The sequence below is a fragment of the Acomys minous genome, assembly GCF_964271855.1.
Source record: "Acomys minous genome assembly, chromosome: 15".
Taxonomy (NCBI): domain Eukaryota; kingdom Metazoa; phylum Chordata; class Mammalia; order Rodentia; family Muridae; genus Acomys; species Acomys minous.
Window position 1 is genome coordinate 13,864,592 of NC_140497.1, and position 144,179 is coordinate 14,008,770.

General features: G+C 42.6%; 3 protein-coding genes and 1 long non-coding RNA gene across 14 annotated transcripts in view; 3 read left to right on the forward strand and 1 right to left on the reverse strand.

Annotated features, from left to right (window-relative positions):
* Positions 1-5,713: 5,713 nt before the first annotated feature.
* On the reverse strand, positions 5,714-22,097 carry LOC311585000 (uncharacterized protein; the record flags this gene model as incomplete). Its single annotated transcript, XM_084759804.1, has 4 exons — positions 5,714-5,878; positions 10,232-12,559; positions 20,294-20,964; positions 22,086-22,097. 3 exons carry the CDS (start codon positions 22,095-22,097, stop codon positions 12,364-12,366), a joined length of 879 nt encoding a protein of 292 aa, XP_084615930.1. The 3' UTR covers positions 5,714-5,878; positions 10,232-12,363.
* On the forward strand, positions 20,267-103,362 carry KAT6A (lysine acetyltransferase 6A). 4 transcript variants are annotated; one of them, XM_084760459.1, is made up of 18 exons: positions 20,284-20,378; positions 22,350-22,474; positions 22,718-23,630; positions 63,214-63,322; positions 66,006-66,121; positions 66,637-66,718; positions 69,453-69,588; positions 71,205-71,521; positions 73,753-73,871; positions 78,810-78,925; positions 84,156-84,297; positions 85,827-85,988; positions 86,898-86,991; positions 89,266-89,497; positions 90,177-90,390; positions 92,353-92,952; positions 95,526-95,838; positions 98,105-103,362. In XM_084760459.1, the coding sequence occupies exons 3-18, from the start codon at positions 23,031-23,033 to the stop codon at positions 100,762-100,764; spliced, it is 6,012 nt and encodes a 2,003-aa protein (XP_084616585.1). In that variant the 5' UTR covers positions 20,284-20,378; positions 22,350-22,474; positions 22,718-23,030; the 3' UTR covers positions 100,765-103,362. The 4 variants fall into 4 exon arrangements, with proteins under 4 accessions (XP_084616583.1, XP_084616586.1, XP_084616585.1 ...); XM_084760458.1 differs by having other exon boundaries at positions 22,350-22,435; XM_084760457.1 differs by lacking the exon at positions 22,350-22,474 and having other exon boundaries at positions 20,267-20,378.
* On the forward strand, positions 27,706-39,737 carry LOC311585361. The gene is made up of 2 exons (XR_014775201.1): positions 27,706-36,558; positions 37,096-39,737. It is a non-coding gene; the product is annotated as an uncharacterized lncRNA (long non-coding RNA).
* A 24,388-nt stretch (positions 103,363-127,750) lies between the features above and the next one.
* Positions 127,751-144,179, forward strand: part of ANK1 (ankyrin 1) — a 177,505-nt gene continuing 161,076 nt past the window's right edge. For all 8 annotated transcript variants that reach the window (XR_014775116.1, XM_084760015.1, XM_084760018.1 and 5 more), the window contains exon 1: positions 127,751-128,016. Coding sequence is in view for 7 of the 8 variants with exons in the window: in XM_084760015.1 (XP_084616141.1) it covers positions 127,891-128,016 (126 nt within the window). In the remaining variant the exon portion in view is untranslated. The remainder of the gene's footprint in view (positions 128,017-144,179) is intronic.

Genomic DNA, 144,179 nt, shown 5'->3' on the forward strand with positions numbered 1-144,179 from the left:
CAGACTCAGCTGAACATCTAGATTTTCTATTGAATTCTTGTTTTGTTTTCCCTGAAAAATTAAAGCAATCTTGTGTTCCATCCCAGCCCAGTGAGTCTCCTGACCCCTAGTCCCCAGGCACCACATTTAACAACCTGCCCTAGTTCAGGTCTCGTGTTGCACACTGGCATAGCCTGGTGAGTCACCAGAACTTCATCCACCCTCACCGTTCACAACCCTCAGGCATAGCCTCAGTCACACGGCCTGTATGGGGCCTAGCCTTGTGAATGCCCAAGACTCTGGGCCCCTCGTACCATCCCTGCGCACTCAGGCATAAGGCAGGTAGCAGTTTGTGCCAGCCCAGGCAGATAAGTGCCTGTGTACCATTCTCAAACTTTCTTGGTTACCACAGAATTGGAACCACCCTATTCTTCCATTACAAAATCATGTGGAGTAGCTGAAGGAATGACCTACCAACTCCTTATGATTGAGCAGAAATCGACCAAACTTGGACAGCAACAAAAGCAAAGCCAGGCATGGTGGCCCACACCTGTAATCTCAGCACTCGGGGAGGGAGAGAGGCAGCCAGATCTCTGTGAGTTTGGGGCCAGCCTGGTCTATAAAATGAGTCCAAGACAGCCAAGGCTGTCTGAAACCCTGTCAAAAAACAAAACAAAACAAAACAAAAAAACCAAAAAATCACACACAAAAAAAAACAAAACCAAAAACCAACAAAACAAAACAAAACAAAAAACCCCTAAAACCCAAAAAACTCAAAAACAACAAAACTAACCAACCAAATAAGAATGACAAAAGCAAAGCCAAACTTCCACTCAAGAGACACATAGCTAATGAAAGAAATCCGCATGCCCAGGTCTCTTCACAAAAACACAGTATGAAAGGCCAAGATAGTATAACCTCCCGCTCCAAAATCCATCTGCTCTATAGAAATGCTCTCTAGTGAGAATTAACTAGAAGAACCCCACGGGATATAGAAATTTAAAAGACAATAAACTTCACCAAAGAATTAAAGCAGTTTAGAAAAAAGACACAAACAGCTCAATGGACTTAAGGAAATACATTTCAAAAACACAAACATACGGATGAACAAAACAGTGAGGACAGTGGGGGCCATTTTCACCCAAATCACCACAGTGGTGGCCCCACATGTTGAGAACTGTTGCTCTAGGACAACACACAGCCCATGAGCACTATGCACTGATAGACTCTAAGGTGTATCAAGGGCTGAGGCTGGTATTATAAAAGGCAACCACATGGTATAGGGGCCTTCGGACTGGCTTGTGGGAACAAGGTGGGAAGAGTTTGGCACTTTGGATTAGAAATATCCTTGAATGCTGTGAGCAGCGTTTCATGGGCCATTCTGGTGGGAGCTGCACCCTGGGGGGTCTGGCTTGTGAGGTTTCCGACAGGAACAGATACTTTGAGCAGGAGCTGTGATGGGGGCAGGTCATGTATTCATCTCCCATCGTGGCCAGGAATTTGGCCTTATTCCGCCCGTATCTTGAGAACCTCAGTGAAGCTGAATTTAAAGATGACAGACTCATTCATTTGACAGAGGAAATTTCAAGGTAGGCTGGTATTCAGGCTGGTGCTGAGGAAGTAATGGGTACATCAGGGTTGCGGAGACCCCCCTGCACTGCACTGGGAGATGGGCTAAGTATCCTGAGGGCAACACCCTACTCTTCAGAGACTCCATATGGTGATGCTCCAAACTCATTTCAAGAAGGAAAACCTAAGCTGAAAGAGGTGGCTAGGAGAGTGTTTCTCCAGGGTGAGCACACAGACGCTAAAGCAGCTCCGGTTCACCATGGGGACCGGCTGTTTTTTGTTTTGTTTTGTTTTGTTTTGTTTTTTACTTGGGAGTACAATTTGGAAGCTTAGTTCATGTTCTGTTGGTTTTGAAGGCATGGAAAATGCAAGGTTGAGGGGTTCATGGAAATCACCTGATGCACCTGCATAGTTTATGTCAACTTGACACAGGCTAAGGTCATCTGAGAGGGGAGACCCTCCTTTGAGAAAATGCTTCCATAAGCTGGAACTGGTGAAAAGCCTGTAGGACATCTTCTTAATTAGTGATTCATGGGGAGGACCCAGTTCATTGTGGGTGGGGCCATCCCTGGGCTGGTGGTCCTGGGTGCTATAAGGAAGCAGGCTGAGCAAGCCATGAGGAACAAGCCAGTAAGCAGCACCCCTCCATGGCCTCTGCATCAGCTCCTGCCTCCAGGTTCCTGCCCTGTTTGAGTTTCTGTCCTGCTTCCTTTGATGATCAACAGTGACGTGGAGGTGTAATTGAAATAAACCTTCTCCTCCCCAAGTTGCTTTGGGCATGGTGTTTTATCTTAGCAATAGAAACCCTAACTGGTTGTAATGAAACTACGTATCAGTGGGATAAAATCTTATCACCACTGCATTTTCTATTCACAAAAAAGGTGTATCTTTCCATCTTCTTTGAGTATTAATTTCTTTTTGCTTATTTCCATGTTTTGTAGTGTTCAAAGAACAGATTATGGAAATATTTTGTTAAATTTTTCCTTACTTAATATATTGATGTAATTGTAAATATTAGTGCCTTATACATTTTGTGTCTCTAGGTGTTGGTTCTTGGTATATAGAAATAGCCTTGATTTAAAAAAAAAACTTACGGTGAACAAACATAAAAACCGTAAGAGTTATTATCTTATCATTTTATTGCCAGGCAAGAGTCCTAACCAGGTGTTTCTAGGTCTTTGGCCTCTTACAGGGTTGTTTCTGTTTTTGTTTTTTGAGACATGGTTTCTCTGTGTGTATCCTGGACTCACTTTGTACACCAGGCTGGCCTCGAACTCACAGAGATCCACCTGCCTCTGCCTCCCAAGTGCTAGGACTAAAGGTGTGCGCCACCACTGCCAGGCCTTTGTCCTCTTATGCAAAGGAGTGAAATAAGAGCTCATACTGATTTACAAAAACTGCAAGGTAACTTGATTCAAAGAAAATATTTCTGATCTGTTAATCCGGATCAGAAATGCACTGTCAAGATTGACAGTGGGCCATTGGGTGAAGAACTCAAGAGCTTCAATTATTATTTAGGGGCTCTCTTCTATGGGGTTCAAGAGAATAGAGTTTGGTTCTTAGGGGCATAGTTTGGGCAGTTCTCCATTTGGTTGACAGCCTTTGCTCACTATGAATGGCCCTTCCCATAAAGCACTTGATTTTAATCATGTGCATAACCAATTATGCATAGGCATAAGGTGGTAAATAGGGACTGTTCCTAAAAGTTCACTTGGCAACAGAGTATTGTCTTATTGTGCATGCACCTAAAACCAGTCAGGCTGGATTGCGCCATCGTCGGTAGACTCTGAATGTACTGGCAATCTGTTTGATAGGCTCTGAGTTTGACAGTTGTCGAAGGGAGGAGAGAGGTGTGCTCGCAGCTCAATGCAGGTGGGGTCCTAGGTTGCTAACAGGTTTCTGGTTATCTTGTTTGGAGGTGTGTGTGTGTGTGTGTGTGTGTGTGTGTGTGTGTGTGTGTGTGTGTGTGTCCAAAGCCCATTTACAAAACTATTTTCTACCCTTGCCTGCTTCATATTTAGGTGTACAGTTCTGTGTTTTGAAGTCCACTAATATTGCTGTAGAGCCTACTCTATTGTCTTCAGAACCTTTTTATCTTGCAAAGCCAAATTTCTAAACCTATTAAACAGCTTCTCATTTCTTCCTCATCCTCCTCTTCCCCTGCCACTGCCAAGAAGCATTCTACCTTCTGTTTCTGAGCTAGACTGCACTTCGTACCTCGCATAACCGAAAGGTACTTTGCATAACCGAAAGCAGGCAGCGTCTGTGTTTTGATTGTCTTATTTCACTTAACACAGTGTCCTCCAGCCTTGTCATGCTGTAACGTGTGTCAGCTTGTCAAATTCTTGGCCTCACTCCCTTTGGGAACACACTCTCACTATGTAGCTCAAGATGGCTTCAAACTTAAGATCCTCAACACTGAGATTATTTATGGCTGTATCCCACCACACCTGCCAACTGGCGGGTTTTTAACTATAAATTGTATTATGTTGATAGCAGAAGACTCTGGGCGTGGTGACAGAGAGGATCACAGAATCCTCAGCCTGTCTGGATGACAGAACAAATTCAAGGCTAGTCTGAGTAGCTTAGTGAGACTGTGTTAAAACAGGGGCTGGGTTGGCACACGCCTTTCATCCCAGCACTTGGGAGGCAGAGGCAGGTGGATCACTGTGAGTTTGAGGCCAGCCTGGTATACAAAGTGAGTCTAGGACAGCCAAGGCTAACACAGAGAAACTCTGTCTTGAGAAACCAGAAAACAAACAAACAAACAAACAAACAACAACAACAACAAAACAGAGGCTGAAGATATAGCTCAGTGGTCGAGCACTTGCCTGCCCAGTTAGCATTATACCCTGAGGTCAATTCTCATTACTGAAAAAGAAACAATGAAAACCAAACCACCTGTTCCTTATTGTGGCTACTAGTAAAGTATGTCTTTCAAGAAAGTCTATATGTTTTAAAGCTATATATTGGTATGAAGGGATGCATTGTTATTCTTATTCTCTTTCTCCCTCATCTCCATGCCCCATTTATCTCCTCTCCTCTCTTGTCTTATGTAGCCCAAGCTTCTCTTGGACTTACTATGCAGTCAAAGATGACATTGAACTTCAGATTTTCCTGCTTCCACCACAGTGCTGGGGTTACAGGTGTGTGCCACAGCCACGGCCACAGCCACGGCCACAGCCACAGCCACAGCCACAGCCAACTTATAAAGTGCCTTGTGGATGGTAGGCAAGCATTCCATCAGCTGAGCTATATCCCTGACCCTTTTTTACTTGCCTTGCTTTCCTTGTTGCTTGGTGATCCCCGCTGTGCTGGAAAGGTTGGCCTGGAGCTTGTGGGCTCGAGTGTCTTTTCTGCCCCAGGCTCCACAGTGCCTGGGACCACGTGAGCTCGCCATTATGTTCAGCTTTCCTGCTCTTCTGACATGCTTGTGGTTTAATGCTAGGTCTCCCATTCGTTCTTCATATTGGTAATTATTTCTTTTATTTTTTTTTCCTGGTCAATCTTCTTAGAGCTGTATCAATTTTATTAAAAATTTCAAGGTCCTTGGTTTTGTTGAGTTTTCCCTGTTTTTCTGCTTTTCCTCTAATTGATTGCTGTTATCTATGATTTCCTCTCTTCTGCTTACCATGGGAATTATACTTCCTTTTTTACAAATTTTAAAGTGAATTCTTAATTTGAGACATTTATTCTCTGCAGTAGTGGAGGATACTGGACATTCTACCAAAAAGCTACAGCACTCTGTTCTAATACAACCCTTTAATGCTCTAAATTTTCTTGTATGCACAGATTTAGCTATACATTCCACAAACTTGTATGTGCCTTTTCATTTTCATTCAATATATTATTTCTCTTGTAACTTTTTTGACTTGTGTGTTGTTTGATTTGTAAATATTTGATGATCATTCCAAATGATTTCTAGAAATAATATTTTATAGGTAATATCTAATTTTAATTTGGATAATAATATTTCACATGATATCAACCCTTTAAATTTATTGAAATATCTCATGAGATACAATATAACCCACCTTGATGATTCTTTTGTGCATTGGCAGGTAACATGGCATTTCTTTGGCTTGGGTATCATGTTCTATAACTATATCAGATGTTTAACAATGCTGTTCAAGTATGCTATAGCATTACTTGTACTAGGTAGTTTTTTGTCAACCTGACACAAGATAGAATTATCTGGGAAGAGGAACCTCAATTGAGAAAATGTCTTCTGATTACCTGTAGGCAAGTCTGTCGGCATTTCCTTTATTAATGCTTGGTGTGGGGGTGAGGCTAATCCGCTGTGCGTGGTGGCACTCTTTGGCAGGTACTCCTGGAAGTATAACAAAGAAGACAGAGCAGACCACAGGGGACAAGGCAGCAGGCAGCATTTGTCCATGTCTCTTCTTCGGTCTGTCTCCAGGCCCCTGCTTGAGCTTGTGCCCTTAGTTATGGACTGTGATGTGGAAATGTATAAGCCAAATAAACCCTTTCCTCCCAGGTTGGTTTTTGCCACTTTAAAAAAAAATCACTGCAATAGAAAGCACACTGAGGTATTATTCCTTTCATTTCTATTTTTAGTCATCAGTTATTTTCATAAACATTTAGTATTATTTGGTTCACTTGATGAAGTGGCTTTTTAATTATTATAAAATATCCTTTTTTATTCCTGGTACTATTTGGAATTCTTTAGTATTTATTACTTGATACTAACAGTGCCAGTCCACCGTTCTTTTTTGTTTTCTTTCTTGAGACAGGGTTTCTCTATGTAACAGCCCTGGCTAGCCTGGACTCACTTAGTAGACCAGGCTGGCCTTGAACTCACAGCACTCCACCTGCCTCTGCCTCCCGAGTGCTGGGATTAAAGGCGTGTGCCGCCGTGCCAGCTCAGTCCATCATTCTTGTACCTGGCATATCTTTTCTCATTGATTTAGTCAATTCATTTCACTCTGTTTAGAATGTATTCCTTGTAGATAAGAAGTATTTGGTTCATGCTCTTATAGCCAATCCAGTAATCCCATCCTTCTAATTGTATACTTTGATCATTTATGTTTAATATAATCATCAATATGGTTGAATTTAAATATATATCTTGCTATAGTTTCCCATTTTTTCTCATGCATTGCTCTCTTTATCTCTTCCTTTGCTGCTTTGGGGATTCCATTTTATTTTCTATTGGCCCTATTTCATTTTATCTCAATTTTATTATTTATATTTGTTGTTCTAGAGTTTCAAATATGTACTTTTAGCTCACTAAATATATAGTATAAAAAACTCATGACAGCTATTCACATCCCTAGAAGAAACTCACACATTTTACCTCAATGTAAGTTTGTTTGTTTGTTGGTGTATATGCTTAGAAAATGTTTGTTTTCACTGGTTGGGATCGCCTGGGCAGTCAAATGGTAACACCCACAGCGTGCCCGCAGATAAGATGAACACGTTGCTGGCAAGAAAGGCTGACACTTTTACCCGTTAAACTCTAAGAAACAAGAACACCATGGATGCTTTGCATGTCTGAGTATTTTTTATTTTTAGAACTACCTACTCCAAGAGGTAAGTGTTCTTTTCTATGCAAAGATGGGGAAAAGGAGTCTTCTGTGGTCATATAAGATGACAAAAGCACAGTCAGGCACAGTCAGCATTAGAATCCAGGTCTTACTGAAAGCCACTTATTTAACTATTTAATTTTTCCCTTCCATTTTGTGTGTGTGTGTGTGTGTGTGTGTGTGTGTGTGTGTGTGTGTGTGTGTATTCATTTCCCTATGCATGTTTAAATGAATGAACAAATGACATTTCAAAATGGATGTTAACAATGTCTTAAAAATTAACCCATCTGGCCGTTAGTGGAAGCGCATGCCTTTAATCCCATGCAGAGGCAGAGGGATCACTGTGAATTCAAGTCCAGCTTGGTCTACAAAGTGAGTCCAGGACAGGAAGGGCTAACACAGAGAAACCCTGTCTTGAAAAACAAAACAAAACAAAATACCCAATCTGTTTTTGTTTGTTGGTTGGTTTTTGTTGTTGTTTTGTTTTTGTTTTTGTTTTTTGGAGACAGAGCTTCTCTGTGTAGCCTTGGTTGTCCTGGACTCACTTTGTAGACAATGCTGGCCTCGAACTCAGAGATCTGCTGCCTCTGCCTCCTGAGTGTTGGGATTAAAGGCATGTGCCACTATGACCAGCTTCTGACCATCTGGTTTTAAAAGTAAAAGCACATACAGTATAAAAGAATTAAAGTTATATAAATCTCATTAGTAAAAAATAGCTATTATTTTCACATATTCCTTAATTTTTTTCAGTAAATTATCTTTTTAAAGATTTATTTTCATTTTATGCATATGAATGTTTTGCTGACATGATGTCTGGGTGCCATGTGGTATCTGGTGTTCAGCGAAGTCAGAAAGCACGAGATCCCTGGAATTGGAGTTACAGACAGTTGTGAACTCCTGTGTGGATGCTGGGAACTGAACATAGGTCCCCTTTAAGAGCAGTGTGTGATCTTAACCACTGAGCCATGTCTCTGGCTCCTCAATTCTCTTTTTACCGTCTAAGCTTATAAAATACATGGTTTTTAAGTATGGTCAACAAAAGTTTGAATGGATGACAAAAGAAGGACTTGGTGACAGACTTTAGAGTGGCAGAAAGTAGTCATACTTAAGGCCATCAAAACCTGTGCTCTGGCTGAGTATAGTGGTGCAAGCCTTTAATGCCAGCCCTCAGGAGGCAGAGACAGGAGAATCACTGTGAGTTCAAGGCCAGCCTGGTAAACAAAGTGAGTCCAGGATAGCCAAGGCTACACAGAGAAACCCTGTCTCGAAAAACAAAACAAAACAAAACAAAAAAACAAAACAACAACAAAAACTTTGCTCTGTCTGGTACATAGATTCCCTGTTTGTTTGTTTGTGTTTTTGCATCCCAGTGGATCTATACCTCTTATGTAACAAACAAACTTCCAGCCACATGTTTCAGAGAGAGAAAGGATAACAGCCAAATCTAATTAAAATTTTTTGTGTATCACAATGGAAAATATCTAATACATTTGAAACATTTTGCACACCTAAGTTTATATAAAAACAAGTTAGCAGGAAAATTTAAATGATTATTGATAATGGCTCAAGGGAATTCTAACTGCTAAAACAGACTTGATCTTGAATTATTAAACTTCCAGGGAGTTTATTATCAAAATTTTAAACGAAGTCTTAGCTGTGCATGAAGTAATAGTCATTTTAAACAGTTTCTGGGGGAGTGACGGGTTGCTGAAGGCAAAGAGCGAACGTGAGCTGCAGTTGGAACGCCAAATGCATTCAGACAGTGTCCTCTTAATTCAGACAGTTGCGCCACCAAATGAAATCATCGTGTTAGGAATTCACAGCGCCTTGTTGATCAGAATTCTATGAAAGCCCTCTGTCTGTCAGAGCCCTCAGTCACTGAGCCTCACAATACAGTGTTATTAGCTTGCATTAAAGGTATTTTATCAGCCACAGAGGAAGGTGGATCTCTGTGAGTTCAAGGTCAGCTTGGTCTACAAAGCAAGTCTAGCACAGCCAGGGCTATATAGAGAAACTCTGTCTCAAAAACAAAATAAAACAAGACACACACACACACACACACACACACACACACACACACACACACACAAAACCCAATTCTGGCTGGAGAGATGGCTCAGAGGTTAAAAGCACTGAATGCGTTTCCAGAGGTCCTGAGTTCAATTCCCAGCAACCACACGGTAGCTCACAACCATCTATAATGTGATCTGATGCCCTCTTTTGGGCCGCAGATGTACATGCAGGTAGAGTGCTATATAAATTATTATTTAAGGTTTATTGTTAATTTCTCAACAGTCTTTATAAGCTTTGCTTTTAGCTGCATAGTTTCGTGAGAACCCTGATTCCTATCTTTCTTCATTCGCACACGTATTTTCCCCTCCTGGTCAAGCTTAGGCGTTCTACTGGTTTTCAACAACTTTACTATAATGTAGTTCTTAAATTCTTTGCCAAATTCTGAGGATGTATGAGACAGAAGGCCAAGAAGCCTTGGTGCGGTTCCACATTTTCCCTCTACTTGAACTGGAGGTTGGTACTTTTTATTAAATGTGTGTGTGTGGGGTCTTTCAGTTACTAATTCTTCAGACATCTCCCACTCCCTACCCTATAAAGAGAACTAACTCAGACTCATTGTCGCAAGAACGGGACCAGGCCTAAGTTACTGCAAGGTCTTTCCATCCTGCCTAGTCACGGACGGGCCCTACTTCCGCTCATGGATGCTCTGGGGATCGTTTTGCCTACCCCTTTCAGATGGTTCCTTTCTTCAGTTAGTTTCCAACTAGCTTCTTCTCAGATGTGCAACCAGTGCTTCTCCAACAGCCAGGGAAGCCCTTCCGGGTGCCCTGAGGAGTGATGCACACAGGAAGCTTCTACTTTTCTGCTTCACTGCCACGGGCTACAAATCCTGCTATCTGTGTCTTCACGTGAGCACCTGGAAACTATGACAATACACTGTGTGTGGGCAACTCTATGGCTCAGTTTATTTGTTATTCTTATCTTACAAATCACTGTCCTACACTGTCTATTGTTCAATGTCTAAAAATTGTCTCATCTAGTCTGTCAGTGTTTCCATTTGTACAAGTGGAGGAGAATCAGTCTGGTGCCTGTTACTCAATTGTGGTAATAGCAACTGTTCTTACCTGGAGAGATTTTAAAACAAAGCCGAATTCATCTCACCCTCATAAATTCATCATTAGCAAGGTCTGGTGTGGAATTAAGTCGTTGGGTGCTCGTGACGCACAGCTACTGCTGGGAGGCTATATCTGGACACTTCAGGCAGTCTTGCTCCTGTTTAGATAGAAGGCCAGATGCTTACATTTAAAAAAAACCTTTTCTTGTTCCAAGAATGAGGAGAATAGCCAGGTATCCAGCTGGGAACAATGAGGGTGGCTTAGATAGACCGTTGATCAGTACCTTTGTCTCTTGGAGAAAGTCTAGCCATAAGTCTGCCTTCTGGAGTTTGCTTCTGAATACAGGAGAAAGCTCTAGGTTACAAAGACATCAATGAGAGTTGAAGAGATAGTGGGGCCAGATTCCCAGAGATAAAGAATGAGTGAGTTGGTCCAAGATACTGTCAGTTTTTTTTTCTCAACCCATCTGCCACATTCTGAAGATAAAGTGTCTAAGAAGCCAAGGAGAAGGACATGAGATGGCTCAGGGGTTGAGGATTTGATGTTCAGTTAATGAAGAATGGGGTATATTTCCCAGAACCCATGTCAGGCAGCTTAAAACCACCTGTAATTGTAGCTCCAGAGGACCAAGTACCCTCTTCTGACCTCTGCGATCACCCACACATACGAATACATACAACCCAAAGAAAAGAAATGGACTCCCTTTGTAGGCCAGGCTGGCCTTGAACTCAGAGATCCACCCGTCTCTGCCTCCCGAAGTGCTGGGAAGCAGAATGACATTTTTTTTCCCTTTTTCTTTCTTGTTTTGGTTTTTTGAGACAGGGTTTCTCTGTGTAGCCTTGGCTGTCTTGGATTCGCTTTGTAGACCAGGCTGGACTTAGACTCACAGTGATCTGCCTGCCACTGTCTCCTTGAGTGCTGGGATTGAAGGAGAGCACCACCATGCCCTGTCCTGAACGTCATTTTTGGCAGACCTGTGCACACAAGGAAAGAGGATTGGAGTGAAGCATCCACTAGGATGGAAGGTTCTGAAAGAAACATATCTCCCAGCCAGATCCCAGGAATGTTATGTCACAGAAGCATGAGCGAGAGATGAACTAATTCATGATGAATTGTAGCTTCAGGTTAACTCGGTCTGTGACTGATAAGGAACAGCCTTCTCTTCCCTACTTTGCAGAGGACAAGCTCAGCCTTTACTGGATGTGTGGAAAGTTAGCCAGAGCCTCTGCACACTTACCATAGAGGTGTCTATCAAATAGGAGTAACAGTAAGAGTCAGAGCTCACGGTAGAAAAGGAAAACGACAACAAAATGGCAAAAACTACACCCACAGAAGGTCTAGCCACTACGGGAATCAGTAACAGCTTTTAAAAAACCAGGGACTGATATGTTCAGGAAAATAAATGCAAAGATATGAATTGGATTTATTTTTGCGATCACCTGACAATTTGATAGCTTAAAATATGACAAAAATTGAGAACTCAGTGAATAGGTTTAACAGTTCACTAGAAAATATGTATTGTCTTAGTTACTTTTCTATTGTGAGAAAACACCATGACTAAAAGCAACTTGGGGAGAAAAGAGTTTATTTTGGCTTATTACACTTTTTATTTGTTATACTTCTAGTCTGTAATAGTCTGTCATTGAGGGAAGCCAGGGCAGAACTCCAACAGGGCAGGAGCTGATACAGAGACCGTGGAGGGGTCCTTCATATTGGAGTGTTTTGTCAGAGCGTTACCTATCACACCTCCTACAGATGCCATTTCCAGATTCTCTGTAGACCTTAATATGATATAAAAGTTATGTATTTACCGCATGGTATCATTTAGGCAGTAATGATGAGGTCTCCAGTCTGTGATGTTGATGTAGTAGCAATTTCCCCCAGTATTTTTGACCCATGTTTAGCTGAGTCTCCAGAGGCACAGTCATGGAACCTTCAGCTTCGACAGAGATGATATGACATGTAAAATAGCCAGAAGTCAAGTGGTCTGGGCTCTTGGCTGGCAAAACCTCAGCACCCCGGAAGCTTGGTGTGCTTTTTATACAGTTTCATAGGGAAGTGGGGTTATCACATATAGATAAACAAGGCAAGGTTTACGGCTTATGGGTTTCTGTATGCTCCTGTAAGGAGCTGTCTTCAGGCTACAACCATCCAGTGGGGAGAAAGCTATGGTAGATAATTCCTGCATACACTATCAACATCCACACCAGAGGAAGGCTTTCCCGTCCTCCATCAGTCAGAGCGGGGGGGGGGGGGGGGGTCCTTGACATGGCCAAGTCAGTGCCAACAGCACGCTCAGAAGACAGAGGGAGGAGGGCAAAGTAACAGGAAGGATGCCTGAAAAAGTCACAAGGAATCATGTTATATCTACTTGCAATTAAATATTATATTATATATAGTTATATATTTTATTTACACATATATAATAATTAAAAAAAATATGTAATCTTAGTTAGAGCTTCTATTACTGTGACAAAAACCATGACCAAAAAGAAAGTTGGGGAGGAAAATGTTTATTTAGTTTACACTTCCAGATCCATAGTCAATCATTGAAGGAATTCAAGACAGGAACTCAAGCAGGGCAGGAGCTGCTGCAGAGGCCGTGGAGGGGTGCTGCTTACTGGCTTGCTTCTCATGGCTGCTCAGTCTGCTTTCTTATAGAACCCAGGACCACCAGCCCAGGGATGGCACCACCCACAATGGGCTGGGCCCTCTCCCCATTGATCACAAACTGCCCTTCCAGAGGACTCAGGTCCAATTCTCAGTACCCACATGGCATCTTACAATAGTCTGTGACTGTGGTGTCAGGGGACACAACACCATTTCACCTCCAAAGGTCCTGCATGTACATACTACACAGACATATGTGCAGGCATTGAGAAAATGCCTTACAGCTGCGTCTTATGGAAGCATCTTCTTAGCTGGGGCTTCTTCTTCTCTGATGACATTAACCTGTTGACACACGAAACAAGCCAGTACACACACACACACAGACACACACACACACACACACACACACACACACACACAATATGCACATTATAAATATAAATACTGTTTTAAAAAATTCCAATCGCGGCTAACAATGCTTTGTGTCAAGAGACATAATCTAATACTAGGCATGAGAAGCCTCCTTTTGAGTTGTTGGTCAGGGCCGTCCAAGAGGTTCTTAAAACACACAGCCTATTGCTGTTGTCCCTGGTTGCCTCTCAAAGGTTGAAAACAAATCCCTGTTGCCACAGACACCACACACTTTGTGTACCGGACCTGCAGGATCAGAGCAGGATCTGACCCAAACGCCTTCTCCGTAAGTACTAGCTTTCATGTTCCAAGGGAGGGATGGAACCCATAGTCCTAGCAGGACCTTATGCTCATGGACTGCAACAACGACCTGCATGGCACTGTGCACATAAGGATGCGATAACTGGCATTTATACCTTTGTGGTAACCAACAGCTTTTTAATATCTACTCAAAAATGAGAGAAAACGATGCCTGGTGCAGATACCTAACCAACAATCAAGGGTTAGTGGAGTCGTGGATCTCAGAGTAGAACCTACAAGGGCTCATATATTTTTAATGTTTGGCCCCCAGTTGCTGGAACTGTGTGGGAAGGGTTAGGAGGTGAGGCCTTGCTGGAGGACATGTTGCTGGGCTTTGAGGGTTCAGAAGCAGAAGAAGTGAAAGTATTTTAAGAGCTAGAAGGACAGAAGTTTGTTGTGTGATTGTGTCTCCTAGAGATATCTGAGAATCTACACCCACAAGTCTCATCAACATGGCCGCTTAAACGTGAACTGAACAAGGTTGACACCAATAGACGTGCTAACACGGGAGGTAAAAATCTCATGGGGTCCTAAGCCCAGACAAAAAACCTACAGGCAACTAAAGAATGCTGAGAGTGAGAGAAATAGCTTTCCCAGGGTGAGCGCCCAAACTGGTTATCCAGTTTACTTTTTTATGTGTACGTGTTTCTGTTTGCGTGACTGATGTCATGTGTTGTCTGACACCTTCAGGGTCCAGAAGATGATACTGCATCCCCTGGAGCTGGAGCGATAGGCAGTCATCAACCACATGACCAAACTCAAGTTGAGTCTCTGTCAGCTATGGAGAGCATGGAATGCTGCCTGTCCAAAGGCTAATTGTCCAGAGACAAAATGAACCCAAGTGCTCTGAAGGAGGAACAAGTGCTCTTAACTGCTGAGCCATCCTTTTAGCTCCCATAATTGGAATATTTTAATGAACTCAAAAGAAGGCAAGATAGAACAGAAGATACAAAAGGGATGAACCAGAATAAATCAAAACATTAAAGCAGTGAACATAAGTGTAAATTCCATCCATTACTATATTACATGTAAATGTACTAAAAATATTTCCAGTGAAAACAGAACACAATTAGTCTCTTTGACTTTTGAACTGACCTGGGATGAATAAAACCTGGTTACCAAGAATAGAAGAAAAGCAGGGATTTCTAGAGCAAATTATTTAAGGTGTGAATAACAACTCCTGGAGAGAAGCTGCCTCTGCAGAGGCTGATTGGCTCCTGAGAGCTGTGCTGATAGGGAGAGAATGGAATGTTGCTGGTCCAAAGGCTAATTACCTTATCTTGAGCTCCATTTAGCAGGGGGACAGCCATTCCTTGCCTACAATTATCCTGTGACTAACAGATAAAAATCTTTTGAAATCTTAGCAGCAGACTACTAGGATCCACCAACCCAAAAGCTAAGAAGGCCATCAGCTGGCATCTGAGGCCTATTGAAAAGCTTCTCCCCTCCTGGACCCACTTCTCTCAAACACCCACCAATGAATTTTAAACCTGTCTTGATTGATCACTTTCTGTTTTGTAAAACTATAAAACTTCACCAAACTGCTTCCACATTGGAATGTGGAATTTGGGGTGACCTAAATCTGTGTTCCCAGGCTGTGGTCATTCAGAACAGTGCCAGAATAAACTACCTTTTATTCCCTTTATGATTGGAGCTGTGCTGTTTTCATTGGTAATTATGGAGTCACAAGCAGGGCCTCAGAGAACGATCTGGTTTTCACTGGATGAGTCACCTGAATGGAAGCCACGTATCTACATGGACCCAGAGTCCAGGCCATCTGTTATTTACTTAGTGGGTTGTGGGTGAGTTCTTTCCTGGGCTTGGGATGGTCCATTTGTTTACTGAGAGGGTTAATTAAGGATCCTAACTTGATAACTCTCAAGTGCCTCATGTAAAGTATCTAGTTTGTTTACTTTGAAAGAATTTTAAGGTCTAGACATTTAGTTCAGTTTTTTTTCTTGATTGATTTCAGATCTCTTACGACAATTTGACTTTTGCTTTTTTGAAACTTTGAAGCCAGTGTGGTTTCTGTTTTGTTTGTCTTGGTTTTGTCTTTGAAATATTTTGACTTATCATTTGGCCTTTGTTTCTTGACACTCCTCCTCAGTTACCTAATTTTGTCTTTTCCCTGATGAAATGGCCAAACCTGAAGCTTAGGAATTTTCTGAGAGCCTGATCATAGAGACACCAAAGAGGCACTTGTTCCCCCTACCCAAAAGAGTCAGGGCAAATACCTCACAACATGCAATGGCCATGGAACCCAACAAACTCACTCCTGGGTCAGAGTGAACGTTATTGGCTTTCCTGGGGAGACACATACATATAAGCGATTGACTGGCCACCCAGTGTCTTGAAAACTCTCACATTCCTGTAAACAAGCAAGATGACCCCAGATCTAGTGGAACAAGATGGCGATTTTAGGCTCAAAGCTGAGAAAGCCAATCCCAAAAAGTAGCACACACAACCAACTCCAAACCACATGTTCCCTAACTAGCACAAACAAGCAATTTTCCAGGAACACACACACACACACACACACAATTCATACACACACACACACACACACACACACACTTCATACATACACACACACACACACACACACACACACACACACACACACAAAACAAGATTTCTCAAAAAGAGGAATTGTTTGGAGATAAACCACCCCCAATGCAAAAGTACAGCGTCCAGCTTAAAGGGAGTAAGAGAGAGTTAAATCTGGAGCCATTCTGAGTGACTAGGGTCCAGGAACACAGATTTAGGTTACCTCAAATTTCATGTTCCAATGTGGAAGCAGTTTGGTGAAGTTTTATAGTTTTAAAGAACAAAGAAAGTCATAAATCAAGGCAAATCTAAAGTACCTTGCTGGATATATCACAGAGGCAGCTACAGCAAGGTGGGGGAAAAGTTTCTCTGGGTCTGAGACGCTATCTGGTGACACTCTTAGCTTTTGGGATGATAAAAGCTAGTAGCCTTTTAAGTTAATAAATTACAAAAGGGCTTATCAATTATTCATAGGATATTAGTTCTGACACAGAGGTAGGCAAGGAACGGCTCTTCTCGGGCAGGCAAGAAATGGCTGTCCCAGGGATTAAGCTAGCCCAGACTGGGTAATTAGTCTCTAGACCTGTGACATTCCAATCTCTCCATTGTACTGCAGTTCTAAACAGGCAACCAGGCTCTGCAGACACAGCGTTTTTTCCAGTTCTCACTCATAATTCTCCCTGTTCGCCAAGGATCCCAGGAAACCCGTTCATGGGATCTCATGTAGATGAGTCTAGACAGTGTGCAGGGCAGCAGTCTGCAGAGAAGATGGTTAGCTGGGAAAGCCACTAATAAAGACACTCTAGGCCAGGTCAAGACTATCAGCCATCAGGATCCAGAGAGGAATTATTTTTCTTGTACCCTCTTCTTCTGACGTAATATTCACATATGACACATAACAGCACTACTAGGTCTAACTTTAAGTAATCAAGGACACAGTGTGGTCTAATAGAGTGAAGGCAGCAGATGGGGACACATGTATCTGAAATAAAAATTTGTATAATTTAAAAATTAGATGGACTATTTCCCCCTCGTATTTTTAGTTATTTTTCCTCACATTTAAATGCTTGGAAATGGAACCTTGGAAGGAGCCATTGTAGTATATCATTCCCCTCTTTTTAATTAATAAAATACAACTACTATTTAACTACTTTTGTAATCCCAGCTAATTGTTCTATAGGACATTTTAAATACAAGAAACATCAGTGCTTAAGGTATAAAGCATCAAATATGTTATTAGAGATTTATGTCTTTTGTGTAATTTGGATAAAAAGGGTTAACACAGCCAGGGGAGGTGGCACATGTCTGTAATCCTAGCACTCTGGGAGACAGAGGCAGGCAGATCTCTGTGAGTTCGATGACAACCAAAGCTACATGGAGAAACTCTGCACCAAAAAACAAAAATAAATAAATAAATAAAAAATAAATAAATACAGTCTTTGGGTATCTCTAGCTAGAGTAAGTGGTGTTAAAGTTTAATTGAAAAAATCTACAGTTTTAAAAAATCCAAATGTATATAGATAATATAAACATACACACACAAACACATACAATATAGAAATACTAAATAGCGCAATTTAAGTTCTAATCACAATTCTGTTTGGGGAGTTATGCCTATTTAGAATATTCCTACTAAAATAAAGGGTGGTTGGGAAGCTCGCTTTAATGGGCAAGTATTTAAATCTGTTTATACAATTTGGTCAAGTAGATAAACCATTAACACGTATCTTATAAAGGACTTTTAACTATGATAATTAAATCAAAAATCCCAGAGTTTTCATCTAAGGATAAAGAAAACTGAAGGGAAGGAGCCCGCTGTGATGAAACGTTCAGGGCTGTACCCAGGCACTTCTGATCCCATCCTAGGACAGAGAGCTCAACCACCTGAGAGCGCGCTCATGTACTCTTTGGAAATGCTGGCTGATACTCACCTTCAGCTGAGTACCCAAGGGACTGAGCATCTCTCTCACTTTTTGTTTCTTAAATACTTCTGTAGTTAGATTTTATAAAATTGTCTACAATATTTGATATTCCACCTCGTGAATTTCTAAGTGATAAAATAATACTGTTGGTTTTAATGAAGTTACAAATGGAGAAATTATGTCCCAGTCATAGATACTCAGAATGGACACAGAAAAAACTCTTTGTCCCTTTAAGATGAGGGCTGTGGTTTTTTGGTTGACAGAGGAAATAACTTTTAACTGTCTGAATTGTCTCAAAAGATCAACAAAAATCTCCAACAAACCTAAGTTGTCCTTTCATTAGTTAAAAACAGATTTCTCTTTGCTGCAAAACTTGCAAAGAGCTCTGAGCATGCCATTTAGTAATTAAAAAAAAACACCTCAAAACAAAAAAAAAACCGTGTGTGTGTGTGTGTGCACATGCGCGCCACGCCTGTCTACTTTTGGAGGCCAAAGGATGGTACTAGGTGTCTTGCTCTGTCAGCCTCCACCATATTCCCTCGAGACAGTGCCCACTGAATCTTGATCTTGGTGATCCTCCTGTCTCCAAATTTCTCTTCTAGTAGTTATGTAATGTAATCTGGGGTTTGGAAGTGAGAGAGTAAGGGTGATTCAACAATCACAACTTCTTGTTATCAACACCAATGTTAGTATAGGGCACTGCAGGCCAGGCCCTTCATGGGAGTTTTCCAGGCCAGTCCTAATATGGAATGGCTTTACCAGTCTACGGTGCATAATAGTCTGGCCGAGATTTAGGGTGGAGGACTATACTGATCTGGAAGCAGAGAATGAGGTTTTGAGACAGGACATGAGGTGAGGTGTAAACTCGTCTCTCAGCAGCTTACAAAGGCTTATTCATTACAAGTGCTGTTTTGAGCCTTGACATCATGTTGGTTAGACTCTGGAGATGTCAAACGGCACTGTGGAAGAACATTTATCTGGGAATACGTTAAAAGTATTAGGACTACATCTTAACTGTAAAATGAATAAAGCAAATAGCACCACGTAAGTTCAGAAAAGAAAGTAAATATCAAAGTTAGGGCAGCGACTAGCAGGTGGCTTTTGGGGGGGCAAAGCTGTGCTAAACTGAGGTCTTGAGTAGTCTAGGAAAGAGACACAAAACAGGTACATCTCAAACCATTGAGCATTTAACATGTCTTTCCAGTGAAAGTGTGTGTATGTATGTGTTTCAATTTCTCAAGTTTCTAGAAGATCAAAAGACAAGACAAAGGAACAGGTAGCCAGCAGAGGACAGACTTGCCCTCGCCAAGTGTCTCTTTGCGGTTCAGCCATCAGTCTGGACGGGAAAGGATGAGAGAGACCCAGGTTCCACCAGCAAGTGTGTGTCATAATAGCTACGTGACCTTGTCCAAGTCCTAGAAACCGAGCTCGGTGGGTGATGTTTCTTATAAACGTGTTTCCAAGCTCTAGCAACTTTCGGGCAGGGGGGACAGGGAGTGTGCTTGGGTGGGCATCCTGCTGGCCGACAGGGTGTCCAACTCGGTGCCGCTCTCCCATTTCTGGCCAGACTCTATTATTTGAAATCACGGGGTGGAGCGGTTTGAGTGCAGAGTGAGCAGAAAGGCGAGGGCAAAAGAAGGAACTTGGGCACTCATGCCACCCGCGTCTCTCCGCCCAGCCTCGGGGGCTCCCGGAGCCACCGTGGAGGCCCCACGCCCGGGGGAGCCGTAGCAAGGAGGCAGACACCGGTGCGAGCCCGGGCGAAAACAAGCGACTGGGGATGGGAACGGACGCCGCGCTCGGGCTGCCCCGAGCTGAGTAGCTCCGGGTTTCGGCGTCGCGCCGGAGCCGCCCCACCCAAGCGCCTGCCCCAAGTTTCCCGGGCTATGTAATCCGGCTGCACCTTCCGCTTCGGGCCTCGCCATCCGCCAGACCTCAGCGCGTGAGAAAAGGAGGAGGTACGCCCCCAGCTGTTGGCCTCCAGCCCGGCCAACTCCCGCTTCCACCCTGGCTTCGGCCTTTTGTACCCGCCCCACGTGACCCGCCCAGCGACTCCTCCGCCCCCCGTCGCCCCGCCCTCCCGCCCTTCCCGGCGACGAGCCTGCTCTTCCAGCTACCGGCTGCCCTCCTCCCGCGCCCCTCCGCTCCTCCCCTCCCTCCCTCCCACCCTCCCGCGCAGGCTGTTCCCGCTCCCTCCCCGGGCAGCCGTTCCCTCGCGACGCTCCCCTCCCCCCGCGGCTGTTCCGCCGCCTGGCCTCCCCTCCCCCCAGTCGGAGCTCACTGTCTCCAAGATGGCGGCCGTGTCAGTTTGGGGCATCTCCGCGGTCCGGCCCGGGCCCCCGGGATCCCGGCTGTCTTCCCCCCAGGTAAGTATCCGAGGGGCCGCCCCCGGTCGCTCCCGGCTGCCGAGCCGGAGGCCAAGCCGCCCCGGAGTCTGCTTCGGCGCCTCGCGGGGTCGGCGGGCTGCTGCAGGCCCCGCCGCGGCCTGCGCCGCCTCCCGCTGCTCTGCGCCAGGCCTCGGGCTGGGCGCCGCGGCCGCCCCCTCGCGTCCGACTCCGCGGCCCAGCCGGCCCGCGCCGCCCTCCCGGCCCGCGCCCGCGGCCCCGCCGCCCTCGCTCCTCCGGCGGCCCACTCCGGGAGCCGGTGCTCACGGGCGGCGAGCAGCCAGGCCGCGGAGCCTGGGGCTGCTGTGCGGGCTCGCCCGCTCTCCCTCGGGGGCGCGCCCGCCGTCCGTCCGCCCGCCGCTCCCGGCGCCGGGCGCGCACTCCGGGCTGCGCCGAGTGCGCGGAGACCCGAGCGGGGCTGAGCGGTGCGGGGTGACAGCCTGGTGGGTGCCGTGGTTGGGGGAGCAGGCAGCACGTGTGGTGTTGTGTCTGTCGGACTGTCAGCCCTGGGCCGGGACGGCTGGCGGCTGGCTTCGCCTGTCAAGAGCTCTGCGACTTTGGGCCGGACCTGCCCGACCTGTCAGGCTCCGTCGCTGCCCGAGTCCCCCACGCTGCTCTTCTTAGCCGACTCCTTGGAGCTAAGAGCTCGCAGGAGCTGGGGATAGAGCTTGTGGTGCTCTTAACTCCACGTGATTTCATTGTTAACGTACTCTTCGGGCTGTGTTTCCATAGAATGGGACCGGCGGAGCAGTCCGTTGGCAAAACTGCGAGGCTCTGCCGCTTCAAGTTTTTAAAGTTCCTGGGGCTTTTAAATCGAGGGCGCGAAGACGTGTGTTGGGATGGGAGGACGCGGGAAAGACCGGTTGGTCTGTCTTTCTAGCCGCTAGTGTACTTTCTGAGAGTTGGGGTTCAGATCCTAAAAGCGTTCGTTTCTGCAGACCTGGAGATGGGGGAAACTTCCGGCCGGAAAGACAATGAGTGAGTGTCATTCATTCTTTCACCTGAACGCTCGACCACATAGGCTGTTCCCAGCTTCTTAGGTCTTAGTTCTCGTTATTTTAAAGTTAGTGTCTATGTCTGTGTCTCTATATCTATCAAAATATAAACTTGAGTAATACATCTGATATTTGTCCTCTTAAGGCTTTCACCAAAATTAAGACCTCCCCCCTCTCCCCCAGGAGCTTCTTTTAGTTAGATAATTTTGCCCCAGGTGCTAATGTCTTGTTGCACCCTTTGCTTTCTTGTCAGAGTTATAGTACTGTTTCTTCCCCAACCTGTATCAATTTTCCTTTTGCTCTTAACGTCGCTATTAACAATACTTGCTGGAGGACATGTCCCTCTTTTTTCTAGTTGTGTTTATCTCTCTCATGTTCTTCAGAACAAGAGAAGTTCAAAGTTAAACTTAGTTTTGGAGGGCAAAGCTTAAAATTCATTATTTTAGTGCTTAAAAAATGTGTATCTGACAGCTTCTTGACCCAGAAAAGTAGTGTGTGTGTGTTTTTGTTTTATTGACTCACTGCGAGGTAGCTATCTCAGAGTCACTTTTTAAAAATTAGATCCTCTTCTATAAACACACATAAGCAATACTTGTCTACTATAGTGTACATTTCATGTGTAGTATGTGTATTTGATTCAAATGATTCTAGGCCTTTCTTATTTCTAATTTAGCAGGACGTTGCTTATAAGTACTTTGACAGTCATTTCCCTCAGTATATGGGTATTAGTGAAAGTTTGAATGAAATTGGATTACTTTAAAATTCTTTAAGCACTTTCAAACTAAGCTATTTCTATTGTTTTTGTTTGCATTAATGCCCTTATTGTGACATGTGGAGCATGTTTATTTCCTTTAGTGTATGAACTAGTCAAATTGTTCTCAGTGGTTTTCTGCATATCTTATTGACTTTTTTATCCACTGGAATTTTGAAAGATGATTCATTCTCGCTTTCATTGCAGGAGTCTTTCTACTAATCCAGATACTTATTGAAGGACTGAGTAGTTTCTTGGGGGAAATGTGGAGGAAGAGTTGAATCCATAGACTGGTGAGCACAGATTGCAGAGAACAAAATAGCACTTCTCTGGTTAGTTACAGCTTAAGGTCATTCATAGACCATCTTATTTTACCTTAACTACTCATCTTTTTTCTTCTGGTTTTGTTCCAGTGGTTTCCAGTGATTGTTTTGGAATATTGGTAGTACTGTATTTAACTCTTAGGAGCGCTTGGTACATACATTGCTTTAAGAAAGACTAGAGTGTTTCACCTGATAACTTATTTATAGAGTGGCTCTTGATAGAAAAATGACATTATTTTAATTGTTTTTCAGGCTTAAGATCCTCATTTTCTGCTTGAAGCCGGGAGTCAGATGTGTGGAGTACAGGAGCGTATGTGGAATAGAGACCGAAGTGTGGTGCTATTGGGGACCTCGGAGATAGTTCAAAGATACAGTGCTTCTGATTTCTAAAGGGGAAGTAGGTTGTGATTCTATTTTGTGAACAGAGGGAAGATTCAGGCCAGAAATCTTGTATGCTATGGTTAACTGGTTCCCATCCTCCGAGAATCTTGTTTTCCATGGTGTAAGACTTACTCAGCATCAGGATAAGGGATAACGACTCTATGGATATACAGAATCCTTCACCATGGTAAAACTCGCTAACCCGCTGTACACGGAGTGGATTTTGGAGGCCATTAAAAAAGTCAAGAAGCAGAAACAGCGACCTTCCGAGGAAAGAATATGCAACGCAGTGTCTTCATCCCATGGCTTGGATCGTAAAACTGTTCTAGAGCAGTTGGAGTTGAGTGTTAAAGATGGGACAATTTTAAAAGTCTCAAACAAAGGTCTCAATTCCTATAAAGATCCTGATAATCCTGGGCGAATAGCACTCCCTAAACCTCGAAACCATGGAAAATTGGATAATAAGCAAAGTGTGGATTGGAATAAATTACTCAAACGGGCATTTGAGGGTTTGGCAGAATCTAGTGGCTCAACTTTGAAAAGTATTGAACGCTTTTTGAAAAGCCAGAAGGATGTGTCTGCTGCCTATGGAGGCAATGCTGCCTCTGGGTTCCACCAGCAGCTACGATTGGCAATCAAGCGTGCCGTAGGCCATGGCAGACTTCTTAAAGATGGACCTCTCTACCGGCTCAACACTAAGACATCCAATGCTGAAGGGAAAGAGGGTTGTGAGTCGCTTTCTTGTTTACCTCCTGTGTCACTGCTTCCACATGAAAAAGATAAGGTAAGAAACTGCATCAGTGCTCACAGGGCAGAGAGAGGATTCACACTCACATTTCTGAGACGTTACATAGAAGTTGAAGACTTGGGGGGCCTTCCTGTGTCTAGCTGTGAAAACGTAAATTATGTTAATTGTTTTTAGTAGTTTAAAATCTTGAAAGTAGTAAGTTTCAGACTATAGAATGTTGACCTAAGTACAGGAACATATTTAGCTTAGCATGAAAACTTTTGATTGACAGTTCTTTTTTTTAATATTTTAAAAACATGTTTTATTAATTTATTCATATTACATCTCAATTGTTACCCCATCCCTTGTATCCTCCCATTCCTCCCCCCCTGCTTTCCCCTTACTCCCCTCCCCTGTGACTGTGACTGAGGGGGACCTCCTCCCCCTGTGTATGCTCATAGGGTATCAGTACCTTACTGTTGCGACTTGAGGAACTTAGAGATGCTGGGGACTTGACTTTGAAAGAAGTGAGTCACTCGCTCAAACAATTTTTTTTAACTTTTTTCCCCATTTTGTTTCAGGCTGTCATTAGACAGGAATGAGATAGATTCTGTGACCCACAGTAGGAACTAGCAAATCAGTCATTCTTATTTCTGTGTTTTGTGCAGCTTTCTGTCATCTGTTATATTTTGATTTATTTGGTTGGTTTGTTTTTATTTTTGTTTTTGAGAGAGAGGGAAGGGTCTTGGTATAAAAATACAGACTGGTCTTAATCCTTCTTATCATCCTGCCTCGGCCTCCCAAGAAGTGCTGGAGTTCCAGGTGTGCGCCACCACCCCTGCTGTGGTTCTGACATGATGAAATCCTAATGTTACTATTTGTGGCAGCTGTAGTTATGTGGAACAGAAATACAGTATCCTGTATTATAAAAAGTTGTGGAGCGTTAGGTACATAGAGACATGTACCTTACTCTGTTGTGTGCTGTCACTGTTGCTTTATGAAATTGAAAGGATATTATAACAGTAAATTTTGGCCCTTGAGTGGACTATTTGGGGACAGGGAGAATTTTGTGTGTGACTATTCTTTTACATTGATAAGAGTATCTTATATAGGTGTAAGGTACTCTGAATTGTTATTTGGAGAATGAGCTGTTAACTTCGTTGTATACCTTAGTGTATATATCATGGAAGCTACTTCTGGGCAGAGATGTTTGTTGTTTATTTAATATTTGAAATTGCACTATAAGTACAACATTTCTCCCTTCCCTTTACTTCCCTCAAACTCCCCCATATATCCCTCCCCAATTTCCTTCAAATGCATTGCTTCTTATCTCACTAATTGTTATTGCATGCATGCATGCATGCATATATACATACATACGTATTTCTACCCTGTTCCGTCATTGTTACTTGTGCATATGTTCTCAGGGCTGATTATTTGTCACTGGACAACCAGTTGGTGTGTTCTTCCCTGGGGAAGGCTACCTTTCCTCAGTTTTGTGTAGGCTTGAGGTCTTGTGGGCTTTTTTTCTTTCTACTTTGGCCTGTTCATTGATGTTATCCTTGTTCATTTTTGTAGATGAAGTCACTGACTAGAGTCTGCTACTCTGCATTTTGATGGGCTGTGGTTTTCTGTAGTGGTCTCTGGTTGTTACAAAGAGAATTTTCCTTGATGAGGGGTAAAGACTACACTTAACCTATGGTGTAAGGACAAAGCTAATGGATTGTTGCCAGGGATTTAGTAAATCAGTGGTGACAGTTTCTTCTACAGTAGCCATGACTGCACTTGCACTGAGCAGCTAGATTCCAGTACCAGGCATGATTTAGCCCTCTTGTTTGAGCAGGTGTTAAGTCCAATGAAGAGCTGCTAACCATCAAGGTTTGTGTGCCCCTGTTGCACGCTGAAGGTTGTCCTGCAGTGTTGGTCCTTGATGTGCCTCATAGGCATCGTAGGTGGGAGACTGTTAGTCGCTCCCTCCTTTGGAAGCTGACATGGTACCTTGTGATACACAGTCCTCAGGAGGGGCATTCAGGTCAGTTCCAGCTCAGGATCCTTTGGGTTCTTTGTCTGAAGTACATGGTATCTTTTACCTCTGGGAGGCAACCAAGGGCAATAGCAATGGACTATATATTTTGGGACTCTCTTGGATAGCCCTGAGCAACAACTCAAAAGAAGGCTTCTCATGTCTAGTATTGGGTTTTGTTAGATGGTCTTCGGTTGTTAGTGAGGCACCATCAGTCTAGATGAGAAAATTTCATTAAAAATATGTATATTTATACACAGAATATATGTATTATAGGGTTTTCTTTTGTTTCGTTTTGTTTTTTGGTTTGTGTGTGTGTAAATAGTTAATAGTATGATTCTTTGTGGCTCTTACAGACATCCTTACTGTTACTTACCCCCCTTTTCCCTCCTGTATTCATCACCTTCCTCCCTCATCCCTAAAGAGCATATTTCCTTTCTCATTTCCCTTTCAGATCACTGTACACTGCTGTTCCTACCCTCTTCTGCATTTACCTCCTCCCTCCATAAGGAGCCCCCTATATGCTACTTTCACTTGTGTGTGTCTCACCTTCTAGAGTTAGAATAATAGATGCTTGTGGGCTGCATGTAGCGGGGTGCTGAGAGCTGAACTGGGGTCCTATGGAAGAACAAAAGAGCTCTTAATAGCTGAGCTGTCTCTCCATCCTTCATTGTAGTTACCAGCAGCTCATTAAACTACACATTTTTGTTTAAATAACAATTAGAAAGTGAAAGTATTTTTCTTTTGTTTTCTTGTGGGTGTGGGAGGTGAGGGGTAGGGAGATGCTGCTTGCCTTTCTAGATAGCCCAGATTGGGTTTAGCCTTGTAGAAGCCTTCCTGTTTCATCTCTCAGTACTGGAATTAGAGGCGTGTACTACCATATGTGGCACTGGTATATTTCATTGGTGAAATTTTTTTTAATAATTAAAAAAATTATAATAATCACTCCAATTTCCCTCTTCACTTTCCTCCTTCAAACCCCGCCCATGCACCTCCCTTTTAGGCTCTCAAATTTATGGCCTCTTTTTCTTTAGCTGTTGTTACATATAGTTAGCTATATACACATATGTATAAATTTATATGTATTTCTAAATATGTGAATACAACCTGCTCAGTCTGTCTAATGTCACTGTGTGCATACGAACTCAGGCTTCGTATTAAAGAACCTGTTAGGGGGACTGTTCCCTGTAGAAGACCATTTCTCCCTCTCTAGTAGTCTTGAGTTGCGTGCAGTTGTTTGTTGTGGTTGAGGCCCCTCAAGCTTATCCCTTCTATATTAGTATGCTCATTGGTACTTTTGTAGTTCAGGTCTTGTTTAGGCAGCCATGTTGATGAGACTTCATGAGTGTAGCTTCTGACATTTCTAGGAGACACAGTCTCAAAGTAAACTTCTCGTTCCCTTGGTTCTTAAAATCTTCCTTCCTGCTCTTTTGCAATGATCCCCGAGTCTTAGGTGCAAGGTTTGTGTTGTAGATTTATTAGTTGGGGCTGGCCTTTACAACTCTGCCTTTTAATCAGTTGTGGTTTTCGGTAATGGTCCCTGTTGCAAGAAGTTTCTTTGATGAGGTGTGAGAACTGTACTTACTATGGGCAGGAGGATGAGTGTTTAAACTGTAGTTAGGGTCATGTTGCTTTAGTAAAGCAGTTATACGTTTCTCCTCCACGATCTTCACTAGCCCTAGGTGTTGGCCAGAACTAATGCCAGAATTAGTTCTCTCTTGTTGTGCAGGTCTTAAGTGTAACTAGAGAGCTGTTGGTTACTTCCAAGGTGTGCATGCTACAACTGCACCCTTAGGGTTATCATGCCCTGCTGACTGTTGCTGTGGGTCATACGTGTTACAGCTGGGTAGGACTGTTAATTGCTTCCCTTCCTTAGAAGCTTGCATGGTGTCTTCTGATAAGATGAAGGTTCTTCAACAATAGGACATACCTTCCACCTCTGGGAGGTAAGAAAGGACGACAGAAAAGGGCTTTCCGTTTTGGGAGACTCTTGGACAGCCCTGACCAGCAGCTCAAATGAGGGCTTCTCATGTCTCATGTTAGAATTTTTGTCTATAGCTCGTGGGAGTATTGTCAGCCCACATGGGATGACTTCATTTAAACTATATATATATATATGTATGTATGTATACACATGCTTAGATGTTATTATATGTAATTTTAGCTAGGTCATAAGTAATATGCTTATGATTTTTCAGGCAATCCTTACTATTCTTTTAGCTACTTCCTCTTTCCTCTGTATTTCCCTTTCCCTTCTTAGTGTCTTCCCCACCCTCATTTTTCCTGGTCAGATCGCTTGTGCCCTGCTATTCCTCCTTCTATTGCTCTTCCCTGCCCCATAGTCCCTTTATATTTTCCTGGTTTCTGCATTTACTCCAGGTTATATACTCATTGAAAAACTTAGAACGAACCACAGATAGAAAATGTGACGTTCGTTTTTCTAGGTCTGGATTACCTCTCTCAATATGATCTTATTCATTTACCAAGGGTCCAATATAGTGCATTTTATTTTAAAAATTTTAATTATTTGTGTGTTTGTGTATGTGTGTATGTGCATGTACCTGAGAAGGCCAGAAGAGGGCATTCGAGCCTTGGAGCTGGAGTTAGCAGACTCCTGTGAGCAGCCTCATGTGGGCACTGGGGACCACTCCAGGCCTCTGAAAGAACAGCTTTAACCACAAAACCGTCTCCAGCTTCCTTAAATTAAATATATATATCTGTCTGTCTGTCTGTCTCTCTCTCTCTCTCTCTCTGTGTGTATGTTATGTTTGTATGTATGTATATACATTTATTTAGTTTTAAAGAGAAGATCTCACATATCCCAGACCGACTTTGAATCTCTTATGTAGCCTTGAGTTTCTTAGGTTTCTGCATCCACCTTCCAAGCACTGAGATTACAGGCATATGCCACCAATGGCAGTTGATCTGTGGTTGACCCCAGAGTTTTATATATGTTAGCACTCTACAAATTAAGCTACATTCCCACCCTCATGAGTGAAAGTTTTAGAGATCTGTTTCAGAGTTCAATTTGCCCTGTGATCTTTGAGCTGGAAGCATATACTTTTACAGATTGAGGCTCTGTAATTTTTATCTATATCTATCTATATATCTCCCCCCAGAGAGGGTTTCTCTGTGTAGCCCTGGCTGTCCTGGAACTCTGTCTGTAGACCAGGCTGGCCTCAAACTCAGAGATCCACCTGCCTCTGCCTCCTGAGTGTCAGGACTAAAGGCCTAAAGAAGTGCACCAACACTGCCCAGGGAGGGGATGTAATTTTAACAATCAAAAAAAAAAAAAACCCCTCCAATTCTGAAACTTTTGAACATTAAGTGAATGCTCTTACTCAGCATAATGGCTCAAGTGGGGATTTTAGATTAGGGTGTTCAGCTGCTGGTGTCTATGCAAATTTTCAAAAATTGAGGAACTCTGGAATCTGAAATATTTCAGTTTCTAAGCATTGCAGAATTGCTTTTATATTGACAACTTGTCATCATGAATTGATGCAGAATCATGTTCATAAAATAGTTCTCTATCATTGGGTGTATGTTAAAGTGGACCAGTGCATAAAACTCTGTTTTATAGTTTTTCTTTCTTTCATTTGAACTGTTTATTGGTCACATGAAGCTAAGTAAAATATGATTGGATTATTATAATTACTATCAAATTATCCAGTGCTGTGAATAGGTTATTGTTTGTTCTTGTTAGAATGCCTGGGTACTTGCAGTTATAATAATTCTTGCTTGAAGTAAGTGTGTGTGTGTGTGTGTGTGTGTGTGTGTGTGTGTGTGTGTCTGGAATTGAATGCAGGAGGTCTTAAACAGTAGCTGTAAGCATGAGCTGTCACAGCTACATACAGTATATTTTAATGTAAAATATATCAGCCTTACATAAAGTGTCAGTTGTGTATATTCTTTAAAAAGCAGCCAGTTGATAATATAGCTGAGGACAAATTCTAATACTAGAATTCTGAGGTTTGACTTTTGGAAAGAGCCCGAGAATCACTGTGCAATGTCTTGCAGCTGAACTGAAGACCTTTCCTTCAGCCTTCCTTTAAGGACATTTCATTCTGTAGAAACCTGCGCTTTGCTTTGATTAGAAATATCTCTCCATTACTACATAGCTCCAATATGTAGTGTTACAGACTGAAATTACTGTATTTGGAAGTATATATTTAGGGATTGTATTTCTCTTGAGTAGAATTCCATGTGCACTGATCAGTAGAGTATACTTTGAATTTTCATTTATTCTCAGCTGTTTTTGTAATATCTATGAAATTAGAAATGATGAGACGTTCTATATTTTACATGATTTTTGTTTCATACACTATTTCCAATAGTTTATTTCCTGAATGACTTTCCCAAAGATGTGAAGAGCTTGCTCTCAGAATTATAATATAGTGAACTCTAAGGTAAGAAATGATTCTTTCTCTGAAGAGATTGTATCTCTTCTTTCATTATATCTTAATGGCTTTCCTTTCTCTTTTTGAAACTGCCTAGTCAGTTTCTGTGAAGAAAGGGGTTGGTTTGCTGTTTTGAACCTCTGTATTCTTTTTTTTTTTTAATTATTTTTTGTTTTTAAAATTTTAATTAATTTATTCAGATTACAACTCAGTTATTATCCCATCACTTGTATCTTCCCGTTTCTCCCTCCCTCCCGCTTTCACCCTAGTCCCCTCCCCTAGGTCTATGACCAAGGGGAACCTCCTCCCCCTCTATATGGTCATAGGCTACCAAGTCTCATCTTGGTAGCCTGCTTATTCTTTCTTTGAATGCCACCAGGCCTCCCCACCAAGGGGAGGTGGTCAGATATGGGGCACCAGAGTTCATGTCAGAGTCAGTCCCTGCTCTCCACATAACTGTGGAGAATGTCCTGTCCATTGGCTAGACCAGAATAAGGATTCGATGTTTACTACTTGTATTGTCCTTGGTTAGTGCAATAGTTGGAGCAGACCCCATGGGCCCCCATCTATCTGTCACACAATGTTCTTCTTGTAGGTTTCTAGGACCTTCTGCATCCTTCTATTTCCCCATCTCCTATAGTTCTCTTACCTAGAGTCTCAGTAGGATGTCCTCACATCTATCCCTATCTCCTGATAAGTGAAGACTTTCGTGGGACATGCCTTTTGGGCTAGTGCCCAATTATAAGTGAGTATATACCATGTGAGTCTTTCTGCTTCTGGGTTAACTCACTCAGTATGATCATTTCTAATCCCATCCATTTGTCCACAAATTTCGGGGTTTCCTTATTTTTAATAGCTGAGTAGTATTCCATGGTGTAAATGTACCATAGTTTACCCATTCTTCTACTGAGGGACATTTAGGCTGTTTCCAGGTTCTGGCTATTATGAATAAGGCTGCTATGAACATGGTTGAGCATATGTCCTTGTTGTGTGGTGGGGCATTTTCTGGGTATATTCCAAGGAGTGGAATAGCTGGGTCTTGAGGAAGCCCTATTCCCAGTTTTCTGAGAATGCGCCAGATAGATTTCCAAAGTGGTTGTACAAGTCTGCATTCCTACCTGCAATGAAGGAGTGTTCCTCTTTCTCCACATGAACCTCTGTATTCTAAACACATAGATATATGCGTCTCCAGAGTGTATTTGGTAGTGTTAGAAAAAGGAAGGTGTAGGCCAGAAGTGATTTCACTTGTAGTTGCCAATTAATTCAAATAGTTACTGAACACCTACCTGTTGGAGGCTGCACATAATACTTGAAAGTGAAAGGGTGGGCCTTCTGGAATGCCAATGTATCTATTGACCTGGTCAGCTGTGGAGTATTATCAGCTGTGGAGTATTATATTACATATAGTTTATGTTCTATGCTACTATTCCTTTTAAAAAATATGTATTTATTTTTATTTTATGTTGTATGAGTGTTCTGCCCTCATGCATATTTGTGTGCTATGTGAATACAGTTCCCACCGAGGCCAGAAGAGGGTGTCAGGTCTCTCAGAACTGGAGTTACAGACAGCTGTGAGTTGCAGAGTGGGTTTTAGGAGTCTTTTGGAAGAGCAACTAGTGCTCTTAACCGTTGAGTCATCTTTCCAGCTGTGGTGGAACTAGTTTTTTTGTGATAATTGTCCAAATCATTAGAACGTTTTTCTGTGGGTATTTTTGAGCAGAATTGAAATATTTTTGCTGGAAAAGAAGAGAGTTTCAATTAAGCTTGAGTTTTTTACCCAGCTACGTAAATAACCTGGACCAGAAAGAGTAAGTGATCAATTGCCTGCTTCCTTCAGTTACTTGCTTCTCAGTACAGTAGTTAATTAGGATAGCCCAGATTATCTAATTTTACTGGAATTTGTATTCTGAGTTTGTAGCACTAGTGAGGTTTTTGACAGCAACTTTTTTTTTTAGATTTGTTTTGAAAAATGTGTGTGTTTGTGTTTGTGTGTGTTTGTGTTTGTGTGTGTGTGTGCATATTTGTGTACAGATGCTCACAGAGGCCAGAGAGGTCATATTCCATTGTGAGCAGCCCTGTGTGTTGTGCTGGGAATTGAAACCAGACCCTTTAGTAAGTGCTCTACACTGATAAACCATCTCTCCAGCTTATAGCTTATATTTTATGATAGAGATACTGACAAAAATGGGCTGTGTTAAAAAATATAAATAGATAAATAAATGAATGAATGAATAAATAAAGTGGGATATGATTTCAAGTTACTAAGCAGGAAGAGTGATATAGTTTTAGCTGTTTGGAAATAGCCATTATAGTAAAGCTGTTTTATAGTTTGTCTAATTAGAATAGTGATGCTATTAAGAATAATTTGTAATGGGTAAATAATTATCCTGTACTTTATTAGAATACAGTGAATAGTTGTCTTTCTTAGCAGAGCTATTGTTCATTTAAAAAAAGCAAAACCAAAATCTTCTAGGTGCGACTAGAACTGAAAACAAAGCTGAGGGCATGATGACATAGAGGGTAGAGATTTTGCAGGACTGGGTTTGACTCATTGGTAGAAGGCTTGCCTAGCATATATAGCACCCTCTGCTTGATCCCCAGAACTGCCAAAAATAGGAGATTTTTGTCATGTTATCAAATTGCAACTGTATTAGTCTCAATTTTTAAAATAATGCATGGTATTTATTACACACATGACACAATGTTTATATTGTACATTTCCTACATCATTTTTTACTATTGTGGTGACTATTAAGTCAATGGTAGATTAGTTGTAAAGACATGTAGGAGTTGGCTTTTCCTGTAAATGTGTTTATATTTGTGTGTCTGTTGGTGGGTGGAGGAGGGGCCCGCAGAAGTGCCTTGAGACCCAGGCTAGCTTGGGTTGTACATAGCCAGAGCTTATCTCAAAATAAATAAATAAATAAAAAGGGTCTCACTTAGCACTCATTTAGTGCTAAATATCCAGGAGAAGCTTGAGAAATTCATTAATATTACTAGTGAATCCTACAGGAAAGGCAGCAGACAACTAATTGGGGAGTGGAAAAAAAAGTGTTTGCGTAAGATTTTAATATCTGTAATGAAGATAGCTTATTTCTGTGCCTTTCCAGTTTGGTAAAAGTGGGCAGATTATATGTTTCTAGAAAGCAGAATTATAAGACCTATTTCATGGACCAAATATTTCTCCAGTAAGTCGTGAACTGCATTTGACCTAGAGAGCTGGTGGTTTGTGGTTTTTAATTTACTAGACAGGTTCAGTGTTTTCTTAATCTTTGCCTACAGTGAAGTATTTAACTTCAGAGTTTATAATAAACAACTTAAAACATAATATAGATGCTTTGAATGTGATGGTGTATTTTGGTATTTCCAAGTCTCATTATTTAGGGAATCTTTAAATATCTGATTATTAGTGTTTATATTCTCTTTCAACATTTTCTTGTTTACTATTGTTTTCTTATTTTCTTGAGAAAAGATTTCAGTGTGGCTCAGTTGGCTTTGAACTTGCAATAATCCTCCAGCCTCAGCCTCTTGCGAGATAGAATTACCTAGATGAACATCCCTGTTCTTTCTTTCTTTGGTATTTCTAGACAGGGTCTTTCTATGTAGCCCTGGCTGTCCTGGAACTTACTGTGTAGATCAGGCCGACCCTTGAACCTGCCTCTGCCTCCTAAGTGCTGGGATCAGAGGCATGTGCCACCATGTCCATTGAAATCTCTGTTCTTCCTAAAGTAGTAGGTCTTGACATTGTCTTTAGAAACATCTGAGGAGCTTTGAAAAAATAACCAGGAAAACAAATTAGACCCCAGTAGAGATGGGAGAGCCCTGGTTTTGGTGGGTGTGTCTCTGTGTGTATCTATGGTTCAGTGGAAGTTCAGTACCACACTGCCCTAATAGTTAGACCAGGATCTCTGCGGTGGGAACCACTTGAGGGATGTAGAGGATAAAAGAAGGTTTACTTTAGTAATTAATAGGTGAGATAACATACTTTACATTCTCCTGTGAAGATGTTTTGGACACAGGACTATGTACTCCTGCAAATTAAGTTCCTTTTATTCTCCAACTACCATTTCCTAACTATCCCATTTCTCCTTATTCCAACCACACTTGCTATTTAATTCACCTTCGTGATTCTGATTGCAATGTACTAACCTAATACTAACCAAATGTAACTTTACAAATTGTGTGTGTGTGTGTGTGTGTGTGTGTGTGTGTGTGTGTGTGTTTGTGTATAAAAAGCAAAGTTTAACTTGTGGGAATCAGTTTGGTTCTCTCTTTGTACCATGTAGGTACTAAGTTGCCATGCTTGGCTGCACGCACCCTTACTATACTGTGCCATCTCATTGCTCTTTAAATGCTGTTCTTCTAATTGCAGGGTTTATGAATTGTCTTCCATTATTCCCTGTATTCTTGCATCCTGTTTGAAAATCCTTAGCTTAAAAAGTTAAGGCAAACATTTTCCTCGCCTGCTCTTCTGCAGGACTGATTTTCACTGTAGAGAAGATCATCCAACCATGTGATAGTGTTCTTACTCACAGATCTGTGATTCCTAATCTCAGTTTTGCCTTCTGTTCAGGATTTGTTGCTATACACTCTGTTTGTACTACAGTAATTCAGTATCTCCTTTAGTCTCTTTGACTTTTTCGTTCTGACACATACTCCCATATTCTCTTTGATAGATAGAATAGAATCTGTCCATCCACATAAGCTCATTCCTCTGGAACCACAGTTACAGACCATTGTGAGTCACCGTGTTGATGCTTGCATTTAAGCTCTGGTGTTCTGGGAGAGTGCCAGTGCTCTTAACTGCCTAGCCATTTTTCCAGCCCGTCTTGTTACTTTGAGTTTTAAGCTTTTGTTTAAAAAAAAAAAAAAAAAGCTGTGTTCACTCCAGATCTGCTGCAATCTGGCTTTTGCCCTTACAGTATTTTTTTCTTTTAAACTTTTTTGGACATAGGATGTTGTTAGCTAGCCTACACTGGTTTTGAACTATCAATCTTGATTCTGTGTCTTGAGTACTGGGTTTACAGTTTTGTGTGACCACTCCTGGTTTTAAATTGCCCTTGTTAGCAATTTTCAGGCTTATTTTACCTGACCTCCCAGCAGCCTTTTGTACTTGTTGACTGTTGTTTTCTCCCTCTACATCTCGGATAATTCTTTCTTAGCATTTTTCTCTCCTCTTGTCTTCCTGGTAATGACATACCAGTTTCCTGGCATTTTGTCTTGTGTTATGTATCTTACTTGTTATCCCTATGGTTCTGTTATTGTTTACACTTCCTGAGTTATCTCTAGACCTCTCTTCTGGACTCTGGACTTGTTTAATTCACTGGGCAACTTTTGTCTTTATTATTTCTAACAAGTAATGGCACAGATGGGGTTTGTTACTTTCTTTCAAGTTGTTCTCCTAATTTGTTACTATAGTAAGAACCATTCCTATTGCCTAATGCTTAAAATGTGAATTTCCATTTTATTTTTTACACTTCATTTGTTGTCTTTTAGATTTAGTTCTAAGCTGCCCCTACTCTTTTCATACCTTTGAATTCTGTTAATTAACTTCATCTCTGTTCTAGCCTGCTGTTCCTCAGCAGTTCTCTTATGCTTTAGTTTCCTCATTTGTTTTCTTGCTTCCAATATAATCCTCTCTTTCCAGTTAACACAGTTGCCCAAAATACCTTTTATCTGGAAGGATTAAGACCCTAGGTTAAATCCCAGCACGTGTGGGTTAGCATTCCATACTAGTGCTACTTGTTTTAAGACCTTAGGTAATTGACTTAATATTTCTGTACCACATTTCCCCCTATAAAGTGGAGATGAGCAGAGTGTTTATTTCCTAGGGAAGTGATGAAGATTTGTGTTAATATGCATCAGTTAATGGAACTTTGTGTAGTGACAGAAGTACTGTGGAGTTATGATTGTCTTCTCTAGTAGCCCTGTCCACAGTGAGCTAATGATTTCTGAAAACATGACTAATTGGCCGAGGAACTGAAGGGTTAATTTTAGCTGTAATTCGGTTGAAATAGCCATACAAATAGTTACTGTATTTGACAGTACAGAGCATATAAAATCCTCAGAATAGTAAAAAGATGCTCTATAAATGGTTACTAGTATTGCCACTTTTTAAAACTAAAACCGTCTCTCTGCTTAAGCTCTTTCTGTGCTATAGCATAAACAACTTGTGACCCTGCCACTTGAGTTGCTCTGTATCCCTACTTACACGAGAACGTATGCCATTGTGCGCACGCGTGTCCTTGGTGAGTGCTGGGAACAGAACCCAGAGGCTTGGCAAGAACAGTAAGTGCTCTTAAACAGTTGAATCATCTCTCAAGCCCTCTAGGTCTCAGTTTTGAAGTCACCACCCTCCCTAACAAACATTGTGCTTTACATGCTTTTTATTTTTGTTTGAGACAGTGTCTCACTGTGTATCCCTGGCTGGCCTTGAACTCACAGAGATCTGCCTTTCTATGCTTTCCAAATGCTGGAATTAAAAGCACACACCACCAAATAGGCTTAGCATGCTTTCTATTTTAAAAATTTAGTTTAGTTTTATGTGTATGGATGAATGCTTTAAGTGCATGTAAATGGTTCTCACAGAAGCCAGAAGAGGGTGTTAGATCTCCCAGGATTGGATTTACAGATATTGTAAGCCACCATGTGGGTGCTTGGAATAAAACCTCAGTCTTCTGGAAGATCAGCCAGTACACTCTACTGCTGTGCATCTCTCTAGCCTCATGCTTTGAGCTTTTAAAGAAGCTTTATATACAATACTATGCTTTATTCGGTTCAAAGTGAAGGTAACTTCCAAAATAGGATACAGTTACTTTGTTTTTTGTTTTTGTTTTTTGAGACACTCACAGAGGTCTGCCTGCCTCCCAAGTGCTGGGATTAAAGGCATGTGCCACCATTCCTGGTCTACAGTTACTTATTTTTAAAAAGCAAGAAAAAATAAAGATTAATTTTATTGGAAAATTGATTCAACAGAGGAGGAACAGTGAGACGAAGGTGAACACTCTTTTCTCATTATATAAAAATAGACCAGGGCTGGAGAGATGGCTCAGTGGTAAAGAGTGCTGCCTGCTCTTCCAGAGGTCCTGAGTTCAATTCCTAGCAACCACATGGTGGTTCATAGCCATCTATAGTGGGATCTGGTGCCCTTTTCTGCAGATAAAGCACTCATATACAGTAAGTAAGTAAGTAAGTGAATAAATAAATAAATCTTAAAAAAATAGACCGAAGATTTTAATAAACATTTGTAAATTTAGAACACAAGAAAATGTGTCATTTAAAGACAACAAGCATTCCCACCACAGTTGTGACTTTGGTAGCTCCACCCCCTTTTCATTTGTTGCTGACTTCCTAGGATTCATTGTTCTCACCCTGCACTGTAAAAGATACAACACAAGGGTGAGAGGGTTGGGATGTGTGTGAAAACAACTGTAGTTACATACATGTGTGAAACGGTCAAATAACAGACCTTTTTAAGGGTAAGAAGTAACAAATGGCTGGTTGATAGAGAAAATTCTAGTGTCTTGTTGGTAGACATGTAAATTAGGACAGCCACTATGGAAAATAATATGGAGGCACCTCAAGAAATTAAAAGTGTAAGTATCACATGACTCAACAATCTTCTCCCCCCCCCCCCTCAACCCCCCAACCCCCCGGATATATGACCAAAGCTGACGATATTGATACTCACACATTGAGTAAGCATCACACTTGATAACCAACATACAGAAATAATATGCCTATTGGTAGATTGATGGGTAAAATGAAATACACTTGCATTTCATTATTATACCTTGACACAAAACAACAAAAATCATACCATTTACCATAATATGGATAAGATTGTAGTATATTACATTAAGTAACAAGGCCAAGCAGTAAATAAATAAAATATGGCAAATGTGCATATTTTAAAAAACAGCAACAGAAGGAATTGAATACCAGAGATAAAAAATACAGTTTTTATGTAGTGCTCTGAAATGAGATGTAAGCTAATGCTCAAAATCATAGTTATGTAGAATAAACAGATCTAAGAATTTGACATACATTAGGACGACTGTAGTTAATAGTAACATCTATTAAGATCTGTGAGTTGTTCTGAAAAGAAGTGCATTTAAGGAATTATTGATACACCGGATGTAAAGTCAAGAAATGGTGGATATGCTTAATTGCCTGTATCATTTTATATTCTACATACATGACATACATATATGTATAATCAGCCATTTCAATATGTGTATTTGTCAAAATGTATGGTATAGCTTAAATCTATGTAATAAAAATGGGGAAAATAGAAAAAAATCTTAGTTTCAGGACAGTTAGCATAGACATGTCAAGACAGATTAAATAATAAAACCATTTTTATTGCCAAGCAAAAGAAATGTTTTATATGGTTGCTTTGTGGTCACTATTGAGTCAGGTACTATGTGGATAAAAAGGAAACAAACAGTGTATTGGTTAATGTGTTAGGCAAGTACCTGCTATACTTTGTTGTTAAATTCGTGTTCTTGGGTGTTGTGAACTTTTTTTTTTTTTTTTTTTTTTTTTTTTCCTGAGACAGGGTTTCTCTGTATAGTCCTGGCTGTCTTGAACTTGCTTTGTAGGCCAGGCTGGCCTTGAACTCACAGAGATCTGCCTACTTCTGCCTCTACCTCCCTGAGTGGTGGCACGTGTTCGGAACTTTTTATACTAATTTTCCAGTAGAAAATTTTATTCTTGTGTGTTACATAATTTATTTGGCTTTATTTATTTATTTTAGGCTAATATATAATTTTATTATTTTTATTTTTTAATTATGATGATGATGATGATTTTTTTGAGACAGGGTTTCTCTGTGTAGCTTTGGCTGTCCTGGAGTTGCTTTGTAGACCAGGCTGGCCTTGAACTCACAGAGACCCGCTTGCCTCTGCCTCCTGAGTGCTGGGATTACATGCATGCATCACCACACCTGGCTAATATATAATTTTAAATTTTCTATGTTTGTTTTGTTTGAGGCAAGGTCTAACTTCACACTGTAGCTGAGGTGACCTGGGACTCCTGATCTTTTGCCTCTGCATCCCAAGTGCTGGGCTTAAAGTGGTGTGCCGCCACAATGGATTTTCATTTCTTAACTTTCAAAGAAGACTGATACAAATAACAGTTTGTTTCTGGTGCCATCAGCCAAGCAGAACAAACCTATAGGAGAAGGAAAAGGGAAATAACACCTTTTCCATAAACTTCATGGTTCTGTTTTTTAAGTATTTCAGATTATAAAAAAGTTTATTTCACTCATTTATACTCCACAAGCTTAGTACTTTTCTAGCCACATCACACTGTCTCTGTAGAAAGACTAAAAGCTCATAAAATAAACAGATATTGAAAAAATCTTGACTATTCTTTTTGCATTTGTTACATTTGTTTAACCATTTATGAAATCACAGGTGCTATAATTGGTGTATACAACTCTTTTAAGATATTCAGAAATGTTTTCACATTGCCACTGCCGGGTTTGAATTTCAAATGATAGAAATTAGGTTGACAGGATAAATTGCTTACTGCAGAAGCATGGGGACCTGACTACAGATTTCAAGCATCCATGTTTTAAAAAGCCAGGCCCCATATATATTTTATAAACCCCAGCATTGGGTGTGGTGAGGTAGAGACAGGAGAGGCCATGGAGCTCATTGGCTAGTCTGTCTTGCCAAATCTATGTTCAGTGAAAGATTGTCTCTGAAATCAAATGAATGAGCGAGGGAGAGAGGGAGGGGGAAGGGAGGGAGCGAGTGAATTAATGTAGAAAGCAGTAGGGGAAGGTACCCAACAGTGGCTTCTAGTCTTCACATGCATGTATGCACCACGTCTACATCAGCTCATACGTGCACACCACACACATACAAAACAGCAAGCAATTATTATCCTGAATGCAGAGAGGACAGGGGCCAGGGTCACTCACGCTAGCAGGTGGAAAAGACAGGGTGACCAAACTACCAGGTAAGCAGGCAGGTAAGCTTCAATAGCAGCCATCTCAAAGAGGCCGTCTTGCTGCTTAGACTTTACAATGTCTATTTTTTTCAGAGATGTAAATGCCTTTTTATAAAAGGACAGCTTTTCAGAACCACTCCAGTGCCTGCAGTTTCTCAAAATAACAAACTCAGAATATGCCAAAGAAGTCTATTTTGGGTGGCACATGCTGGTGTCCTACAGTCATATTTTTGGGTGGTATATCCTGAGCCCCAGCAGTCTCTGCTGCAGTACCAAAGGGAAGGTGACATTGAGTTCTGATCAGCAAAAAATACGAAGTAATTTATGAGGTCAGTTATTTCCTTGGTTGGTTTAGGCCTTCATCTTTTCCTTCATAGGTTGTATAATTATCTTTCAAGATAGATTCCTTTCAGCCGGGGGTAGTGGCACACGCCTTTAATCCTAGCACTTGGGAGGCAGAGGCAGGTGGATCACTGTGAGTTTGAGGCCAGCCTGCTCTACAAAGTGAGTCCAGGACAGCCAAGGCTACACAGAGAGACCCTGTCATGAAAAACAAAACAAAAACAACAAAAAGAAAACCCCAAACAAACAAGATAGGTTCCTTTCATCAGTAAGTTGTAGTGACAAGAAGACCTTGTCCGTGTGGAGCTCTGTGATGGTGCTGACCCTTGCGCTATGTCGTAGTGTGCTCCTTGAAGGATTTTACCCTCCACTGGGTGCACTCGGTCTAGGTCCTTGAGCCTTCTGGTGTAGTGTAGTTATTGAAGGCATCACACTCTGTGACATTCTCTCTTGTCTCCTTATTCCTCCCTCCCTCCCCCACCCCTCCCTGCCTTCCTCCCTCCCCCCCTCCTCTCTCATCCCTGACCTCAGTACAAATGAAAACAGCCACTACAGTCAGTTGTTAGCTTTTTGTATTATCAGGTTCTACATCTGCAGATTTAGTCAGGTGCAGAGTAAAATGAGAATATTGAGTCCAAAATAAGTGTAGACTTTCTTCTTGTCATTCCTTAAGCAATACAGTATAGATATTTACATAGCATTTGTTTTTGGTATTATAAATCATTAAGAGATGACTTAAAATATATTTGGGAGGATGTACATAAGTTATATGAATGCTGTGTCATATTATAGAGACTATTTGAGCATCCTTTAGAGTTTGGTATCTTTGGAAGTGGGGGCCGGAAAATATTTGTTGTGATACTAAGGCACTACTGTACTTTAATCCTCATTGACTTATCTATTATCTTAGATTGTATCCTTATTTTTGTATGTATATTTATTTTTTATGTTCTGGATGATGCAAATCGTGTGATTTGTAAAGATCATGTAAAGTTCTTTCTAACATTCCCCAGGGAGAAACTCTGCCAAACCTTGTCTTACATACACTTTGTAGTTGCTTCCATGGTAGAAGGACATTGGCTTTTGTGGTCTTTGTAATTAACAGGCCTTCAAAATTGGGTATATCATCCATTCAGTTATGTTATAGGTTGTATGAAGATCTAGAAAGATACATTAACTTCTTTTTTAAAATGTATTTAATATTTTATTTGATGTGTTTGAATATTTTGCCTGTGTGTTTGTATGTATCCTATGGGTGTGCCTGGTACCCTTGGTGGTCAGAAGATGGTATTGGAACTGGAGCTATAGATGGTTGTAATGTCGGTAATCGGAATTGAACCTTGATCTCTGCAAAAGCAACAAATGCTTTAAACTGCTGAGTCAACTCTCCAGCCCCAATACATGAACTTTGTAAGGACTTATATGTGTAGATTGTGGGTCTTGATTGATTGATTTGTTCATTTACGGATGTGTGTATATCTGTGTAGAGGGCAGAGAACAAGTTCTGGTGTAGGTCCTCAAGGGTCATCCATCTTTTCTTTCTGAGACAGGTTTTTCACTGGCCTGAAACTTGCCAAATAGGCTAGACTAGCTGCTCCCCAGCCCTAGGCATCTCTGTGCCTGTGCCTCTGCAAACACTGAGGTTGCAGGTGTTCTCACACCATGCCTGACTTTATTGAAGTGGATTCTGGGCATTGACTTTTGGCTCTCATACTTATAGTACAAGCACTTAATCAACTGAGGAATTATTGCCCCAGCCCCTTGTATCACAATTAAAAAAAAAATGTATCCATCTATCTATCTATCTATCTATCTATCTATCTATCTATACATGTGTATACACACACACACACACACACACATACACACATATGGTTGACTTCGCACTGTAGCTTATTACTATCGGGGGCATGTAGGATATTTTACAGTAGAATATTTTGTTTCAAGTTGTGAACTTTACAAACTTACTTTTGAAGATAATTGGTCTTTAGAATGATGATTACATTTCTAAAGAAGGCAAAAGATATTGTTGGTTATTTTGTTCTGTGCTTGCTCAGTTACTGAGCGTAAGTGGTATGAGGGAAAAGAATGAAAAAGGGAAAGAAGAGAGTGACTTATCTATGGATTTATGTAGGATTACAAGCCATTTTGATTTTAAAATTTTTGTTTAACTCATATTGCTCAGAATATCATCATGCATGGCTTGGTGTAATATTCAAAATTCATTTAGTCTGTGGCAGAGGGAAGTATACTAAGAGATTGAGACTAGGTATGGTATTGTGATCCAGCATTCAGGAGGCAGAGCAGGGAAGGAGGATTGTGAGTTGGAGGTCAGCATGGTCTGCATAGCAATTTCTAGGACTGTATAGCAGGACTTCAGTAACCAAACGATAAAGAAAAAGAGCTTGAGAGTCATCATTATACTGTTAAAAACCTTTCCTCCCATCTTCCTCTGTTGAGATAAAGTAGGGTTATTAAATAAGTATTTTAGACAATTTTGTATTAGAGCCACAAAAGAGCTAACAAGTTTGATGAAGATACACACATCTAATTTTCAAATGTTTCATATACATGAACTTTATTTTTAACGTATGAGTGCCCTGTTTGCATGTACACCTGCATGGCAGAAGAGGGCATCGGACCTGAAGCACCATGTGGGTGCTGGGAATTGAACTCAAGACCTCTGAAAGAGTAGCCAGTGCTTTTACCCACTGAGCCATCTCACCAGTCCCTATAATCAACTTAAAAAAACAAAACCAAACCGGGAAATGTAGCCAGGTGTGGTGGCACACAATTGTAATCCCAGCACTCAGGGAGGAAGAGGCAGGTAGATCTCTGTGAGTTCAAGGCCATCCTGCTCTACAAAGCAAATCCAAGACATCCAAGGCTTCACAGAGAAGCCCTATCTTGAAAAACCAAACCAAACCAAACCAAAAACAAAACAAAAAACCCCACAAAAACAGAAAAACAGAGCCATCTCTGTAATATGATCTATTCATTTATTTGCTTAATTATTTATTAATAAATTTATATACAATAATACACGTTTTTTTGATTATATGCACAGGGTTGGGTCACTTCCACCACAGCGAAGGTACAGAAAAGTTCAGTCTGTTCCAGAAGCTTCCCTCATGTTATTCTTGTGCAGTTAAACCTCTTCTTCTCCAGCTCTGGCAAGCCACTTGAGTTGTTATATTTCCCAGAGCATTAAGGCGTCTAGACTGTGATAGAAATAAAATCGTATATAGGCTTTTGAGTCTTGTTTCCTTCATGTCACATAATCTATTTAATAGTTGTGCTATTGTGTATCAATAGATTATTCCTCTTTATCATTGAGCAATAGTTTATCCATTCTAAGGATGTAGTGTTCCTGTTTTGTTAAGGGTAGCTTCAGTGCTTGACAAGTGCAAACAAGGCTGCTGTGAACATGTGTAGGCAGGTCCTGGATTGTTCAAATGTGCTTTAAATGTTATCACCAGTGTTCTTATGAAGGTGGAAGACTCCTTCTCTGTGTGTGCCTGTCTCTGTCTTTCTCTGCACATGCACACTGCCCCCCCCTCCCCCCAAACCACATATGCACCCTGATACAAAGACTTAGAGTGGTTAGGGTGAGACTGGCCCCAGACCACGGAATGCTAGGAGCTGACTGTAGAGGGAGTGTGCTCCACCTAGCAGCTCGGTTTCAGACGTGCGACCTCTTGAAACAGTGAGTTCATTCTTACATGACACATGAATGAACTGTGTGACCATGTGTAAGCATACTCTGATGTCCTAAACACCCTGAAACATGAAACTTGATCTCAAGTATTTTGAATAAGGGCTGCATTGACTTTTAAAAAGATGTAATATGATATAGAAGTGTTTGATCATGGTTCCCTTTTTAAGTGTATGAGTGTGTATGTACCCAGGCACATACCCACCATCTGCCTGTGTACGTGTGTACCCAGGCACACACCACCACCCACCTGTATGCCTGTGTACCCAGGCACACACCACCACCCACCTGTATGCCTGTGTACCCAGGCACACACCACCACCCACCTGTATGCCTGTGTACCCAGGCACACACCACCATCCACCTGTATGCCTGTGTACCCAGGCACACACCACCATCTGCCTGTGTTAGTGTGTACCCAGGGACACACCACCACCCACCTGTATGCCTGTGTACCCAGGCACACACCTACCATCTGCCTGTGTTAGTGTGTACCCAGGGACACACCACCACCCACCTGTATGCCTGTGTACCCAGGCACACACCACCATCCACCTGTATGCCTGTGTACCCAGGCACACACCACTATTCACCTGTGGAAGTCAAAGGGCCTTTGGGAGTTGGGTCTCTCCTTCCATTTTTACATGGACTCTAGGAATTTAACTCAGATTATATGTGTTTGATTATTTCAGCTTTTATTTCCCTAATGGCTGTTGTGTAAAGCAGTCTTTCATGTGCTTATTTATATCCTTTGGTAAAGTGTCTGTATTTTTTGCTTTTTTTTTATTGGTTATTTTTTCCTTGTTTAATTTGTTCATCTTTTAATTTTTCTTTATTCTCCCATAAATAACCCTTGGATTCTAGGGAATAAGACAGATTTTTTTGTTTGTTTTTTTAATTCTTGATGCTTTGTGTTTTATTGCTAAAAACTCGTTTCTTTTTTAGTTTCTAGATGTTCTTTTCTGGCTCAGTAAGGGAAATGAAGTATGAACTGGCATTTAGTGAACAGTGTTGGAGAGCTCTGAGGTGGTAGTGACAGAAAGCCTTGAGTAAAGAGAGACTTTTAGTAATGCCTAGAACCAACCCATAAGGAATAGTGGGGATGGAGTTGGTTCAGGAACCACTGAGCTGAGAATAACCCACACAGTTCCCTCTGACCTCCCCAAATCCCCAGTGTATGGTTGAACCCTGTATGTACTAATTTTTTCTTATTTATACACACCAAATTAGGTGCACTAGGATTAATAATTCCATTTAGTATTTTGTGGCTAAAACTGATAGGGTGTCACTGAAACCCAGGAAAACAGAAGGGACTACTGTGTTGCCGAGGTTCTCTCAGTGCCCTCTTTCTGGATTGCTTGCATTGTCTCATCTCAGACATCGTCTCCACATGACTGGGATCAGGATTGCAAGTGCCCTGCCTTAGTGACCCTGCGTGGAGAAATGTCTCTTGTCTGCAGGCCTGGCTTAGGACACCTGTGAGGAAGCTGATTTTGGCTGGCACTGGTGAAGTGCACATCCCTAGAGGTCTTGTTCTCTGGCCTGAGTGTCTTACCTTGAATGAAGGTGATTGTAGGTTCCTGAGAGGGCGCAGTGCCTAGACCCTGGCTGCAAGCCTAATGGCCTGACCTCAGCTTCTGAATCAACACACATGATGGAAGATAGAACGTAGTCATGCAAGTTGGCGTCTGGCCTCTGCACATGTGCTGTGGCATGTGAACGCCCCCTGGCCAGTAAATTATAAAAAATATGTGGTGCTAACAAAACAAACTATGTTTTCTGGTAGTTTTCCTTTTCTGTAAACAGCCCCATTATCAAAGTTAGCATCAAGAATTCCTTAACTCCTCTCTGATTTCCTATAAGAAATGGCCATTTTCTTCCATATCCACGTCATCGCCCTTGCTCACTGTTCTATAGACACCGGTCTGTTTCTGTTCTGTGCTTTAAAGCTCTCCTCTTTTCTCCTCCTGCTGTTAGGTCTCCGCTGAGTACCTTCTGTGCTTCACAGGACTAGTTATCACAACTGAAAACCGCCACACCCACCTCATTGTCTTTTCTGGCCTGAGTATAAACTGCATGAGTTAAGGATATTTATAAGGTTATTATAAATAAGGTTATTTACTGCTGTCTCCACATTCCTCAGGTAGTGTAGGGCTTAGGGTGCGTGCCTGAGCAGTTTGGAGTGAATGAATCCAGAGTACAATAAAAAAATAAAATGGCCCAAGCTGATGTAAGTTCCCCTATGGCACAGTTTGGTGAGGACACAGACCCACAGTAGCCACTGCAGTAGGTTCCAAGTGAAACTATATGAAGATGCTATATGTGGTGATTTCTGGTTTTTTAATTTTGGGTACAAATTGAGGTACTAATACTTTGTTTGAAAAATAATACTTTCTGAGAGGTATCCATCTGTAGGCATAGACCTAAGAAAGTAATATTAAATTGTCACTACAAAATAAAAGTGTGGCCATTTTTTTCTTTCTTTAAAAAAATACTTTATGCGTGTGGATGTTTTGCCTCCTTGTATGTCTATATACTATATCATACAGTTCCTGCAGAGGACAGAAGAGGGCATTCTCAGGTACTGAAATGACAGGCAGTTGTGAGCTACTCTAGGAGTGCTGGAAATTGAACTCAGGTCCTCTGAAAGAGCAGTCAGTGCTCTCAACCACTGCATAGCTGCAGACCGACACTGTTTCCTCTTTAGTGGTGTAGATAAAGTGACATGTGCCAACAAGCAGTTTTGAAACTTCTAGTAATAACATTGATTTCCTCCCTCCCCCACTGTTCATGTTTGTTCTTAGGTATTTGTTTAGTTTGTATTTTGCTTTCTGACACTCTCATTTTCACTTTTCTATTTATTGATACTCTCTTAACCACTATCAGAGATTTAGGGCAGAGAGAATCTGGTGTCAATAATGGTTGGACCCTTAATGCTACAGCACAAATGACTTTTAAGCCTGGCTAAAATGACTGTTTAGAGTTCTATACTTTGTCATGCAAACCTAATGGTATCCCCAATCCCAGAGATGAAAGGAAACAGTAGGTGAGCAGGTGTAAATCTAGATTCTCCCTGTGAGTTGTCACAGAATATGGTGCTATCAGGAGAGTTTGGAGCTGGTAAAAGGTCTCTGTGGAGGAAGCCAGGCAGCTCTTGGGCTTTCTTAACCCTTCAGTGTAAGCCAAAATTCCTGCTTTTGTTTTTGTTTTTGTTTTGTTGTTTTTTTGAGACAGGGTCTCTGTGTTAGCCTTGGCTGTCCAGGACTCAAGTTGTAGACCAGGCTGGCCTTGAACTCACAGTGATCTTCCTGCCTCTGCCTCTGAGTGCTGGCATTAAAGGCATGCACCACCATGCCCGGCCCTAATATTTCTGAATGTGTGCCAGAATTACTAACTTATTGCCTACCCTTGGGTCCAGACTTCATCCTTTTATTTCCTCTTAGGAAACTAGTACTATTCTTTGATACAATGTTTACTCAGTGAATACATAGACTAAATGATTTTGTGACTTATTATTGTGTGTTTTTAGCCCTGGCATTGAAGGATTTTCTCAGATAAGCTTACATACTCTTTCCAGTTATCATAAAAGTTGGAAAGTGTTTTAAGATTTGTATTTAAGTCTGTGTAAAGCAAACTTTTATCTTGAAATTTATTTTCACTTAATAGAGTTTAGGATTTTTGGAAATTGAAAATCATAAGCAGGTACATATTATAGAATTTTGACTTCTGCTTTAGGTTCCAGTTATGGAATTATTAATAAGAATAATGTAATTGAGATTGGTAACTATGGCAACTTATAAAAAGAGTCTGTAAAGATAAGACTATTACCCCAGAGTTGTTTTTGTTCCTGTTGTTAGACAAATACATGGCTTTTCTGTAATGAGATGCTGAATACATGGGATTTGAATTTAAATGATTGTGGGATGAAGTTAATTCAAATCTTTTGTTTTGACATAGGATGCTAATGTTTGTAGCAAAACAGAAAACACCAAAACTTGTAAGTAGGGTGTAAAAAAACCACACAAGTCTACATGTATTAATCATCTTAGGTTTTTCTCTTTGCCTAGAAGTTACTTTGTTCATGAGACACTATTGTTAAGGACTTTTAATGCTGATTTGCATGTAGCAGTTACATATTTAGTTGTTCATCCAGAGTACAGTCACTCTGAAATGTCCTAAAATACCAGAATTAAAAATAATATTTAATAATTTTATTCCCATGTAAAGTAGTGGCCATTTCTTTCTGTATCTCAATTCAAATTACTGTATGGGTCCTACTTTATTTCACTCACCGTATTTACCAGTTAAAACAGGGTTTGTAGCCCAAGTCTGTGGCACAGGGTGTGCTTTGGAAGTGGGCAATGGTAGACTATTCCAGGAAGGCAGGGCGTTTATTTGGCGTGTGTGTGTGTGTGCGCGCGCGCGCGCGCGCGCGCGCGCGCGTGTTCCTATGGAGGCTGAAGGTTGACATCAGGCATCTTCTAACCACTTCCATTGTATCCATTGAGGCTGCATGTTGCAGTTGAATCTGGAATATGCTAATCTGCTCTTCTGAGGAGCCAGCCTGCTTTGAGGATCCTGTGTTTGTTGTTCTTTCAGGCCAGCCTTCATGCCCTCCCTATGTTTACATTGGTTCTAGAGGTCCAGACTCTACTCTTTACACTTCCATGACAAATGCCTTAACTACTAAGTCAGACTTCAGCCCTTAGCTTTCAGGTTTTAGACTAGACGAAATTGACCAGCTCAAAAGAGAGGTGACGTAATACTTGAACTGGAAGGGTGCGTGCTGAGAAGGCCCAAAACCTTGGTTCAATACCCATTACCATTACCACATAAACTGAGTATGATGGTGTACTCCTACATCCCAGTAGTCAGAAGATGAAGGCCAGAGGGTCACAAGTCCAACGGCATCCTTGGCTGCATGGTGACTTTGGGCCAGGCTAAGATGCACGAGACTCTTTCTCAAAAATAAATTAACTGGTTTCTTGGCTTAAAGAAATACTGCAAGTCTGTATTTTTCATGTATTATATTTGTTGATAGCCAGTACATACGGTGTTAGAGTGTTCATTTATAGAAACTAATAAAATTTAATGAGCTCCAACTCCTGAGCTCTTAATTTTATAGACAAGTTACAGTTTTGTTGTCAGTATATCTACTGTTATATCTACACACTCAAGTTTGCACGTAGGCTACGGATACATAGCAGAGTAATAAACCAGCAGTCTTTCCTAGGTTTAGCAAGACTGTATGTTACCAAATATCTGAACTATTTATTAAAGTTCATTTTTGACTCCCCACCAGTCCTTTAAAAATGGCAGGTGTATATTTGGTATTTTTATAATTGTTATTTGATAGGATACTCTTCTACTCAGAAACAATACTGATTCATTTCTGTGGTGGCATATTCTTTAGATGGAATGGCAGACCAGGCCAGACTTTTTTTTTAGAATATATTTCTCTATAAGGCTAGAATCCTCCCTCACTCCTTTCTCCTAAGATAGTTTTAGTAGGGAATCTTTATTTGGGAACCAAGACTTTAATTACAGGGTTTTGTGTTTTCCAGTGACAGTGCCCTTTTCTGCAGTTGTGCCTTCGGCAGAGCAGTGCAACTGTGCACACATACACTTGCAGAATTGGAGTCTGTGCAGCTCGTTATCTTTCTGGATTTCTTTGTATAGCATCGGCATGCCCAGAGGGGCTCCTGTAAGACAGGTTTCTGTTCTTGCCCCTCCTTTCAACTTCTAGATCTGATGACTTTACGTAGATAAATGTTTTAGTTAGAAAACAGTAGAAGGAATTTAACATCTGCCAAAAAATTGGCAGTATGAAACCAAGCTGGCTGCTCCAGCCTCCTTCCCTGATCCCTGAGTGTGTGCATCCTGCACGTGTCAGGCGTTCCTTATTAAGCATTACGTCACTGTGCACTCCATCTTTATCACACTGGCTTTTCTTTGAAGCTGCTGTCATCAGGCTTTAACTTGTTAACCCCTTACAGCTCTGTGCTGTGAAGAAGAGGAACATACATTAAGTCTAAAAGAACAATCCTAATTTGATATAATGTTGGCAGAGATTATGTGTAACTACCTCAAAATTATTAGATTGGTACTTTGAAAATATCCTTTCTTTTTTTTTAAAGGAAGAAAGGTATCTTCTTAAAGAATTTTAGAGACAGTTTAGGAAAGCATTGAGTTTTAAAATGCAAGTATTCAAAGGGGCTGTATTAAAAGAATCAAAATTGGAAATAGCTCCGATGTCAGCTGTATTATAGATAAATGAGCTGTGGTCTATCCATATAGAGAACGTTACTGCACCTATTACCATGTGTAAATGTCAGATGTGCTGTGCTACGAGAAAGGAGCCAAAGGCTACTATGCAATTTTATTTATATATAGAAGTGCTGCAAGCTTTTGTTTTCTTTTTGGAAGTGTTAAGTTTTAAGACCTCTGTGATGGAGCCACATCCCAGCCTAGAAGTACAAACTTTCCCTACTGCTCTGCATTGTGCACAGCCTTTTCTAAACAGAAGCCATTTCATTTGTTTACTGTCTCTGCATTAAGGAAGTTAATGGGGGATCTTGTAGTTTGTGATTCTTATTTTCAAGATTGAGTATTCAAAACATAGACTGCCAGTGATTTTAAAGAAAAAACAGGCAAGAACGTGATTGCAAGTCCAAGGCCAGCCAGGCTTGCACTTTAAAATCCAGATATTAAGATTATCAAGAACTTCATGTTCATTGGAGTTTTAAAAACCATAAATAATTCTGTGTACTTAATCCAGCCAGACTAAGATTTAAATAAATGGGCAGCACTATTTTTGTCTCAAAAAATAACAAAAACAAGCGAGTAGATTAGGAATGAAGGCAAGGGAATCACGTATTTGGAAAAATCCTATTTGGAAGACTGAGGAGGATGGGGTAAAGAAAACAACTCTCAGATAATCCCTAAACGTGCAGAAAGACGATAGGGCGTCTCAGCTTCTTAGGAATAAGTTTAAATTCAGCAGACCAGCAAGATGGCTCAGCAGGTAGAGGGGCTTGCTGCCAAGCCTGACATCTTGAGTTCAGCCTCAGGGAGAGAGAACTAGCTCCCAAACACTGTTCTCTGACGTACACGCAAAGGGCGACATTGTGCATATGTGCACATATACAATAAATACATGTAATAAACTTGTTCAAAGATATTAAATTTGGCAAGCATTTCTATTATTTTTATGCCACCCAATTAAGAAATAGAAAATTGTTTAGTTTATCTGTTAGATGATTGCTTTTTTGATCTAAATTTACAGTAATCCACATATATAGCAAAAGTGGAAGCTGAAATTGCTCTTTACTAACCTAATTATTAACTTTCTTTTGCCATTGATCATACTATTGTATCTAATTGTAGATGCTATTGAATAAATTAGTGATAAAAATAACTCAATTTAGTTACACCTAATTACAGTTCCTCAGATTATAGAATATAGGTGGAGAGGCTTTGAGAAAGCAACTGATTATCCTGTTTGGAAATACACACGGTTCTTTGACACTATTTTACTTTCAAGAAATGCTTCCTTTACAAGGTACTAGAGTGATAGGAAGAATTATAAGTGTAACCACGAGCTGTCAGAAGGGATCTGGGGGAGCTGAAATTACGAGAGGCTGTTAGTAGGGAAGACTGGGCTGGTGGTAAAACTGAGATTGAAGGCTTACCTGGCCACAGCAGAACATGTTGCTTTACAGTCAGTGTTCAGTTTTCTCACCAAAGTATAAACACTTTGAAGTAAGTATGGATTTCCTAAGTAAAGGCTAGGAGCCAGTTCATTTTCCTCATAATGCTGGAAACAGTGAATTGTGCAGTATCTCCAAAGGTTCATTGTGCATTTGGACCTTGATTATGTAATAGGTAATACAAATAGTATTTAATTGTTTCCTAATTATTTCATGTGTACTTTGCCTTGTTTTCACTGGTGCAGCTACTCTTGAAAATGTATTGCCTTTCCTTCAGTCCTCTCAAGTTATTGTGACAGTAGAGTACTTGTCAAGCAGTGACATTTACCGCACATTTTATGTGTTGGATACTTTCAAAATCTAGCGATTCTTGTTATCCTGGTGTTCAACCCTTTATTCTTTTAGAAAGATTTATTTTAATTTTATTTTTTGTGTACATGTGTGTTTGGATGCCGTGGTGTGGGTGCCTGTAGAGGCAGAAGAGTGTTGGCTCTCTTAGAGCTGGAGCTGTCGGAGTTGTGAGCTGCCTTGTGTGGGAGCTAGAACAAACTCAGCCCCTGGAAGAGCAGCAGCAAGCTGTCTTCACCACTGAACCACGTCTCTAGATAGCCCTTTAGAACTCAGCTCTACATACATACATACATACATACATACATACATACATACATACATACATACAAACAAACAACTATTCGTACTTACTATGTATATAACAGAATGCTTTGGCAATAGGTATTTTCAACCATGTTTCACATCTGCTAAAAATTAAGTTCCATGATATATCTGTACTTAAAATTTACCTTAATTGGGGGGAGATCAGAACAAGCAAAGTCCCGAAGAATCCCTGGGAGACTCAAAGAGGTAGGATCTAAGTTGTCACTTTAGGGGACAGACTTGAGAGAAGTTTGTGTTGGTTTGTGCAGTGTAATCTTTCTCGATAAGAGAAATAGTGTCAGAAGTAGATCTTACTTTGAGACTGAGCAATACTTGATGAATGATTTCTAATTTTTAGGTTTGTTTTGAAATAAAGTTGTTAAGGTGGGTTATTTTTATGTAACTGGATAAGAAAAGTCAACTTTTATGTAGTTACAGTAAGTATGAAATAGCAACATTTTAATCTCAGTAAAAATTTAATGATTAATAGTTGATTTAAATTGTTTTGATTTTGTGGAACATTTCAGTTTCTTTTCTAAATTCAGTCTGCAGGACACATTCAAGATAACACAGGGAGAGAGTTTCGTAGCAGCAGGTAAAAATAGAGGATCAAAGTGAGGACAGTTCGTAGTACACTCAAACCATCTGCTTTGTGAGAACATGACAATTAAAAGAGCTGTGTTTATTTCGTTACTGTGCTAAAATTTACATAGAATAAAGTTTCCTGGTTTAGCCGTTTCTATGTACAATACAGTGGCTTTAGGACATTCAGAGTGTTGTGGAACCATAATCACCACTGTCCATTTCCAAAACCCTTTTGTTGTCTCAGACCATAGCCATTAGCCAAAACCTATGACTTCTTCCCTGCACCCAGGACCTGACACTCTGCACTCTGCTTCTTGATGTCTTGACTTTACCTGTCTTAGGTACCTCATAGAAATGGAGTTCAAAGTGGCTTTTTATGATGCACCATTTGATTGAAAAAATAATTGTAGTAATTTAGTTAAGTGTGTGCATGTGCGCGCGCACGCAAGTCTGGAATAATGGTGTACTCATTATCTGCCTTATGTTTACTGTTACTGGTCTTTGTTAGTGTCATTCTTACATGAATTAGGCACTTCTTGAATACTTTTTTGTTTTGAGACAGGATCTTGCTGTGTACATGTTTAGGTATTTTCTTTATCTTAATTTTCACTAGGTTTTAAAAAGAGAGTGTCTCAGAGGATGAATTTGGAGCTCTCAAAAATGTCCCTTATGTAAGATATACTAAAATTTGTAACCAGAAGTTATTTTATTTCATGTCTTAAATTTCAAATAACTGAAGTACTGGGCTAATTTTTTACTGTTTGTGTTTTTCAAAGATGATTTCAGAAGTTCACGTGTTTGCTTCAGTGCTGCCATCTGGTGACAATTGAGGATATCTCAACAAGGGGCTTAAAGGAACAGTGTATGGCCCAGCATCTTAAACTTGCATTGCAACCTTATAATGTTATGCAGCTGAATGTGGGGTTTACCGTAAAAAAAAAAAAAAAAAAAAAAAAAAAGAAAAGAAAAGAAAAAGCAATAACAGTAAAAAGTTTTGAATATCCAACAGAGAAAAAATAATTGAGAATCAAATGTATAATTACCTAGGTGTTTGTAGTAGTGCTCACCTGCGCAGTTCACTGCATCCTTGATCTGAACCTTAGCACTAGCAGCATGAGCTGCTTGAGAGCCACCTCTTACAACACTGCTGAACATTACCCAGAATGCCTCAGCTCAGATTTGGGACCATTGTATGTTAAGAACTACAGTGTTTTTATCCTACAGTTAAAATGTTTCTACTGCTATAGATAATGATTTAATTATGGAAAATAATGACCATTAGTGTGTTCCTACTGTCATTTTGCATGTGAGTATCAAATCAGTGCATCTTGGGGTTGTGTTGTGCTAGAGTAGCTGGTTTTTAAATTACTATTTGAGTTGCTGGCAAATTTTATAAGAAGTTACATGGATTTTAGCTTGAGTTTTGGATAGAATTTCCAATAATTTCTAAAATGTCTCTAATCATACCTTTGACATTTTGTACTATGTATTTAGGTGAAATAGCATTTGCATAATTATAAAGTCAAAATACTGATCAACTTCAGACAATGTTGAAGGTGTGCTATGTCTTTCAGATATCTAACCAAGATTTAATTCTTTATGTAAGAAAAATAAATAAACCTGTCCATCTTACTATGGAGATTTACTTTCATCTTTAATAAATGGTAAAAATAAGTATACCAGAGACCTGTCTTAAATTGTATTATGATTTGCTATCACTAAATAGTGTATATATCTCTTTTTTGTATCTCAATAACTGGGATTGTTTTATAAATTTGAAGGCCAAAGGTGATCACAAGTTAAAAAAATGGAAGCCCCGACACAAGGCAACAGATACAAAGTACAGCTGATGCCATCCTAGCCCTAAGAGTCCCAGTGTGTGAGAGAGCTTGAGTGGAGGGGGGTGTGATGGTAGAAGCTGGACCTAGCATTCGGGGCTGTGAAGTCACTGTGAGATTACTTTTGAAAACCCAAGCATCTATATACTATTTTATTTTTCTTTACATACAAGGTATAATTTTTACTGTTTTTGTTCTGCCAGATAATTTAATACACAGTACACAATAGTGTATTGTACAGTGCTTATTATATGCTGTGCACTGTTGTCAGCACTAGTGGTACTATTTTAAACAGATAAAAATCAGAACCTTCATAGAGTTTACAGTTATGGATAGATGTCAGTTAGATACCCATTAATTAGTGAAAATAATTAAGGGACTAAGCAAGGAAGGACCTTGTGAATTATTATGGTGAGTAGATTGCTTTGAAGTGTTTAGTAGGGTGTTAAGAGAAAGCTTTATTGACAAGACTTTAGTGGAGATCTGAAAGATTTAGACGTGAGCAGTCTATGTGGAAGGAGCAAATGCTTTGGAATGTCTGACTTGTGAAGAAAACAGAAGCAGAGACAATGGAGGGGGATGTTGGAGGGTTTGGACAGTAGGTGAGGAGATGGAGTGGGGTGGGCAGGATTTAGGGTTAGGCTGTTGCACATCACACAGGGATTTGTGGTTCACTTTGAATCTGAAGTGGAGAGTTGGACTAGATGGTCGCGTGCCCCACCTTAACTCTTAGCGGGTTCCCGCTGGTGGCTGAGTTTAATGGAGTGCAACTATAGCTGTAGGAGCCAGTTTACTTTTACACAGATGATGGAGCAATACGGTACAAAGATGATGCCTTGAACAGGGAATGTACAGCACATTGTTAGGGGTTTCATAGACCTTTAAAGTTGTCTTTATGGATTACCAGGAGCGGCTAGTTTTGTCTCTGTGATACAAGAGAATCAAAGTCTTGGTTATAGAGTCTTACTAGGAACAGGTTAAAATATTCCTTCTGCCTTCTTTTGTCTTTTTCCTTCCTTCCTTCCTTTTCTTTTCTTTTTCTTTTTTCATTCTCTTTTTGGTTTTTTGAGATAGGGTTTCTCTGTGTCCTGTGCTGGACTCACTTTGTCGACCAGGCTGGCCTCGAGCTCACAGAGATCCGCCTGCCTCTGCCTCCTGAGGGCTGGGATTACAGATGTGCACCACCATACCTGGCTCCATCTCTTGTATTCTGCTGGTGATGCTTGAGTTTGTAGTTCCTGTTCTCTTCCCTGGTTTTCCATCTTTAGGATTCCCTGTTTGTGTTTTCTCTATTGCTTCTATTTCCATTTTCAGGTCTTGGACAGTTTTATTCATTTCCTTCACTCATTTAATTGTGTTTTCCTGTATTTCATTAAGGAATTTCTTCATCTGTTTGAATTTTTCTGTATTTCTTTTTTATTTTTTTATTTTTTATTTTTTAATTTAATTTTATTGAATTATTCATAGTACATCTCAGTTGTTAGCCCATCCTTTGTATCTTCCCATTCCTCCCTCCTTCCCGCTTCCCCCCTACTTCCTTCCCCTATGTCTGTGATTGAGGGGGACCTCCTCCCCCTATATATGCTCTTAGGATATCGAGTCTCTTCTTGGTAACTTGTAATCCCTCCTCTGAGTGCCACCAGGCCTCCCCATCCAGGGGACGTGGTCAGAAATGGGGCACCAGAGTTTGTGTGAAAGTCAGATTTCACTCTACACTCAACGGTGGAGAATGTCCTGTCCATCGGCTAGGTCTGGGTAGGGGTTTGAAGTTTACTGCCTATATTTTCCTTGGCTGGTGCCATAGTTTGAGCAGGACCCCAGGACCCAGATCCGCCCGTCATAATGTTCTTCTTGTAGGTTTCCAGGACCCTCTGGATCCTTCTATTTCCCCATTCTCCCATGCTACTCTTGCCTAAAGTCCCAATAGGATGTCCTCCCCTCTGACCCACTCTCCTGGTAAGTAAAGTTTTTCATGGGACATGCCCCTTGGACTAGTGTCTCAATATAAGTGAATATATACCATTTGACTCTTTTTGCTTCTGGGTGAACTCACTCATTATGATAATTTCTAGTTCAATCCTTTCTATATTTCTTTAAGGAATTTTATTTTATTTATTTATTTTTGTCCATCTGTTTGTTTGAATTTTCCTGTATTTCTTTCAGGGATTTCTTTATATCCTCTTTTAAGGCCTCTGTCATCTGTGTAAGGTTGGATTTAAGGTTGTTTTCTTTCGCTTCAGCTGTGTCAGGGTGTCCAGGACGTGCTGTAATAGGGTAGACAGGCACCTCGGGACGCCTTATAGCCCTGGTTCTCGTGGTGTTCTTAGGCTGGCCTTTAGCCAGCTGGTCTTGGATGGATGCTCCTGGGGACCTGCAGGCCTGGATGTCCCTCTGGTGGCTTTGTCCCAGGTGGGCCTAGCAGGCAGGAGAAAGGCTGGGCAGCATCTAACCTGGCTATTCCTGGGGCCGGCAGACCTCCTCTACAGGGAAGGTCATGGAGCTGGGGGTGGGGTCTGGCAGCGACCTGTGCTGGCTGTGTCCCCCAGTAGGGAGGAGAAAGGCTGGGTGGGGTCTTGCCACACGTTCTTAATCTAAGTTAAAAACATTTTAAGGTTAACATCACATATTTAGTTTAAAAGCGTACATTTTTCTTTTCTTTTTTTTTAAGGGCATTTGTGCCTGATCTCCACAGAGGCCAGTGGAGGACCTCAGATCCATGGGACTTGAGTTACAGACAGTTGTGAGCTGTCATATAGGTGCTAGGAATTGAACTCAGGTGCAGCTCTTAACCACTGAACCATTTTTAGCCTTGCATACATTCTTCCTTCCTTCCTTCCTTCCTTCACTACTCTTCCCCCATTCCTTGTCTTCTCTTGCTCATCCGTTTCTTCTCTCTAGTCTCCTTCTGCTTTCATGTGTTGCAGCCCTCTCATGAATTCAGTGTAGGTAAAGTGACATATCATTGGCTTTCATGTAGCAAGAAACAACACAGCCAGTTTGAATGTCTCATACTGATTGAATGCAGAGATTTGAATGACCTCAGTAAATATGATTTGGGATGGAGGAAAGCCTAATAGTAGACTGTTAAATATTAACAATAATACAAGGACACACAAGGACACAAGAGACAGTTATCAAGGTTCTAGGTAGGATTTGAACCATGGCACTATTTTTTTGTTTTGCTTTGTTGTTGTTTTTAATTAGAAACGTTACACTCTGAATTCTAGATGAAGCAGACCATTTTTAAAGTTTTATTTAAAAATTTAAAATTTTTATTTTTTTGAAATTTAGTTATTTTAATTTATGTCTATGGATATTCTGCCTGCATGCACTTTTGTGCACCACATGAATGCCTGGTGCCTAGTGGAGTCTAGGAGAGTCAGACCCTTGGCACTAGAGTAACAGGTAGTTGTGAGCTGCCGTGTGGGTGCTGGGAATCGAACCTGGGTTTAGAGGAAGAACAGTCAGTTGTCTCAACTGTTTAGCCTTCTCTCCAGCCCTGTTTTTACTTTTTATTGATACATAGTGATTGTACATATTTTGGGGATATAATGTGCACTTCAGTACAAGTCAATACATAATGATCAGGTCAAGATGACTGGCATATCCATTACTTCAGATATTTATTGTAGTTTATGTCGAAGACCTTCAGAGTCTACTGGCTCCTTTGAAATACAGAGCTAACTCTTGTCAATCATAATTATCTTACTGTGCTGCACAGCAATAGGAGTTAATTTTATCCAACTCTACCCTAGTATCATTAACTGCTCTTCTTTGTTCCCTACTAGTTCATGCGCATTCCAGGGTCACTAACCACTGTTCTCTCTCTGCTTTTATGAAACCAGCCTTTAACATCTACATTTAAATAAGAAAATACTGTTGTTGTTGTTGTTGTTGTTACTGGATGATTTCATTTTACCTAGTGTCCTCCAGTTTCAACCATAGTGCAAATGACAAAGTTCCTTTTTGGGGGGGGTATTGAATAAAAGGTCATTGAAAACACATTATAAAACAGACTATTGCATAGATCTATTTGTCTGTCTGTCTAGATGTATCTATAGACAGGGTCTTGCTCTGTACCTCAGGCTGGGCTCCAATCTTTGATTCTTCTGCCTCAGTGCTTAGAGTAAAAGCAGTTCTTACCAAACCTGGCTGGTGATGTTGCTTTTTATTATAGCAAGAACTTCACCCATTTTCTCCTTTATTTTCTTTATTGATGCATGATTTTCTGATTTTGTCTTGATTAGGGATGTGTATCCACTCTTCATCTGGGAAAAAAAGATTTATTTATTTGTGTATATCCCTGTGTGTGCTTGTCCTGCATGAGTGTATGAGTGCATGTGTAGAGACGAGAAAAGAGACATCAGAGCTGTAGTTAAGTAACAGGTGTCTGCAGAGTACCCAGCTTGTTATATAGGTGCTCAGATCCAAACTCCCTCCTTGTAAAATACCTGCTTTTAAATATTGAGTCATCTCTCCAGCTCCTTCGTTCTCCTTTTTGGTAGGCAATGTTTGTGTTATGTTCGTCTTGGCCCCAGCCAGTCTTACGTCTGAACTTTTTCTATTAGTTATTGCTTTCTTGTGTTCTAGACTGTTTTAACTAGCCAGCCCTTGGCCCACATGTGGCAGGCGATTTTATTTCTAATTTCCCAGAAATAAGTAAAACGATAAGAAATGGCATCCTCAACTTCCCCATTTTTATTCCTCCTCCAAAGCAAATAAATAACTCTGTGCAAATAGCAAATAAATAAACTATTCTACACCATTAAAACCAGTCTCTACCCGTGCTTTAAAAGATACCCTTTTTTCTAAACCTTTAGAATGAAATCATTTTGTATTGGTGTTGGTGTTGCTCATTACTGTTAGTCGCTAAATACATGTGCCTTTTATGTACCTGCAGCTACTATGGCTAGAAATTAAGTGAATTTAGAGTTAATAAACACAAGTAGAGGCAGCTCTAGACCTTGCGAGTAATCCTGCTCACTTCTGTTCTTGTTTCTTGGATGTTTGACTATTTTTGTCTAATCTTCCACATTTAAATAGGTTTACCTTTTATACCTTAAACACTTAGAATGTATTAAAACATGTGGTATTTCTTTTTAGCACTTTTTTTTGTCTGATTTCTCTCCCCTTCACACAGTGTTCATTTCTGACTGTAGTTCTTACAGTGTTACTGACAGGTGTTGTCTTAAATGTAGTGATGTCTCTAGGTGCAGAATCCAATCAATATTTTATCTTTGCAATTGCACTTCTGTACTATGTCAGGATGGCTGTCCTTGGGAAGAAAGGAAGCAGTAGTGTATTAGAAAGGATTGCTGAGGTGTAATGCTCTTATGATGTGGATGGTGGTTCTGTAGACATTTGTTACACAGTAACGTAAGGAGTGTACTTACAATCTGTGTACTTCCTAGTATGTTTTAATTAGAAAGTTAACATTTAAATTTAAATCAGTGAATAAATATTGATTAGAAATGTGGTAATCCTCTATTGTCTGAAAGAAATACTAATGGTAATTTGGATATTAGTGTTCAGAATTTAGGAGGCAGAATAGGCTCGAGAAAGGTTTTAATGACACCAACAAGCAGATGATAACTAAAAGTACCCAGTGAGATGGAGTAGGTAGGAAAGGACACAGTGAAGAATGAAGAAACGGTGTCAGAGATGAGGAACACCAACATTTACAAGTGTTTGAAGGGGGCTTGGGGGAAGGACACCAAAAAGATCAGACTGAGAGAAAAAGGAAAAGATGAGGAAGCAGAACCAAGAGAAGTAATGACAGAAGAATTTCTGGAAGCAGAAAGCATTCAGCTCTGGAAAGAAGGCTGGTGACAGGCTCAGTGGGTACCCCCTGACCCCCCCCCCCCAGTACATCTAATTTAAACATCTGGAAGGATAACATCACTCTATGTTGGTGACACCAGAATGACTATTTAAGTACAATCATGCATTGTTCTTTGTGATAGTCATAAAAGTTACTTTTTTAAAAGCTTGGTCATGCCATTGTTTTAGTGCTGTGAAGAGACACCATCACCAAGGCAGCTTACAAAAACAAGTATTTACTTGGGCTGGTTTAGGAGTTTCTCAGGATGAGTCCCCGCTGGCAGCAGGCAGGCAGGTGCAGGCATAGCGTTGGGAACTATAGCTCAGAGCTTACACGTTGAGACAACAGTCACAAGGCAGAGAACCAGTGAGCTGCTTGCAGTTTCAGAGACACTATTATCATGGTGGGAAGCCTGGCAGCAGTCAAGCAGGCAGAAGGCAGGCCGGCCACTGGTGAAGTAGTGAAGAGCTTTACATTTTGATTCAAAGGTGCTGTGGGGGGAGTGTAGGGATAGGGAGAGAAGGGGGGGAGGGGGAGGAAAGGAAGAGGGAGAAAGGAGGGAAGGAGAACCAAGACTGCTGTGGGCTTTTGTAATCTCAGAATCCATTCTCAGTAACACACTTCCTCCAACAAGGCCACGCCTCCTAACCCACTCTAAACCCACACAGTTCACCAGCTATGAACTAAATGCCCAAATATGTAAGCTTGTGAAAGCCAGTCTCTTTCAGACCATCACATCATTCCTCTTCTTAAAGTCTTCCAATGGTACATTAGAGGCCGTACCATAAAACCCAGATCTTAGGACCTAGAGGCTACCTCTTTTTCTAGGCCTTTACAGTTCACTTCTAAAGAAGTCTGCCTTGCCTTTCTTCTCTAGTCTTTTTTTTCCTATTCCTTCTTAAGGAAAAGCAGTGGTAGCTGTCTCCATAGCTGCAGTAACTAGTTAAGGTAACTCGGAAGTTCATCTGTCATTTGATCTTTCCACCCAACACTTCTCTTATTGTCTTCGTGCTGGATCTTTAAAATGATTTTGTATTGATATTTTACCCAGCTCTTTTTTAGTTGTTTCTTTTTTTAAGACTTCACTAGCCACTGAAATGTTAGTCTTTTGGTCTTAGCTGTCATTCCTGGGGGGGAAAAATCATCAACTCTATGTAATCTAGAATGACCTTGAACTTCTTATCTTTGTCTTCCATGTGTTAGCTTTATAGGTGTTTGCTACCACTCCTGGGTTATATGGTGCTAGGGATCAAGTGCTAGGCAAGTACTTGACCAGCTGAGCTGCATACCCAGCTGTACCTGGCTCACTAACTTCTTAATGATACATCATATATTTTCCCCCCTGAAGAATAAAGTCCAAGGTTTGAGAGATGGCTTAGTGGGTAAAGTGCTTGCCAGGCATACATAAGTATCCAAGTTGGGATCCCCAGCACCTGTGTAAAGGCTACTACAGTGAGATGGGAAGTGGAAACAGACAACCCAGAAGTAAATGGGCTAACTAGTCTGGTGAATGCAGGACCAAACAAGAGGCCCTGTCTCATCAGGGTAAGGCAAGGACCAAAGACACTTGATGTTTTCCTGACCTCCACATGCATGCCGTGGTACACACATCACTCAAGCACACAACACACACACACATTCTTTTCCTCAACTATAAATCCTTTTTAGCATTTTTAAGGGTATAGATGATATATGAAAATTGAAAATATCAAACTGGAGAGATGGCTTAGTGGTTAAAACCATATTGCTCTTGCAGAGGACCCAGGATCAATTCCTAGGAACCACGTGATGGTTCACACCCCTCTGTAACTCCAGATCTAGAGGATCTGACAGCTTCTTCTGGCCACATACTAGGCATGTATATATGTGCATACATACATGTAGGCAAAACACTCATATACATTAAAAAATAATTTTAAAAATTTTAAGTGGAAAATAATTTGTACATTTTGTTGGCTTTGAAAGACCAATTTCTTTTTTACAAAATGATCTAGCCCTTTTCTGTTCTGTTTTGTTTTCTTTCCATTTTTTCCTCTCTTACACAGAAGGCATACACTGACCCCAACAGCCTGTATGTCAAAGGCCTTCCTGTCAGTGTTACCTGTATTCCTTTCTCTCCATCACCAGTAGTGAGTGGGGGAAGCACTTGGGAGAAGAAGGTGACACTTTGATTTGCTTCTTATGCCCTTGTCCTCTGACTAGCTGAGTAAGTGCCGTGACAGGAGCACAAGAAGTGCTGACCTCCTCCTCCAGACCACCATGGGAATGTCTTTCTCTGGCAGGGCTGCATAGAGTAATGGTGCTGAGGTTTGTTTCTTACAGAGTTTAATGGTGCTCCACGTTACCTTAGGCTTGGGGATATGGTTTTCCAGAACATATGTATCCTGGATAGGATAAGATCCCAGATAAAATTTTTTGTGCTTACCCCTTGGGAAAAGCAAGCTTGATGGAAACTTACTGAGTAGGAATTTTAGGAAGAGTGATATAACTGCCCCAAAGTTACATAAACTCAGAATAGAATGTAAAACTAATTTTAATTTTATGTTCATACTAAAAAAGTACTTTTAGTGGAATCAGATTGTGTTTTTCTCTGCAGCCGATTGCTGAACCAATCCCCATCTGTAGTTTCTGTCTTGGTACAAAAGAACAAAACCGGGAAAAGAAGCCTGAGGAGCTCATCTCCTGCGCAGACTGTGGCAATAGTGGTATGTGGCTTCCTGTTTGCTGTTAACACAACTGCAAGACAAGAAGGGAGGGGGCAGATGAGCCTCTGTGGATGTCCACATCATGACAGCTGGTTTCCTCTAAGCACATAGCCGTGAAAATCAAGGAAGAGCCTTTAGTGTCTTTTATAACAGCCTTACAAGTCATGTTGTCATCTCAACAATATTGTGTGGTTCTACAGATCAACCCTACTCAGTGTGAGAGCAAGTCTACATAAGGGGAAGGCAGCTTGGAGTCTGGCTATCACAGTTACCAAAGGAGAAAACCATGGACACAATATGTAAATTGATATTTTCTAAGATATTTTAAAACATGTATAGCCTAAAATAAAAAGAGCAAGAATAGTTTGGCAAAATACATTAAATATGAGAAAGGTCCAAATTCTATATGGGTAAAAAGAAGCATATTTCTAAGCATGAAATCTAAAGAGAAAAGTCTGTGATCAAGCAGCTTACATAAGAGCAAATTAATTGATGAGCATATAAAAAGAGCCTCACCTGTAGAGTAACAAGAATGCATGTCAAACAGTAGGAAAATACAAGTTTTTAGAGTTTAAACACTATTGATTGAAAACACAGTGTAAACTTCAGAGTGAAGTACAACAATTAGGTGTTCATACTTTCATAGTGGCACTCAACGTTAAACCATGACTTTTGGAAACGTTTGCCTGTACAGTTCAGCCAATCAAACCCAAATTGTCATCGTAATCACCAGTCTTACTTTCAGGAGTTTTTTTCCTATGGTGTTCATTTACAGTAAGAACACTGCATAAGCATGTTTTGTTGGTTAAGGTTTCTCTTGCTGGGATATCATGCACAAACCACTTGGGAGGAAAGGGTTTATTTAGCTTACACTTCTGCATCACAGCCCATCACTGAGGGAAAAGTCAGGGTAGGGACTCAAGCAGAGGCCATGGGGGAGCACTCCTTACAGGCTTGCTCAGCCTGCCTTCTTACAGCATCTAGGGACCACCTGCCCTGGGGTGGTACCACTCACATCAATCACTGTACTTGCCTACAGACCAGTCTTAGGAAAGCATTTTCTCAATGAGGAATCTCTCTTCCACGATATGTCCATGCTTGTGTCGAGTTGGGGAAAAAAAAATCAGTATTTAACAATAGGGAAATGGTCATAAACGTGATCATTTATCAAATCAGTAGCATATAGTCAGTTTAAAGAATAAGAACATGAATTTTACTAGAATTAAATAATAGAAAGCAAAATAGGAACTACATATTCTATAGCCGTCACTATCATCTAGTTTAAGAGGGGAAAGTAGACCATGAAAATAGCTATTATTAGAGATGATATATGTAGGTCACACTTCCTCTCCCACTTTTCTTCAGTGTCCATGTTGTGATAGTGAACTCGCTACCTTATAAAAGAGGTAATTCTTTAGAAACAGAAAACGAGAAAAGATTTAACTAGCCTTTGTCTCACAAAAGAAGAAAACTAAAGGAATGCATAAATCTTAGTTGACTCTGAAAACTGGAGAATAAAGTGATACTAATTCATGGGAGAGGAATCTCCCTTTCCATCCCTCCAGCTGTTGTAAACTCTGATCCCAACAGAAAGACTGCTTTTCTTGTATATTTAGCTCAAGTACCTCAAACCACAAACATGTAATTACTTAAGTATTGGTGTTTTTATCCTGTCTTTTAAAATTATGAAACTAAACTGTTCCCATTAAAAAATGAGGTAATAGCCATTGAAATAGCCTGGTGGGTAGGGTGCTTACCACCAAACCAGGCAGCCTGAGTGTGATGCTTAGGCTCACAGGGCAGAAGGAGAGAGCCAACTCTGGCAAACTGTCATTTGATTTCCATATTTACATGTATGTGCTTGCATGTGTGTTCATGCAGTGGATAAATAAATGTGATGATGATTTGGATTGGCAAGATGGCTCAACAGGTAAAGACACTCGCCCTGAAAGCCTGGTGGTCCTCAGAACCCATGTAAAGGTAGAGGGAGGGAACTGACTCTACAAAATTGTCCTCTAACTTCTACATGATGACCGTGACACGCATGTGTGCACCCACAAATAATTTTTAAAATGTTTAAGTAAGACACAAAAGTGGGTATAAGTGTGAATCAGAATCCTTTAAAATGTTTATAGCTATGGGCTGGAGAGATGGCTCAGAAGTTGAGAACATTGGCTGTTCTTCCTGAGTTCAATTCCCAGTAACTACATGGTGGCTCACAGCCATTTATAAGGAGATCTGGTGCCCTCTTCTGGAATGCAGGCAGAACGCTGTATATGTAGTACATAAATGGATCTTTGAAAAAAATGTTTACAGTTCTATTATTTCAGGTGTTACCAAATATGTATAGATTTTTATATGGTCTTTCAGAGGTCGCTTGGGCATATTTGTATTCATATAAATACCAGCACGTGTTCAAACAATACTTGTATTGAGCAGACTCAATACAAGTTTGGACATGATTTTTATATTTATAATGTGGGCAGATATGCTAAATCCTATTTGGTTTGAGAAAAACTGACTTGGAGTGCCAGGTTGTGGTGGCACACTGTATGGCAAGCTTCCAGGGGTATCTTGTTTTATCTTACCTGGTTAGGATAATTAGCATTTTTGTACCTTTTTAAAGTATAATTACAAAATAAGTTTTTATTTTAGTCATTGAATTTTTTTTCACTCTTACTAGGTCATCCATCCTGTTTAAAGTTTTCCCCAGAACTAACAGTGAGAGTGAAGGCCTTGCGGTGGCAGTGTATTGAGTGTAAAACATGCAGCTCCTGTCGGGATCAAGGCAAAAATGCAGTGAGTATCTTGACTTCTACCATGGCTGTTCTAGTCAGTACTTTTTCCAGGTAGATATCATTAATTTGGAATATTGTTCACTTGGACATAGACTGGGTGATTTGTAAAGTAGCTTGGTCATATATTTGCAGAGATACTAAATTATTCTCAAGAAAGTTCCCAGTTCTTCTGAGCAGTACAAAGGCATTGGCTTATGAATTCTTCATTAGAGGCATTGATTTATGAATTGTTCTTAATTACAAGTCATCCTTATCATTTTTATTATGGCAGTTCAGGGTTAGCTCTTATCTGTCTATGAATATAGTAGAAAATACTGAACCTGTAGGTTTTCAGCAAAGATTTCTACTGACTCAGGCTGCTTAGTAAGTTAGTACTGATTAAAGAAAGCTTTAATATGGTAATAATTATTATCTTTGAAGTTTCCCAGGTTTGATAAGGCTTGGAATTTTTCTGTCTCCTACGGTTAAGCAGAAATATCTTTTCCTTTTCCTTTGTCTTTTTCTTTTTTTTTAAAGGATAACATGCTCTTTTGTGATTCATGTGACCGAGGTTTCCACATGGAGTGTTGTGATCCACCACTCACACGGATGCCAAAAGGTAAGAAGTTTTTTCTTAAATCAGACTGAGAAAGGGTTGTTAATGGAACCACATTTTATCTTGAAATGAAAACACAGATAGATTTTCATTTTGAGATTGTGTAAATAAAAAGACAACTGACATCTTAAAGGTAGGATATACTTTTTGTAAAGGCTAATTAACATGTTTTGTATTTGTTTTCACTTATTTTCAACATTGCAGTGGCTATGAAAGATGAAATGGTTTATGTTTAAATACTTGCTAGGCTCTACCTAGAGGCTAAAATGCTTGGCTCTTGTAGTGTCTGGAAATCTCTATTGTTTTAAAAGAGGAAATAAAATTGTATTAGGATATGTTTGTTGTAGCACTGCTCAGTGTGTTTCAAGGTCCTAGACTCAAATGTGACTTACTCACATTAAAAAGATTAATTAAATAATTTGTGACCAATAAGTCTCCATATCATAAGATACAGCTTAATGCTATTAGGTTCTTTTGACAATTGTTCCTCAGAAGATGTTGATTGGGATATCATTGCCTTTTGGTTAGATCTCCATGGAGCACCTTTTGATCATATGTTCATAATTTTTTTTGAAAGAGAATGTCGAGCTATATCTAGTGACATAAACCTATTATTACAACTTTTGGGGATTCTGAGAGATGATGATCTTAAGTTCAAGGCTTGCCTGAAAAAAGTGAATTCAAGGCCAGTCGGGCTAACTTTTCATAACCCCCTTTCACATTTTGGAAAAGAAAAAGGTCCAGAGAAATAACCCAGTGAGTGGTGCATTCCAGTGCAGTTGGCACCCGTTTTTTCTGCCATTTCCACAGATTCTGTTTCAGTTCTTGAGTATGATCTGGATGTTTCCCTAAGTATAAATAACACCTGTGGGATATTGCCTACAGTGTCACACCTGTAGGGCATTTGGTACTGTCTGCTTAGAGGTGGACAGGGACTGAGCCATAGTTTACAGTGCTTATGGGTCTACCTCAGTTACCCTATGACATCCTGTTGTCACCTCTTGAAACATCTTATTTACACATACACGTATACGTACGCATCCACATACACACCCCTCTTTATCTCTCCTTTGCATCTGTTTGAAGTTGAGACATGAGGCTGTCTGAGAGTCTTTCAAGATAAGATTTTCTTATGAGTTTTTTGTGTGCATTTAACTTCTACAAAAGGGGTTTTATGATAGCTTAAGGCAGGAAAGACTTTATTTTGAATTTCAGACTTTCAGGAAGTTGCAGAACAGTAGAGCATAGCCTCTTTCTTAGCCTTTAATGGTATTATTTTACAAAAACCGTAAGACACTTAAACAGAGTCCAGAAAGTCAGCATTCATATGATTAGGCATAATCTAGAGGCCTCATTTGAATTCTCAAGACCCATTTAGGACCTCACTCTTAGTATCATACTACTTTGATTGTCTTCAGCCTGTGATAATTACTCAGATTTTGTTTTTTCTGACTCTGACACATTTGGAGAGTACTAGTTGATGACTTCACAGAAAACTCTTGGGGACAACAGGCCATTTATGATTTGATCAGGGTTATAAATTTGAAAGTAAGATGACAATAAGCCCAGAAGGACTTCCTAGTGTGTCACGACAGATAAATAGTACTGATATGCCTTGTTACTAGTAATGTTAATGTGATCACTTAATTGCAGTCATAAAGAACCCTGGCAGGTTTTTCCTTTTGCCCACTAACTAGTGACTGTCACTCTTTTCTTGCCTGTGCATCTCTCTTTTTTCTTTTTTGTCCTTTTGGTATTTCGAGATAGAGTTTTTCTGTGTAGCCTTGGCTGTCCTGGACTCACTTTGTAGACCGGGCTGGCCTTGAACTCACAGCAGTCCACCTGCCTCTGCCTCCCAAGTGCTGGGATTAAAGGCGTGTACCACCACGCCCAGCTTGCCTGTGTGTCTCTTAATGTGATATCTCCACAATGGTGACTGTCTAGTTCACCATTCTTTGTAAACTGACTAACTGAAGTTCTGACTTAAATAACTGCTGTTACTTTCTTCATATTTATTTATTAAATTACTTAAATCTGCAGCAAAACATGAAATTTTTTATTCTATGGATAATCCTTCATTGCTTTAATCATTTGGCCATTGGAAATATTTTGATATCCCTTTGAGTATTTCCTGGCATTGTAGCATTATGTTTGTAACTATTTTAGGTTTTTTCTTTATTGTCCTGGAATCAACTGTTATTCTGTGAAAACTGGCTTTTGTTTTTGCTTTTTGTTTGTTTGCTTTTGTTTTTTTGAGATAGGGTAACGTTAGCTGTCTTGGACTTGCTTTGTAGACCAGGTTGGGCTTGAACTCATAAAGCTTTTTATTGTAGACTAGTAATTAAGTGCTAATATCTGGGTCCTACTTGTAGAGCAGAATTTCTTTTTTTCAGACACAATGGGAGCCATTACATAGCTCTGGTTGTCCTAGAACTCACAGAGATCTACCTGCCTCTTTTAGAATTAAAGGTTGCACCACAACACCTGGCTAGAGCAGAAATTTTTGACTGGGAATCAGTGACTCCTGTGCATTTGCAAGTTTCACAGGTGTATATGAATTTCTCTTAGCTCTTTGTAGATGTTCATGTGTGTATGCTTTCATATCTTTTTTTTTTTTTTCATATAAACATTTCATTAGATTTTTCACATTGCTTCTTAACCTTGAGGGATTGGGATATCTGAAACCTTTCAGTATATTTGTAGCTAGACTTTAGTATAGAATTTTATTCTTTTACAGGTATGTGGATATGTCAGATATGTCGACCTAGGAAAAAAGGACGAAAACTTCTACAAAAGAAGGCGGCACAGATAAAACGGCGCTATGCTAATCCAATAGGACGTCCAAAAAACAGGTTAAAGAAACAAAACACGGTGTAAGTTGTACTTATGGCAAGGTGAGGGGAGAAAAGAGTAGGGCCTTCTCTGTAATGTAGGAGCCACTTGTTTTCTTTAAGAGAAAGAGCCCATTGTTATAACTGGCACTTGTATATAACATGCTAAATTTTACCAAGCCTTTAATAAAGTGTGAGGCAGTACCACTGAGTGCCTTTTATGTTGCCAGTCACTCCCAGCAGCCTAGGGAGGTGGAGGTGCTGCTGTTACTTTTAGTTTTCAAAAGTGGAAGTTAAGGCATAGAGAAATTAATTTGCATAAAATTATACATTAAGTGTTGAGTTGGGATTAAAACCTAAATCCAGCTGGGTGTGGTGGCACACACCTTTAATTCCAGCACTTGAGAGGCAGAGGTAAGCGGGTTGCTGTGAGTTCGAGGCCAGCCTGGTCTACAAAAGTGTGTCCAGGACAGCCAGGACTTATTACACAGAGAAACCCTCTCTCGAAAAACCTAAAAAACAAAAACAAACAAACAAACAGAACCTAAGTCTGGCACTAAACTGTGATGTTTACCTTTTCCTTATGTTGCTGCTTGGGTGAAAATAGCAAAGAAAGCCCTGTAAGTGTACGGGTCTTTCTGATGCAGCCTTAGTTGCTTGTCAGTAGACATAGGCAGGCCACTGAGTCAGTAACTGAGTTCCATTTTTGTATTCTCCTGAGATAAAGGGATATAGTTTTATTCATATATATATGATATATATGTCACATATATTGTAGACTGGGAAACAAGAGTATTTTTGGAGGTGGTGGGATGAGGTTCAGTAGCTTCCTGTCTTTTCGAAAAACTTTTATAGTGATTCACCTTTGGTCGTATAAAAATGTTTTAAATATGTAAAACCTCAAGTCTCAAGAAATTTATTTATGTACCTTTTCTATACTTAATAATATCTTGAAGATGACATAATGGAAGTATATGAGCATGACCTAACATGTATAACACCAGCATTCTAGTCTGTTTATCATCTGAATGAAGCTCTAATTTGCCTTTTAAAATGATCTTTTGATTTCTGATCTCTAGAAAGTAAACCTGTCTTTGTTTTAGAGTTAAAAGTATAGTTCTTTGGCACAGTCATCACAGAGTTAGAGGGCTGTATAGCCCAGAAAGCTAGTTGTTTTCTGACCTAACTCATGTGCCAGAGGAAGACTGAGGTTAGAGATGTAATTTGTCCTAGATACATGACTAGTAACAATTGACATCCACATGTGCTTTAACTCTGACTTAGGGTTATTCCCACAATAAGCTAGGCTTTCTAGAAATAAATGGTTCTAAGATAATATTACTATTTATAGTTTATAAATTTCTCCCTCCCTCCCTCCCATCCTTTTTGTCTCTTTCTTCCGTTCCATTCTTTCTGGCAGCATCTCAGTGTGCAGTAATGGCTGTCCTGGAATCTGCTATATAGACCCGGCTTGCCTGAACTCACCACAGAGATCCACCTGCCTCTGCTTCCCGAGTGCTAAAATTTCATATAAATATATACTTGAAAGATAAAGCAATAGTTTATTTTCTAAGCTTATGTTACATATTAAATACAAAGCTTATAATGGTTTATTTTTAATAGTTATATATATATGTTTTTCCTTTTTGATTCTTTAGATCAAAAGGTCCGTTTAACAAAGTTCGAACTGGTCCTGGAAGGGGTCGGAAGCGTAAACTTACTGTCTCCAGCCAGTCTGCATCATCGTCAGAAGAAGGCTATCTAGAGCGGATAGATGGCTTGGACTTCTGCAGAGATAGCAATGCCCCCTTGAAGTTCAACAGGAAAACCAAAGGGCTCATTGATGGCCTTACCAAATTCTTCACCCCTTCTCCTGATGGGCGCAAAGCCCGAGGGGAGGTGGTAGACTACTCTGAGCAATACAGAGTCAGGAAAAAGGGCAGCAGAAAAGCAAGCACTTCCGATTGGCCCACAGGTAAAAGTCTGAACCAAGCTTAGAAACAAAGATATTCTAAAAGTGTATTTGCATTAACACAAGTCATTAGAATAGTAAATACCATAGTCATGGTAAAAATTATGGACAAGCCTGGGTGCACAGACCTGCAGTCGTAGCACTAGAGAGTCTGAGGCAGGAGGACCACACGTTCTAGACCAGCCTCGGATACATAGTGAGGCTGTGTCAGAATATATTGAAGGTACATATTCAGATGATGCTGTGTCAGCAATTTGGGGGGGGGGGCAGCGGGTGGTGAAGTTGCAGAGTGTAACTCTTGATGCACCGTGGCTTTTGGTTTATTTCTGCAGGGAAATTAGAAAGAGCACACAGGGTTAAACTGCTGTAAATGTTTAAGTATACAGAAAAGACCAATATCTGCCCGATGATATACATGATTTTCTGCTTTAGATCTTAGGGAATGTATTTGCAAGTTTTAATATATTAAGCAGAGAGGGAAGGGGGTTCCTATATTGCTCCAACCTGTTAGCCTGTGTATAGACTGACTTCCAACTTTTTCAAAAATAGGAAATAGCTATGGAAAGGGCCAACCCAAGTCAGAGGAACTTGATTAGCTGTCCAGATTTTTAAAGCTTTAAATAGTCTCTGTTGTGAGGCTTGAATTTAAAGAAAGTAGCCATGTTATGGAGTTGAAAGGGGGCTGAGAAGATTTGAAAAATAAGATCAAACTGGATCATGGGGGAACCAAAGTTCTAGGGTCTTACTACAGACAGGGTTTTTGTTGCTGTTGTTTTATTTTTTTACTTCATGAGAATTAAATTTATTGTATAAAACAATGAAGTTATGAATACAAGTTTTTTAAACCTTATTATTTTTTAATTTATTCTTCTGTCATATAATCCACCCTGACCGTAACCTCCCCTCCCTCCAGTAGAGGTGGTTTTGTTTGTTTGTTTGTTTGTTTGTTTAAGTTTTAAAGTCTTAACTACTTGAAGAGAATTTCTTAATTTTGGTTTCCTCTCTCAAGTGTCCCATGAACAAGTGGTTGCATTTACCTGCTCCTTCATTCCTGCATATGTGAATGGTTGATTGGCCCTCCATGCTGTGACTTGCTGAGTGGCAGTCAGTTACTGTGCACACTTAAGACTTTCCATGTTAGATTATGTGTGAGCTTGTTTGTTCAGGAAGAAGTATAATGTGGTCTATTTATGTTAGACTTACAAAAGGACTTGGAAAATTTGCACCTGAAATGGATTAGTAGAACCTCCTGGAAACTTAGAAATAAAAGCTGTTCTAGCAAATGTATAAAAATATGTAAACAATTAACATTAAGCTTTAATGATTGATGCAGTTGCTTCACTAGGCTGTATGAGTTTATTTATTCATTGTAAACATTAAGGAACAATTTGCATCATTTTATACAGTGTCTCAGTATGCAATACTAGGTCTGTGCCTGCATCCATCTGTGTTGTGCACTAGGGGGCATTAAAACTACTTGGTTACATTAGCTTGTACTGTCTTTTCAGTTTGAGAATGTTGTCACCCTTGAGTTTTTGTCTTCTTTTTCTTCTTGTACTAAATGAATAACAGAGCCAGTATATGCAGTCAATTTGAAAAGAACTGTCACTGATTGGTCTTTTCAGCCATACTCACAGAGGAGGTCACCAGCAGTGTCATCTTCAAATGCAAAGGATAATGATCTGCATAATCCCTATACTCCCTTCACTAATTATTTTGCCCAGTTGAGGAAGAGCCATCATTTAGTGGATGATTATCATAATTTTTCATACTTACCCAGAGGATTATCATCTGTGGTCCTCAGGTTTGTGGAGTTTGTGCTTTAACAGGGCACCCAGAATGTGAAGGGAGTTAGTATTTCCTGGTATCAGTTAAGGTAGCTCTTTTGAAGTCTGTGTGGTTATTGTTGACACATTAAGTTCATGCTAAAAGTGTCAGTATTCACACTTTCAGAATAAAATTTCTATTCTTTAGACCCTTTTCTTGTTCTGTCTATTAAAATTAATCTTTTAATGGATTTAAACTTGGTTATGTCGTATTTTTAGGAAGACTTAAGACAATTTGGGATTTTCACCGAAGGACAGATTTTTAATACTTGCGTAATGTTTTTGAGTCAGTTTAGTGCTGTCCTTTTTTTTTGGGTAGTACATAAGTAATGTAAGGTCTTCAGGCTGAAAGTTCCTACTAAGTTGAAGACGGTACAAATGACCTGTGAGTCCTTTCTTTATGTGTAGACAATCAGGATGGCTGGGACAGCAAACAAGACAACGAGGAACGGCTTTTTGGGAGCCAGGAAATCATGACGGAGAGAGATATGGAATTATTTCGAGATATCCAAGAGCAAGCACTGCAGGTAAGGTTGCATATTCAGGCTCAACAGTCAAGGAGCTATAAAGCAAAGCAAACAGAACTGATGGTAAAACAAGAGGAGCCACGTATGCTGAAGGAGACACGGGGTTGATGAGGATCTGTGGCTCTCCTTGCTACAGAGTTTCTTTCAAACTGCATATGTTTTCCCAAGAACTACATTGCTTTGATTACCAGTGTTAAGGGAGAGTACTATGTACATTGTCTTGCTATAGTAAGTAGAATTGGTTAGTTACTATTATTATTTTTATATGTATGAGTATTTTGCCTGTATGTAAGTCTGTGTACCGTATGCATGTTTCCTGAAACTGAGGTTACATATACACTGTTGTGAACTTCAATGTGGGTGCTGGGAATCAAACCCAAGTCCTTTGCAAAAACAGGTGCTTTTAGCTGCTGACCTAGGTAGGAGAAAAGATTTATTTGAACTCATTTTATGGCCTTTTGTTGTGTGAGTAAAAACTCTTTAGGTTAAGAGATAGTACATTATGGTTAAAGCACATGACATGGGGGCCAAGAAGAGAGAATGGCAGGATCATGGGTCCTAATAATCCCTTCAGAGGTATGCCCAATGATCCAGCTTTCTAAGCCTCATGCATTAAGAGTTTTTCCATCTCCCAGTCATGTCATAAACTGACAGCCAAGTCTTTGAACATGCAGCTTTGGTGAAAAGATTTAAGATTCAAACCATAACCTTAATCCTTTTTGTCTATTTGTATAGACAAACAAGCAGCGTTCTGGGTTCTTTACATACTTGCCTATACTGCACATTAGAGCCATTAGCTGATTCAGATGTGTCCAGGAGATGACGGAGGTTGTTGCTTCAAAGCCACCATCATTTGGTGTGGTATTACCATAGTCCCTAGACCGAGACTCTGGTCTTCACTTTGCCTGCCTGCCTTGCCTCAGTCTCTAGACTGTTCTTTACACAGAGTAATTATTTTGTGACCTAAGTTGGATTGTGCCACCTTTTCGCTCAAGAGAACCTCCAGTGTCTCTTAGCCCTACTTAGAGTTTTTGAAAAAAAAAAAACAATCTGTACAGGTTTAGGTGGTCTTGTGCATGCCTCCCTTTTCAGCTGCTTTCCTTCCCTCTGGCCCAGTGCTATCCAGTCCAGGCACCTTCTGTCCTCACACACCCAATACAGTCTGACCATACATAGCACTTGATGTCCACAGGCCTAGCTGAGTCAACGCTTACTTCCTCTAGGGCACATGCTTTCAGAAAGGCTGTTCCTCAACTCAAACTTAAGGACAACCCTATTAGACTGCCCATTGTATCACTGACCACCCCTTTCCTGCTTGTTTTTACTACATAGTGCTCTTCATCTCTTGAACTTATCTTGACACAGTGTCTTACCATGTAACCTTGGCTGCCCTGAGCTTACTGTATAGACCAGGCTGGCCTTGAATTCAAAGCCTGTCTCAGCTTTCTGAGTACCAGGCTAGATACCAACATACATGGATTTAAGTGCCCTAAAAACAGACAGTTGGTCTTTATTTACTGCTGTGAACTGAGTGGTTAGACTGAAGTCAAGGTTTTGTTTAATGGATGGAAGGTTCTGCTGGGAGGAATAGGATGAGAACAGCAGTAATAGGTATATGAAGAAAAAGATGACTAGAGAGAGTGTGAGGGGCTGCTGACCTCCCAGGATAGTTTGTGTGCCTCCCTCAGGGTAGTGGGCAAAGTACTACAGAAGAACAGCCCAGTAGATTGTGGTGCGTGCGTGCGTGCGTGCGTGCGTGCGTGCGTGCGTGCGTGCGTGCGTGCGTGCGTGCGTGCATGTGTGCGTGTGTAGAGGAATTTAGTAGATTAGCTTATGCAATAAAGATTGAATAATCTAGGAGTGGTCATGTGTAGCAGCTTAGTAGCTGTTTAGTCCATCAATCTGGATGCTTCAGTAGTCCCAGTCTGGCATTAAAGGGCTAGAAGATTCCTAGTTGCCTCATACTCAGTCCACATTGGAATGCCAAAGAACCTGGAATCCACTGTCAGGGGAGGACTGTAGCAGCCAGTGCTGTGACCCTGAGTTTAGGAAGATAGGCAGCTTTTCTTCTGGCTTCTTTATATTCAGGCCACCAATGGGAGGTCTTGCCCAATCAGAGTGTGGGGTCTTCCCCTTCAGTTAAGCTTCTCTGGAAATGCCCAGCAGCAGACACACCGATAGGTGTGTGTTTCCTAGGGGATTGCAGACCTGTTATGTTGGTAATAAAGGTTAGACAACATATATACACAACACACACGCGCACACGCGCGCGCACACACACACACACACACACACACACACACACACACACACACACACACACACACACGAAGCACTTTACAACCGAGCATAGCGAAACTGGCAGAGGCCCTCAGAAAGGGTTGCCCACAGCAATTTACTAAGCTTTATCCTGCAAGAAGGACATAAACAGCTAAATATTATATATTTAAATCTTTAGCATTTGAAGAAGAAATGAACAGAAATTCTCATATAATCATCTTTCTCCTTGAGATTGATTTATTTAGAATATGTGTGTCTCACTTTGTATTGAAGATGCAGGTAAAGATAAAGATTCAGGAATTTCCTGTCTCCTAAGTGACACAAATGGCAAATAATCATAAACACAAAATACAAATTGATAGTAGAAGGAAAGGAAGGAAGAATGCAATGAGAGATTTTAATAGGGCTTCCTGATCTAAACTGTTGGTGGCTGTGTTCAAAATATAGGTAGAAAGGGAAGATGTTCTCAAAGTAATGATCTAAGAGTGAAAAGAAAGTCAGTGAGGAAGGCAGGCAGCTGTAAGAAGAGTGACTCAAGGCCATTGCCTAGGAAACGTCAGCCGAAAAAATAAAGGTGAGGAACTAAGTTCGGTATGGAGACATGGGCCAGGAGTTAGGATTGGGGTTTTATCTCTTGTTTTGGGAAGCCCTCATGAAATAGCAAGCTCTATGGCATTGAGGATTGTTTTTTCTTAGGCTGGATGTTTACCTCAGTTGGTAAGCATGCCTGTCTAGAGTGCACAGAGTCCTAGGGTTTGGTCCCCTGCACCACATAAAATCAAATGGTGGTGATACACACCTGTACCCAGGAGGTGGAGGCAGAAGGGTTAGAGCTTTTTAAACAACCTTGTAGTAATACGGTAACTGATTGAGCAGGTTGCAAGGGAATAAGAGAGTGCATGTGTATTGTTTTCTCATGGAGAGTCTTGTTGACTTTAAACCTGAGTGAGTGGAAAATTCTTCCTCTGAAGGCTACACAGGGGAATTGGGGGTGGAGGTGGAGTATCTGTGCGTGAGCGCATGTGCCAGAGCAGTGCGCACAGCAGAGGTGAAGGTGTGTGTGAGCAGAAGGTCTGGCTTTTGGCTGTGGTGATGTGTAAACAGCTATACTGGAACTGGATGTCCACATTCTCATCGGGTATCCGACTAGAGGAGCGCTGGACAGCCGATGGCCGCACTCTCCCATCACAGGCTGCGTCTCAACAGGTGCATGCTTTAGCTTTTATCTTAGTTAATCCCGACCTCGGGACGGGAGACTCGCGTTCTCGTATTCCCTTACTCTACTTTCCTGTACTACTACTGTCGTTGTAAGCGGCAAAGACAGATGGAAAGGTCTTCCTTCATTCAGGAGAATATTTAGAATCTAGACCACAGCTTAGAGAACGGCCTTTTTACCATCATCTTTGTTGTGTTTCTGTACTGTTTTACGGTTGGAGGAGCCCTGGAACAGTGAGTTTTGCCCAGAGAATAACAATCTTTTGTTTTAAGGTGTCTCAGAAAGAGCTTCGTCTCACGTGGCTCTATTCCATTGTGAAACCTGAGATAATTCCCTTGGCCTTTGAGGAAAGGGAATGAATAGGAAAGGGAAAAGAGGGGTTGTCAAATCAGATGTGGTGAAAAGGTTTCCTTGTTATTAATGAATTTCAATAAAACCTATAAGTATGAACCTTTATTTTCTTAGATTTGTTGTATGTGTATCTATGGGCTCCAAAGCAGGGGCTTTTAGTCTGTTGGTTTTAAAAACATAGTGTGGAAGGATACTGTTGATTGTTTTTCTGATGAAGAGTTATTAATGCTAATATCTGCTCAGCCTGAGTTATAGTTCTGTCATTTTCTTAGGTGAGTTGACATTGTATAAAATGTCCATGATGAGTACATACATGTATATATGAATTTGTTTCTAGGTTGTGTGCAGAGTAAATCAAATTGCCTTTGAATTTAATGTTTTAAACCTGACTTTTAAAAGGAACTTGTATTTGAATCTCTGGTGTAGAAAACAAGCAAAGTCATCAAGGCTACAAACACCACTTTCTTGACAAGGCACTTTACATTATTATAGAATTGAGGGGAACATCGAGAGCGTTCCCACTAACAGACAGTAAGAAAAGGTTGGCCTGTGTAAAACAAAGTGTGATCTTGTTTCAGTCAAACTGCACAGCTACTAATGAAGGAAATCTCTCATGTGGTGTGAATTGAAGACCTTTTTAGTACTTTCTTTTAATATTGCTCTTAATATTTACTTTCCCAAGTCAGAAAATTCTCTTCTGTGTATGCTTATATAATAGTAGAGGTCATTTGTTTTGTTGCTAGCTAGCAGGAATATTCAATATCTTTCCCTTTTAACCCAGCAGTTTCTTTCAATAAAAATCGTTAAAGGAGTAAGCTTAATTGAGGAAAATGTCCAGTCTCTAAACAGATAATCAGTGATACCAACTTGATACGGTTTAAGAGGTTTGCTAGCATCTTCTTCATGGGAACCAGTGTTTAAATGTAGAGCTCACTTCAAGATTTGTTAGCTTGCTCTTGACTTCTCTTGTTCTTTTACTGATCCTGAATGATATTTAGATTCAGAGTATCAGTTTTATTAATGGCTGTTTTGTTTTCAGGTCACTGTATTAAATTTTGCTAACTTGTATAATATTTTTCTTGACTGCACAGAAAGTCGGAGTAACTGGGCCCCCTGACCCACAAGTCCGTTGTCCTTCTGTCATTGAGTTTGGGAAGTATGAAATCCACACCTGGTATTCCTCTCCGTACCCTCAAGAGTACTCAAGGTACGTTTTCATCTCTTAAGACTTCAGAACTAGAAGGTATCTGGTGGTGTTTGATCTAGTTCATCTTACATTTGAAAGCTTTCAAATGTCCATGATGGCAGCATGCTTTAATAGCTGCTTCAGTCTAGCTAGCGTTAGATGTCCCATGCCCACCCAAAGCGATTGTTTAAAACTATAAACCGTATTGACTGACTGATACATTGTGATATTTCCTTTAAGGTAGTATCATGAATAACAACAGTTGCGCTGATTTATAAGAAATGATTAAATTATATACAGGAATGATCCATTTATATTTGTGTGTGTATGTATGTGTTATGTGTGCATGTAAAAGGAAGGCAAGAAATTGACCAACTTGTAAATTACCCTGCTAATCGGTGATTTATTCTTTTGGAGTTTTGAATAGCTATGATCTTGTATGATCAAAAAGAAATAGGCTAAACTTTTATTTTCTTCATGATATTTTAAATAGTTATTTTTAAAAATAATTTTACTATATTTGTATGTGTGCCATAGCATACGTATAAGAATAGATAAACCATGCCGGGCGCAGTGGCGCACCCTGTAATCCCAGCACTCGGGGAGGCAGAGGCAGGTGGATCACTGTGAGTTTGAGACTACCCAGAGAACCTTGTCTCGAAAAACCAAAAAAAAAAAAAAAAAAAGAGAGAGAGAGAGAGAGAGAAAAGAAAAGAAAGAATGGGCAAACCATGGGAGTTAGTTTCCTCCTATCATGTAGGTCCTGGGCATTACACTCAAGATTATTTTGCTTGCTGAGCCATCTTGTTGGTTCCTTTTACCATCATTTTAAAGCAAGTTCTTTATAATCTATCTGGATCACAAGTATTAACCTGTCAGCTGTCCAAGGGTGCAGACCAGTTGAAACCATGTGTACTGTAGGCGGCTGTAGAGAGTCAGCCTTTGTACCTGCAAGAGATGATGCGGCCACAGCTGTGGACTTTTGCCTTATAAGACATTGAACGTATTCATGACATTATTGCCGTGTATTCTGGTAAATTTGTTACTAGAGCCCTTTTTGAGGGGTCCTGGTTTAGTGAAGGAGTTTATTTTTTATTTTTTAAAGATTTATTTATTATTTAGACAGTATTCCACCCACATGTGAGCCTGAACACCAGAAGAGGGCACCAGATCTCATTGTAGATGGTTGTGAGCCACCATGTGGTTGCTGGGAATTGAACTCAGGACCTTTGGAAGAACACACAGTGCCCTTAACCTCTGAGCCATTTCACCAGCCCTCGTGAAGAGGTTTATATTGCCAGCAGAAATAACCAAAAAGTATAGTGAGAATCATAATAAAAGGCAAAACTATATAGACAACTTCCTTACAGCAATATCTTAGACATTTTTTGTATATTTCCTTACTCGCTGTAATTCCTTTAGTTTTCCATGATAAATATCCAGCAATGTAATAGTGTCTTTACTAATTACAGATTTTGTTTTCTGTCCTTGTTTTCATTTGTGCAATTATGGTTTTAAAAACTAAAATGATCTGCTCAGTTGAGTTCAGCTGAGTTCTCTTTGAGTTGAATAAAATGCCTAGAGATCTTAGATCTTAGATCTTTTTAATGTGTTTGTGGTACATGTGCCTTTGTGTACGCATGTTCATCTGTGTGCATGGGCACATAGGTACCTGTGTGCACGTGCGTGTAGAGGCCTGAAGTTGATGTAGGGAATCTCTCTGTATGATTCTTCATCTTACTCTTGAGACAGGACTTCTTTTTTTTTTTTTATTATTCATATTACATCTCAGTTGTTAGCCCATCCCTTGTATCCTCCCATTCCTCCCTTCCTCCCATTTCCCCCCTACTCCCCTCCCCTATGTCTGTGTCTGAGGGGGACTTACTCCCCCTGTATATGCTCATAGGATATCAAGTCTCTCCTTGGTGACCTATTATCCTTCCTCTGAGTGCCACCAGGCATCTCCATCCAAGGGACATGTTCAAATATGGGGCCCAGAGTTTGTGTGAAAGTTAGATCTCCTTCTCCACTCAACAGTGGAGAATGTCCATCGGCTAGTCCGGGTAGGGGTTCGAGGTTTACTGTCTATATTTTCCTTGGCTGTTGCCATAGTTTGCGGAGGACCCCAGGGCCCAGACTCGCCTGTAGTTTTCCAGGACCTTCTGGATCCTTCTTTTTCCTCATTCTCCCAGGCTTCTCACACCTAAAGTCTCAATAGGATGTCCTCCCCTCTTACCCACTTTCCTGGTAGGTACAGTTTTTCATGGGGGCGTACACCTTGGACTAGTGTCTCGATATAAGTGAGTATATACCATTTAGCTCTTTTTGCTTCTGTGTGAACTCACTCATTATGACAATTTCTAGTTCAATCCATTTGTCCACAAATTTTGGAAATTCCTTGTTTTTAATAGCTGAGTAGTATTCCATAGTGTAGATGTACCACAGTTTCTTTATCCATTCTTCTACTGAGGGACATGTAGGTTGTTTCCAAGTTGGAGACAGGACTTCTTAATCAAACCCAGCTCACGCAGACAGCCAGCTTCATTAGCCATTTTGCTCAGTCATCCGCTCTGGCTGAAGCAACAGGTGGGCTAGCAGTCCCGGCAGGCACCTGTGTGGGTCCTGTTGCTTGCATGACAAGCACTGTCACTCCTGAGACCTCTGCACAGCCCAGAAAGCATACCTTTTCCCACTATAAACCTCTGTTCTTAAGTTTGGAGGCCCCTACTTACTGTTTTATACTAAGTTACTTCTAGGTTAATTTCTTACTGCCTTTAAAACAAATTCCAAGTTCCATAGCATGCAAAAACGATGTAGCAAACAAACAAAAAACAAAGGATCATGAAAGAAAAAGTTAGTAGGGGGGATAGGACTGTGCTTGAAGGCGTGCTGCGTAAGATCCAAGTATCTGGGTCTATGCCTTGCGTATTATTTACCTTTCCCTGACTCACCCCAAAGCAAAATAAAACAGCACTAGTGAAGCAAGGCTGTATAACATGGAGGGGGCCAGGCAAAGAAACTGATGCCCTTGAGCAGCCTCCACTCGAGCTACTCTTAGATTAGCTTCGTAATACCCTCTTTGCTGTGAGGCTGATTCCCATGTAATAAAATAGCTTAAGAAATTCCACTGTCTTGTGACTTTCTTCTGTCTTGGCTTGAGACATAGACTATGAGATTACTGCTACAACCAGATTTGCATGATCTCAGTTATTGAAAAAGAAGCCACAGTCTTTAGGGCCTTGACTATTAAATAATAATGAGGTAAAATGGAAGAAAGGAAAGTAAAAATGACTGCTATAAATTATAGCACAGGTAACTCACCAGTTGAGCTTGATAACCAACTAAGCATCTCTGGACTAACTCTGTTAGGTGAAAATTTGTATCATCTTTTATAGACTTCGGTCCAGTGAGCACATTCAGGACACTAGAGTTTATAGGTGGCCGAAATAGGATGTGAGCCCACTTTACTTTTCACTTTTTTTTTTAATAGACAGAGTTTTCCTAATTTGTGCTGTTCCTGCTTGGGCCTCTTTAAATAAATTTAAGAGGAGGGGTTGTGTGTGTGTGTGTGTGTGTGTGTGTGTGTGTGTGTGTGTGTGTGTGTGTGTGTGTGTGTGTGTGTGTGTGTGTGTGTGTGTGTGTGTGTGTGTGTAAATGTGGAAACCAGGAGACAACTTTGTTGAGGCAAGGTTTCTCTTGTTTCTGCTACTAGCTCTGTACGTCAGGCTAGCTGACCCAAAAGTTTCTGGGGTTTATCTATTACCAATGTAATCTTGATTTTTTTTTTTTTTTACCTTGTTCTTTGTTCTGATTTGGTTTTCCACCTTTTTGGGGAGTTTGGTTTGTTTGAAACAGGGTCTCCTGTGTAGCCTTGGCTGGCCTGAACTCAGAGATCTGCCTGCCTCTGCCTCCCAAGTGCTGGGATTAAAGGTGTGCACCACCACACCTGGCTTTTGTCCTTTATCTTTATTTTTAAAGCTAGGAATGTAACCCAGGGCTGCCTTGCACTTGTGAGTGCTCTACTACTAAGCCTTCCCCTCAGCATCCCACTTTTTTTTGGAGCCCAGAGATTTTATTTTCTCAGGTCATCAGGATTGCACAGCTATCTCACAGCCCAGGATGATGTTTTCATTTTTGTTTTAAGTCAGAATCTCACTATATAGCTTTTGCTGGCCTTGAACTCACAGAGATCTGCCTACCTGGCCTCTGGAGTGCTTGGATTAAAGACAAATGCCACTATGTCCTGCCCAAAATAATAAACTTTTGACTAAGAGGATTTCATACATTATTTGTTTTTGTTGTTGTTTAAACTAGGCAAGCATGGAAACAGAACTTTAGGGTCAGAAAGGGTATGGTATACAGTATTGCTTAACTTCCTAAACATCTTCAGTGTTATAATTTTATCCTTAAAAGCACTTACAAATTATGTTCTTACAGTATACACTTCACGTCCATTTTGCCCAGCACTACATATACACTTACAGGTCTCTAGCACAGAGTCTGACATCTGGTAAGTATTCAAGAGCTTATTTTCTGAAATCAAGAGATGAAAGAAGAAATAAATAAGGAATCATGAATCTATAGCTTTATTCTACTTATTGGAGAGTCTCTGAGGAGGAACAATGTGAGAATTTTTTTAAGATCTGTTGATTGACTTTAAAAGATAGGGAATTTTTAGTTTAATGGAAAACCTACTGAGCTAGGCATCTTGATTTCTCACATTTACCCTCTTAGTTGGTGGCTGCTATCTAAAGTTTGAGGTGTTCCCCTCCTCCTTTCATAGAAATAATTCTACATTCTTACACCTTTTTTTGTTGTTGTTGTTGTTACTTTTTGTTTGTTTGCTTTTTCGAGACAGGGTTTCTCTGTGTAGCCTTGGCTGTCCTGGACTCTCTTTGTAGACCAGGCTGGCCTTGAACTCACAGCGATCCTCCTGCCTCTGCCTCCCTAGTGCTGGGATTAAAGGCGTGCACCACCACGCCCAGCTTGTTACTTATTTTTATTTTGGGGGTGGCACACATAGATGTCAGAGGACAACTTGTGGGAGTCACTTCCTTCTACCATGTGTGTCTCAGGAGTCACACTCAGATTGTCAGGCTTAGCAGTAGGTGCCTTTATCCACTGGCCATCTCACCAGCCCTGTTCTTTCCACTCTTTAACATGGGTGGTAGTGAGACACAAAAAAAGTTAAGAGTCGTGAAAAATTGAAGATCTATAAAATATAAAGCCCTATTTTAATTATCATTTGCAGGCTGCCTAAGTTGTATCTTTGTGAGTTCTGTCTAAAGTATATGAAAAGTAGAACTATCCTACAGCAGCACATGAAGAAATGTGGTTGGTTCCATCCTCCTGCCAATGAGATTTACCGAAAGAATAATGTCTCTGTCTTTGAGGTAAGGTAGCTGTCTAGTGCCTGTCTCTGACCATTTCCAAACCAGTGCTCTCTGTGCTACATTGCTGTTCACTCACTGCTAAGTCAGGTAGTTGGTGGATGTGAGAATCAGAGTCAGGCCAGTCCAAATGGTACTCAGTCCATAAGCTTAGCTTTTACAATAAAGCACTCTAGTTGCATTGACTTAACACATCAGTCATAGTATCTGTTACTATGTTATGCTTCATTAAAAGGGAAAAATACTGCTAACTAAAATGTTTAAGATTTCAGTTGACAAAATGCCAGCCAGTTTTTACATTATGCTAGGATGTGATGAAAATAGATTTCAGAATCTGTGAAATACAGCATTTAGAAAGGATTTATAAACAAGGATTATTAGTTTATGCCTATAATCTCAGAAGGCTGAGGCAGGAGGATTGCCATGAATTTGAGGCCAGCCTGAGGTACACAGTGAGTTCCAGGCCAGCCTGAGCTACAGTCTCAGGAGAAAAAAAGCAAAACAACACAACAGTAATAAAGTGTTTTTATTATTCAAAAAGAGGGTCTTATGGAAGTTTGCTTAGTATCATTAGTGAATCTGGCGTGAGTTGCACTACAGCTGTGATTCTGTGTTATCATTAACAATGGTCTTTAACTTCTTGATGCACAGTTGTATGATTTGAATGCCAAATCTTGAGTACTTGTATGTTGGGTCCTATTAATTAATGTAATGAAAGATTTTCAGATGATCTGGGTCTCCTTAATCTCTCTTCCTGGATGAGCCATTTAGTTCATCAGTAGAGGGGAGCACTTCACCTGGGAGTCAAGAGTGTCAGATGTATCATACAGTATTGTTTGAGAGTACTCAACAGCAAATTGCTTCTTGACCTTTCCATATATTAGTAGGTATGTGTTATATGAGAATCATATTAAGGTAGATCATCTGGGAGTGCAGTCTGTGTGGCAGTATCTTGGAACAGCTTGTATGGGGCTCCGTCAGCATTTTCATAAAAGCACAGGGATGTGAGGGTGGATAGAGCATGGTGCTCCTGATCTTGGCCTCTCCCTTGCCAGGTGCTTACCTAGGACGCTGCTTGGCACTTCTGAGTGGTAGTGACTAGCACTGTACTTCTGTCTAGGGCTGTGCCTGACCATGGTGGGCAGACAGTTCCATGCCAGACTGCTTCTGGGATATCAGTTTCATCATATTTTGTTAAATACTTTAGAAAATGAAGGCTGTCACCGAAGTATCCCTGAAGTTAGTTTTTAGGAAAGCAAAAGTACCATTTTAAATCTCGGTTCTCCCCCCCCATCTTTATCTAGTCATGCTTTGTTGAAGTTTAGTGCCTTATGTATTACCCATCTTAGAACTGCAAGTCCCATTGCTCTGCCGTTTCAGAAGTTAGCCTTGAGGATGTGTGGTCTGACACCAACAACTTTTCCTAGGCTAGATGAAGGGTACCTAGCAATGCTTGGAGCTGATGTGTATGATTCCAGAACCAAACGACATTTTACCAACCACTTTTTTGTTTTGTTTGTTTTTTTCTTTAGGTTGATGGGAACGTGAGTACCATTTATTGTCAAAATCTGTGTCTCTTGGCAAAGTTGTTTCTTGACCACAAAACACTCTATTATGACGTGGAGCCATTTCTTTTCTATGTTCTAACACAGAATGATGTCAAGGGCTGCCACCTTGTTGGCTACTTTTCTAAAGTAAGTATACCAGTTTAAAGTTCTTGAATTCATGTAGAAATCTGGGACATCTCTGCTGGTTCTCAAGAGGGATGCAACAGAATTTAAAACTTTGTGGGTACCTTTTAGTTTTTTTCAGAAAGGAAATAGAAGGAATATTTAAAAACTTACCAAGTGCTAGGAAATGCCTAGTAACATTCAACAGACTATTCTCCTAGGAGAAAGAGCCATGGTAATACTCAAGAGGAAAGGCTCTAAAACGACCTCTAGTCCCATGATGATAACAGGTAGAACCTGTGAAGTAAACACCAGCATTACCTCTGAGTTCTTTATGAACAGAAACACTTTAAGTGGAGGTTTAGGCATGGAAATGTAATTCTAGTCAAACAGTATGGCAGATGTACTCAAAAAAGCAAGTCTGTGATAAAGTTTTAAGTGTGCAAAACAGACTGCTGGAAAGTCCTAGCTTTATAAGAGGTCTTTGGGGCTATTTTCTAGCAAAATAACATTGAAAATGCTTCAGCTATTTTATGAGAATGTATTTGTGCTCCACACTTAGAAATATTTTGTATATAGTTTGTTCATACAGTCTGTGGTAACCTGCCCTTTGTAGCAGTACAGAAGCTGCCTAGAATACTGCTCTGGCATGGGGCTGCCAACCCCTGTGAGCTTATGTTCCTTGCTGTCCTTGGGATCAGTACTTTGGTTTTAGTGGCAGATAGTTTTGGATGGTATTATCTTCCAGGGATGGTTGCTTTGCATATGTGGGTAGTGATGAGCGTTGTCCTCCTCCTCCCAGTGGCCTTTTCCTGATGTGCCTTTGCTATTCCCAAAGGACTGTGACTGCTTTTGGCTGGTAGTGTTTGTTTATTAATGATTTAGCTTTACCAATCTATTGTTCTAAAACCTGGCTTTTGTTTTCTCTACCAGGAAAAGCACTGCCAACAAAAATACAATGTCTCCTGTATAATGATTCTTCCCCAATACCAACGTAAGGGCTACGGCAGGTTTCTCATCGATTTCAGTAAGGACTGTATTAACATATTTTCTCATTTTCTCTTGTGGCGCTTATATATATATATTTATTTATTTAAAAGGTTTATAGGCTTCTTGTATTTCTTTGTTTCTCTCTTTTAAAAAGTTTATTATGTCCCTTCTACCCGTGTGTCCTGGACAGTGGACTCCGGTTATCAGCTTGGCAGCTTTTACCCACTGAGTCGTCTTTCCATTTCTTCTCATATTGTTGGGTGTGCTTCTTAAACTTAAAGCCACAGTCCTTTGCTTTTTGCCTTAGCACGAAATATTTTAAAATAACTAATACCAAATATAGTTTCATGGGGTCCAGCAAGATGGCTCAGTGGGTAAAGGCACTTGCTGCCAAGCCAGATGGCCTGAGCTTGATCCCTGGCCCTCACATGGTGGAAGAGGAGACCCACCCTCTGTAAGTTGCCCTGTGACCTCCACATGCATGCTATGGCTCGTACACACACTCTACACACATATGCATACATGTATACATGTAAAATGATTTGTTTGATACATTTTTCATGACATCAGTAGTAAATATCTTTAGTGTGCAACTGTTGATTTCCTGTGGAACTTAGTTTTATGGTAACACTGATTCACAGCAGTGTTGGGAACCCTGTGTAACTGCTTAATCAATGTCTGTAAAGAAGCATAGCATTACCTCTTTTCATTGTTCCATTATCTGAGTAACCGTGTGTGTTCAGTTTTGCTTCTACCTAGTGCTAAAAAGTACAAAGCACAGCTTTGAATGCCCTAAGAAAAATAAGTGTTACAGAAAATAACTTCATGTGAGTTAAAAAGTGAGCGCTAACAGTCCTGAGGAGGTCATGGTAAAGCATGTGTTTGTAACATTCTGTTTCCTGATGATAATCTTAGAAAATATTGAAAAGAGGGCATGTAGAAATAATAGGTCAGACTAAGGATATTTTGTTTATTTTGTCTCTTCCCCCCACCCCCAGTATGAATGCCTGGCTGGCCTGGAACTCACAGAGGTCCGCCTGCCTCTGGCCTGGAACTCACAGTGATCTGCCTGCCTCTGGCCTGGAACTCACAGTGATCTGCCTGCCTCTGGCTCCCAGTGCTGGAACCATAGGAACTATAGGCGTGTGCTGCCATGTCTGCCAAACTTAAGGATTCTGACTCTAGTCCTGAAAAACCAATTCTCATCTGAGTCATTCAAGCTTATTTTACTTGGCTTTTGACCACACTGACTAATTTGTGTGTATGTGGAGTTGGACATGGGTGTTGCATACCTGTAATCACAGCACTAAGGACGCTGAGCCCCAAGTCCACTCCTGGCTACACAAGGAAGACCAGATCTCAAAATGAACAAGCAAAGTTAAGGAAATACTACACTTACATTAATTAGTGTTACTGAGGCATGTAAACAACTATGATGACAGTGTATTGTATTTTTTCCAGATTTTAAATATTCCTTAATGACAAAACTATTTCATTTCTACTCTTTCTATTTCAGTAATTTTTCTCTGAAAACTTCTTCCCTTTCTCTTTATTTCCAGTTCTTGAAAGCCATGCACTAAGTTGGAGGAGAGAGTAATGTCATAGCATGCTCCCCATGGCACACGTACCTTCTCAATGAGGGCCACTGAGCAGTGGCACCAAACCCACCCAGCCACACTCTCTCACTCTCTCCTCTCATGCATTACATCCCAACTACACTTTCCCCTTCCTCTGCTCCTTCCAGGCTCTCCCCTTATTTTCCTCCTTCATTTCCCTTCAATAAATAAATACATAAATAGCCAACTTAACAAATTACAATAAGACCAAGCGTGAACCCTCACATCAAGGCCCCCTGCTGTCATTGGGTCACATATAGTAGTTGCCCTCTATAGGTCCAAATAAAATGAGGATTTTTTTTCTGTCCCCTCTAGTCTAGTACTTGGAAACTGAAAAACATTATTACTTTAATCTTACTAATGCAGCTTATTGATAGAAACATTTATTTTGTTTTTAGCAGTTTGAATATTTAACATGGTGGCACATCAACTATAGACAAAATATCATTAGCCTAGTGCTCAATACACACACACACACACACACACACACACACACACACACACACACACACACACAGAGACACACACACACACTTGCCTGCGTGTTGTTTTTGAAGTTGCTTTACAGGCTTAGTCTTCAGTTTTGAAGGAACTTGCCTTTGGAGTTAACATGATGCTAGTTCTTGGATTGGTTGTGTAGAGGAACATTGTTATTGTTAAGGTCTCTGACACATTTGTAATTTGGGTTTCTTTAGGTTATTTGTTATCAAAACGTGAAGGCCAAGCAGGCTCTCCTGAGAAACCATTATCAGATCTAGGTCGTCTTTCCTACATGGCATATTGGAAAAGTGTAATATTGGAATGCCTTTATCACCAAAATGATAAACAAATCAGCATTAAGAAGTTGAGCAAGTTGACTGGAGTTTGCCCTCAAGACATTACTTCCACACTCCACCACCTGCGAATGCTGGACTTCCGCAGTGACCAGTGAGTGTCATACCCTCTGTATACTTTCAAATATGACGGCGTCCACAAGGTGGCTGAGTGGTTAAGGGGAAGGTGATGGTGCAAGTTTCGGGTCAGGCCAGATCCCTGTGCAGTTCACTGAAATGGCACCTGTGCTACTTAGTCATCACTTCTTTCTGTGGCATCTGAGTCTGATGAACATACAGAAAGTGTTTCTAGTCTATAAGCTTTACAGCTAAGCCACTAAATTGTCTATCTTCTAGTTTACCTATTTAACTTTTAGGAAGCTTCTTCTAACGTGAAGAAGCAGCTCTAAAAATCGTATCATTGAGTAAAATATGTTCAGTTGACTTCATTACCTGCCTATATGAGTGGCACTAAGTGGAATCCATATTGAAAGGAAGGGCAGGATTTAGTTTTGCTTAAAGTAATCAGGGAAAGGTCACAAGGGGGAAAAAACACTTGAAGACTTGGAAAAGGAGGTGCGAGTCAAGGGCTGGGCCAGCCTGTGGATGTTGAGTGGAGTCTACCCCACTTGCCTGCCTCACCTAGCTCATGTACTGACATAGTTACATGCTGCGTGGTTCTAAGCAGCTATTTTTGATATTCTTAGTTCTGGGGTCTTTGATGGGTTATATCCCTGTTCATTATCGTGTGTCTTATACGTTGTTGGTTGCTATAAACTTTTCTCTGGTTGTAGATTTGTGATTATCCGCCGGGAAAAACTTATCCAGGATCACATGGCAAAGCTTCAGCTGAATCTGCGACCTGTGGATGTAGATCCAGAATGCTTACGCTGGACTCCGGTCATAGTCTCCAACTCCGTTGTCTCAGAGGAGGAAGAAGAAGAGGCTGATGAAGGAGAAAAAGAAGAGCCCCTAGGCCAGGAAAGAGAACTGGAGACCGCTGTAAGGGTATGATCTGTTTTATTTATGGCTTTTATAAATATTTGTAAATATATCATGATGTCTTACCAACAAAATAACCTCACTAGAGGACCAGGGAGATAGATGTGTAGTTGTTCAAATCATTCAAACTAGAGAACCTTGTTTGATCCCTGGAACGCATTTTAAGAAGCTGAGCACAGTGTCACACACTTGTAATTCCAGTGCAAGGTGGTGGAGATGGGGAAAGCTCAGGCTAACTGTCCAGCTTTGCTGCGTCTCAAGTCAAAGAGAGACCATGTCTCATCAAATAGGCAGAGGGGCTGAAGAGATAGCTCAGTGATTTAGAGCACTTGCTGCTTTTTCCAGAGGGTCAATTCCCATGATATTCATGGCAGCTCACAGCCACCTGCAGCTCCAGTCTAAGGGCTCCAACACCCTCTTCTGGCCTCCGCAGGCATTGCAAGCATGTGGTACACAGATACACACTGATCAAAAGGAAGGATACTCAAGGTTGTCCTCTTGTCTCCATATGCACATGCACACATATGTGTGTGTGAACTTGTACAGACATGTACATAAAAACATGTACACACACCAATAGTCACATTAAAACTTCAGAGTTTTATTTTAATGGTAGAAATTTCAGGAATATTGTTTTTATTTACATTTGTTTGTTTAAGGCTTAGGCCACTAGGAAACCATTAGATTTTTGACACTCTGTTTATTAAGACTAATATTTACTGGAGTGTCAGTACGAGCTACATTTTAAACTATATAGTAATTAGAGAATCTAAATTGAGGCTCAATGTGACAGCTGTTAAAATGAAATAAAAGTGCATTTTCCTTAAGATGGAACATGTAAGAGCTATTATAAGCATGTATATGTTTTCAGCAGAACATTGAAGTTTCCCTGGAGGCATAGATGCCTTCAAAGCATTAATGATAAACTGGTCTGCACTTAGAGTTTCCAGTATTTTTCTTCAGTGATAATAACTGGTTTGGGTTTTCCTTTGACAGTCTTTTCTTTTTTCTTTTTTTAAAAGTAGTGCTTTCATCCTTTATGTCCTCCTCTGATAGGTGAGAGAGAGAGAAAAAAAAAATCTCATCTACTTTATTGCATTCTAATTTAAATATCTAAGAAAAAAATTTAAATTGTCCCTTATTTCTTGAATGTCTACTTCTTGCCCATGTCCTTATAGCCTAGCAGTTCTCAACCTGTGGGCCACAATCCCTTTGGGGATCGAATGAACCCTTTCATACGGGTTGCCTGAGACCATCAGAAAACACAGATATTTACAGTACAATTTCTAACAGTAGCAAAATTACAGTTATGACGTAGCAATAATTTTATGGTGGGGCCACTACAACATGATCTGTATTAAAGGCTCTCAGTGTTGAGAATCACTGTTATAGCCTGTTCTTTCTTGTTTTTATTTCAATTTATATCAATTTTTATTTCTAGAAAATGTTATAATTTCATCTATCTATAAGACCACCAACACTTTGATATCAAAGGTGATATTTCATAGTGATTATGAACACAAGATAGAGTCAGATGTTCTGGATTTGTGCCTCGTTCACAGAATGGCATCATCATACTTCAGTGTGTGGTTGTGAAAATTAAACCAATAATGCATAAAAATACATTTTAAAATGTGCCTACCAAGGAGAAGATAGATATTTATGATAGCTATTAAATACTTAATAATTTCTTTCTAAAGTTCTGCTTGCTTGCTTTTTTCTTTCTTTTTTTTTTTTCTGTCTTTTTGGGTTTTTTTGTTTTTTCGAGACAGGGTTTCTCTGTGTAGTCCAGGCTGTCCTGGACTCACTTTGTAGACCAACTGGCCTCGAACTCACAGTGATCCACCTGCCTCTGCTTCCCAAGTGCTGGGGTTACCAGCGTGCACCACCAGGCCAGACTAAGTTCTACTTTCTTATCTCAACCAAACAGACTGAGAAATTAACCAGCATTGTTGTTTCCTTAATCAGGTGGGAAAATCTGTGTCTCGGGAGAACAGAGATCAAGACTCTTCCTCTTTAATAGAAAGTGAAAAGAAACCGGAAGTTAAGGAACTAGCTAGTTCTTCACGGCTGAGCAAACAGGCCCTTCCCCGGGACAGTCTTCCTGCAAATAGCCAGCAGCCTCGGAGGGGCCGCTGTGGGAGGAGGAACAGAAAGACCCAGGAACGTTTTGGTGACAAAGATTCCAAGATGCTTGTGGATGAGACATTATCAACTCCTCAGGAACAGTATGGAGAATGTGAGGAAAAATCAGAAACCTCCCAAGAACGGTACACTGAGATGGAAGAGCAGTCGCCAGCCCCTCAAGTGCAAGCAGATGGGAAAGTGGACATCCCCAAGGGAAGGTTCAGTGAGAGTGTTGAGTTGTGGCGAGGACAGCTGAAGAAAAGCCCCGAGACCCTCAAGTGCCGGTTGTCAGAAGGAAATGACAGACTGCCATGCTGCTACACTGATGGCGACAGGGCTGTCTTTAGGGGCTTCAGTGAGAGTAGTGAGGAGGAGGAAGAACCAGAAAGTCCTCGGTCAAACTCACCACCAGTTCTCACTAAGCCCACCCTGAAAAGAAAGGTGATGCATCTTTGTGTCCTGTCTCCCTGTAGCTGTGACTTGTGTAGGTTTGCTCTGTCCTGCAGTTCTGACGTAGAACACACTGTGGTTCATGTGTTATAAACTTGAAACTGCAAACACATGAAAGCAAGTAACTGAAGCCATGGAAAGTGACAATCCTGGTGGGATGGCACTAACTACTCTGCCAGACATGCCCCAGGCTGTGTGTGCATCTCCACATTACCTGAGACAGTCAGAATGCAGGCCGCCATGCTTGAGAGTCATTCCTTTCTGTGGCAGGGCTGTAAGAAGGTGCAAGCCTGTTTAAAGGAAAACCTTTAAAGAGTGTTTTTAGATTTATGTATTATTGCAAAGACAGTACACATGTTCCCATAAGCTCTAAAATCAGTCCCTCTGTTAGGCACATTTGTTACAGTTCGTGCTCTACAGCCTAGACATTAGTAGAGAGCATACTTTATTCATAGTTGTGGTTTGCCTAAGTGGCCTTTCTCTGGTTAGGATCCCGTCCTACGTTCTGTGATACAGTTAGTGGTTCTTTTCAGGGTAATGAATTTCTCAGACTTTGTATTTGATAGGACCTTGAAGATCATGAGGCCAATTATTTTATACATTATCCTTCATTAATTAGAATGAGGTAATGTATTTGAGAGTGAGGCAGAGAAGCACTTAGCATCACCTCTAGTAGCCATATATAATAAAGTATGTCAATCAGTGTGGATCAGTTAAAACACCACATTTTGTTGTTGATGTTAACCCACTTGGGTTTCTCTGCTGTTGTTGCTTTTCTTCCCCATTTCATATTATAGTGGAGGAAAGGCCTTGCATGCAGATCATACTTCAGATACATATGGCTGCTTACTCTAGGAGCAGAGTGGCTGCGTAGATAAGCTGTGGATCCATTCTGTTGTCTCTGTCCATGGGACCTGATGCTTGCGTCTTTAACCCTGTAAACTTGCAGCGCAGCTCATCCTTCGCAGCACCAGGCACTTGGAGGGCCTTTGTTTTGCTCCTGTTTTATTCGTAGTCTCGTCATCATGGGGAGTTTGTTCTGTTTTAAGCCCTTTCTGACACTACAAGATACTACAAACTTACCTTGCATAGTTCTTGCCTCAGTTGTGAAATCAGCCCTTTTCTAAGAAGCAGAGCCATTTTTAATCTAATTTGAAAATTCTCAGTAGATTTTGAAGTAGAGAAAACTAAATCTATTAACCTTACTGTTGATTGCATTCTCACAAAGAATATATTTATGTGCTAAAACAAATATTGCTATTTTCTTGTGTTAAAACCAAAACAAAACAAAACCACAAATATTGGGTGTTAGAGATATGGCTCAGTGGTTAAGAGCACTCTCTGCTCATTCAAAGGGCCTGAGTTCAATTCCCAGCATCTGTCTGATGCTATCTTCTGGTGTGCAGATGTACTCGTAGACAAAAGTACACATATACATAACATACATAAGTAAATTTTTAGAAATAATTATAAATTAATAAGTAAAGTTATTGTAACACACATCCAAATATAATAGCTAGTGAAATTGTATACAAAATACTTAGACATTCTTGAAATTCACTTAAAGGAGACTCAATAGATTATTTTACAGCAATGCCTAGATGTATGACCTTGAGTAAGTGCTAACCTTTCTAGCCTCTGTAGAACAAGGATTTGATTCAGTCATCCCTTGGCTATTGTCTCTATTACTTGGTGATATCACTATGCAATTTAAGCTATCAGGTTAGCCCCGTGTAAGCATGTCCTGGTGCACCAAGTTTCAATCAGTGCTGTTACTTTTCTTTCACATTAAATGAATACATATCAGCTCTGCATTTCTGTGCTCCCTTGTAACTAGTTTGCCTAAGTGGTGTGCAGACTTACTGATCTACTAATGCATGGTGATGTATGAGATGTAATGTTTCTATGCCTTTTGCTCTGGAACAAAAGTAGAGGGGATAATATCTGAGGCACTGCAGTGTTGAAGCAGGTGAGCTGATAATGCACTAACAACATCTGCTCTCGGGACACCTGCTTTTTAATATTGTAAGGCTGGAGTTAGTATCTAAAACCTTTGTGGAGATTTTTTGTTTTCTTTTTGTGTGTGTATGTGTGGGGTGGGTGGGTGAGTGTGTGTGTGTGTGTGGTGGGTGGGTGAGTGTGTATGTGGGGTGGGTGGGTGAGTGTGGGGGTGGGTGAGTGTGTGTGTGGGGGGGTGGGGGGTGAGTGTGGGGGGGTGGGGGGATGAGTGGGGTGGGGGGGTGAGTGTGTGGGGGGTTGTGCCATAGTAGGTATGTAGAAATCAGGGAACAACCCTAAGGGTTTACTTCCCCATGTCAATCCAAGGATTGAAGCCAGGCTGTCAGGTTGCCCAGGTTGCAGCGCAAGCACCTTTATCTATTGAGCCATCTTACTGACCTACAATTTTGTGTTCTTAGTACTTTATGTCTTTACCAAAATATCTTTTGGAAACTACATCTTCATTTCAAATATGCCTGTTCTACAAAGTTTTAAAACTTTCATGTTACAGCAGAAAAAGAATGTTCCTTACTATGAATAAAATAGTTGCTTTCTTTACTAAATAGAAACCAATTCTTCACCGAAGAAGAAGAGTCCGCAAGCGGAAACACCACAATAGCAGTGTAGTCACAGAAACTATTTCTGAGACCACTGAGGTGTTAGATGAGCCTTTTGAAGACTCCGACTCTGAGAGACCAATGCCAAGGCTGGAACCTACATTTGAGATTGATGAAGAGGAGGAGGATGAGGATGAAAACGAGCTCTTCCCCAGAGGGTACTTTCATCGCTTGTCCTCACAGGATGTCCTTAGGTGTCAGTCCTCCTCTAAGAGGCCATCTAAAGAGGAGGAAGAAGAGGAGGAGTCAGATGATGTGGATGGTATGTCATAGACGTATTTCTTAGAGAAGTTTCCACATGTCTTTAAATACGCAGTTGTAGTAGCTACAAACCCTTCTACAATGGGTTAAAGTAAACACAACCCACAGGTTTATCCATAGCCATCCTTGCATTTAATTTGTTTTAATGTGTACCTCTTCTTAGCTTTGCAGGAAATCTTACTTTTGGAAGTTCTTCCTTTTTGCCTGATATTGTCTAGTTTCTTTCCTGGATCTTCAGTGAAAGGGTGATGGAATAACTGATGGCTAGGCTGCGTGGTCTCTGGTGTTGGCCTGTTTGGCTCATTGCTGCATGCTCAGTGCTTAAGATAGGTGCTTATCCAGATAAATGTGCAGGAGGCACTCTGAATATCGATGGGAACTTCTGTCCTCTGTTCAGGAACCTTCCCGGATCAAGCCTCTAATATATCTAACTCAGTCAGTAGTCTGTCTCTTTTTGTTGGTTTGTTTTTATCTTGTTTTGTTATTTAAAACACTCTGGCCTGCCTCAGCCTGTTTGGTCTGGGATTATAGAGGTGCCCAACCCAGTCACCAGTTGTGCATGTCTAATAAGTGGCAGTGATAGCAAAAGAAGCCACCTTATAGGATGTAGCTAAAATTCCAGTCAGTTACTTGTAAAATAGACTTATATTTAGTTTCATATTCAGATATACAGTAGCTGAGGCTCATATGATGAGATAAGGAAGAAACTAGACTTGCATCCTAACTAGGTTTCATGAAGTGATGAGTTGCCTACACCTGCATTGTGTTTTCTATGAATGGCCTCAAACTCAGCTGTTTTATTTTCGCAGATGGATTTGAAGAAATCTAGTAAAGATTTCTTTGTACTCTTTTCAAAAATGTTATCTTTTGCCTTATTTAGTAGAGCTTTTTATTTTATTCTCTTAAAATCTTGACTTTAAACATAGTAGATAGGACTTGGATTTTTCTGACAGATGTTAGTTTGGTGGTAATGGGCTCCGAGTTCAGTCCCTAGAATCAAAAACAAAACAAAACAAAATCCTTGTGGGGTGTGCTCGTGTGTGTGTATGTAAATGTAAGTGTGTGTGTATGTGTATATGTATGTGTGTCTGGCTTTGAAGCCTATGCTGGCCTCAAATTTGTGACCCATTTGCCTTAGCCTCCTAAGTATTGAAATTCACACAATACCCAGCACATTTTTTTTCTTATTTTTAAGGCTTACTATATGACACCTGTTGTTTTGTGTTGGTTGGTTGGTTGGTGGGTGGGTTTGTTTTGTTTTGTTTTGAATCAGGGTCTCTCTGTGTAGCCTGGGCTGTCCTGGCCTCAGACTCACAGAGATCCGCCTGCCTCTGCCTCCTGAGTGCTGGGATTAAAGAGGCATACGCCACCACACCTGGCTGATACCTGTTTTAATGTAATGACCATTAAAATCTTTGCTTTATAAATGATGATCCAGAGTTTTACTCTTGCTATATATTGCTATGTTTTGATTTTTGGTGTGAATTGAGGCTTGGTGCTCTTTCTTGAATCACTGTATGTCACACTGGTATCTCACCTGTAAGGCCTTATTACCCTGACAGTTTTTCTCATACAACATTGCCTTTGTGGACTTCCCAGATACACCACAAACGTACCTTTGGTCCCCCTTCCTTAATGTTCATAGCCTTTAAAAATTAATAGAAATGGAGAATGCGTTTTTTAATGCCACTGAACTCTACTTTAAAATTATTAAAGTTTTATGTTATATATGTTTTACCACAATTTAGAAAAAGCAGTGCCAGTGCTGAATTTATTTCCTCTGAGTATAATGGGCACTTAGACCTTTTCTTGTTTAGGACCACATGTCAGTGCTTGCTTAAGACTAAGTGCCTTGCAGTTGTTCCCGTATGAACATACTGACTAACAGTTATTCACAGGGGATAGCTCAATTGTGGTCTACCAGAATTGGTTTATGGTCTGACTTTATGTAATGATTTTGTGGAAACTAAGACAAAAACAAAACCAAAGAGGTAGCAGAACAGCAGACAGACGAAGCTGATGTGTGACTGAATTGACGCTCTTGCTGCTCATTGCGTGCATCTTCATAGAGTTTGGTCTCAGGTGCTTTTAAGTAGTAGTAGGTGGTAGAATCATGTTGCCCAGGACTATTTCATTGTGCTGCCCCAGTTCATTGTGTAACTTTATGTGTCATTAATTAGGTCATTCCTTAGATTATTATGTTGGACATGTTGGTCTCAGAGAAATACTGTCTTGTAACCTGTCTTTACTATTTCTTTTCTGTCCAGACACTCCTGTCCTAAAGCCAGTATCTCTTTTGCGAAAATGTGATGTGAACAGTGCTTCACTTGAGCCAGATACCTCTACACCTATGAAAAAGAAAAAGGGATGGCCCAAAGGCAAGAGCCGAAAACCTATCCACTGGAAGAAAAGACCTGGGCGAAAACCAGGATTTAAATTGAACCAGGATATCATAGCTGTTTCTACACAAGAATGCATAGTTGAGCCTGTGGTCCCCATTAAGCCTGGACGTAAACCCAGAACTCAAGAGAGTGAAGAAATCGTTGAGATAAAGGAGGATTTGCCCTTGCTGGAAGAAAGGAAGGAGGACCTGCAAACAGAACCAGATGAGGAGGCTGAGGAGGAGGAAGATACAACTGGCAGTGACATCAGAGCCATGTCCCCATTGGACAGCAGCAACAGTCCTGACGCAGAACCAAAAGAACCTGAGGCAGAAGAGGAAGATGAGAAGCCTTTGGATGAGCAGAGGCAATCAGAGGAAGAGCCCCAAGAGCTGGAAGGACAGGAGCAAGAGGAAGAAGATGAAGTGACTGCAGAGGCAAACCAGAATGAAGACCATGATGCTGATGATGAGGATGACGGCCACCTGGACTCCCTAAAGACAAAAGAGCCTGAGGAGCAGCCAGCTAGAGAAGACCGCAAGGAGGAGCCTGGCATTCAGGAATCTTTTTTAGATACAAACATGCAGGACAGTAGGGAGGATATAAAGGATAAAGATGAAACTGAACTGGACTCTGAAGAGGAACAGCCTTCCCATGAGGCATCTGTGGTATCAGAGACCATGCCAGGGTCTGAGGAGGACCATGAGGAAGATTCAAACACTAAGGAAGAATTAATTGAGCTAAAGGAGGAGGAAGAGATCCCACACAGTGAGCTGGACCTGGAAACTGTACAGGCAGTGCAATCTTTGACTCAAGAAGAAGGCAGTGAGCATGAAGGAGCCTACCAGGACTGTGAGGAAACTCTTGCAGCCTGCCAGACTCTTCAGAGTTACACCCACACCGACGAGGACCCGCAGATGTCAATGGTTGAAGACTGTCATGCTTCAGAGCATAATAGCCCGATATCCTCCATTCCATCTCATCCCAGCCAGTCAGTCCGCTCAGTCAGCAGCCCCAGTGTGCCTGCCCTGGAGAGCGGCTACACACAGATCAGCCCAGAGCAAGGGTCCCTGTCCGCACCCTCTATGCAGAACATGGAGACCAGCCCCATGATGGACGTGCCTTCCGTATCCGACCACTCCCAGCAGGTGGTCGACAGCGGCTTCAGCGACCTGGGCAGCATCGAGAGCACCACAGAGAACTACGAGAACCCGAGCAGCTACGACTCCACCATGGGCGGCAGCATCTGTGGGAATAACTCCTCCCAGAGCAGCTGCTCCTATGGGGGCTTGGCCTCTTCAAGCAGCCTCACCCAGAACAGTTGCGTTGTTACTCAGCAAATGGCAAACATGGGCAACAGCTGCAGCATGCTGCAGCAGAGCAGTGTCCAACCTGCTACCAACTGCAATATCAAGTCACCTCAGACCTGTGTGGTGGAAAGGCCTCCCAGTAACCAGCAGCCACCGCCACCGCCACCACCACCGCCACCACCACAGCAACAGCAGCAGCAGCAGCAGCAACAACAACAGCAACCGGCACCTCAGCCTCCCCCACCACAGCCACAGCAGCAGCAGCAGCCCCCTCCACCACAGCAGCAGCCCCAGCCCCCACCACCGCCACAGCAGCAGCCCCCTCTGTCGCAGTGTAGCATGAACAACAGCTTTGCTGCTGCTCCGATGATTATGGAGATACCAGAGTCTGGAAGCACTGGGAACATCAGTATCTACGAGAGGATTCCAGGGGATTTTGGTGCTGGCAGCTACTCTCAACCATCAGCCACCTTCAGCCTCGCCAAGTTGCAGCAGCTGACTAACACCATTATGGACCCTCATGCCATGCCTTACAGTCATTCTCCGGCTGTGACTTCCTATGCAACCAGTGTTTCTCTGTCTAATACGGGACTGGCTCAGCTAGCTCCATCTCATCCCTTAGCTGGGACTCCTCAAGCACAAGCCACCATGACTCCACCCCCAAATTTGGCATCTACTACTATGAACCTCACGTCACCTCTGCTACAGTGCAACATGTCTGCCACTAACATTGGCATTCCTCACACTCAGAGGTTGCAAGGGCAGATGCCAGTTAAGGGGCATATTTCTATCCGCTCCAAGTCTGCACCTTTGCCCTCTGCGACTGCACACCAACAACAGCTCTATGGCCGCAGCCCTCCAGCAGTTGCCATGCAGGCTGGCCCTCGTGCATTGGCTGTGCAGCGTGGCATGAACATGGGGGTTAATTTAATGCCCACTCCAGCCTATAATGTCAATTCCATGAATATGAACACCTTGAATGCCATGAACAGTTATCGGATGACACAGCCCATGATGAACAGCAGTTACCATAGTAACCCTGCCTACATGAACCAGACAGCACAGTATCCTATGCAGATGCAGATGGGAATGATGGGGAGCCAGGCCTATACCCAGCAGCCTATGCAGCCAAACCCTCATGGAAACATGATGTACACTGGCCCCTCCCATCACAGCTACATGAATGCTGCTGGCGTGCCCAAGCAGTCACTTAATGGACCTTACATGAGAAGATGAGTGAGATGAACTTGCAGTAAAAGCTTAAATATATATAAATAAAGGAACTTTTTATACTGACAAACCAGAGAAAAAAATGGACCTTTTTTCCAGTTAAAATATTACTGTAGAGTTAGAGGAATTTTTCTTTGGTTTATTATTATTATTATTATTACTGTTTTTTTGTTTTGTTTTTAGAAAACCTGATCTCTTTTTGGGGGTTCAACTTTGTTTTGGGTTTTTGTTTTCTTCACAATCTTGAACATTTTACAGTAGAACTCATCTAAAAATGGATTTGGGTAGGGGAAACATGCACAAAATCTTCTCATAATTAAAAGGAGCCTTACTTTCTTTATACACCACATGGACAGAATTTATGTAAACGTGAATTTATTTTATTTTAAAATGTGTGTTTCCCCTCAACTGTCTGCAGCTCCCAATGTTGTCATTTTTAAATGTTATATATACATCTCAAGGGTCAGCCAGACCCTTTCCTCCAAACCCAGCCTTTCGTTTCCCACTTCATTCCAGCAGGAGGCACTTAGGGGAGACTGGGATGGAGACATGGAGAGCAACCCAGGCTCCTTAAACTTAATGTTATTATTATTAATAATAAAGTGAGGCAGGAAATGCTTCTCCTTGTAAAATCCCTTCCCTCCTTCCCTACACACACACACACCTCTGGAAACCTTTCCCCAGGAGTGTTTCTAGGTAGAAGTCATTGAAATACCTGTTTTTCTTGAATCAAGTGTAATATAATTCTTTTTTTAATATTCCCACTCAGCACTCAGAGACACAAAAATACTGTAAGTCTCACCTAACAGCAGAATCTCAGAGGAAAGCTGTTTGCAATCCTTCTCCAGCCTCTGGAGGTCACAGATGGTCAGCTAACAATCAGAAAGGGGAAATGAACCTCTTGGTTTTTACCACCTGGTGAATCAGCCATAACATGCACACTCCACTCACCTCTTGTTTAGTATGTACTTGGAAATGTGGACTAAGGTCTTGTGCTTGCACCTTTGACTCTGGCAACCCTCAGAGCAAGCCCCTGTGATTTGCCTGTCACAAATACTTCATTCATAGTTTCCACGAAGGACTGTAGTATCAGTGATTTAGAAAACACCTGGTGCACAGTGAGTCAGAAGGGAGATGATGGTGTGACTCTTGTAGCTGCCCAAGTGATGCATACCTCTCGTTTTCATTGTGTCTTGAGATCCTGAATTCATCCCCATGAGCCAGTGTGCACTAGCCCCTCTCCTGTGAGGACGAGCAAGGAGAGACCCACCACCAGCATAGTAGGGCACATCTGGTAGCAGGGCTTCAGGAGGCTCGTGTTATTTCACTAGTTCACCAGTTCTCTTCCTACTTGCTCCAGGGATAGGTTAAAAAAATTATATATATAATTATAATTATATATATTATATATTCCATCATTAGAAGATGGAAACTATTATACCACTTGGTATGTGCAGTCAGATATCCACAAGGAGGACACAGTGCTTAAAGAAACACCTGTAAGCACGAAGTCTCTCCTGTATTTGTACATTTTATAGAGATACATTTTTAAAGTACTAATTAGGCATTACATTTTTTCAAATGCACAGGTTTGTTGGGCTTTTTTATAGACCTTAATTGGCTTTCTCAATTAAGTGTGTTAGATAGAAAAGCAGAATTCCACACTGTACCGCTGTTGACTCTGAGCATGTGCAAGGCTACGTAGGACCCAGTTTCTCTGTATATACTGTCCAGTTCCCAGTCATCTGTAGAATGTGCACCGTGCTGCCCTCTCCCACACCTTCAGCTATGTCACTGCTTCCTGGATGGGACGGGGCAGGGATGGGGGGAGGGAAGGGAGGTCTCTTTGGGAGGAGGGTGGGTCAAGGCAGAAGGAGAAGCTGTTGAAATGAGGGCCGTGAATTCACTTTCTGTTGGTTTGCAGTTGTGTTTGGGTTTTTTGTTTTGTTTTATTTTTAAATTCAATCAGGCAGCTCCCTTTTCCACAAGCCTCTTTGTGACTGTAGAACTATTGTAGAAAAATAATGTTCTTTTCTATATTATAAAAGAAATTATCCAACACGGTAATATTGGTACCTGTCATTTTTTCACTTCTGTTTTAAGAAAAAAAATGTATTTTTAGCAAGATAACTTGGGTAATCTTCTAAAAAAGAAATTTAAAAACTCACTTGTTAGTGACTTTGATGCCTTTTAAAATAAGAGCTTTTTCATTTCATTCCATCTTTAAAATTTTTTATCTTTGTTGTAGAATATTAAAAACTATTTTAAGAAAGATAAAATTTCTCTTTAAAGAGATCTCTAGAGTGTGTGAATAGAGCTCCAGATGCCTCTAAAAGCCGCATGTACAAACTAAGTCTATTCCTGTCTGTTTATATTTGCTTTTCCTGTTTTGTAACCTCTTTGTACTTTGTTCCTGGTGACTTGTAAGCTGAGGGGAGGGGTACCTAGACGCCTTTGTATTTCTCCATGTCATGCGCTCCTGGCCAGGTAGCCTCCCTTCCTCTCCTTGTATGTAATATCTTTTCCCCCCTTTCTAGCAAGTACTTTCAAAAGAACTCTGTACATTTTAACATAAAAAAATAAATTATGTTGAGCCATTTTGGATGTCTGTCTTGCATGTGGAATTTTTCTCCTAACCGGTTCAGACTCTCCGGGATTGTTGCTCCACACGGGGACTTTCCTTCCTTCCTCCCCTTCTTGGTGCGGTGCAGTGACAGACTGCACATCTTTTGCTTTGAAATTACAGTGTTCATTTATGTGAATGTTTAAGTACCAACAAAAACTGGCGCATGGGCTTGTTTTTCAGGCAAGGTCGCACTAGGGAAGGCTAGCTACCTAGAACTTGCTACAGACCAGGTAGGTGGCCTTGAAACAGATCCTCTGCCTCCTGCCTTGAGTGCTAGGATCAAAGGGATGCTGGAGTCTTACTTTCCCCTTTTCTAAAGGAAATACAGTAATGATTTTGATTTTTTTTTTTTTTTGAGAAATCCATTTGAAAAACCTAAAGGGGACACAATTTACTTACACAAAAAAGAAAGCACACTTGTAGTAACAAATATGCAATTTTGTATAAATTACCACTTTATAGTTACATAATACTTTCTACTTATGATTAGTTGTTTATCTTAAAAGATCCATTTCAGAAACAGCCAAACATGTAATTCAGTCTCTTAAGTTTGAAGTGATTTTTATCTCAAGAACCAATCCGACCCACTCGAGGGCACTTCTGCTGCTTTAGTGTTCTTTTAAATTTTCATACAAGTATTTACTGTACATTAAACATATCCCTCTGTCTCTCCCCCCCCCCATCCTGTCCCTCCTTGTTGCCATAAACAGTATCGGTGTTTGTGTCATATATGCATGCGTGATTTTATGTGTATAGAACCTGGGAACCACAAAACACACGCAGGACTTTTAAAGGAAAGCATTATCTCCTTCTGTCCCTGGGTTGTAGTCCAGAAAGAGCTGCTCTGCTCTGTGGGAGCGTGTGCACTGTTACTGCACGTAACCTTTCATCACTTACTATTTTGGATATAACACAGTCCGGAAAATGAGACTTAGCTGTGGGTGATTGGCCTTTCTTTCCCGATGTGGGAGCATGAGTTAGGAAGGGTTTAAGTGGCCATCTCGCCATACGTGCCATGGCAACGTCAAATTAGCAGTTAAGGAAGTACACACGGGTTATAGCAGGCACTTGGTCTAAGTCCGGCGCTAGTGAAATGAAACAGCGTGGTTTTGTCACCTCCAGGTGATAGATCCCTTCCTTGACTTGATTTGCAGTCTGTACCTACACCGCACCATTCTTTGTGGGTGTCAAAGCCTGCTGCTTGCCTTTGCTACTGCAAAGTACTGATTTTCAGTCCAACATAAAGTAATTCTGACTTTTTTTTTATGATTTTTTTTTTTTTAAGACAGGGTTTCTCTGTATAACAGTCCTAGATGTCCTGGCCTTGACCTCACAAAGATCTACCTGCCTCTGCCTCCTGAATGCTGGGATTAAAGGTGTGCTGGTGCAACACACCCAGCTTAGTAAATCTGATTTTTCTGTAAAGGAGATAGTGACACCATAAGATATAAACATTCTTGACACCTCTCACTATCTCACACTTAAATATATTTTAAAGTAGGCTTGTTATAGCCAGGTTATGAGTGGACTTTACATAGAGAGGTGCTCCAGACAGCAGATGTGGGAAGAAAGTGGTATTGGTGGATGCTGCTGCTGAGGGTCCTGACCTTCACTGTCATGTGACCAATCACTAGCATGCCAAGAGTCATATTCCTTTAAAATAGGCATCCCAGTAGGACCCCACTTCCTTTGTAGCTTGGTAACAACTGTTTTCTCTTGAATCCCAGAGTTTTGTGAGGATCACAGTATAGTCCATTAAATGAGAGTTATTTGAGGTACTCCCTAAGTACAGTTTCGTCAAGTCAGTTCCTTTTTTTCCACATGTATTTTAATCCTATTCAAGATGTGGGTCATTGGTGATGACTAGATGAAGAAATCATAAGTAGGAACAACAAAAACAACTGCTCTGGGCAGAACCAAGTATGTGGGACTTGAATTGGAAAAGCAGTGGGTTTCAGGGAATCCTGAAACAGGTCTGTAAACGAAATGTTTAGAATGACACTTTTCGTGTTGGCAAATGTGTAGGATTTGTGAGCATCCAGTTAGAAGCAGACAGTCCCCAGAGCAAGCCCCACCCTTTGTATTAGCATCTTTCTGTTAAGGGCCGGGCTTATGTAAGGCGCTGTAGTTATATAATGTAGCACGGCCTGTGGATGGTAGTTCATAGCTTCTTTTTCCAGAGTGGCAGGTACAAATTGGGGCTTAATGGAAATTCCTCACTGTCTTAATAAGGAGTCTAAATAGTGGTGTACATATTACGTAAAGCTTCAGAAAGGTGTCAGCTTGATTTTATACCCGAAATAGGAAAAGCCCAGGGGTATGATGAGCTTTTATTTCAGATACTTTAAAATACAAACAAGTAGCCGTAGTGGATTGTTTCCCTGTGGCCAGTATGAAGATACATTCTGAGTAAACATGCATTTTTGGTATTTCAAGGAAAAGCACTAACATTTAACTATGCTAAATAGACACACCCAATGCTAGATGTTAGACTCTGTCCTCTGGAAAGATAGTAAGTGCAGCCAGCCGCCTTTAGTTTTCTCTGCCTGCTCTTAGAGTGTGCACAGCAGCCAGCTGCAGTGTTGGTGCGTTTGTCTGGAATTTTTATTAATATGCACTGAAAAATTTACAGCTGTTCAATGTTGGAAGGCAAGCCTCTCACATTTAGCCTTCAAGAGCCTTTTAAACCGACGGAGGCATTGCCCATCCATAAACAAGTCATAATTGCTCAATTGACCTGTTATGGAAGTAAAAGTCGCTGAGTGCTGCATGCACCCTTGTAGCCCAGTGCTGGAGGAAGAGGACAAGTGGACAAGACGACCCCAGGTCACAGGCATTCAAAAGCAACACTGATATACATAAGAAATAATCCTGGCAATATCTTTGCTGTATAGATCTCCTAGCTGCCTAAAGTGACCACACTTGCCATCTCTCTTCTCTGAACTGGAGCCAGAACCTGAAAGAAGGATGTCAGCACATGTGGAGTGCATAAGCCTAAGGCCAGTAAGTTAGTAAAGCTGTTCTAACGTTAGCTAGAGCCAATCAGGTGCGATATTTAAGAGCTTGCTCTTTGTTAGTCTCCTTGTGTGGAATGGTTTTTTACTAGGAAACAGAATTACACAGTCTTATAAAGAGGGACTCTGTTCCTATATGTCTTTCTTTTAAAAAAAAAAAAAGTTCTTTTTTTGATTGAGACAGGGTCTCACAATGAAGCTCTGGCTGTCCTGGAAATCACTATGTATACCAGGCTGGCCTAGAACTCACAGAGAGTATCCTACCTGTGTCTTAAGTGCTGGGATGAAAGACATGTGCCACCATGTCTAGCTTCTTTTTAATTTTTTAATCTTTATGTGTGTGGGTCTTTTTCCTACACATGTACTTGCACGTCACAGGCATGCAGTGTCTATGAAGGCCTTAAGAGGGTAGAGTTACAGATGGTTGTGAGCCACTGTGTGGGTGGGTGCTAGGAACCAAACCTGAGTCCTCTGGAAGAGCAGTCAGGATTCTTAACCTCTGAGCCATCTCGCCAGCACTGTCCCCTCCGTGACTTTCTTAATTAAGCCTTTTCTACTGCAAATAAAGAAGAGTCCAAATCATATATAGCCATGTAGACGTGTATAAAGTGAGTATCTGTGAAAACAAATTAGGCTTTAAAACAACAGCAGCCCTTGGTGGCACACACCTTTAATCCTAGCACTCAGGAGGCAGAGGCAGCAAATCGCTGTGAGTTCGAGGCCAGTCTGGTCTACAGAGTGAGTCCAGGACAGCCAAGGCTACACAGAGAAACCCTGTCTCAAAAAACCAACCAACCAACAAACAAAACCAAAACACAAGAGCAGCCTAGAAGTTCTCCACCCTGACTTGAAAAAACCCATTTTCATCCTATCCTTCCCTACCAAAGGTAATTGCCATACCTTTATATAGTACATATAAGTACATATTCACTATTTTATGTTCTGTGCATTCTTAGTTACTACAGTTTTGTTTGATTTTACTGTTTTTGAATTCTATAGAATTACTATGTACATTTTGCACTTGGTATCCCTCAACTCGTACAAGATTTAAGGTGCTTGGTGCCTCTGTAGTTCACTACTTTCATTGTACAATATCTTATCACATGAATACACAAAAATGTATAAATGTACATATCTAAAGTTAACAAATATTCAAGTTCTTTCCAGTTAGGTTATTACAAATTATACTGTTCTATTTAATCCTACATGGCTCCTGTGGTCCACATTTGTAGACATTACAAGTGTGTTTCCAAAAGCTTCAAACACCCAGTAAACACTTGACATCCTCAGCCTCCTTCTTCCAGCAGTTAGTGTTTAATGCTAAGTGGCCTTTGAATGCTCCCAGGACTGTGTTTGCTTCCTGAGGTCCCAGCACCCCCTTGGAGTCACCCCTTGTCTCAATTATTAGCCACTCAGGCTGTATGGACTCAGAAGTGCGAGAGACCTACTTAGCCCACAGTCCACAAAGCTAAGTGTGTCGAACTCCTGGTGTGCAAAGGAGAAACTCCCATAGGGAAGACAGAACTGGCTTAAAACTTTCCAATTTTAATTGACAACCCATACTGGCAAACTTTCCTATTCTAAGACTATTTTGTATTTCTCTGTAATTTCTAAGGGCATCATTGTTTGGTTTACATAGCTAAATCTTTGACATAATTTAGCTCATGATATATGACTAGGGAGCAAGTTTAATTTTTCCCACACGTATCCACAATTCCCACAACATTTACTCATTCTTCACTGTGAATCATGTCTGTATGTACCTTAGTCTACTTCTGGACAATTGAATCTGACATTGGCCTGTATGTGTATCTTGCCTTAATGGCTGCTCTTAAATAAAGCTTCATGCTACATCAAATAGGACCTTCTACCTTTTTTTCTTCAGTGTGATGGATTCTTCTAGGCTTTCCATACATACGTGACTTTTTAATAATTAGCTTTTCAACCTGTTAAACAGTCCCATTGACATTTTATTGTGGTTACAGATTTTACACATGTTTACAATTTGTTGACATTTTAACAGTGTTGGTTCGTCCACTCATTGAGCACGTGACATTTAAGATGTCTTTAATGTTTATCACTCTTTTTTGTTGATTTCTGTGTGGAATCTCTGAGTCTTATCTTTTGTGGGTTAGACCTTACTTAGCTCAGGGATTAAAAAGAAGAAGTGGTGGGGACAAGAATAAAATTACCTCCATCAGATTGGCCGGTGGGTGTGCCTCTGGGGAATTTTCTTGATTGCTAATTGAAGTAGGAAAGCCTAGCCTACTGTGGACCACGGTGCCACGTCTAGGCAGGTGGAGCTGGGCTGTAGAAGAAGCAGCGTTCCTCCGTGGTCTCGGCTTCAGTTCCTTCCTTGGCTTCCCTTGGTGATGGGCTGAAACCTGTAAGCCAAGGAAACCCTTTCCTCCCAAGGTTGGTTTTGGTCAGGGTTTTATCACAACATCGGAGCCCAAGCTAGAATGCATGCAGCCATATATAATTAAGTACAAGATGATAGATAACCTCACATATTGGTAGAAGATGAATGAAGCTCAAGTATTTCTTACATCATATTGACTAATTTTAGCTGTTGAGAATTTTAAAAGGCATGTTGTAAGTTTCTAGGGTAAATGGGTAAAATAATGAACACAGACAACAGACAGAGTACCTAATTTCCAAGTAATGGGGAAATAAAATGATAAAATATAAGTATTAAATCTAAAATAAAGTATAAGAGGCCAAGTAAGTAGTTGAAAATTCATAATAAACATAGATATAAATATATCAATCATTAAATTATTTGTAAATGAACTAGAAAGTCGATAGAAAAGATATAAATAACTTGGGAAAGAAACCATACAAAAATAATAGATTCTTTTTGAAACTAAGACAATAGGTGCCTAGTCTTACTACACAGCCTGTTACGCTATGGCTGGCTGATCTCCACTGAGGCTGGCCCTTTTCTGTAGAGAAATGGAGGAATGGATGCAGGGGGGGGGGGTGAGGAGGTGGTAGGGAGGAGAGAGGAAACTGGTTCAGTTGTAAAATAAATAAACAAGAAAGAAAAGAAAATAATAAAAACTTAAGAAAACTCCAAAATGTTAAGAGTAACAAAACCATCCGAGAAGATTACTAATGAAGGAATTCAACACAGCTGTGTTAATATGAGACACATAGCACTTAAGGCAAAGAAACATTATTAAGATAGAGCTACTAGCTGGGCGTGGTGGCGCAAATGTTTAATCCCAGCACTCGGGAGGCAGAAGCAGACCGATTGCTGTGAGTTCAAGGCCAGTGTGGTCTACAAAGTGAGTCTAGGACAGCCAAGGCTACACAGAGAAACCCTGTCTTGAAGGGGGAAAAAAAAGAGCTACTGGCAAAACAAACAAACGAAATGAAAAACCACAAAATAAAGTAGCTCTGAAATTTGTCAAGTCTTTGTATTATTTTCTTTGTTTCTGTTTCATTGGTTTGACCACTGGTTTGTATTATTTCTTGCTGTTGACTGGATTTGGATTTGGTTTGTTCTTGTTTTTCAAATTTTTTTTAGTTGTATCTTTAACCCACTTATTTGTGCTTTCTCTCTCATTAGTGTAGGCACTTAGAGCTATTAATTTTCCTCATAGGATGGCTTTCAATGTGTCCCAGAGGTTTTGTTGTGATGTGTTTTCCTTTTCATTTAGTTACAGGAGTTTAAATTTTTTTCTTTCTTGATTTCTTCTTTGATCCAGTCATTTTTAAGTAACATGTTGCCTAATCTCCGTGGGTTTGTGTATTTACTAGAGGTGTTTTTGCTGCCAGTTTTAAGTGATATTGCATTGTGGTCACATCAGATAGAAGAGGGATTTCAATCATTTTGAATTTGTAAATATTTGTTTTGTGTCCCAGGATGTGTGGTCTGTTTTAGAAAAGCTCCTATGTGCTGCTGAATAGAGTGTGTGTGGTGTTTGGATAGACTAATCTGGAGATGCCTGCTAAATCCACTTGATGTATAATGTCAATTAATTCTGACATTTCTATGCTCATTTTTTTTTTTTGTTCAGATGACCTGTCTACTGGAGCAAGTAGAAGTCACCTACTATTGATGGATTGATGTTGGTTGTGTCTTCAGTTCCAGTAGTAGGACTTTTTATGTAATTAGTGTAATTAGGTATCCCTGAGTTTGGCGCATATATGTTTAGGGTAGTGACAACTTGGTTCACTGTCCCCTTGATCAGAATGAAGTACCTTTCTTTGTCTCTTGTGATGAGTTCTAGTTTGGCATATATTTGGTCAACCTTAGGATGCTGACACCTGCTTGCTGGCCCCATTTAACTGGAGTACCATTGTCCATCCTTTTTCTTTAAGATGGTGTCTGCCTTTAAAACTAACTTGTGTTTCTTGCAGGCAGAAGATAGCGGTTTTGTATCTTCATCTATTCAGTTGATCATTATCTTTTGGTTGGAGAATTGATGTCAGTGGTGTTTATAGTTACTACTTAAGTACATGTGTTGGTTGTGGGCATTGTTGTTGGGTTTGGTGGTGGTGTTTGTGATGTCAGCGGTGCTCTGTGTTTAATTCCACTGTGTTTCTGACGTGCTCGTTTCTTTAGCCCCAAATACTGCTTCCTGTATTTTTCTTAGGTTTGGTTTGCTTATTGGATGTAAGTATTTTAGGCTGCTTATGTCATTGTAAATTTTTCCTTTTCTTTGAAGTCTTTGTCTTGTACTTCAGCTAAATTGCTTTTCTCAGGGCCTCTTGCTGTAGGGTTGCCTGCTGCAGGAGGAGGCATGTTGTCTTGCCTGTCCATGCTGTGACCTGTGCCGAGATCTACGCATATGGAGCTGTAGTGTTGGAGATGTTGGGTAGACATCTGCTCTCATCTTCGTCGGGAGTCGTCCCGGGCTTTGGCTGTTCTTGCCCACTCTGGATTGCAGGTAAGTGTGAGTCCCTGGTAGAGAGTGCTTCTTCAGGTCAGTGGGCGACACAAAAGAATGGGGATTGACTAGGAGCAAAGGCTGGGAGGGTCAGTGAGAGCTAAAGGGACCCTGGGTTGTGCTTTGTTGTGTTGGAAGAGGCCGTCTAACTTTTCTCCTATGGTCTTATTTGATTTTACGCTTAGTCCTATAATCCATTTGGAATTGATTTTTTGAGAATGGTGTAAGGTCTGTGTCTCTATCTCTCTCCCCTTCCTTTCTCTTTCCTTTTTCTCCTTATTCTTTCTCTTCTCTATTTATTTTTATTTTTTTTTGCTTATGATGTCAAGCTGTCTCAGATTTGTTGAAAAACTACCTTTGCTCCTTTGTCAAATGCCGGTTCTATTAAATTAGTTACTGATACACTGTTATTGAGTAAGTTGCGTGTATGTCAATTACTCAAAAGCCTTGAACATTTCTGGGTTCTCAGTGATATACCTGTTTATTTTGCCAATGCTGTCTTAATCACCGTTACTCTATGGTAAGCCTAGAATTAGGTAGAACTGGTCATTTAACTTTGTTCTTCAGTGCTGAGTTGGTGATTCTGGGCCATTCTCAGGTAAACTTCAGAATCAGTTTGTTCATACACCAGAAATTAGCCTGAGAACTTTTATTCAGATCATACTGAACCTATAGATAAGGCTCGGAAGAAACAACATCTTAGCAGTGTTGGGTCTGTCTGTCTGTGAGCCTGGAATAGCTTTACGTTTATTTGGTTTTCCTTGATTTCATTCATCTAGTTTTCTGGGATCCTGTAAATGTCTTGTTAGGTTTGTACATGAGTTCTTTGGTTTGAGTGTGCTAATATAAACAGTAATATGGTTTTAGTTTTTAAATTTTACTAATTTCATTCTTTAAAACTTTCATTAATGTAGACAACTCTAGCCATCCTCCTCACCCGCCTCTCTTTCCTCCCTCCCACCCCATAATCCTCTTTCTTCCCACAAAGTCTCCATCCCATTTTTCTGCCTATTCTCGTTTCACTTTGTGACCTGTGGGCTTGACCAGCAGTGCCGTCTGGCCTGGATATGGAGTGGAGGTAGCTTCCTATGGGTACATCACTAAAGACAATGGCTTTCTTGTCCCAGTAGCCCTTGACTGGCATTAGCTCTCCTAGATGGCGGTCACAAGCCCTTTCCTCAACTGTGACGGAATGTTTAGGAAGGGGCTCGGTCTTGCTCGGCCCTTTGCAGGCAACTGCAACTGTTCTGAGTTCATGGGTGCCATGGTGGTGTGTCTCAAGATTCAAATTCTACTTGTGGAAATTGAAGAGTCTTTTTTAGGTATGTTATATCAGTTGTGATACAGAATAGCTGAGAACACGAAGTAGGGAAACAGCTAAGTGGGTAAAAGTGCTTGCTGTGAGAGCTAGAGAGCCTGAGCTTAAATCCTTGATACCCACGGAACATCAGGCATGGCTGCATGCATCTGTAACCCCAGCAGTGCGTGAAGGAAACAGGAAAAGCTCAGAAGCTCACTGGCTCACCAGCCTAGCTAAATGCAGCAAGCTTCAATGCCAGGGGAAAACTGTCTGAAATAGTAAGATGGAGGGCCATAGACAGACACATGCTAATCTTCCTTTGGCTTTCACATGCACACACATAGAAGCATAGCTATATACATACTTGGCACATACCACAACATACCACACATACACATTCTCTCCTCTCCCTCCTCCCTCCCTCCCTGCCTCCCTCCCTGCCTCCCTCCCTCAATTCCTCCCTCCTTCCCTCCCTCTTCTCTCCTTCTCTCTCTCTCTCTCTCTCTCTCTCTCTCTCTCTCTCTCTCTCTCTCTCACACACACACACACACACTAAAGAATAAAGAATTGAAAGCAACTACCAACATTGCCATAGAGAGCACATTCAAAACATAGCGCACAACAACAGCTGAATAGATTATTCTTAAAAATTGCCCATCAAAAAAATTTGCCCATCAACAAAACCCATTTCAACAGACATTAAAGGGCTAAAGCCACACAGAGTAAGTGCTCTGACTGCTGTGTTGTGACACCAGAAGTCTGTGGCAAAAAAAAAAAAAAAAAAAAAAAAGATGACTAGAAGCATTCCAGATGTTTAGAAATGCAGAAATGTGTTTAAGATAGCTCACTAACCAATGGGAAAGTGGCTCAGCAGATAAAGGACTTGCCTGGAAAGCCTGAGGACCAGAGTGCAGATGGAAGAAGCCAGGAAACTGAGGCTGGCGCAGCGGCTTCCTGTAATCCTAGTGCTCTGTAGATTTATAAGTGGAGATGGGGTGTCTGGGGCTAGCAAGAATAGCCAAATCGGTGGCCTTAGGCTCAGTAAAGGACCCACTTCAGTAAATAAATAGCAATCAAAAGTCCTCAATATCATTCTCTGGTCTACACACACATGCCCATAAACACGTGTGTGCCCCCCACAAACATACCACACACATATGTATATACAAAAATAATAAAATGCACGAGCCAAGAAAAGAAAAATTGAAGGTACATTTCAAGCTAAATCGTTATATTTTCTACCAGATAAAATAGTGGGTCTAGGCAAAGGGGATCAAATGCTGCTAATAATACCAAAGAAATGCCAGTGCTCTGTGGGCCTCCCAAGCAAGTATGTTTACTAAAAAAAAAGTTAACCGGGCTTGGAGTAAGAAGAGACAGAAGAACATATTAAACATCGCTACAAGAGTACAATCAACAATAGTTAGAATAGGAGAAGCTAGAAAGGATAAATGACAGACAAATTGCAAGGAATAACAGTGGAGGCCCAGCTGCAAGGGAAGAGGAGGAGCTGGTGTGAATTCAAATCCCAGAAGTTAACCAAAAAAGCAACAGCACAGACAACCGAAGCCACCCATGTCTGGCAATACCAAGGCTTTGGTAAAGTATGGCATGGGGTGTGTGTGTGTGTGTGTGTGTGTGTGTGTGTGTGTGTATGTGTGTGCATGCGTGTGTGTGTGTGTGCGTGTGTGTGTGTGTGTGTGTGTGTAAGACAGTACTGTGTGTCTGAGACTGTGTGTGTGCGCACATGAGGGTGTGCACGTGTGTGTGAGAGGGACTATGTGTGTGTCCATGTGTTTGTGTCTGACAGTGTGTGTGTGTGCGCGTGTCCATGGGTGTATGAGAGAGAGTGTGCATGTGTGTGTCAAGAGTGTGTGTGGGCATATGTGTGTGTTTGTGTGCATGTCTGTGTGTGCGTGTGTGCGTGCTTGCATGCGTGTGTTTACAGTTTGAACAGAAGTTTACCATGCAAAGCTAAGTCAAGTAAATGCCCTAGAGAGAGGACCCTGTTTGTTTTTCAAAAAGGTTGTTTTCTTCTAGAGTTAGGTACTGAAATGTAAAGATGAAAGGAGATGCTGATGTCTGTTTCACAGTAAACCATTGCTTGAGTGAGTTCGCAGTACTTCTGATCTCACAAGTGCTCAGCTGTCAGCAGTGAGCTGCTATTTTGAAACTGGTAAATTTAATTAATTTACTGTTCTTTGGCTATTTTTGAAAATCTTCAAGTGTCTCAATGAAACATTTTTTAAAAGCTTTAAAAAATAATTTAAAAGCAGCTAAAGAAGCATTTATGTGGAAATTCATGACCTTAATTAAAATGAATACAGTAAAAAGGAACCGCTAAAAATGAACAGTGACTGAAAAGCCACTATTTTAGCGAAATTGACCACACAAAGCCCTCAGCTCCTGTAAACTGCTGGTAGGTGTAGCCTTTTACTTTGGAAAGCCCTGGTGTTACATAGTAGAGTGGAAGTTATGCATGTCCTATCACCCAGCAATTCCACTCAGATACAAACCTAAAGGAAGGGCCGGAAGTCTTAGTAACGTGTGTGACTTGCACACTCCAGGACCCAAATTTTCCCTAGCACCAAGGACCTGAGTGATCCCTAGCACCCATGTAAAACTCTGGGCATGGTGGCACACACACGTGCTATGAAAAGCAGAGCCAGGTAGATTCCTGGGGCTTGCTGGCCAACTAGCCTCATCTAATCAGTGACCTCTAGGTCAATAAGAGACTCTGTCTCCAAGGTTCTGTAAGAGAGAGCTTTCGTCAGATATATGTGCCATAGTAAATCAAATTATCTATTTGGCTGTAGTCAGTCTCTCTCTCTCTCTCTCTCTCTCTCTCTCTCTCTCTCTCTCTCTCTCTCTCTCTCTCTGTGTGTGTGTGTGTGTGTGTGTGTGTGTGTGTGTGTGTGTGTGTACGTATGTGTTTCTGTAATAATTATTAATAGCTGAATAAAAATCCATTGTATATGTTTTCTGCATTTTCTTTATCCCTTCAGCAGTTGATGTACCTTTACATTGGTTGCATATCTTGGCTACTGTGACCAGTGCAGCCGGACATGTGGCTACAGAAGTGTGAGCTCAGGATGGAGTGCTGCAACAGGGGTTCTATTTTTAGATCTTTTATGAACCTCCACACTGATGTCCACAGTGCCTGCTCCAGTTCACACTCCCACCCGTACTGAACAAGGGCTCTTTCCCCACATCCTCACCAGGATTTGTTGTTATTATCTGTTTTCTTGATAGTAGTCCTCCTGACTGAGGAGAGGTGGAGTTGGAATCTGCTGTTTCCTGATGGCTAAGAATACTGAACACTTTGGGAAACACTGGTTGTTGGTATTTGTCCCATTGACAACTATTCAATTCTTCAGCCTATTTGTTGGTTGAGCGAATTTTGGCTCTTTATTTTTAATATTCCTTATAGATTATAGACACATTCAGGTGGATGTGTAGTTGGTGAAGATTTCTTCCCTCTGTGGGCCATCTCTTTGCTGTGCTGTTTCCTTTGATGTGCAGAAGCCTTTTAATTTCACAACGTCCTGTTTGACAAGTAGAGTTATCTTCTGAGAGTCCTTGCCTGAGCCTGTACCTTGAAGTGTTTGTTGCGTTTCCCTCTAGCAGCTTCAGAGTGTGAAGTCTTTGATCCATTTAGAATTGCATTTTATACAGAGTGACTTGTCCTATTTGCTTTCCGTGGCTATGATAAACACTACGACCAAAAGCAACCTGGGGAGAAGAGGGTTTATTTCATCTTGTGCTTCCCGGTAACAGTCCATCACTGGGGAAAGTCAGGGCAGGAACTCAAGACAGGAATCGTGGAGAAAAGCTGCTTGGTGGCTTGTTCCCAGGCCCACATTCAGGTACCTTTCTTTCTTTCTTTCAGTGGTTTTTTTTTTTTTGTAATTATTATATAATTTAAACATTTCTCTCTTCCCTTTTCTCCCTCCAGACCTTCTCATATGCCACTTCCAGTCTTTTTCAAACTCATGACCTCTTTTTTTCCATGAATTGTTATTGAACACACACACGCACACACACACACACACACACACACACACACACACACGTTCTTCAATATAACTTGCTCAGTCTGTATAATGTTACTTGTGCGATAGCTTTCAGGGCTGATGGGTTGGCACTGGTTCCTGAAGGAGAATCTACAGCCACTAATTGACTAAGCCAGTATAATCCCTAACAACAATTTATAAACATTTGTTCTTATACCCACAGGTAAATGTAGTCCTTTCCCCTCATCAAGGAAACATCTTTTCAACAGACAGAGACCATTATAGAAACCCACAACCAATCAATATGAGAGTTATGGAGCCCAATCTCAATGGATATATCAGCTACTTTTCTTTTAGAGTCCTTATCCACTTGCTTAGGGATGGCCCCATCCATGGTGGGCGGGGCACTTCTACATCCATTAGTAATCGAGACAGTACCTCACAGACATGGCCACAACTTGGCAGCTCTTCAGTCAAGGTCCCTCTTCTAGCTGGGTTTGATGGCACACACCTTTAATCAGGAGGCAGAGGCAGGGGGATCTTTGTGAGTTCAAGACCAGCCTGGTCTACATGGTGGGTTCCAGGACATCAAGAGCTACACAGCAAGACTCTGTTTCAAAAACAAAACAAAACAGAAAGGATGTGAGTGGTTCTCTTCTCAGATGTGTCAAGTTGACAACCAAGGTTAGCTATCACAATGAGATACTCCTTCTGGCTGTGGGTGTCCGGTTTACCCAGCGCTGTTTGCTGAAGAGGCTATTTTTCTCCACAATGTATATTTGGACATCTTTGTTAAAGCTTAGGTGACTGTAAGCCATGTGGGTTTATTTCTGGATCCTTTAGTCTACTCTGTTGGTCTACACATGTCTATTTTTATGCCAGTGACACTCTGTCTTCTTACTGTGGGTCCGTAGTGTAGTTTGATATCAGACATATATAGTAATGACCCCAATATCATTCTCTGCTTAGGATTGTTTGGCTCTTTGATGTCTTTTGTGCTTGCAAAATCTGGCTGTCAGCATACGATGCAGCTGTGGCCCCACTCTGGGAAACAGCTTCTGTGTGTTGACGGCGAGGAAGCACTTCCCAGAAGACTTCACCTCAGTGATGCTGGCCTCTTCTTTTAAAAAAATTATTAACTTTATTCATTTATTCATTTTACACCCAGATCACGGCCCCCTCCCTCCTTGTACTTTCTTTCCCTCTTTCCTCCCACCCCCCTTATCCTCAGAAAAGGGGAGTTCCCCCTTACGAACCCACTGTGGCACATCAAGTCACATCAGAACTAAGTGCATCCTCTCCCACTGAGGCCATACAAGGCAGCCCAGCTAGGGGAAAGTGATCCAAGAGCAGGCAACAGAGTCCATGTCAGATATGACCCCTACTCCACTTGCTGGGGGACCCACACAAAGACCAAGCTTGTCATCAGTTATGTGTGTGTCATGGGTCTAGGTCCTGTCCCTGCATGGTCTTTGGTCAGTGTTTCAGTCTCTATGGGCCCAGGTTAGTAGACACTGTTGGTCTTCTTGATGAGTTCTTGTCTCTTCTGGCACCTTCTATCCTTCCCCCAATCCTCCACAAGACTCCCTGAGCTCTGCCTGATGCTTTGCTGTGGGTCTCAGCATCCGTTTTGGTCTGCTGCTGGGTGTAGCCTCACAGAGGACAGCTATGCTAGGCTCCTGTCAGCAAGCATAGCAGAGCATCATTACTAGTGTCAGGGATTGGCTCTCTCCCATGGAGTGGGTCTCAGGTTGGGCCAGGCATTGGTTAGCTATTCCTTCAGTCTCTGCTCCATCTTTATCCCTGCACATCCTGTAGGCAGGATAAATTTGGAAGTCCCGCCTGGCTAGGAGGTGGCCGCTTCAGTCTCCATGTTCCCCTGCAGCTAGGAGTCTCGGCTAGAGTCTCCCCCATACCCTCCCAGGAGCCTACTCTGTCAAAGGTCTCCAGCTTGTCTCGGAGATGTCCTCCCCTTGTGGCTTCTCTTCTCTCTCCCAGACCTCTTGCCTCCCACCTCTGACCCCCATGTCTGGTCCCCACCCTCACTCCTCTTCCCACGTCCTTTCCCATCAAGTTCCCTCTCTTCATCCACTTCCGCTGCCTATTCTATTTCACCTTCTTAGTGAGGTACATGCATCCTCCCTTGCGCCCTCCTTCGTACTTGGCTTCTTTGGGTCTGTGGATTTTAGTAAGGTTATCCTGTCCTATATGGCTAATATCCACTTATAAGTGAGTACATACCACGTGTTGTCTTTCTCGGTCCAGGTTACCTCCTTCAGGATGATCTTTTCTAGTTCCATCCGCTTGCCTGCAAATTGCACGATTTCCTTGTTTCTATTAGTCTCTTCTCAATAACCACTAATTTCTCGGCCTCAGCTACCAGCATCAATTGTCCCAGCAAAGCAAAGGCTTCACTTCAGTGGTTCTGGTCTCTTGTTCCTCACAGTTGACTCTTCAGCCCCAGCTAACCAGACAAACAGATTCTTGAATAAAAAAATAATCACATAAATGGCCTTGATAGAGTCTTTGCTTCCCTTTGAAACTTCACAACCCCGACTTCCATCATATCTCTGAAAAGTCTTATCTTTCAAGCTCTCATTTGAAAACCCATTAAGCCATGAGCACTCAATAGCTTTTCCAGTCCAAAACTCCAGAGTTCTTCCACAAGTCACCCTAAAACAACATAATCAGGTCTGTCACAGCAATTTTCCATGAACCTAGTGCCAATTTCTGACTTAGCTGTGGTTTCTATTATTAAAAAAATGACCGAAAGCAAGTTGGATGGAAGGGGTTTATTTTGGCTTACATAGCCTGAGTCAGTCACGTATCCTGATGGAAGACAAAGCAGAGGCCATGGAGGAGTGCTGATGGTTTGTCTTCTGTAGCTTGCTCAGTCTGCTTTTTTACACACCTCAAGCCCATGTACCCAGGGGTGGCATCACCTACAGTGTACTGGGCTCTCCCACATCAAGAAAATGCCCCCACAGACAGGCCAATCAGAGGCATTTTATCAATTGAAGTCCCTTCTTCCAAGATGACCCTGGCTTGCATCTGGTTGACAAAACCCTAACCAACACAAGTAGCAAATGAACTTAGCTACAGGACCATCTCTCTGGCCCCAGGAAGGCCCAATCCCCAGTACTACTCATCTAGAGAAAGCAAATGTAACCGCAACAACAGCGAACAATACACAACCAAGCAATACACTCTTAGGGAGAGTGGAGGGCTGGGCACTGATACACCAAAAGGTGTGACTCAGGGAGAGATGTGCCCAGGGAAATGCAAGGGTGCTGTTTGTAGCAGAGGACACATTTCTTAACCGATAACCCTAAAGGGTAAAAGTCCCTGGCCTGAGGTCAACATCTGGGTAAACTTCTGGAACCATCTATCCTCCATTCACTGCTATCCAGTCTGAGAAATGCCAAAGTTCCTCAGGACATTATCCTTCCAGCAGGGTGATCAGCCCTTCGGCAGTTGAGGAATTATGAAGGCAGATCCTCTACCCACACAGCTCTCAATGATATGATAGCTTCCTTACTCACAACATTCTTGGACACATCTCCCACCCGGAACACTACCTCCTCCAGAGGGTAAAATCTGGGTGGTCTCCAGCCCACAGCCCTCAGAATTAAGTGTGGCCAGCAAAGACCTCTGGGATGCTAAGAAGGGAAGAGAGCTCTGGCTGACTGACGCTGGGCATTTGCCCCCCACCCCCACCCCCTCAAGGCTGTCTTCTACCCCTGGACCATGGCAGATATAATCCGGGTTCTCTACTTGTGACATTTTGGCTTTTAGGGCCCCCATGGTAGGTCAGTTTAAAACAATACACCCCTTTTCAAAATGGCACCCTGCCACTGCTCTCTAAGTCCCAAATAGGATTTGTCTCCACAGCTGACCTGTGCCGCAGGAACCTAGAGGCCTCATCCAAACCTGCAACTGGGTCTGAGGCTTGTGAGAGCTATAGATTTATCCCCGAGGGCAAGACTGCCCATCGTTTTACTCTAGGGACCCCTGGTTTACATATAGGGATGTTCTGTTGCCTTTCTCCCCTTGCCCCGGTTGGATGCCTGGAGCTGAGTTCAGCCTGGCTCACTTCTTTTCAGTGTTTCTCCCATCTTTGTATCTGTTACTAGTTCTGTGAGCTCCCAAAGCACAGGATCTGTTTTCTTCTTATTTTGACTTTTCACCTTCGCTGGGTCACGTGACAGCAGTCTGCCATATTATCCTAGAAGTCTAGCACTTCCTTAAACATATATTCAATATTTCCATCCCGTTAAGGCAGCTTGTCAACATTTACCAAAGAAATGGAGGTATACATCCCCACCTTATGCAACACTCACTAGCAGGCGGTTCACAAATGACCACAGCTGGAAGAGTCTTCCAGATGCTTCTTAGCCATGGAGGGAGGAGTAAACAACACTGACTTACCGATGCAATAGGAAGGACATTTCCCCACAGTGACAGGAAGGCGACTCCAAAAGGCCACAGAGCCAGAGAAGCTACTCCATTACGTAACAGTTTGCAAAAGGCAGACCTAATGTGCGATGACAGAAATTGGGGTGCGGCTGCCCATGGGGGTCTGGGAGAGAGTAACAGCAAGGGGGCCGGGTCAGAGAGATCCTAAGAGCAGGAATGGGTGGCAGAGGTTGCCAGCCTCTTGGTAAACAGGAAGCAGAGAGAGAGGACCAGGGCTATCTTTTGTCAGCTTGGCACAAAGGAGAGTTACCTGGGACGAGAGAAAACCTCAGTTAAGGAATGCCTCCCTCAGACTGGCCTGTGGGCGTGGTGATGGGGACATTTTCTCGAATGATGGATTTAGGAGGGCCACATAGGTGTGGCCCTGAGTGTGTGGCTGGTATAAGACAGCAGGCTCAGCCAGGCGTGGAAGCAGTTCCTGCCGTGAATTCCTGATTTGGCTTTCACTCACGATGGACTGTACCCTGTAAACCAAGCAAATTCTTTCCTCTCCACGTTATTTTTAATCATGTTGTTTTGTCACTGCAAGGAAAAAGCAAACTAGAACAAAGTCCCAAGAAGAAGGGGTCAGGGTCCTACGTCAAAATACTTCCAAAATTCTGACTCCCCCAGAATGGTCTACTATTCTAGCCACCACCCCCATTCTAAAGTCTTCCGGGACTGCCCCAAATGGCACCACTATCCGAGCACCAACTCTTCCACACATAACCACGTGAGATCCTGTTTTGTATTCAAACCATACCTGTCCCCAGGGAACAGGCGTTAGCAGAGAATGAAACATCAAGGCAGGGCTTAGTACAGAGTTATGAGGTCACGTGATACTGTCTTGGAAAGGGAGTGGTGTAGTTTCCATGAGCCTACAAAGAGGCATTTCAGGTCCTTGCCATTTTCTGGCTTCCTGTCTTGCATGTAGTCTCTCCCTTTGGCACTTGCTTTTTACCATGAGGCCACCTGTCACATAGTGAGCCAGCCGGATGCTGAACTGGTAGACTGGTGGTGGAAGCTTTATCTTGGATGCTCTGCCTCCAAATCTATGGGCTAAGTGAACATCTGCTCTTTCTGTCGTTCGGATGCACTTATTTTGTCACAGCGACGGATGGTTGGCGCTCATCTCGGAGGGAGCCAGCCACAGCCTCTGCTCTGTCGCCAGGTCTCAGGCCAGCAGATACTTGCTGGTTGCTTCTTTCCTGAGGAAGTGTGGTATAGGACAGGAGAAGAGAGAGTCCTAGATTCAGCTTTAGTTTAGGATGTATGTCCACACACACCAGTCAACTCTGAAGACTATTTCAGTTCTAGTCGTAGGCCCGGGGACTTGAGCATGAATACAAACGAGTCCAACTCCTGGGTTGCCATCTGTAAATGGTGACCCTGGTGGACTGCTTCATGGGCCTGCTCTTATGCTAATGAAGCTCACAGGAACATCCAACACATGGGTATGCTTTAGCTATTTATACTATTTAATTCAGGAGGCAGCTTTTATGTTGGGGAGCGGCATTAATTATTAATACTGTTCCTTTTAAAAACAGATTTTGGTCCAGTCATATAAGCCATATGCTTAGAGGATGGAGTTGCGGGGGAGGAGGGAGGACTGCCTGGAAATCTTAGAGGAAGCAGAAATATAAAAATGGATCCCCCTTCCATTAAAGAGATAAATGAAAGGGCCCATTGAAATACAGCACTCTCTGTGGAGGCTCCTCGGGGCTGTCTTGGCCTAGCATGTCCAAGCGAGTGGTCACCCTCACTTCAGAGTTAGAAACAAGCGTCAGGGCTGCTCAGGGGATGACAGCTTTTCAGAAATGATAAGAAGAACCACAAATGAATTTCCTCCCTGATCCTGGCTAGACACCTATGAGAGCTGTGGCTTGGTGTGGGAGGAGGCCTTCTGGAACTATACAAAGAAGCCGTTTCCTTGACCTTGATGTCATGTAGGTTTTGTGTTGGACCTTTGGCTGCCTGGACATACTGTTTTATGTGTCCAGATAATAACAATTGCTTCTACCCCTTGCAAGATGCTAATAGTTATTTTCATTGTAACTGAGGCAAAATGCTTGACAAAAGTCACTAAGGAAAGAAGCATTATGGGATTTGGGGCTCACAGCTCTAGGATATGATCTGCCATCGAGGCAGTCACGCTAGTCACTCTGCATCCATAGTCAGGAACCAGAGAGGCAGATGCCTTTGCTTAGCTTACTTCTTCGTTTTGTTTTTTTTTTGTTTGTTTTTGTTTTTGTTTTTTTTAAAACGTTCTGAGTGCTAGCCTACAGAATGGCTCTGCCCACTGTTAAGTCCCATCTCAATTACTCTAATCTCTCTTGGGCATGCTCAGAATTTTGTTTCCACAGTGATTTTTCAATCTTATCAAGTTGACAATTAAAACCAGCCATCGCAAAGATCTTGCTCGTCAGTGGCATAGCTGGCCATCTGATGGTCTGTCTTAAGTCAAGCTTTTGGCGGGGAGGGACACCTTGTATCCAAACCATAACTTGCTGAGGATATTGAGAGCCGGAGCCTGACCCTGGCCCTTCACTCTGACTCTACTTCATTGTAATACGACCTAAAGGGAACCACTAAGTATACACAGCCTAAGCTTCTTTATGTGGTGGTGACACTTTGCTGGTCACACAGTGGCAGAGAAACAACTAGGAGGAGGCAGCTGGGCTCCTAGATTGATAGGTTTCAGCCCAAGATTGGCACTTGTGGGGGCCGTGGTGAAGCAGAGAATCATGCTGGGGTGTGTGTGTGTGTGTGTGTGTGTGTGTGTGTGTGTGTGTGTGTGTGTGTAGAAGCTGCTCAGATCCTGGTAGCAAGCAACTGGGGAGGAGAAACAGAAAGTGGACGGGGCCAAGATATCTCCTCAAAGAGTCACTGCCAGTCCTTCAAACCCAACCCCTTCTCCCACAGCTCCATCACCTTCCAATTGTCTATCTAGAAACCTGGATCCATCAATGGACTGATCCATTCGTGAAGTGAGAGCCCTTCAGACCCACCCACTGCCCTCAAACCCCACCTCTGAACACTGCTCACACGGGAAACAAGTCCTTTAATACAGGATCTTTTGGAAGGACATTTCATATCTAAACTCCAAATGCTTTTGTCAGGATGGGATGCAGTGTTGAAAGAAAGAACCTCACCCTGTTTTTTAAAACGACACCATGGCCCCACAGCCTCAGCCTCTGATGCTGAGTTTACAGCCATATTTTGTTCTGATAAAATACTTTGTAAGTGGTTGGCAGTGCCTAGAGCTTGGTAAACATTCAGGTTAGCAGAGGGTACAAATGGTCTATGGTAATGACCCTGAGCAGAATTACTTGCTGTCTTTGTCAGGGCTTCTATTGCTGTGAAGAGACACCACGACCGTGGCAACTCTTATAAAGGAAAACATTTAATTGGGGCCGGCTTACAGTTTCAGAGGTTTTACTCCATTATCACTGTAGCAGGAAGCGTGACAGCACGCAGGCAGACATGGTGCTGGAGAGGGAGCTGAAGTCCGGCATTGGGATCGGCAGGCAGCAGGAAGAGAACATAGCCACTAGACCTGGCTTGACCTTCTGAGATCTCAAAGCTCCCCCTCCCCCCCCCCCAGTGACACACTTCCTCCAACAAAGCCACACCCACTCCAACAAGGTCACACACCTCCTAATAGTGCCACACCCTAAGGGCCTATGAGGGCCATTTTCATCCAAACCATCACACCTGGGTATTGTTCCCACTAAGGATGAGGCAGTCCCTCCAGGTGCCACCATGCTGTCCTCAGCCACTGCCTCACTCCTGTCAGGATAACGTGCCTGCTATCTCCTCCAGCCTCTCGCTGGGTCTAGATGAGCCTGCTGAGTGAACAGTTTTCGTCCGTGCCTTCCTGTTTCTTTCTCTAAGGCAGAGGTCTCCCAGTGCATCACCAGTCCTAGGAGAAGGAAGCGCCAGGCAAGAGGACCCTGAACACGAATGGCACCTACACCTGGTGCCATGGGAACTGTGTAAGTCCAGGGCCAGAGCCACCACCTGAGTGGTGACATCAAGGACAGCTGAGGTGGGGTCTCTGATTCATACTAATGTTTCACTTTGGGTCTCAGAGGAATTTTGTTTTATTTTAATTTGCTTCCAAAGGGCTCCGGTAGAGATTTTGGTATATAGGAGACATCTCTTTATTCTGGAGCTAAAAGCAGTTTAGACCAGCCACAGGTTTAGACAATCACCAGCCCAGTCCTCTCTGTGTTTTACTGCAGGGCATCGTGCTCTCTTCCATGTCTTTCAAAGGAGACATTTCACCATCCTTGTTTACAGACTAGGAAGAGAAATGGTTTCACTTGTTTTCCGAGGCAGTGGAATGGCAGAGGGTGAACTCCACCACCAGATCATATATTAGTCTTCATATTTTAGCTCTGCTCTCTATTAGCTCTGTGGTCTCAGGAAAGCTATTTAACCTCCCTGTTCCACATTTGTACCCATCTCTAAGAATGGAAATGTTCAGTGCAAAGTGGGTGCTTCTGCTCAAACTCTTATTCCTGAAGCCAGAATGCAGGTGTGGTTTTTAAGGACCATTCTCTGAGCTTCCTGGCCAAGATGCTGAAGATGCAGTAAAGAACAAAGCGTTGCATCTCTCTTCACAGAGACATGCATCAACCCATCTGATCACAGTGATGTGAAAGAATCCCATGTCGGGTGTGATGAGCGCGCACCTGCTGTGCTACAGGGAGAAGGTTGTCTCTCTAGGGACTCCTGAGTTCTGCTGATATGGGGAGGGAGGGAGGGAGGGAAGGCGGGAGGGAGGGAGGGAGGGATGAAGGTGGAGTATGGACAGAACAGACTCAGCAGGGGCAGCAGGGATGTGGGTCCTGTTGCAGATGACTCCAGCACCTTTAGACGACTCGTGGATACCCAGAAAACGTTGAGTGAAAAACTGGGGGTCAGGGCGAAGCTCATCATTCAGGCCCTTATAGGTAATAGAGCAGATTTTTTTTTAATCTCCGTTTTGGAACAGAAAGGATGTTTTGCTGGGAAGTAGCAATAATTACCATCTGTTTAAAAATATTATCACAACAATCAAGGGACATATTGGTGGATGGCCAGAGGGATGCAAAAGACATGGGGCTGGGTCCCCAGAGGGTTTCGTTCTGGGCAGGTTGGTTACAGCTAAGGTATGCTATCCAGAGAGAGAGAGAGAGACCTATAGTGGTGAGGGAATGCGCCTCGCCTGAATCCAGATGAGAATAGACTAGATTCTGAAGACTCAGCAGAAAAATGTAAAATCTCATCAATAATATATCAACTTCATGTTAAAATGATGATTTGGGGGCATATAGGCTTAAAATACATTTTCAATCTATCTTCCAGTTTCTCCACTTGACAGTTGAAGTAGCTATGTGATTGGCTATGCCTACAGCGAGAAGGAAGACCCAGGACCCAGCCCTGCGAGAAGACAGCAAATAGGTCTGTCAGAACCCAGGTTCATGCAGCACCTTACTTCCTGTCAGGTGCCTGGTGGGGAAGACAGAAGAGGGGAATCACTGAGCGAGATGAGTTTGTGAAAAAAGGGGTGGGACAGTACCCAGAGCTACCCCGTGCCCTGTATACCCCTGCACAGGCATCCGTGAGGGTTGGGGGCGGTGGGGGTGGGGGGTGGGGAGGGAGGGTAGGAGGGAGCGAGCAGTCTCAAAACACTGGTGTTCAAAACTGTCCTTAGCAACCCGCGGGATGGAAGGGGAGTAGGTTGGGGGCTGCAGCAGACTGAAAGGCCTCAGTTTCCCCACCTGTCACATGATTGAGTGGTGACATGAGCTTAAGTCATTTCCCCCATCCCACGGTCTGTGTTTTGGTGGCTGCTTGACCCCAACTGATAAAGCTCTTTACAGCTGAACACCGGTCCAGACCACAGTAGCTAAGGAGGGTGAGGAGAGATCTGGTATTGCAGGGTGGGCGGTCCCTGGTGAGGAGACCCAGTTCCGCTCCCGTCCAAAAAGAGCTAAAAGAAAAAGAATTGACTTGACACTGGACACATTTTTTTTAACCTGTATTTGGTAAATATACAAATGAAAGGCCCTCTTGCTCTGACCAGGGCAAATTAAGCTCTCATCTGGGAGCTGCGGCCCCCTTTCTGGAGGGCGCCCGGGGCCGAGCTCGGAGCTAGCGGAGTCCGTGCCGCAGCGGCGCCCAGGTCCCACGCTCCGCAGCCGGGCCCGGGAGATGCTGGCGTTTCCGCCGCTGTCAGGCACACCGGCCCTCAGGGTCGCAGGGCTCCGGAGGAGCGGCCCCGCTTTGTTCCTGTCTCCCAAAGGCGCCCCCACCCTTCCCACCCCAGCCCCCCGCCCCGGGACCTCGCTGCAGTGGGGGACCTGGTGCTCGCAGCGCCTTGCACCCAGTCTGGTGAGGTGGCCGTGCCGAGCTGCCCCCCGCGCCTCCCGCGAGCCCGCGAGTCCGCCCTCCGCGGCCCGCGCCGCAGTACGAGCCTCCTCCCTCCCGCCCCCCGCGCCGCCGCCGCCGCAGGAGAGGGGGGGCCCGGGCGGGCGCGGCGAGGGCGCGCGGCGAGCCCAGAGCCGGTGCGGGGCGCGGGCGAGCGAGCTCCGGCCGCGGCGGGAGGCGCCACCCCGGGGCTCGGGTAGCGGCGCGCCGGCCTCTCCTCGCCCTCCGCGCCCTGCGCCCCGCGCCCCGCGCCCCGCACCCGGCCCTCGGGCGCCGCAGCCTTTGCCGCCGCGGGTGAGAAGCTCGCGCTCTGCGCAGCTGAGGGAGCCGGCTCTTCCCGGGAGGGTGTCGCCGCCGGCTCGCAGAGTGCGCGGGCCCGGGAGGCGGGGACCGAGCGCCGCGACCCGCCATGGCTCAGGCCGCCAAACAGCTGAAGAAAATCAAAGACATTGAGGCGCAGGCCCTCCAGGAGCAGAAGGAGAAGGAGGAATCCAACAGGAAGCGGCGGAACCGCTCCCGTGACCGCAAGAAGAAGGTAAGGGGGCGGCGGCGGCCCCTCACGGAGGTGCCCGGAGTGGCTGCGGGATGGCGCTCGGCCGCTGGAGCTGACCCCCCGGGAGCGGCAGGGGGAGGCGGACAAGGGACAGGGCGGGCGGCCCCTGGGCTGAGGCGCGCTCGCTGCCCCGAGAGTCCTTTCAGCACCTTGAACAGAGGCCGGCAGGCCGGCGCGCTCAGGAGGAACTTTTGCTGCCACCCGGCTGGTGGAGCAGGCGAGGGGCTGCACCGTGGGGGTTTCGCGCTGCTCGCCCAGCTTTTGGGGGGAGCTGGTTTGGATGAAAGGGCAGGCGCTCCAGAGGTGGCAGTGCCCGCTCCTGCTCAGGTGACCAGTTAGTTCTTCTGCACCGCACGGAGAGAGCATCTTCTCCAGATCTCTCAGGACGACTGGGGCAACTGCCTTCCTGGGCCCCTTGCGGACCCTTTGGGTCCGCGAGTAGACCTGGAAGACGCAACTCACCCCCTGGGCATTTGGCAACGTTTTAGGTTAAGGTCATTCCAGAGGAGTCGCTGGTGGCGGGTGGAGGAATTCCCACAGAAGCCTCCGCTGGGGGCTGTCCAGCCTGACCTAAGGCCTGGTTGGGGAAGGGCTCTGCCACGGATCATCATGGGTCAGTCTTTCATGGGACATGGGTCTGTGGTGAGGACACCCCAGGGATCCAGACCCCTGAAGGCAACTGTTGCTATTTGTAGTCCCTCTTTCAGATCAAGGCATGCTAAGGGCCACCTTAGACTAGATCCATGGTCTAATTACAAATACCTGGAGGTCCACAGCGACTAAGCAGCTGACTCTACCGCGAGCTAGAGCTGCGGAAATGCTCAGGCTAGGAGAGAATGGATGGAATTCTGGGAGTCCAAGGGAGAGCAGGACCCTACCTTCAGAGAGCCATTTTAACCCGGAGAAGTTGGTGTGGGGCCTGCAGGAACGTCCCCTGGTCAAAGATTTGGGTTCTTGGAGCTTCCCCACAGCCCTTGCTTAGGAAACACTCCCTCCTCCCAAACTGTCTCCTGAGAAGGAGATATGGAAGCTGCAGCTGAAAGCAGTGTAGGGGACAGTCTACTTTGCAGTAGGCAGCAGGACAGGTAACGGCCCTTTTCCTGGAGATGCCACTGGGCAGGTGGAGATGTTCTCTGATTTTTTTTTAAAAACCATGTTAGGTGTTCCTATAGCCCTGAAAAATACAACAGTGTCCCTTCTCCCCCCTCCCCTTCTGTCGCCCCTTCCCCTGCCCCCATATTGGCATCTTGTGTGTAAGTAGTAATCTCAGCATGACACACTCCTTAGGCAAGAGTGGCAAGAGGTCTTTCCCAAACCAACAGCGAATCAGAGTTTGGGCCTGTGCCACTGAGAGGGAGAATCCCACTGTTAGGGTCTCTGATGCCAATCCTGTAGGCCAGGCAGGGAAGGCTCTTAGGAGAGCCTGACGCTCACCCACTTTCTTGGCAATGGTGTTGGCCCTCTATCTTTCCATTCCTGTTCTTGAGCTTAGAGGAAAACTTACTCCACGTTTTCATCCCAGTTCTTGCCTCAAACCTCGTCTTCATGTTGCAGACACCAGAGGTAACATTTGGACTGATGATCAAAACAGAACGCTCTTTAATTTCATTTCTTTTTTAGTTGACTGTGTGTGATGCACACACACACACACACACACATACACACACACATGCACACACATATTCATTTTACATCTTTGATCTTTATTTTTACATTCTTGGTAAACTTTGTCCCATGTTTTAGTCCCAGGTGATTCTAAGTTCTCCCTGGATTGCGTTGTTTTGACTTACTAGCTGGTCACAGCATACTGCGTCAGTAGGTGTTCCGAAAATCTTCCATACAGATTTTCATGGTTTTCTGCAGTATCTTGAGAGCTGTGATTGGTACAACAATGGGGGAAGTTTTAATCCAAGCTGATATCGATGACGTGAACTCCCAGGACATTTTCTTTATTGGGGGACATGTTATGGGGGTGCTCGGGGATGCTTTGTTTGTATTTCATAGTTGATTGTGAGATGTTTTGGGTAGTCACATAAGGTAACATCGCTGAAGTCTACAGCAAAATATAAAACTGCAAGAAGGTGGATGACCCTAGCAGGAAAAGTGAGGGACAGAAAGCAACACAATAAAAAGAGCATTTATCTGTTTGTTTTCATTTAATTTGTGAAGGGTGCTGGGTATCAGATCCAGGGCCTTGTCCATGCTAAGCAGGTGTTTTACCACTGGGCTATACCCCTGGCCCCAAAGGAGGATTTAGAGAAAGTTCTGCGGGATCTATGTTAAGCAGTGGGCAGCACTGACTTGAAGGTTCAGATAAGGTGAGGTTTAAATCCAGTGTTTACTAGAGGAGGAATGTTTCAGCCTTTAACATTAAAATCAAGCAGCAGTGGACTCTCTACTGATCTCACAGATGACCTGGAGGCTCTGGAGCCATCTTCCTCGTCCCCCATGAGCATAAAAAGAGAACTTCCTACATACAAATGAATACATTCCCACAGAGGCATGGCAGTTTACAGCAATGGGTAGCTGAGCCAAGGACACTCTGAATTTACTAGAAGGATAGGAAGATGTCGGCCTCATGGGTAGCTGCTTCACTGGGGCTGACTGAACAGAACTACGTCCCTCCTCCCGTGTGTAGGAATAACCGTGGTTGTAACCTGAACAGCGGTTGCAGCTTTTACAGTTGTGATACTGTGTGGGATTGTGCCTGCTATGGGTGCTGTGCACCAGGGTTGGAGGCTGGTGTTGTGACGCACTGACTGACACACATAGAAACCTCAGCACAGACACTGGAGCTCAGCTTGGGAGCTCTGAAGGTGCTTCATTCAGTTTCCTGGTTAAGTAGCCACACCCTCGCCAAGCCCTTGCTGTTTCTAGCTGCTGCTTATTATATTTTATTTTTAAAAAAAAATAATAAAAGCGAAACATAGCAGTTATGACATTTACCGTTAAGTTCCCTTGTTTCTGAAGGCTACAGCGGAAAGGAATAAATGGTAAGGCCTGTGTAAAGCATGCATTTGCATTAAAAAGGACTATTTTCTAGGGCTGAGGAAGCTGTGAGAAGAAGGAGGATTTGTGTGCCTTTTATGCTTATCCAGAGCCTGACGCTGGAAGGAAAGGAAGGGCGGGAGAAGCCCCAGGTAGCGTTAACTGGGCTTGTTCTTTATTCTGCCCACCTACTTCATTCTAGATGTGGGTGCAGGAAAAGCTTGTATCATGCCCTGTATGTGGCTGGGCGCTTGCCACCCAGCTGGGTACTTCACACACAAGGGGCATGCAATGGATGTTTGTAGAATTGATGGGTTTGATGAGCGAATTATGTTTCTCTCTGCTGGCCTAGGCATTGTGTTGGCTGCAGCCTGTGTTCAGGTGGAAACTGCACTCTTTGCCTATCTTTGTGGGGAGGGGGGTATTGGAGGGAGCCTGATGCATCTTTTCCGAGTCATTTGCACAGCAATAGCAACTTGAGGCAGGCAGGGGGACTACCTGGTCTTTGGGTGCAGCGTTCTGCTGATGAACATGCGGTTATCCATTTGCAGGGTGTCTGCTGTACTACATAGCAAGTGGCTCTAGCTGTTTGGAACAGCAGTTTCTTAACAGGGCCTCAAGGAGCCAAAGCTTTGTGGATAGACAGTGAAAAGGCAGGAAAAACAGCAGTCCAGGAGTGCCAGTTGCAGGCACAGAAGATGTCTTAGCTCTTCTCCTCTGCTCAACTTCTGGGCAGTGGAGATGGTGGGGGGGGGGGGTGTGCAGCTGGTTAAGAGTGGGGAAGCTGGTGGGACATAGTGGGGCAGGATTGAAGACAGCAAGCTAGGCTGGAGCCAGGCTGGCCCAGGACTCCCGTTTGCAGAAAGCGCCAAGTGCAAACTTCTGTTATCTTTGATTTGGTTTTTAAACTCAACCAAGAGCTCAGTGGTAGGGTCCGGAGAACGCTGCTCCTGGGTCCTGTAGTTAGGCCCGCTTGCTAGCACAGGCCAGACTTGTGTGTAAAGTTCCTATTTAGTTCTTGAATTGCACAAATTTTGTACTGCACGTGAATTATTAAGAGCATCGATTTATTAATAATTGCAAGACTCTAAAGCATTCCACCACTTTGGCAATCCATGTTTGCAGAACATGGAGATCCTCGAAAAACAGGAAGCAGTCCTTTTTGCTCTAGACGTGGAAGGTGCTGGCTGTGGCTGGTGATGGGATTTTCCCCAGCTTGCCTCATGCCCCATTGCTAGCTTCGCTCTTCCTTCTCTGGCATATGGTATTCTTTGGGGGCTCTTTTCAATGCCCAGTCATAAACTAGGACAGCCTAGCAGACAAAGATACTATGCGTGTGTGTATACCCAGCTCTCTGTGCTTTGCAGGTCATGCATGCCCCGCAGCTATCCCATGAAAGCAGGTGACGCACAAGCTGAAATTCAGCTAGATTGTGGACCCCCGTTAGGAAGGGGACACAAGGTTGCCCTCCAACCTTTAACCTGCTCACCCCAACAAAGGCTGCTTGCTTACCAGTTTTGCTTTGGTCTCCTCACTATGACAAGATGTTAAATTTAACTTCCTTTCTTCTGTTTTAATTGGCCTGTGAGAGCTGTGCACATGGGAGGCCATAGTTACAAACAGTTATACAAGATGGCTAATGAACTTTGCATCAGAAATGTTCTTAGGCTCCATGTGTTGAAAATGTGGTCCTAGGCCAGGTGCTTCAGTTAAACATTGGGGTGTTCTTGAGGTGGACCCTCGTGGGAAGTTTTCAGGTCACTGGGGAATATAGCCTAGAAGTGCATTTGGGAACTTAGCCTTTTTCAGATGCTTCCTCTCTCTTGTGCCTCAGTGGCAAAGTGAGAGTTTGACCTTGCCAAACTTTCCCCACTAACACATGCTTGGTCGGTCTCATCCCAAGTGCCAGAGCATTCGCAGACTGACACCTCCAAAACTGTGAGCCAACAGGCCTTTCTTCCTAATAAATTGATTATCTCAGGCATTTGTTACAGTGGTGGAAATCTGATAGTCCAGAGCTAATTAACTGCTTTTGATTAAACCCTCTGGCCAAACCTCTGTGTGAAATGCCGGTGTTTGCCTGAGAAGGCCGGCACATTATTCTTTCAGTGCTGGTGAATGAGAAAAAGGGCACTTTAAACCACATCTTCATTTCCTTCTCGAGAAAGAAATGAAGTTCCTACTTGGAATAGATTTATTATCGCATGCCCACTCAATCATCTGTGCAGGCAGTCTGTATTGTGGGACGAGCTTGCTGTGTTAAAGTCTGGTGCGGTGTACAGCTGTGCATCAGCAGGTAACATGAAAGTGGCTCCTCATGTTTCTGAGGAGTCATGACCGAAGTCACGGCCAGTGACTCCAGGGTGTAGAACATGCCGAAGATGAGACACATTGGATTGTGGGTCTACTGGAATTGTATGGGGGAGGTTCCGGACTTTAGGAACACACAGCACAATACACTTCTCCAGGAAAGACAACTTGCATTATAGCTTGTCGAACCAAAACCATTACTTTCCAGTGTGACTAGATCCTTTGTGTCTGAGAAGATTGCTCTTCTGTTGTTGTTTTTCAAGGAAGACTGAGGAAAGCCAATGCTTAGCATAGGTGCCCTTCTTCAAAATGAAGCGAACTGCAGATTTGATGCTTAGCACAGAGCCGCTGGGCTCTGGCTGCTGCCGCCTCATGAATGTCCAAAGGCTCCCGGGGATATCTTAGAGCAGTCTGCTTGGTGGCTAGGAACTCCACAGCAAGGAATGGGTAAAGACTGAGTACCAGGAGCCCTCTGCTTGCCTTCTGGCTAGACTACTTTCCCCTAACTTTCTGACTCAGAGATTTCTCTGCCTGCCCATAGTTAGCCTTTTGCGATGCCGTCCCTTCATAGTGTGCTTATGTGTGTAAGTGCATGGCAGGGGCTTTCTGTCCTTACCTTCTCCTTTGTCCTGTTCTGGAAAGCTTTTTGCATCTTACAAGGAATGCACAGAGTACACGCAGATCCCCAAGGTCAACTGGAACTGACTGAAGTTGGGTGAGCAGACCTTAGCACACTGAACAGTCTGTGGGTGATCCAGCCTGGCCCCACAAAACTAGTCTTGGAAAAAGATGTGTGGTGGAGGCTTCCTGGGGTTGGGGGAAGTGGCTGCTGGGTGGGGTCTCTCTGGGCTGGTAGGGGGTCATCCAGATGTGTGGAACAGCATCCAGTGGTGCAAGTAGCATGTGTGGCAGTAGTAAAGTGGACTCTGGAGGAGGAGGTGGTCAGGAACTGTGGGCTCAGCGTGGAAGCCAGCACCCTAGACTGGAGAGGAGCCTGGGTAGGGCCAGTCAGGAGAGTAGAGGAGGCCCTGAGGTAAGGAAGACATAGAGAAAACACTGTTACCCAGGCTGACCTGGGCTGAGATGGCAGGCAAGGACCAAAAGCCAATGAAAAGCTAGAGAATTGTTCGGGTAGTGGGGTTCCCTGTGCGAGCAATGGACGAAAGTGCTCCAGGACAGCTCCAGGTCCCCTTTGACCCTGTTAGCATATTTGCATAGACACTAATATACAAAAGTGAGTGATGTCGACGTGTGTGTGTGTGTGTGTGTGTGTGTGTGTGTGTGTGTGTGTGTGTGTGCTTGTGGGATCCAGTGCTAACAGGAACTTGTTTCTGACTTGGTGTTTGGCAGGAAATTGGTGGCACCTGTCATTGAGCTAGGGAAGAAGGGGGCAGTGGAAAGGATAAGTGCTTTCTCAGAATATGCCTGTGAGTAACTTCCTGACAGAGGGGGAAAGCATATGGGGACTTCTTAAATATGGGTAGGGATCTGTTCAACCCTATGCCCTCTAGCAAGGCCTGGGATGTAGACATTCTAGGTGCTTTAAGTATGACAAAAAGAACACAAGAGCTAAAGGATGTTGCTGAAGGACATCATACCAGTGGTAGCACCGCCCTGTCTGTCTGTCTGTCTGTCTGTCTGTCTGTCTGTCCCTCTCTCTCTCTCTCTCTCTCTCTCTCTCTCTCTCTCTCTCTCTCTGTGTGTGTGTGTGTGTGTGTGTGTGTGTGTGTGTGAGATCAGGAATTGAGTCCAGGGCCTTGTGTGTGTGCTATACAAACTTACCATAGAGCCGTGTCCCTAGCCTTTTTTTAAAAAAGGATTTTATTTTGAGATGGTGTGGCAGGTTAGGTTGATGGCCCTTTGAGTAACATACTTGCTGCACAAGCCTGAGGACCTCAGCTACCACCAACATAAAAAGTTGAGTGTGGTACTGTGTGTCCATAGCCTCAGAGCTGGGCAACAGGGTAGATCCTTGCAGCTTGCTGGCAGATGGTCTGTGAGCTCCAGGTTCAGTGGCAGAGGAATACATCCAGCAGTTAACGCTGGCCTCCACATGAGCAGGCATGGTCGGCACCACATGGCCATCCCTAAAGAGCTGGGGGAGGGCATCACTTAATTGCCCAGGCTTACCACAAGCACCTTCTGCCTCACCCTTTAGCATCCGTAGGACCGGAGGCATTTGCCACCACACCCCTACCCAACTTACTTTTAAAGAAGGGACTGTCACGCAGTTACCCAGTTGATAACATGCTGTACATTTTAAAAGAATATTTCTTTCTTTTTCTTCTTTAAGGAGACAGAATCTCTCTGTGTCACTCATGGTGGTCTTGAAAACCTTGGACTCAAGAGAGCCGCATGCCTCAGCCTTCTGACTGCTGGCATTATAAGCAGACCCCAGCACACGTGGCAACACTGATAATCTTTGATGTGTGCTTCTAGGTGATTAAGTCCCCCCTTTTAATTCTTCTCTGTATTCACACTATTTAAGAAACTAAGGGCAGATAATTTATGCACAGACAGAAGAAGAATACAAAGGATGCCCTGCTTGTCAGGGAGGACGTCTGAGCTCAGCCTTCTGGGGAGGAGAGCTGGAAATGATAGATGACATCACACTCCAATTAAGAATCCCAAGGTGATGTGAACTAAAGCCAAGTAGGTGACAGTGTCCTGGTTCAAAGTGGGGCTGGGCCATGGTCCTTAAGACATCTGGGCAGGAGCTGGGCATGGTGGCGCACGCCTTTAATCCCAGCACTTGCGAGGCAGAAGCAGGTGAATCACTGCGAGTTCGAGACCAGCCTGTTCTACAAAGCAAGTCTAGGATAGCCAAGGCTACACAGAGAAACCTTGTCTTGAAAAACAAAAACAAAAACAAAAACAAAAAGGTACCTGGACAGGGAAAAAGTCCATTGCAAATTAACATGGAAATTCATCCTACACTCTGTATCCAGGTGGTCTTCCAAAAACGGGGCAAATCAGTTCTGCTCCCTCCTCAAAACCTTCTTTGGCCTCCCAATTTCCATGAGATTAAGTCCAGCCTTATTAGCGCTGGGCTGCTTGGCCTGTCATGTGTCTACTGTGCTAGCATCTCCAAGGTGAACCGAGAGCATCTTCAGGACCTTGGAAGGCTTTCACTTGATGTTAGAGCTTCCTGCATCTAAACCCTTAGCTTCACACACGCACAGTAACTCTTCCATCAAAGACCAACTTCAACATTGCTTTACACGTCCTAAATGACCACCAGATAAGGCTACCCTGCCTGTAATACTCCTGGATGCCTGTGAGTAAGGCCACTGGAAACTCGCAAGGACTTTAGTGTTGGGTAAGGAGGCTTACCATGTGTAGAGTATTAGCGCTCTAGTGAGCACTCAGTGACTTCAGGTCAAACGCTCCTGTTTCCACCCCCACCCTAGGCATGAACCCAACACAGGCATGAGCCAGCTGTGTCTGTGGATAAAAACACGATGCCAGGGAACACAGCCATTGGAGCTTCCCTCTTCACCCCTAACATGACTTAACACATGAATGTTTAGTCCCACTTGTATATCATTTAAATAGTATAAGCTCCTTTCCAGAGATGGCTATGAATGTCAATTACAGTATTTACTTAGTATTGCCAGAGTGTTCTGAGATGAATTAGGAAAGACTGGAGAAATGTGAACCTGACCCAAAGCCACAGTTCAGTGAAGAATCAGCAACAGACCAAGTCAGAAGAGCTCTGACACCTGAGCAGTCTGCGGGAATGACATTAGATTTTTAGACATAGACTCTCCCCCTCACCATGGATCCTTAACAGGTCTATTTAGAGCTATTCAAAGAGCTGTGTTGATTTCTACCATTGAGCCTGGAAACGAGAGCGTCTGCTCTGAGGTCACACAGTGCTGGAGAGTGGGAGGCCAGGCAGGATAGACGTGTGGTGAGTCCCACCATCGGTGTCCTCTAACTGAGGGTGGCTGAAGCCCAGCACCTACTGCTCACCTGGTCAGTATCTTGGGAGCCATAATACTGCTGCTGGATTCAGAAGGGAGGGCACTTTTTTTTTCTTTCTGCTTTTGGTTGAGCAAACCATAGACAAAGTGTCTTTTTCTTCCTTATTTCACACATAAAATGGACTTTTGGCTTTATGCCGATCACGGCTGCATTGGGAGGACATTGAAACTACATGCGATGTGAAACAAATGTTTACATCTGTTATCTAGCTGTCTGTCTCATACAATGTCAAGCCACGGAATGCAACCTACCCCCCCTCCAATGTTAGCACTGTAAACCCAAATATCGGCATTGCCACCACTCCGCAGATGGGGGACAGTACTGTGTGCAGTGCATACAAGGGGGGTCAGCCACGGCATCGATAGACTCTTTGATAGCTACTGAGATAGAGAGATGGACGGCTTGGGGAGAACGGCACCAGCTGCGCAAGAATGGTGGCCGGAATTTGATCCCTAGAAGCCAAATAACCATGGAAGACAGAACAAAGTTGCCCTCTGACCTTTATATGCACACGGTGGCACACACGCTTACACATACCATGAACACGCAGTAGTAATAAAGGGTTTTAAAGAGGGCTTTTTTGCCCTCTGCTGTGAACTGTTCTGTTCCCAAGAAGCTTCAGTGCCCTTGCCTGTCCAACCTGCTCTTTCTCTTATTAACAGAGTTACTTTATAAATATTTCATGTGTGTGGGTACTTTGCCTTTATGTATGTCTGAGCACCACTTGTGGGCCTGGTACCTATGGAGGTCAGAAGATGGTGTCGGACACGGATACCCTGGAACTGGAGTTACAGACATTGGCGAGCCACCATATGGGTGCTGAGAACTGAACCCTGCTCCTCTGGAGGAGTACCCAGTGCTCTTAACCACGGAGCCATCTCTACAGCCCCTAGAGTTACTTCTTTAAAAACAGAGACTCAGTAGTTGTCACCCACCTTCACTGATCCCTTCGTTTACACTCCATGGCTTCTGGGGCGGGGTCAAACTCTCTCCCAGTGGCTTAGAGGCCACTCATTGGCTGTCTGCTGTCAGGGCCTCTGGCCCTGGACTAGCACCCCATGCCAGAAAGCAACTCTTTTGCACTCAATTTCCTTCCTGGTGCCCCATGTCATAGTGCAGCTGTATAGGACTGCAGACTCGAAGGTGGATGGGTTTGGACAACCCTACCCTATCTTGAACAAAGGTACCCTATGTAGCAGAGGGCTCCGGTTTTTCTCCTATTTTGTGTCCAGTCCTTGCGGTCCACAGGTAAGGAGGCGGTGGACTGACTGGGCACCTCAGCCATGCCGCTGTGTGCTCTCGGTTGGCAGGTTAAGTCCTTTGAGCACATGTCTGAAAAGTATGCTACTGCAGAGCCTGTGTGCTTAGGCATCCTGTGACTGTAAGCCTTGTTTAAAGGAGATGAGATGCTGTCTCCTCCTTCTCCTTCTCCTCCTCCTCCTCTTCCTCCTCCTCCCTCTACTCCTCTCTTAGAAAGCAGATTTGGCATTCTGTGCTGTATGTGATGCAGTTTGCCAGTCAGACCTTGTGTCTTAGGACCTAGACTTTTAGAGGTTTCATTGGTTTGTTTTACTGTAACAAAATACTTAGTATGATTAACTTATAGAGAAAAAAAGGTTTATTTTTGTTCACAATTTGGGAGGCTCAAGATTATAATCAGGTTGACATATTGCTTTTGGGCCTCTGGTTGGGGTGCCATATGGCAATGACAGAGAACACATGGTGGAGACCTTCTCAGATCATAGAAGGCGAGAGTCCCAGAATGTCTCTTAAAGGCATATTCCCACAGACCTTTGTGCTTCTCCCTAGGCCCTACTCCTAAAGGTTTCATATGTTCCAATAGTGCCATTCTGGTGACCACATCTTTAATACACATGTATTTGGGCACATTAGACATCCAAACTATAGTGAAAATCAATTTATCTCTTGGGGACAAATTCTAGCCTTTTCACTTACTATGATTCTCTGAAATTCTGTTTTTCATTTTGTTTCTGCAATATTGGGATTAGAACCCAGAGCTTCTCACATACTAAGTCAGCAACCTGTCACCAATCTGTGTCACCAGAGCCTCCCACATGCTAGGTCAGCATCCTGTAACTGATCTGTGTTACCAGGCCCTTGCACATACTAGGTCAGCACCCTGTCACCAGTCTGTGCCCCTAGGGCCTCACACATGCTAGGGCAGCACCCTGTCACTGTGTCCTCACAGCCTTGCACATGCTAGGCCAGCACCCTGTCACCGATTTGTGCCTGCAGAGCCTCGCACATGCTAGGTCAGCACCCTGTCACTGAGCTGTGTCTGCAGAGCCTTGCACATGCCAGGTCAGCACCCTGTCACTGGTCTGTGCCTGCAGAGCCTCGCACATGCTAGGTCAGCACCTTGGACATTTGAGACAGGGCCTTGCCATGTAGCTCAGGTGGGCCTTGAGCTCAGCCCCCTCATCTCAACGTTCCTAGTGCTAGGTTTACAGGTGTGCCCCTGTAATTACTCTGTCATCAACTTTCAGAATCAGTCTCTGATCCAGGGGCCACCCCCACCGTTCTCAAGTGCATTGTTTCCTTGTCTTCATGGAAGCACAGGTGCTAAAAACTGCCCACAGTGGCTGTTCTGCAGGACTTGAAGAAAAGAGGATGCTCCAGGAAGGTGATGGAGATGAGCTCTTATCCAAGAGCCTACCTTTGGGAACCCTGGGGAGCAGAGCCCAGTGGTCCCCACCTGCCTTCCAAGGTATCATGCCATCGTCCTCCTTACATCCCTGCAAGGAGTGGGCAGCATGCTTCTATTCACCAGAGAACAGATCAAGTTTGTGGCAGAGCTGGGGGTAAAATCTCAGCCCGTCTCTCCAAAGCCCCAATTTGTATCAGACACTTGGTGGCATGTGTAGGATCTGCAGGTCCAGGTTCCTCCCACTTTCTGGTTTCCTCATCAATCACCTGCCTACCCTGCTTGCTTCCTGCAGGAGAAGAGCCAGGGTTATCCATCTGTGTCGCATGTGTCCTCCACAGGGGAAGTGGACCAGGGAGTGCAGATGGCAGGAACACCATCTCTCGTGCTCTCCTGGCTCTCTCTGTCTTGGCAGCTGCATGGGACACCCACTTTACAGCTGAGGCCGGGAGGCACAAGGGTCAAGGCACAGCTCCTCGAACTGGAGTTAGGCTCCGTCCACATGCCTAGCTGTGAAAGGACAAAATGGGGGGAGAAAGACAAGGTGTAGGAGGGGCCAACCACAGTTTAAATGCGTGTATATGTGGTGTGTGGGATCTGGAGAGCATGCATGTGGAGCCCAGAGGTCAACCTCAGGTGCCTTGCTCAGTCACTGTCTAGCTCAGTTCCTGAGACAGGATCTCTTCCCTTGAAGCTCAAGGATTGTGCTACATTGCCTGACTAGCAAGTTCTAGGGGTCTGCCTTGTCCACTTCCCCAGCGTCAGGGTTACAGAAAGATGCTACTGCGTTAGTGTGTGTGTGTGTGTGTGTGTGTGTGTGTGTGTGTGTGAGAGAGAGAGAGAGAGAGAGAGAGAGAGAGAGAGAGAGAGTGAGTGCATGTGCGTGGACTCACTGGGAAGCAGAATTCAAGCCCTCTTGCTTATAAGGCAAACGCAGTATTGACTGAGCCCCAGCCCCTAAACACTATTTTGAAACTTAGCACAAAGCCTAGAGCTTAAGTGAGCTTTGGGTAGCAGCTTCCTTGGATCATAAATAAAATGTCAACCCTACCCACACTAGCCTCTGAAACACCTAGGGATGTGTTCCCTTCAAAAGAATAATAGAGCCTGGCACGGTTGTGCTCTTGGGGAGGCAGAGACAGGTGGATCTCTGTGAGTTCGAGGCCAGCCTAGTCTACAAAGTGAGTCCAGGACAGCTAGGGCTGTTACACAGAGAAACCCTGACTTGAAAAACAAAAAACAAAGAAACAAACAAAAAGAACAATAGATATTGGTGACAAGCTAGACAAGATATGAATACGTGTGTGTGTGTGTGTGTGTGTGTGTGTGTGTGTGTGTGTGTGTGTGTAAGAGAGGGAGAGATGGAAACGGAGAAATGTAAATATGACCAGAAACATGTGGTATATGAGTGGTGGCTGGTCCTGACTGTCCCTTAACAGTAGTTGCATGACTTTAGTAATAATTATTTCACTGGTTTGGGCCTCTTTTTTTTTTTTCTTCCCTCACCTGTAGAATGAAGAGCTTGGACTAGTCTAGGCCACAAGCTTGTTTTACAAAAAGAAGATACAGCTTTTATTTATTCATATACCAAATGTATATTTTATTTACATATATCTAACTTTTTATTTATCTATTATTATTTTTGCTATGTTGTGGAGACTGGCTTTGAACTCCTGGGTCAAGCATCTTCCTGCCTCAGCCTCTGATGTAGTAAGGATCTTGGGTATTATACCATCGTGCTAGACAGACAGGAGGGGATCTGGGGGATTCCACATGCCTTTCCTTCAAGGGAAAACACACTGAGAGAAAGGAAATGGCTTGTCCAGAGCACACAGCTATTTTTAGTGGCCAAACAAGTTCTAGAATATGTGTCCAGGCCCAACTCCTCTGCAGGCTGGTGAGGAGTCCCAGTTATTAGAAGCAGAGTGTCTGAGTCTAAAACGGAGGGAGGAACTTGGAGGAGAGAGAGAGCCCTTGTTCTGTGGTCCAGCGTGGAAGCAGGCCTATTGCCAGAGGCCGCCGGCACAGCTGATGCAGGAGCTGTCTCAGGCCTGCTGCTGCAGGTGCTAAATTATTCAGAATCTACTGGTGCCTGCAGAAGAGGAAGCAGCTACCACGGGGCTTGGGTTCAGCTGTAGTCCTCGTGTGAGGCCGGAGGAATGTGCCCTCAGCAGAGGATTCCTAACTGTTCTCTGTTCGTGTGCCCTCATTAGTCTTCTTGGGTGCCACGTTAGGTTTGGTGTGTTGGGGGTGGTGGTGGGGTGCTGGAAGCCACGGCCTGCTGATAGCACTTTGTTTGTTCTCTACCTCTAGTGTCATAGCATGAGTAGAGTCAAAGGACATGCCAGGTCACGTGGGTGGGATCTCTCTCCTGTCAAGGGACAGTCTGGGGTGACTTGTCCAGAGTCAGAGCTGAGCGTCCGTGCTAGAAGAATGACGGTGTTCCAGGAACCCTTTCCTGACTGCCCTGGGCAGAGATCGTCCATCACTGCCCTCGGTGCTCTGTTTGTTAATAAGCCGTCTTTGCTGGGAAGCAGCAGAGAGCAATACTTCAGTCTCTGTTGCAGATGCTCAGGTGAGTGGCCAGAGCAGGAAGGCAGCCAGAGACATAGAGAGCACGTGAGCATGGCAGCAAATCATTTATTAATATAAATTTGATTAATCAACACTCGGCGTCAACCTAACACAGGCTAGAATCATCTGAGAGGAAGGATCCTCAGCTGAGCAAACGCCTCTGTAAGATCAGGCTGTGGGCAAGCCTCTAGGGCATTGTCTTAAGTAGTGATTGGTGGGGGACAGTCCAGCCATTGCATATGGTGCCATCTCTGGGCTGGTGCCTCTGGTTCTATAAGAAAGCAGGCTGAGCAGCCATGAGGAGCAAGCCAGAAAGCAGCACCGCTCCGTGGCCTTTGCATCAGCTCCTGCCTCCAGGTTCCTGCCCTGCTTGAGTTCCTGTCCTGACTTCCTTCAGTATGAGCAGTGATGCTGAAGTGTGAGGCAAACCAGCCCTCTCCTCCCCAAGTTGCTTTGGTTATGGTGTTTCACCGAAGCAATAGTAACCTTAACTAAGATACGCAGATTCCAATTTTATTGTTAATAAATATTATTAATAAAACTACCCATTTTCACCCCCAGCTAGTTGAAAATATGTAAATCATTCATAGTGAGCTGCACAAAAACTGGCAGTAGGCTGGCCTAGGCCTTTGGGTCTTGCTTGCCAACCACCGTACTAAGGGTTTCCTTTCCGTGCTGGACGTGTGCAGGGGCCCACCTAGGCCGTCTTTGTAGGTCGTAGCTGAGCGGATGGATCTAGTGATGTGCCTTCAGCTCAGACTCAGGAGACTAAATACGAACGCATCTGAGCCTCCAGGGGAGCAGGCAACATAGGCATGATTGCTGCGTGTACTGATGTAATTAATACCGGGGATGGAGCCCCAGGCTTTTGCATATACAAGGAAAGTGCTGTCCCACTGAGCTATATGTCCACAGTCACTGGTGTTTTGAGTGGTCCAAGACTGCCTGGAACTACCTATGTAGGCCGGCCTTAAACATGTGGTCCTCCTTCCTGCCTTCACTTCCGGAATGCTAGGATGACAGGCATGCATAGCCCACTAGAGCAGACAGTTAGTTTTCCTAGTTTAGAGAGAGGCAATGTTGCAAGAGCTTCGGGGCTTTAGGTTCCAGACCAGCCGCGGGGAGGTTGCTGCTGCTTCTCCATGCACAGGGAGGTGTGAGGGACAGCAGACTGCTCCCTTGCTGGGGACGGGAAGCCTCCAGGGGCCTGTGTTCCGGTGCTGGCTTAGGTGGAAGACCTGTGTCAGAATGCTTTGCCTTCCAGCTACATCTCCCTGGCCTGGCACTCCTGCAGTGAGGCAGGGATGTCTCTTCTGTTGAGGCAGAATTGTTACACATAAGCTAAAATTAGATGTTTTGTTTGAATTATGTTAATTTGACTTAATTGTCGGGGAATGTCAGCGTTCTTCAGAAATCCCAGAGCTCTGCCAGTCTTGAATAGCAGAGCTCCCTTTACCATGTGCTGCCTCTCCAAGCCCAGCAGATTCTCACGTCTGGTGTCTCACAAGAGACCCAGAGGGGCTGCAGCCAGGGATGCGAAGCCTGGGAAGGCCTGCAGCGATGGGCATCTGTGCCTTAGGCCCCAGCTCCTGTCTGATTCCTCTGTGGTTTCCATTCTGCC

Bases quoted from the DNA above. Each gene is read 5' to 3' on its own strand.
- KAT6A (XM_084760457.1), top strand. From the start codon at position 23,031: ATGGTAAAACTCGCTAACCCGCTGTACACGGAGTGGATTTTGGAGGCC. The intron at 66,719-69,452 runs GTAAGAAGTTTT...ATTCTTTTACAG, and splicing joins ACTCACACGGATGCCAAAAG to GTATGTGGATATGTCAGATA. The intron at 78,926-84,155 runs GTACGTTTTCAT...TATCATTTGCAG, and splicing joins TACCCTCAAGAGTACTCAAG to GCTGCCTAAGTTGTATCTTT.